We start from the raw sequence: 137,737 nt of genomic DNA, 5'->3' as shown, positions 1-137,737 counted from the left end.
CATCGCAAATTGACTGTTTTTTTTTTGTAGTGTATCAACACTTGAAGTTCAACAATTATATAACATATTAAAAACTTATGAAAAAAAATGGTAGGAAAGTATTTCATCTAGTCATTCTAACTTTAGTTTGTATTGTGACTAATTTTGAGTTAGTGTAAGCATTTAGTTTCCCATACTGCTAGGTTTATTTTTATTTTAACCTTAATAGAATTATAAAATACTTTTAACTAAAATTGTTTAATTAATGGCTATTAATCAATTTTTATAACATTTAATCATATGTAGACCGGCAAAAACTTTTGCAAAAGAACTAATGACCAATTAGAATAGTATTTAACGAACTGTTTAATTATCAAGACGCATACTAGCAAATTAGATGTGGAATTGAAGCGAGGTTGGATGGAGGGGCAATTTTTTAAAAATGCATTGTCTAGTAAATTCCAAAACAAAAATGCGCCATTTGGATATGTAGTTAGACTTGAATATTCTTCTACTAAATTATTAAATTAAAATTGTTATTATTAAATGGTAAAAAATCATAAGAGCATTCATTTATTTATATTGTTAAAATAATATTTATCTTTAAAAATTATCAAAAACTATATCTATAATTTAATATCTGAAATATCCTTTTCACTCCTCCATATACAATGTTCCAAAGCGTGAACAACATTGACCAAAGCTGCATCACTTTGGAATAGATTTGATCAAAATTATACTAGTTTTAATTAACTTTAAAACATCAAATTTTGCTCTTAAGTGAAGCACTAAGGGATATTTTGAAAATTAAATATTAAATTATGAGTGAGACGTTGTTTGACTAGTTTTTATAATTAAAAGAAACGTTTTGTTTTGTTAATTAGTTAACGATATAAATAATTAAAGATGCTCTTTTGATTCTCTCTTATTAAATTTATTTAAAAGTTTAATTATTCTAAATTATATGAGAACTCGTTTCTTTAGTGAGAGAGTCAGTTTTAAAATATTATTTTAGTTACTAAATTAGAATCGACTTACACAATCAGATTTATTTAAATTTTAATTATTTATGATTACTAAATAAATTTGTTAAATTGAAGAAGTTTTTGCAATTCACAATTTGAGTAGCTATATCACTATCGTACTAAATTAATAATAATTAATAGCCACTTATAGAATTTGTAGTCGGCAAATATCGATCATCTTCGATCGCCCAGATCCATCTCTCATCTGCTTTCTTCTATTTTTTATTTCTAGATCAGAAGAGCTCTTCAAAGCAGTCATGTTCATGCTCACTGAGACTCCACAAACCGAAATTGCAAGAGTACACCTTGCACAATTGCTTGACAAGAGAATATATTTCTCGGTGAAATCGAGACAATGTCCTCCTCCGTTATAGTCAACTATAACTTTTCAATTTATCTCTTCATGGATAAAATCGCTGAGGTGATAAATTCTACATTTTACAGAAATTAATAAGAGAACATATCATATCATCCAGAGCCTGCCGTAGCACCAGACTCGGAGGTTCATATTCCAAATGCTGGACTGGAGCAACTACAAGGAATTCTTCGATACAAGTACCAGTGCTTAATAATCAACAACCTCCACAAGAAGATCAGCATGCAACGAATTCCTGCAAGATTGGTTATGGCGCTATAAGGATTTCTTCTACATGATGGATCAGATCGGAGGACGTGCTCGATGATCTTTCAGAATTTGGCGAACACCAGATGCTTTTTACGAAAGCGATGGAAAAGTTGCCGGAGGTCATCCATACAGCCGCTAGCTGGTCTCTTCCGTGAAAGTAAGGATCTTAGGGAGGTGATGGCCGGAGGAATATAATTCCCCAGATTGCCTTACAAGGATATGGAGTTGGTAGTAGTTGAGAAGGGCAGATTGGAGAGGCAACAGCTCACCAGTTCGGGACTCCCCACGTTGCCTTCCCTTACAAAGTTAGGGAGTTGAAAGGTCGAGCTGTGGAGAAAGCTAAAATACTAGAGGTGTTACTTCACAAAGAAGAAGGAGAATTATATTAAAGGAGTCGCCTGCATGTAATGATCAGGATCACCGGCCCGGTGGGAATAGGGAAGACGGATCTTGGCTGGGCTGTTGATATCAGGCACAAGATCCGGCCCGGTACGGTGGGAATAGGGAAGACGGATCTTGCCCGGGCTGCATTCTTCTCCGAGTTGAAGTACTCGAAAATTATCATGTAACTTATCATTTAAAATTTGGGTTGAGAAAGATGTGATCTCGTCGAGCATGACTTCTTTGCCTTTGTCTCAGTTTGATGGTAAAGTCTTTTCTGTTATTGATTTCGCAGAGTGCTCCTTAGGTGGGACTACAGTTTTGTTTTGATGGTCAACGAAGGCAACAAGGAGAGGTCTTATCGAACAAATTGATGCTCGGTAAGGGAGAAAGGGTGCCTAGACTAGACCCGACCACGGTTCAAAACCGACGGTTCAGAACCGACGGTTCGACGGTTCAGAACCGCCAGTTCGACAGTTCATGGCAGGTCGACCCTTAACCTTAACCGTCCAAGACGGTTACGGTTCACAGTTCAAAACCGCCAGTTCACGGTTCGGTTCACGGTTCGCGACGGTTCACGATGGTTCGAGATTATTATATTAAAATTTTAAAATTTAAAATTTATATAAAAGAAATATTGAAAAAAAGAGAGAAAAGTCAATGTAGTTTAGTGGTGCATATTGCAAGATCGGTGAGAATTGTATTAGTTCCCGTCAATGCCATCTTAAAATGGATTTGAATTAAATAAATATAAATATAATATATATATAATTTTATTAATTTTATAAATAAAAGGTGTTGTAGAACAGTGGCGAGTATATGCACTTGTGTCCCGGGATGTCTTGCTTCGATCCAGCAACGACATGTTAAATTATAATTTAATTAAATAAAAATAAATATATTTTATATACAAATGTATTGAACAGACATTAAATCATAATCATTGATAAAAAAAGATCAAATGATCTTAACCGTTGAAAAAAAATCAAAAAAAAAACCCCAACCCGACGGTTGCTATTGGAAACCGCCGGTTCCAAAAGGAACCGTAACCGGCCCGGCAGGATGACGGGCCGGTTACGGTTCGGCCCGGCTAACTGGGTCCTGGCTCGACCCGGCCCATGGTCGTGTCTAGCCTAGACGTTGGGTACTTCCGGTGTCCGTTCACAAAATAGAGAGTTGTTATATTTCTTGATCAATCTTCTAGGGACTTGACAATAGTTGTTGTTTCATGTGGAAGTGGTGGGATCCTCTATTTAAAAAATCAAAATAAGAACTAGGCGAGCGTAGTTCTTATTTAAAAAATTCCCTTTTAAAATATATATCAGAAAAAAAGAGAGAGGACCGAAGAAAAATAGAAGGGGGAAAGAAAATTAGTTTGTTGTTTTGGGTTTCTCATGTGAAGAATACAAAATGAATCTTCTTTCGATCTTCACTAAATTTCAATATTATTAGTGGTTATCTAATTTATGTTTCTACCAACTTGATCAGGATTTAATGTAAAGTAAGATTATGTATAATAAATGTAATATAATCTTATTTTTTAGATTTCATATATTGATGAAAATTTCATGAACCAATTAAATGACCTTTTTACCTACTTGGATGATTTGTATATATTATGGTAAAATTCAAACTTTTCGATTTATTGAAAATTTTTGAAATCCACTACTTTCCTGATTGATGATTGATATTCTTTAGAATTATTATTAGAAAAAAATTTAATGTATCTATTATTTTTAAATATTTCTGGCCGAGATTTCGATCTGATAAATCAATAGAAATCGACTATTAAAAGGCGAAATTGTAGACTTTGACGACGAAAAAGATGAAGAGCTAGAGATGAGGAAGGCATCGGAATGTCTACAACACTCAAGCAGAAATTAAAATGAGCGTTGAGGGGGTTCAGCATGGTCACTCTGACGTTCGAGTTAGCATAGTTGCCATGAAAAGATGAAAGCAATGGAGTTTCTGGAAGAAAGAGAAGAAGAAGAGTGTGATCTTGCGCATACCTCCTATGCCTGTTTTTTCTAGGGTTCATATAGTAATGCAAAGAGTATTTACACATTAGAGCTGGTGGAAACATCATATCTGACAGTCGTTACCTGCTCCTCCACTCATCGAAGGCCATGTATATGTAAGAGAGCATCTAGGAGGCTGAGTCTGCCATTCACATAATTGCTCCTCCATTCACTCGTGGTGTCATGCTAAGGAATATTTGTAGTAACTATCAATAGGCCTCTATAGAATGACAAAGCTAATGGAGTTGGGGAATCTGAGTCCTCAGGAGTTGGGGTAGCCGAGTTGATAGAATTGAAGAGTCTAGGTTCTCAGGAGTCGGGGTGGCCGAGCTGATGGAGCCGAGGATCTGGGTCATCTAGCGTCGAAGTAGCCACTTTGTGTTTCATCTAGGCTTGACTTTTGATCTCCACATGTACTTGACTCTTGACTTTGACTCTACCACATATAAATACCTCTTTCCACCGTATCATTTAACAATGGAAGTTTTTTTTCCTTAACATTGGAGGATTTTTTTATGTAAAAATTTAGTGTCTTTTTCGGTTGATTGTATAGATTATTTTTGTCTATTTGCTTAATTTGATATTGGTTGGTTTGTATAATCAATTTAATTGCACAAATAGAGCGTAAGAATTTATTTATTCTACTGAATTATTTTTTAAACCAAAGTTTTTTTTTTTTTGCAAAAACAATGACATTATAACAATTCTGAGATTTTATTATTAACAACTATTTGTGCACCTCAAACAGATGGCGCATCTCAAACAATGTTAGCTTTCTTGTGCTTTGTTTTTCAAGAATTATACTTTTAAGAAATATCAATTGATAGACTAATTCTAAGTTTGTTCAGGAAACAATAGAAAAACAAGAAACAATGTCGATGATCTTTCAACAAGATGATGTTAAAAGTTTGAAATCACTTTGATTTTTTATGGTTTTTGACTTTCATATAATTTACTAAAAGCAATTGGTGATTTAAAACATCTTCGATACCTTGAATTCTCAAGCAAAGATCAAGAGTTGCTCAAGTTGTCTTCACGGATGTAACTGAGTTGGTGCCAAGTGATACATTTACCACAAAGAAACAAGGTTCAAATCACTTAGGATTCATGTCAGGTCCCGCATGAACTAGGCTTGCTGCGACGTTAGTTTTACTCGTTACGCATGAATTGTAACAACGTCAGAGCTAAATATAGAGAAAAAACTAAATAACATGACTACATACATCCCTTTGAAATACTCCTCTAGTATTATGTATATATCTCAATAATTAACCTAGAAGTCAAAAAAAAAGTGAACATAAGGTGCAAAGTTGAGATAAAAGAGATGTATATGAAAATATAATAAAAAAGGACAACAACATAATTTACAATTTATGTTTTCTTAACGTTCATCTTTTATTATCTGCTTAATTATATTCATCAGTTCTATTTAATTTTTTATTCTTCAATATTACTCACATTATAATCTTATTTTATCCAACACTCAACAGAATATAATGAGTAAGCGAATAACAAGTAATATTCTTAACAAGAATGTGTCATATAAATAAAGATGAATGACCTGCATTAAACGTTCTAGTCTTTTTTGGAAGTCATTGTCTGTTTCATAGTCTTAGTGGTTATATCGTCGTCTCACGATGATAATTTTCTAGGTTCCATTTTCATATCTTGCATTTACACATCCAGTACAAATAACAATAACCTAACAAAATGATACTTTGTGTAATGATTATCCCTATTCAAAAAAAAAATATGGTTCCATTTTTATGTCCTAAACTTACACGACCATCTAGTACAAATAACAGCTACCTAATCAAGTGATACTTTGTGTGATGACTATCCCAGTTCAAGATAAAAAAGTTCTCAAGATGAGTACAATTGATTCTATCTAAGCAGAGAAAAAAGAATCTACTTCTGAAACCTAACATGAAATGAAAGATGTATATAATTTTGTTATTTCATTCTACAAACTATGATTCAATTTAACTGTACCATTGTTCCTATAACCCTTCACATGAACTAATCAAAGCCCTGTTGTTGTCTTGTAAGTTATTAGTCTTTTTTTGAGGTTACTGTTCTTTATCATGGTGGTCGAGTCTGATTCTCAGGATTCATGGCATAAGGATTCTGTCAGAGAAAAAAACCACATTGATTTGATTGCGGGCGTCATCTATTTTCTTATAAAGAAAAGAGGACATAGGACAAGATATTTCATATTTAAATGGAGATGACTTATTATATAGATGTATCAATTTTGAATATTTTTTTATTTATTTTTACTTATTAAAGATGCATTAATTTTGAATATTTTTAAACCTTGAAATTTTTTTAATTTCTTTTCTTTTATCACGAATTTGTCAATCTGAAATTTATTTTTAATTTAATATCATCAAAATTATTTCTTTTTCTACATTATTTATTTATTTTATTTGCATTATTAGATTGGCGCATCTATAATAATAGAAAAAGAATTGCACTAAATTAGAGATTTTATTTTTATCAATATTTTCTATTTTGATAATAAGTAGGAATTATCATAATCTCTATTAAGATTAGACTATTTTCTTTATTGAGAGTATTTATTTCCATATTTTCTATTGAGTTAAATCTATAAAAAAAAAATTAGAGCCTTATATTTTAATTATTTTTGAATTAATATAATTTTCAACTTTACTTTACTATGCGAGAGTTGTTCCTCTGTATGAAGTTATTTCCTTCTTTGCTTCATCTATTTTGTTTCTAATTTTTGGATAATTTATCAATTTAATTTTGATGTTGTGTTAATTGATATCAAATCTGAAACCTAATGGTTTGGTTTCAATATTAGTTATCTTCATTATCTATCATCCTCAAACTTCAGTGTTGTCCTTATCCTTGATTCATTCGAAATTGATGAACCAATATGAAACATTTCTTCAATTTATTTTTCGGCTTTGATATGAATTGACACAATACTAAAATTAAACTATTGATCCATTCATTCAAGAACTAGGAACAACCAGTGGATGAAGTGAGAAAGGAAAATTCTTGGAAATAACCTTATCCATTCAAGAACTAGGAACAAAGTGGATGAAGTGAGAAAGGAAATAACTTAGATGAAAAACTCTCACATAGAGAAAGTAAAATTTGAAATTGTATTAATTCAAAGATAATTAAAATACCTGATTTTGAATATCTTTTATAGATTCGACTCAAAAATAAATATAAAAATAAATATTTTAAATAAAGAAAATAGGTTAATCTTAATAAGGATTATACTTATTTCATATTTGTTATCAAAATAAAAATATTGATTACCAAATAACAAAAATCAAATATTTGATTTTTTTGATGTACTAATCTTGCATATTTTTTAATCTATTTTCATTTATTCAAGATGCACCAATCTTAAATATTTTTTTAATTTTGAATATTTTAAACTTTTTTTTTTTTTATTGAGTATGTGCAAATCTAAAATTTATCTTCAATTTATTTTTAAAAATTATTTCCTTCATGTATTATTTGTTTCCTCGTTTGTATTACTTATGGTGTCAAAAAAAAAATCCTAAATGTGTAAGATGGAATTTGTCATCCCAACATATACGATCGACCTCATGACCATCTGTGAGAAAGTAAATCGAAAAGCTATAATTGACCAGTACAAAAGAGGACATTATCTCGGCTTCGTCTAGATTTGACCATTGTCCACTTAATAATCAATTCAAGTATTGCTCCATAATAATCAATTCAACCATGCCCTGAGGGTAAATTTTCATACACATACACGTTCAATCATAAATGACATATCATTTGCCATTTCAATCATGTAACAATCAATTTATTACACTAATTCATAATTTTTTAACCCATATAATTACAAATATGTAAGCCATAACATTTAGCATGGTAGAAATTATAATTGACATGCCAACTTACTTTATACGGTGTCACTTAATCTAACTATTCTCATATTAACCCATGTAAAATAATAAGGTGACACTCTGATGCCTCGTGCCTTTTGACTCCATCACATATTAAAACTTTCTAGCCATTGAACACAAATTCTACGGTTACATCTATAAGCACTTAATGCTCTTGTCTTAGAGTGTCCTCTAACATCATTCAAAGCTCTAATATTCATTCTAAGCCTTTAAGTCATCCAGTGCAAATCAATTCTACCATGTCGAGTCAACCAAACTTTACTAACTCTATGTGCACTATCACAGGCGGAGACAGAACCAAAGTCCTTATGCAAAAATTTTAACCAACTCAGCTATTTTCGGAAACAAAGTTCTAACATTCATCAATTTAAGTCATCCCGCGCAAATCAATCTACCATGTCAAGTCAACCAAACTTTAGTAAGTCTATGTGCACGTATTATTCTTAATAACTATACATTTGCAGAACATTAATTAAATTTAACTTAAACTCTTTATCAAATGCATATGAACTTGACTAAAAGCATATTTTCTAACATTTAACTCATCAATTTTCAACCTCTCAAAATTCTATTTTCAAATAACAGGGCAGAAAAGTCAACAAGAGATGGAAAAATGTATGAGGGTAGGTTTACAATTAAGAAACTCTAAGGGCATTTGAGAAAGTCTAAATTTTTGGAAGGATCAGTTTGAGATTTTCATCACAATTTCGTCAAAAATAATTTCTCAATAATAAAAAGTCAATCAATTCAATTCTTATAGCAAAAACGCCTCCTCAGTCCACACGGCTTCTTCACCCAATTCCCGCAAACTACATAAAAACCGCTAAACATTTCGGGATCCTGCGGCTCTGCAACTACTCTGCTCTCCAGTCTCCATTTCTCTCGATTTCCAATTTTCTTTTTCTCCCGAGCAATTCATCCAAGCTCTCATGCGACCTTTCCTTGCGGCGGCCATTCGTCGATCTGCGATCCGAAGCTGCAGCATCTCCGCGCGGTACGCCAGCTTTGCAGCCGTGGATAAAGAGAGTAGGCCCTCCGATCGCGACCTGGAACAGCTCGGGAGAGCGGTTGCCGTGGCGCTGGCTGTTGGCGCGTCGGGTCTTGGCTTCTGGTTGCTTCCTTGGTCCTCATCGTCCCTCGGTTCCTGGCTTTCCTTGGCTGACTCGGATTTACTTCAGAACGAGCAGGTCTGCCGAAATGAAGCACAGATGGAAAAGAAGCCAAGATATCTTCTTGCAGGTTTGTATTCTCCTCCGTCGATTCATTGTTTCTTTTTGTCAGATGCTGGAAATTGCTTCATTGTCTACCGCCAGGCAAATATCAACTTTTCATTAGAACAAGAGGGAAAATTGTTAATTGGTGTTTAATTCTATAATTTTTCTTTATCTGCTTTTATGTAGAAGCTTTTCCACAATTTCATGTCAACGTGCTTTGCTGGAGAATTCCTTCCTGAGCAAGCAAATGCTAATCATTAGGTTTAGTTATGGCTGTCTAAATCCTGAGGATAACCGTGGAAAGTGAGCCATCATACGGTATTTTAACAGATAAATTTTGTTGATCATTCACGACCATTGTTGTAAAAAAAAAATGTGGTGGGTGTTAGGACCGGTTGGATTGGTGAGATGACCAGAGAAGCTAGTGGGTGAATATCAAACCTTCCTGCAATTACACAAAAGAATCTTGCTAGTAATTATACTAGAATCTTGCTAATGACTTTGCAATCTTAATTTAAAGCAAATACACAATGGAAAATGAAAATACAAAGCAAATTGGCTAACACTTTTATTTAATGTAGTTCGGAACTCTCGTTCTTACTCCCTAGCTTATGATGCTTTAGTAGATTGCTCTTGAATGCCCACTTTGATTTCTCCTTTCTTGGACAATTTTCGGAGGTGGAGAAGCCTCTTACAATCTCTTGGATGATTACAATTTGAAGCACAAGAGTGAAAAGGAGGAGTGTACAATAAGGCTTAGAATATTAGCAGTAGTCTGGGAATATTAGCCTTCAAATCTCCTCCACGACTCCTTTATATAAATCTTCATTTAATTTCTCTGGTTCTTGACTATTAATTGTGTTGTGTTGACATCAATTAGTTGACTTGAATGGAATAGATCACTGACTATGCACTGTAGCCATAAGTCATTACATCGTTGTCATGTAGCTTTTCCTCATTAACGATTCTCTTTAGCTTTTCTATTGTAGTAGGAATCAACTCGATTTGGTCATTGACTAATCCTTGATCAGTCAATCAGTCGATTGCCTGGTCAACTTAGCTACGAATAAGAATATTTTGTTTGTTGTCTAATCAACTTAAGTCGATTGCTTAGTCAACTCAGCCACTATCAGTTGATTGACACTAATCATTGCTCCAAGCAAAAAATTATGTTCGTTGGTTGAAGAGCTTGAGCGGACTACTTGGTTGACTAAACCACTAGTCGACTTAAGGCACCATTCAGTCACCTATATCGAGACTATTCTAAAGGTCAAGTCTACCTAAATTGATATTGTTGGTGAAAGCAGACACCAAGTAATTTGACCAGTGTTTTGATATATAACAAAGAGTTTGAACTTAGTTGATTTTTAAACTGTGTAGGTGTAGGAAACCTGACAGGATACATTGTAGAGTATTATGAAAGTTTAACAAGAGTTGACACAGATGAAAAGTCCAAATGGATCAAAGTAGGCTGAACATTTGGCAAGCAAAGATAAAATCCAAATAGGTCAAAGTGGACCCAACATTTAGCAAATAAAAAGTCCTAGTAGGTCGGGATACTTGGAGAGGATCTTCTGACAAAGAAGGTTGTAAGAGAGCAATCTTTATTTTGGGACAAGAATAGCTTTCTTGCAACTTAGGCGTATGATTTAATGAAAAAACCAATAGGTTTTTCAAAGTCAAAGTCCAAATTTGGCTTATTCTAGTCGACTAAACATTATTTCATATTTATCAATTTATTTTATATATATTTTGAATTTTGAATATTTTTGGATTATTTCATATTAAACAGGAAAACCACAAAGTTAGTCAACCAAATTACAAGAGCTAGTTGACTAAATTAGAAATAGTAAACATAAAAATTCAAAAAAGCTAATAACTCAACTTAATTTGAGTTAGTCGCCCAAGCTACAGAAGTCAGTCAATCAAAAAAGAAACAATCAATAAAAAAAAATTGGCAAATTTGATAAATTCAAGTTGATCGGCCAAAAATGTCTACGTAGTTGACCAAAGAGACAGTCAACCGAAGCAATCAAGGAAAAAAACTTTATTGTGAAAAAGAAATTCAAAGTTAGTTGACCAAAGTGATAAGGTGGTTGATCAAAGACAAAGTCAGTTAGAAAAATCGATCAACGGATAAGCTATACAGGTTTAGTCAACCAAATGGTTAGTCGATTAAAGACCCAGTCAACAAATGACGTGGTCAAGAGATACAATCACAATAGAGATTCAATCTCGAAACTTATCTAGGTTAGTTGACCAAATGGATAAGGTGGTTGACCAAAACACATAGTATGCACATGATGCAGTCCAAAGGCAAATGAAGCGGTTTTTGTGGTAGGTTTCCAGTTGACCAAGGTTCATATTGTGGTTGACCAAATTGCTTAGTCGACTAAAAAGATCGATTAGTCAGCTAAAACCCGAATAACTATCATTGCAAATAATGACCGAATCCCTTAGAATTAATTGACCAACATGGTAAGGTTAGTCGACTAAATTATTCCAAATAACCTCTATAAAAGGGGACTCAATGTAGCTCGACTAGTACATCGATAAGCTTCAATTCTCTCTTCATTACACACTTTAAGAGCTCTTCTAAAGGTAGTGTGCTTTTCAAAATTTTCCAACAGTTCAACACATTTAATTAAATTATTTTCTTATATTGTCGTTGAGATTTTTATTGCTTCTTCCTTTGTATGCCCCGTATTTATTGATGTGGGTTTTGTCAATATTTCTTTGCCTAGAAAAAATTTTCCAAAAGGAGAAAATATAGCGATTTTTCATGGAGTGACTTGCCGAACGAGTCATAGTCCATTGAATAGGACCTGAGGGTTTCTGAATCATGTTAAATATTTGTGTACTCTCGTTGATGCTTTCTTTAATTATTCATTAATTAAAGTTTTTGAAAACCAAATTGATTTTAAAATCAAAATTGATATTGTGAAAAACATTCATTTTTCTACTGTGTTACTGACTTTGATTTCAAAACAAATCTTAGACAAGTTTTGAAAATCTGTTAAAATAGTTTTAAAATCTTTAAAAATACTATTCACTCCTTGCATTCCTACACGTTCCTATAATTGGTACTAAAGCAGATTGCTTGAGAGAATCTAACCGCCGCTCTAGCATGTGCTTGAGTAGGTTGCTTTGTGTTACATTAGATGCACGGTAGAGTACTCTCCACTTGAATTTTTATGTAGTCTAACATAAGTTGCATAAAACAGTTGCAAGGGCTGCTTGATCTCGATGTTTAAATTATCTGAGGCATGTACTCAAGATTCAAAAAGCCTGCTTGATCAAGATGCTAATTGATACGACAAGACATAAGATACCATGACTTTGGTGTTGTAGTTTCTAATTATTGCTGCATGCTCAACATGTTGATGTAAGTTTGCTATGTATATAAGTAGGACAAAAATCTGCTGCATGCTCAATATCAGTGTGTATTTAAGTGAATGAGTTTATATCACAACTTGCTAAAGTCCTGTCTGCTGCTTCTTTTATAGTGAAACTTAACAATCGAGTTTGTTGAATTTCTTTTTATTAATTTTGATGGACTGAACAATGATATATATGCATGCAGATTCATATCGTAGAAAGGTGTTTTTCAAATATGAGAAACGCATAAGGATTCTGAGCTCTCCTGAGAAGGTAATCTTTTTAACTCCTTTCCTTTTGTATGACTAAGGACTTACCATTGCTAAGAGCTCTTGCAAAGCTGTTAGAATGTTCAATGTATTTACTACCTTCAATGACGTGTCCCTTCGTTACATCTAGCATTGTTTGAATAATTCATGTTTGAATACATTTGTCACGCCCCATCCAAGTTTGACCCACCAAAAACCATGTACATCTAAAGTAATATTAGAGCAAATAACTTAGCTAAACAAGGTACCTTAAATGAGAAAATTATAACCAATGCCACCGTCAACTTTATAACTAACCTTAAATTGGAGGCCAAAAATAAGAATAAGGGGAGTGAACATAAATGTTCACATTAGGTAAATAATAGATGTGCATGGATCAAGCTTTGAAATCTCATTTTGTGTTAGGGTTTTAGTTTACTACCGGAACTAAATGTGTTGGCCATGTCAATGCTAGTGTTGGTGGTTGTGCTGAGCATAAATCCTTAGTGGAGGAGAACAAATGATGATAGAAGAAAACTAGGCGACAAAGGAGGAGGATTATGTACCTTGTGGAATAAGTCGTCAGGGAAGCTCGTTGCCATCTCAGAGGCTCGCCACTATGATATTAGTGCAGAAGCCTGTCACTGTACTCACTGCACTGCATCGTTGTTGCTTCATGTGAGACCCTTAAGTGTTGCAAAAGCAAGTCACCATCACCTTGTTCCATCGCAACCTCTCACCTTGCTTAAACCATTGAGGAGTCAATGCAGTTGTGTTTAGGGGTCCTAGTGAGTTCCTTATGTCGTTCAATAGGTTGAACAAAATATTTTTTCCGGTGTCGAGTAGTGTAACATGATTTTCTAATCCATCGATTGGATTAAAATAAACAAGTTTTAAATCTATCAATGATTATCTACTTTAAATTGTCAGTAATTACATCTCTTGTATTAGTATGAAATACTATAGCCGAGTCCATAAATCAAAACTGTATTCTCTGATACATGCGCCAATAGCCTAACTAATTGTGCATAGGTTCAATGCCTCACCTCATGCACTATGAGCTATTTCTTTAGATTACATAACTTAGATTAAGTAGCTTGGTTAATAATGTCTTCCCACCATTTCCACTCTTTATATTAATAGTCATTAGGTAAACTTGTACCATTTCTACTAATAAGTTTTTATCAGCTTATGCACATAATCCGATTCATATGTTTCACTTTCATCAATTCACATTGAAGTTTAGCTATTCTGTTATCTATTAGGTTACAACACAATCTTTCTTATAAGCATGATTATCACTTTGTTAGTTATACACATGGAATGAAATCTTAAGCCGTTTCGTCTGATATAGACAAAAAATTTCATTCTGTCTGCGGACCGAAACTGGCACAGTCAAGGCTCCGATGTTAGCGCACCCCAAGGCTTCGTTGAGCCCTCGTGACTCGTCCGGAGGGATCCTCGTGGCTGCGCAATGCGTCTGGAAGCTTTGTTGGGCTCGCGCGACTCCTTGGAAGGCATCATCATGCTCGCTCGACTCCTCCGGAGGCGTTATTGGGCATGTGCGACGCCTTCAACGTTGCTAGGCGTCGCGCGGGGACAAGGATGCATCGCGCAAGCCGGAACAGAGGCGGACTAGTGAACTTAGGTTTAATTATATTAATAATTTTAATCAACTCTTAGCATTGAAATAATTTAAATAGGCTTAATTAAAGCCTAATAAAATTATCCCATTATATATATATTAAAAAGTTATTTTATTTTTTATTTTAAATTTTTAGATTAAATTTTTTATTTTTAGTTAATATATTTTATATTTAAAAAATATCGAAAGTATATCAGCACGACACGATACAGTATCAAAATTATATCGTTCCGGTCCGTATTTAAACACTACATGAGTGGTTATTTGCATACACTCAAATTCCAGTATAATAGTCTGAAGATGCTCATTCATTAGTGATTAATTGGAATGTGCTAGCAGCATAATGCTTGTGTACATGCCAACGAAGCAACTCAAGGTCATATCATGTTATGTGCGCCCGAGATAGATTTCTCTCCGCATTGTTTCTTTTGTTCCTTATTGCACAACTTAATTATTTATAGTTTATTTTCATGCAAGCATGGAAAAGTAAGGAGAAGGACAACAAAAATATTCTCTAGCTGCAATAGAATTTCAATCACAGTTCAATACTGAAAGATGAAATAATAGTTATGGTGGAATACCAACAAGTATTAGGGTTAATAGGACGTAAAGTTTAAGAGAAACCCACTGAAATTAATTTCAAATTACTACAAAATAACAAGATGAATTCATCAATTATTCTATCACATGTTCTAGCTCTTTATCGCCCCCGATATTATTTAATGGCATAAATTTTCATTTTAACCCAATTATAAAAATAGGGCAAATTTTAAATAAGACATCCAATTGTGTTTGACAGTTTAATTGTGCAGAATATAATGATGTTGTATACAAAAACAAACTAGAACACCCACCTCTAAAGAGGAACCTCTAATTTGACTCTTTTCCCCCTAAAATGCATCCTTAAACATCATAACTCGATCTACAAGTTTATGAATAAAACTTGGGACTGAATATAATTACATATGATCTTCAAAAAGATCACAATAATGTGATTTTCTCCACACAATTAAATCCCCTCTTATGAAAGGGAGTTAACGATTACAAAAGATAGGAACGGTAAAAACGTTACCGTCCTTAGAAATAAAGTACAAAATCGATTTAGATTTTACCGAAGTAGAAGATATGCAGACTTTTCGTGCAGCACTTCGGCGTTATAACGACGTCCCTGGGTGTTGCTTCGTGCGCAGGTGATCGTCGGTTATCACTGACTCCTTGTTCTGAGGGGTCTCCTTCAATGCTCTCATATAGGGCTTTCTGGGCGCTTGGAACCCTTTCTGGGCATCTGGAACCCTTTCCAAGAGCCTCTAGGCGCCTGTATTCCTTTCCGGGCGCCTATATACTGATGTGGAGGTTCCGGATGAATTTTGATTTCCGTAATGCTTATCCGAATCCAGGCGCCTAGAACCACTCCGGGCGCTTGGAATCATTCCGGGCACCTAGAACTACTCTGGGCACATGGAAGTTGAGGTGTCTTGACCACGGGACTCCGCCACCTTACTGCTTCGCTGGCCCGGTTCCACTGACGTCCAGTCGCCTGACAATCCGGGCGCTTGGACTCCGGTCGCCTGGATCCAGATAAGGGCACCCAGAATCAGAGTTCCGGATTCTCCTTTCCTACATTACAAGTTAGTGCAAAACAAAAGTAACAGGATAGAGTTAAACAGTTTTGCAATTGTTTTTGGTCTTAACTTCGGATTTCCAGTGAAATTTTGGATTAGATTGACGTTTACTGTTCCCACACTGGAAATACGCCCTTACCCACTCTACTCAGGAGAATTTATCTATTTGCCAACTAAGTCCTCCAGACTTGTTGGACTTTCTCCTTAGCCTCGATCCTTAATCCCCAGGATTTGCTGCTAGACATCTGGTCCACCTGACCTGCCTATACTTCCACTGCCAGACATCTGGTCCACCTGACCTACCTGGATTTCCACTGCCATGCATCTGGTCCACTTGAACTGCCTGGACTTTCACCTGGTGCACTTGATCCGCTAAGACTTCTGCCTAGTCCTCCAGACCAAGACTTCTATCGCCTAGCCTCTAGTCAGGACTTCCATTGCCTAGCCTTTAGCCATGACTTCCATTACCTATCCTCCAGCAAGGACTTCCATTGTTAGTTTCCATTGGGACTTGCCTATGCCTAGCCTCAACTAGGACTTTCCTGTGCTCCCTGCACACTTGGATCAACACGTTAGAAATCACCATACACTTAACTTGAACATCTTGTCATTATCAAAACTAAGGTTCGATCATCTGGTGCTCCCTGCACCAATACAGAGTGCCTAAGTTTTACTTTATTCTTCCAAATCACACTCCCTAGTTTGGTTCTTCTCATAATGTGTATCTTTCTTCACTCTCTTTTATATTTCTCAAACCCCCTAGCTTCATAAAAATATTATTTTTCTAAATTTCTTAAGGCTGAAACTTTATCATTTTTTGATAACATGAGACTAAGATCTTTTGTATTTTTTTAACTGAAGTGATTGTTTCAAACCATCAAGCATTATCAGCTTAAAAACTATTTAATGACCCTCTGCAATTCTAAATCACAAATTAAGATCATATTTGAACTCAATATATACTATTTTGGTTCATTAAGCATGTTTGACTCAACCCAATACCAACTACCATTTGTAAAGGGGAGAAGATAAAAAATTCGATACAATAACTTCCATCTTTCCTCGTAAATCAAATCTCATTCCTCAACTAAGAGAAACAAAAGATAAAAAAGTATGAATTAAAGGGAACAAATCAAAGGTACCCAAGCATTCTCATCGTTGCAACTAGATTTCATCACTTTAATAACAAATCTAGTCTACTTTATCAAATCTCTTATTTGTCACCATTCAACAACACCACAACCATTAAAAACGACAAAAAGGAGATGCCAAATGTGAATTCACCTTAGACAAAGGCCATCAAAGCTATGAGATCCGCCATGGAAATAGTAGTTGCACATCATGATGTTAGATGAGCAAAAATGTAGCCTCTGTGAAGATAGTCGCTAAAGTATTTAGTCACTATGATAAATTATCAACATAGTTGAGACACGAGGAAGATGGAGAGAAGTTATTGTTGCCACTAACAACCATTGATTGACCTTGTACTTTTCACTGGAAATAGGGGTTGTTACAATAGGATTACAACAAATAAAGTAGATGCTAGATGCATTAATTAGGCTCCAACTACAAAGGGAGCATGTAATCAGATGAGTACAAATTATGTTTGGTCAAGGTAGAGTGGGGGCTAATGCAACTCACTTGAAGTCACCATGACTCAGTCGAGGTGCCTTTTGAGGCTATTAAATTCTGCCAAGGTGGGATGCATTTCAGTTGGAGTGGATGTTAGCTTTTTGGGGATGGGTTAGTTTGCCCAAGGTGCACTTGGATCATTGGAGGTGAATATTGAAGTTTTGAGGTGGAGCTGGCCAATGGAAGATGTGGCTCAACTTATGTGTTTGGCTTCACTTGTCGAGGAGTGATACAACTGCATGTTGTACTACGGTTATAATTTAAAGTACCGAACCCCCTGACTAGTGCGGTAGAGGGTTAATCCGGATCATCTCTCAAGGAATGTAGCAATGAGTGATAATCTTAGGATGAAATGTTATTGGGGTTTGGGTTTTTGATGTTGTAAATGGGGTTTGTTGTTGAGTTTCAATGCTAAGACTAATAAATGAAAAACATTCTAATCTAATCTAAACTATGATTGCAAATGAATTAACAAAAACATAAAGTAGTGCATCTTAATTTAATCTAACCTACTTGCATCGAAATGAATAACGGAAACTTAAAGTAGTCAACGAAACAAGCATTGCAGGAACTAAATGAATTGAAATGCATTGACTGTAATGAATGCAGTGTAAGAGGAATTTAACCAAATACGTTACAAGTATAAAAACTAAGCTAAGCTAAGCTAGGTGTTACAAGTGATGGAGGAGCCTTTTCCGATCGAGATGGATGATGTGGAACGAGCTTAGGAATCCCAAGAGCTCGCGGTGGAGTCGTACACGGAGCTAGGAATTCAAAAGCTCAGGAGAAGATGCGCCAACGGTGGTTGTGATGGTCGGAGGATAGAGATGACGATGTGTATCCCTTTTCATCTTTTCTTCTTTAGCAAAAGGTGGATTCCGCCACCTCAGCAGCCCCACACGTTCGGCTCCACGACCATCTATGAGGAGGTAAATCGAGAAGCTGTAGTTGGCCATGACGGAGGAGAGTATTGTCTCGGCTTTGCCGAGATTCGACCCTTGCCCACTTCAGCAAGTCTATTTCGTCGTAATCAACTCAACTATACTTTTCATCTTTTCACCTCGATGGATGGAGGTTGTAATGATGATGGGGTCCGATGAGGGAGGGAATCCCATTTCCTCTTAGTGAGGTCAGATGATAGTGGAGATGTGACGCGCACGAAACTAGGAAACCCAAAGCTTGCGGATAAGATGGTCGTCAGAGATGGATCGGGAGGTGGAATGGGATGGAGGAGATGACAATGGGAATCCCCTTTCGTCTCTCCTCCTCAATGGATGGCGTGAGAGGTGATGAGGAAGAAGCTCCATGCTGCCCTAGATCTAAATGCCCGCTCCTTTAGAGAAAACCAACTTCGTTAAGTGGTGAACCGCCATCACACGCCATGGTCGTGTCAGAGGACACGACTAGACCATGTTGGCTGTAGGAATGAGCTTCAGATCGTGTTGCAGCGAGGGACTCTGCTTAGCCGTGTCAGGTGACACGGCTAAGCCATGTTCTTTGTTGTGGAGTGCTCTGATGTTCGGTTGATGCTCCCTTTTTCTTCCACGGATGCCCTACAAAACAAGATGCACTCATATTTCAACAAAAATACTATCAATTAGAAATGATTTGAAATAAAGTTCAAAATAAATCCTTGCTCATGAAATATGATATAACTACGAAATTAAGCACACGAGAGGTTTAAAACGTCAAGTATGAGTGCAAAATAAAACATCAAAATATTGGTTATCAAGGAGAGACAAATGTGTGTGGTTTGCCTCTCTCTTCTCAAAGCTGCTAAACTAACCACCTCTATGGAAGTAGATGGTTGTTTTCCATTAGCTCTATGTTTTTGGAAAAGTTGCCTAACAAGGTCCTTATAACACTGTAGCATCATATATTTATGGCCCATTGTTGTGAGTGCTAATGTTTACCCTTGCTTTTGGTGTCTACCTCTAATTAAACTTGCCTTTTTCATTGTGGATCACTTTGTGCTCATATTGTGCTAATCATGGGTTGTATGCATGGTATCCATCTACAATAATTGGAATGATGGGAGAAATGACCATGCTCAAGAAGCAAAAGCTTGCAATTAGGCTGAAATGCGATCTCTTGTGAAGCTGACGCCATATCTTGTGAAGGTGGCACAAGAGATTGGAGTTGCCTTCTTGGAGGAGGGGAAGAAATCTGATTTGCGTGGTGAGAATCAGATATACATAAACATATGGAAGCTCATGTTGAAGAAGAAAGGATGACATGTGGAAAAGCCAAAGTTTTTGTTAGATTCAGAGGGGATGAACACACAAAAGAGGAAATCAGGTGCTAACAATCTGCTCTACACAAACCATAAAAGGGGAAAGGAACCAGGAGTTAAGAGTTAAGTTTCAGATCGGATTCAGATTTGTGGGTTTGGGTTGATGGGTTATTATTGTATCTCAAGTTTTGGGTTTAAAACTTGGGAGTACAACATTTTTATCAATTATTATAACACTACATTTTGGATATAGAAATGAAGAGAAAGATAGATATGTCAGATTATTTAGAAAAAACAAAATCTAAATACAACTATCCAAAAAGGAATTAGGTATATTTGCAGTAGATGATAAAGAAGATAGAAAATAGGTGAAGTTGATGTGAATATGTTCAAAGGTAATCAAATGAATTCTATAACTGGACAAGCTAAATTGATTAGAGGAAGATATAAGGGGCAGGAGACCATAGTAAACATTAGTTAATCATGTAATAAAAATTGATCTAGTTGATACGAACAGTACTAATGATATAACCTCTTGCAAAGAGTTCAATGGAAGGGAAAATCCACATTGTCAACCACCAAAATACTTGGGAGTTTGGCCTAGCACTGCTTGATCATGATGATGTTGATAAATTAATTAATTATCAGCATCAAAATTTCTTTCTCCCTTTCATCATTATTGTTTGAATTTGACCCTAACCAATTATACATCATTATTGTTTTGTGTGTAGACATGATTATACATTGTTATTGTTTCTTTCTTCCTAGTATGATATGCTTACTTGTCCCCATTTTTTTTCCTTTCATTTAGATTTTCAAGTATTTTGCATCAAGCCAGAACTTGGAGGGAGAACTAGTTATGAAGCCTGCTGATCTGATGCGGGCAATTGTTCCTGTTTTTCCACCATCAGAATCCAACATAGTTAGAGAAGGATATTTGAGAGGGGAGCGTAATCCTGGGGAATTATACTGCAGTCCTTCTGCCTTTTTTATTCTTTTTGATACTGATAGTGATGGACTTATATCTTTCCCAGAGTAAGTCGATGACTTCTGGTTCTTTAATGTCAGGCATTCACTTTTCTCTGATATAAATCATTATGTTATTTTTTATTCTCACCCACATTTTTTTTCATCCTTTTTAGGTACATATTCTTTGTCACCTTACTTAGCATTCCTGAATCAAGCTTCAGTGTTGCTTTCAAAATGTTTGATCTTGACAATGATGGGTAGGCTTTGTTCCATCTTTTATCATATTTTGTTCCTGTACTTTGCATGGTTCTTTTTCCTAAGTTTTCTTTGACACCATCTCATTCAATCTATACTCGCCACTTGTGCAGCCATAATGGAAGGGAAAAAGTATACTTTCATTTTGATATAAATTTATTTATAATCTAAAAATGTAGCGGTTATGAAACTTTGGACTGTTACAAATGCATTATTGACAGAATCTTACCATATTACATGGCAACATTAGCATGATCTGGTACTGTGCATTTGACTTAGCTGAAATTGTATTGTAAGTTGACTTAGGGAAATCATTTTGTTGGAATGTGTATGCAATTTTAGAGTTTCTTAATCAAGAAACCAGTGATTTTCCTAATATACCAGTTAATTATAGTTCTATGTGCTTCACTGCAAGTGTTTTTCAATCTTGATTACACTCCACTGCAGCTTATCAAGACCTTCATGTGAATATTAAGACTCTGTTATCTGCCTTTGGTGTTAGGAATAAGTTTGTTTTGATTCTGTTGATTTAGTCTTTGAACATGTATAAACATCTGAATTTTCTAAGATATTATATAATTTCTTTCTCATATACTTAATTACCATATTTTTACTCCTAACTCTTACTTTTTCTTGTCGTTAACATCATTCTAAAAGGCACAAGAAAGACTATAAATTAGTTTGGTTAAGTTCATGGCCTCATTTTCATTACTCATACTTTTTCATTCTTTACCAGAGAGATAAAAAAGGATGAATTCATGAAAGTGATGGACTTAATGAGGGCTCATACTAGACAAGGGGCTTCTCATAGAAATGGGCTGGGGATTGGTCTAAACATTGGTGGTTCTATTGAGACTGGAGGCCTGATTGAGCACTTCTTTGGCAGGGATGGGATGGGATCCCTCCAACATGATAAGTTTGTTCAATTTCTTCGGGACTTGCATGATGAGGTAGTTCATTCCCTTTTGATATAAGGTTGATTAATCAATGGTTATCTTTCATTTGAGACCTTTGTACTCCTTGCTTTTTCCTTGCATTAGTTTTCTTTTCTTATCAAAGAATAATTTGATTTTTTTTACTAAATCCTCTGTGATGAATTAAATCTAAATAAATATCCAGTTCTATCATTACTGAGTGTGAAGTTTTATGGGATAATATTAAAATTGATGAGGGAGGTATCTTTGTTGATTTATTTTTCCAAGAAATTTCCTGTTTGGTCATTGTCCTGATGGTCACTGATCTTCAATTTCCTTAAATTGAAAGAAAAAGTAAGATTTAGCAATTTACTCCTTTTCCAAGGAAGTTTGCAATTTTACATATGCTTTCTTACATTTTTCAGTGATGTTGGTGTCATGACATGGAATAACCTGTTTGAGAGATGCATTCTCAAGCAAATTACGTCAGGTGCTAAATTGAGGGTGCTGTGCCTCCTTGTTTCAGTTGTGTTGAGGATTTAGAGGGGCATAGACTTTTTTTTCTTTTTTTAAATGTCCCTTTGCTGTGGAGGTATGGGACAGTATGAAGAAGCTAAAGGGATGGAAGTTTCAGTTTAGGGGTGAATTGGCTGGAAAGCAGGTGGCTGGAGGAGGGAGTTGGTGGTAATAAGGGCACTGCTGCACTTTTGAAGGTCTATATTGTAGTTGGTTTCACATTTCTGGGAGCCTAGGAATATCAAAGATGCATAATGAGGGCAGTGGTGTGAAATGTGTCCAAATATTTGAGGTCGAGGTGCATGATTTTAGCAGGCCTTTTGGTAATTGCAATTCTTTATGTTTATTAGTGATGGTTGTCTAGGAGGCTTGGTTGGATGGGGTAGTAGCCAGTTGTGGTGTTCTGTGATGTAGCTTGGGTATCTGCTCGGAGGATGCAGATATTGGGTGTGTCTTGGTGGATCCTTCAGCTCGTGTGATTGATGTTGTTAACAGAATAGTAGTTTCATTTTGTTGTGAATGGTGAATTGGTTATTGTTAATGCTGGGCTGCAATTTTGCCTCAAAAAGTTGAGTTGGTGGTTATAGTTTCTGTCAAATGTTTGCATGGTAAGGACTTGCCTTCTTGTTAAGTTTTGTGTTTGGTGGACATAAAAGTTTTGAGGGATGGTAGCGTTGTTGATTGGTGTTATACTGTTATGTGCATAGGATTGAGAATAAGTAAGCACATATGGTTGTAAAATGAATGCTCTTGGTGAAACATCTTACTTAGAGATCGCTCAGAGATAACTCGTCACAAGAGAAGTATATCGAAGCTCGCTTGGATCGGTTCAAAATGAATTAGCATGCTATATGTAGAGGGGACAAAATCCTTTATAATGCCGTTAAGAAGTTAAGGCATTTTGTAGATTCCTTTCAATATAAAAGTTCTTTTAGACTTCTGATAAAAATGAAAATCATCCGCGGATGACTTCAGAAGATAGCTTCATAAATGGGCCTTTATAACTTTGTTGATGTGTCTCAATCTTTGGTTTTGCACATTGGTTCTGTTGCTCATCTTTGATGACCAAAAATAGTTAACTTTACACATGATTTTTATTGTATTTTATTTTTATGATGTTCAGATTGTGCGCTTGGAGTTTGCTCATTATGACTTCAAATCAAGAGGAACTATATCGGCTAAGGATTTTGCCTTGTCAATGGTTGCTTCTGCAGATATGAACCATATAAACGAATTATTAGATCGTGCTGATGAATTAGATAGTAGTTCTCTTAGAAATATACACATTAGCTTTGAGGTGGGAATTTTTTCCTTGATTCCTTGGGTGATTAATCTTTGAACCTCTTGTTTATGTGGAATTTGAAATTTCCAGGAATTCAAGGCTTTTGCTGAATTGCGGAAAAGATTGAAACCATTGTCAGTGGCCATCTTTAGTTATGGGAAAGTAAATGGTTTGTTGACAAAGCAAGACTTCATACGTGCAGCATCCCATGTAAGAACTTCTATTTTCTCTTTAAACTGGTTTCCTAATTGCTTCATTGGTGATAATTCATGAACAATCTCAGATTTGTTGGAGCAGCTAACACTTAGATATGTTAAATTATAGGTATTCAAAACAAAAATAGCAAGTTTAGAGAATAAGTCTATAATGATGTAGAAAATCTAGTACCTTTTTGCCTGAAATCATCACTCTATATAGATGCCACAAGATCCAACCCATTTTGCATGTACTACAAACAAAAGTATCTAATAATAATTAATGTGGGTAAAATTTACCAGAGAGCAACATTGTGAATGCTAACTAATCCACTTCAATTGAGTAGAATTGAGGAGCGATATGGCAAAGGGCATTAGAGGGTGCTCAAGGTGCTCACCGTGAGCTTTAGACAACTTTTCAAATCTTTTGGCAATCTTTAGCAGCTTTTTGCAGTGAGAGAAAAAAAGAGCCAAAGCCTATATCCTCACTTTGGACTTAGTTAAGCTAAATGATCAAATTGAACGTGTAACAAACTCACATCTACCTTACTCCGCCAATTGAACTGTACTATGTTTAGTTTGGGAGGTCAAATTTCACCCCTAAACAATTCATTCATCTCAACTGCACTGCATCCAACTTGATCAAAATCAACTGGATTTTGATTTACTTTGGACCAAGCTATGTTCACCTTGGGCGACTTGAATTGTGCCCCAATCTACTTTCATCAGATTCAACTCTCTTCGTACTTCTTTGGCTACATTCCGAATTGAAGCACGAGGCAAACCAATATTAGCAGATCTATGTTAATCTTCTATAAAAAAACATAAGGTATTGGACATGACATCCTAGATATCAGTGAATACTGTTGCTTTGCAAAGATCTCTTGTTGATAAGTTGTATTAGTACTTGTTTGCATCCCCTTGCATATCCGTTTGATAATGGTGGGATGTGTATTTGTCTCACCTTTATTTGACTGTTTCTTTTTTCACTTTGTGCATTTGGTTCACTCCTATCCGATTTTTTTTTTTAAATTTTTTTTGTCAATTTTCCGTTGCTTCATGTATGCAGACAATCCTGTTCTAGTATACTATGTTTTTGGTTCAAAATTAACAGCATGCATCTCAAAGCAATGGCTATGTTTCTAGGTCTGTGGCATCTCTTTGACTGAAAATGTAGTTGATGTCATTTTTCATGTCTTTGACACAAATTGTGATGGAAACTTAAGCTCAGAGGAGTTTGTAAGGGCTCTGCAACGACGCCAAACTGACATACAGTATCCTAGTAACACAGGCATCATGGGGCTCTTGTCTTGTTGGTTGCACTGCACAAGAGACTGCTCCTCGTCGCAATTGTTTAGCTTTGTGGTAGAGAAAATCTTGTGAAGTGTTGATTCATTAGTTTCTTCACTTGCATATTGTAGCATATATAGGATCTTTGTGTTGGTTTTAGTTAATCCTCTTTTTTTATGCTGATGTTAGAAAAATGCTACTTATCTCTAAAAGGGTGTACCGTAGTCAAATTGCTATAGATATTATGCATTTGCTTTAGTTGGACCAGATTAAAATAATGATCAGAATATGCTTATGTTTTTTTTAGTGATGCATAATATGTGCTTGTGTATGAGAGTGAAAAAAATGAAGTTTATATATATATATATATATATATATATATATATATATATATATATATATATGATATACTGCGCGACGGATTCCTACGCGACCCGTTTTGCTATTATGAGCGCCGTCCACGTCCGACGCGTCCGTGCGCGCCGACCGTCGACCTCCACGCGCTTCCGCCGTCCGTTCATCGCCGTCCGACCACCGACGACCGCCGGACCGGACCCGTTGGAATCGCGACTCGCCGGCGGTCCGGCATCGGATTCTGGCCGGATTGGGCCGGAATCTGGTCGAATTCCGGCCGAAACGGCCAACAGACACTGTTGGCCCATTTCGGCCGGAATCCGGTCGGATTCCGGTCGAATCGGGGCCGGAGACCGGCCGCGGTCGACGCGCCGGCGCCGGGCGCGTCGACCGGGCCGGAGTCCGGCCCCCATTTCGGCCGGAATCCGGCCGGATTCCGGCGAAATCGGCCACCAGCGCGTCTGTTCTGTTTCGGCCGGAATCCGGCCGGATTCCGGCCGGATCGTGGCCGGACTCTGGCCCCGGTCGACACGCCGGCGCCGGGCGCGTCGACCGCGGCCGGATTCCGGCCGAATCGGGGCCGGACTCCGGCACCCGCGGACCGCCGTCGAGTTGCGGTTCCAACGGGTCCGGTCCGGCGGCAATTGGTGGTCGGACGGCGATGAACGGGCGGCGGAAAGCGGCGAAGGTCTGAGGAGAATCACTGTTCAATCGAACGGGTCGAGATCCAGGCGCTCACGGGGCGCATCGAACCGGCGCTCATAATAGCAATTCTATATATATATATATATATATATATATATATATATATATATATATATATATATATATATATACGGTTTTGATATGCCGCGCGACATATCCCGCGCAACCGTCCGCGACTCCTCCGACGTTCGCTGCTTCTCCGCCGCTGTTCACCGTCGTCCGACCACCAACGGCCGCCGGACCGGATGCGTTGGAAGGCCAACTCGCCGGCACTCCGGTCGGACCCGGATTCCCGTCGGATTGTGGCCGGAATCCGGCCCAAATCCGGCCAGAAACGTGACAGAGCCTCTGTTGGGCGATTCCGGCCGAATCGGCCGGATTCCGGCCGAATCGCGGTCGGAGACCGGCTGCGGTCGACGCGCCGGCGCCGGGCGCGTCAACCGCGGCCGGTCTCCGGCCGCGATTCGGCCGGAATCCGGCCGATTTCGGCCGGAATCGCCCAACAGGCGCTGTTGGCCGATTCCGGCGGAAATCGGTCGGAATCCGGCCGAATCACGGCCGGAGACCGGCCGCGGTCGACGCGCCCGGCGCCGGCGCGTCGACCGCGGCCGGTCTCCGGCCGCGATTCGGCCGGATTCCGGCCGATTTCCGCCGGAATCGGCCAACAGCGCCTCTGTCGCGTTTCTGGCCGGATTCCGGTCGGATTCCGGCCACAATCCGGCCGGAATCCGATGCCAATGTGTGCGCCGTCGAGTTGTGATTCCAACGAGTCCGAAATTGCGGCCAACGGTGATCGGACGGCGACGAACGGCGACGATGAATGAGAGGAGGTCGGCTGTCGCGGAGGAGTCGCGCGGCGTTTGCTTGCTCAGGTGATAAGGGTTTTTTGTATGAAAAGAAATTGAATTATTGATCCCTAATATCAGAAATATGTTTATCAGGTTGTTTTTTTATTGCCAATGAATTAAAGTCGAGTCATGTCAAGTAGCATTCGTGTGATTACTTTCCAAAGCCCAAGGTGCTTTCATATTCACTTTTGTTGACTTTACTACTGAATTCTGAAGGAGTTAATTTTTTTAAAGATCTCTTACGTGAAATCCAAGCATGATTTCTTTGAAGGAGAAAAAATAAAATAAAATTCACATGATTTTAAAAAATTAACTTTTGTAGTTTGAAGTATAAAGTATTTTTATATTGTATTAAATATGAGATTATTTTAAAAGATAATAGATATGGTGGAAGTATGCAGCTTACACGTGGTCCGAAGGATTTAGAATTGTACTGAATTGTCAGTCAAAGTCAAAATGAGTTGGACATGCCCCGAAGGATAGTCGACTAGACTTAGATGGAATTTGGGTCTAGTCGAATTAGCTTATTGCACGCATCCCAAGGAGTCTAAGTCGTCTGGTGACGAGTCGAGTTTTGTAACTTGTCCTCAACTGCTAACCTCATTCTCAGGTCCCGACCTCAACCTCGAGCGTTGATTTCATTCTCGACTCCACTCTTAGGCACCAACTTCAGCCTTGGATTTTGACCTCGAATCCCAATCTCAATCTTGAGCTCCGATCTCAGCTTCTAGTTTTGATCCTAGTCTTGACATAGGCCTCAGGCATCAATTTCAATCTTGGACCTCAACCTTAGCTTTTGGATTCGGCCTTAGCCTTGACTCAGGTCTCAAGCATCGACTTCAACCTGGGGTCCTCACTTAAGCCTCGGTCCTTGACCTTATCCTCAACTCAGGCCTCAAACGTCGACCTAGGCCTCGAGCCCAGACTTCAACCTCGACTCAGGCCTCAGGTGCCGACCTCAGCTTCGATTCGGTCTTAGCCGTCGAACTCGACCTTGAGTCCCAACCTCTGTCTTGAGTGCCGACCTTATCCTCGACTTAGGTCTCAAGTGTCAACTTCAGCCTCGAGTCCCGATTTCATCCTCGATTGAGTTTCGAGCCCTGACCTCAGCCTTGACCTCATCTGCCCTAGTTGGAATTCGTATGGATGTTTCATCTTCAGGATCGTTTCTCCAAAAAATAGGGAGAACTATAGTGCATATCCCAAAGACCAGGCAACAAGAGCACGTATTTCGGAGCCTATCTTAAATGAGAGTGTATATCTCAGGTCTTGCCATAAATGGAAGTGTGTGTTTTGGAGAACTGGTATAATGATAGCTCTTTAAAAGGCCGCCCACCTCCATAGACATAGGTGTACATACACAAAACTCTAATTTTCCTTAGCCACTTCTTCTCCAAATCAAACCCTAACTTGAGCATCGAAGTGACTTATTGGGATCCATCCCCAGTGCTATTCTATTCCTCTTTTGTAGTGCTTTCATGTACTTTCATCCTTCTTTAACAGTAACCTCCGAAAAATATGGTGGCTTGATCATCCACGGTATTTGGTTGAAACAAATTGACGACGTTTGTAGCAAAACTGAGTCAAGACGTTGCGATAGTTAACACTATAAGAACTACTGACAACCACGTTCCTGTTGGAGAGAAAATCATGGTTGAACAATAGTCATGACACAAGAGACAATCAATTGAATGGTCTCTAAAGTGGTGCAGGAAGCATTGCTACAACACCTGCCCTTTCAACCGCCACCATTGGGAATCCTTCCTTCCCCAGTCGGTGTGCCCTCTCTTCAAGGTAGGAGGCCACCGCACCCATGGGAGCTTTGTCGGTTATAGGTTCAAGCAACAAGGAGACATCCCTCCCAGATGAAAATTCACATAAGTAACAAGTAGGAGAACACCTCCTCGAGATCGTAAAGGAAAAACACTTGTCTCCAATAGGGAAGGCATGGGAATGTCGTTTTCTAGAAGCATCCTTGAACAGGAGTTGTCTTATCACTTTCGGCAATCACAATTGGAAGAATATATAGGGTCGTCAGATTCAGAAGATCATTTGTGCCACTTTGAGAACACTTCCTTGCTACATCAATACACTGATAGCGTTAAATGCAGAATCTTCCTGACTACCTTGTTAAGCTCAGCCCAACAATGGTCCAGTTGGCTTCCCACCTCTTTTATCAACTCCTTCAATAATTTCAATGCTGCCTTTCTACATCAATTCGCTAGCAGTAAGAGATATCATAAGACACCTCTCAACTTGTTCACCATGAAGCAGAAGCCTTTGGAAACTCTTTGAGAGTACTTCTACCGATTCAATCAAGTCGTTTGGATGTGTCATCGATTCCATCAGAGATCTTAACTAGCACCTTCACCTAGGGTCTAATAGATGGAAATTTCTTCAGATCTCTAGTGAAGAAACTCCTGGTGCATTATCAAAAATTATTGGAATGGGCTGAGAAATCATACATTTAGAGGAAACCCAGCTTGCACACAAGGGCGAAGTCATTATAACCCCTCGGCCAAACAAGAAGTTGTTAGGACCGGTGCATTCGCTAGAGGGGGGTGAATAGTGATTTTCTTTCTTTCCTGCAAAATTGTTAGCGGAAGAAAAAGAACAAAAATAAGATAAAAGAAGACAATCGCTAACCCGTTCGATTTACTTGGTATCCATCTTTACGAGGTGACTAATCCAAGGATCCACACACACACCGCACCTTTCCACTATGAAAAATCTCTCCTTTTCAAAGAGCACTTTGAAGGCGGAGAAACCCTTACAAATCAATCTCTTCCTTGTACAAGATTAGTAGTGAGGTTTAGAGGAAGAGAAATGGAGATTACAGAGATTGGAATTCGTGCAAGAATGAAAGAATGTGAACCACTCCTTTTCCAATCGTCAAACTGCGTTTTTATAAGATTCTGTTCATCAGTCAACTGCTCCTAAGGCCAGTCGACTGATGGGCTTCAAACGGCTCTTTAATTCATATTTAATCAGCTAGTTGTTGCTCCAACGGTCATGTATCAGTCGACTGCTCCAAGTCCAGTCGACTGATCACTCGACCAGTCGACTGTTCCAATCGACTGCTCACTCGACTGAACTTTCTGTTTGGCCCCAGTCGACTGAAGATACAGTGTCAGTCGACTGATACTTCTGAGTTCACTTGTGTGTGCTTCTGATCAACCACCAGTCGACTGCTGGCAGGGCCAGTCGACTGGTCAAGCTGAAAACTTCCCTTTCAGCTTATTCTTCACCCCTTAGCCTTGACGCAAGTCTTCAAACGCCTTCCACAAGCCTCGTGCACTTCCTTGCACTAGCTTGAGACGTTTCCTTCAGCTTCGTCGTGCTAAGTCTTCCCTTGCCAAGAGGTCGCGCCTCCAGGACTTCACCTTTGCCAAGAGGCTGCGCCTCTGAGACTTCATCTCTGCCAAGAGGCCGCGCCTCCGGGACTTCACCTTTGCCAAGAGGCCGCGCCTCCGAGACTTCATCTTTGCCAAGAGGCCGCGCCTCTGGGACTTCACCTTTGCCAAGAGGTCGCGTTTCTGGGACTTCACCTTTGCCAAGAGGCCGCGCTTCTAAGACTTCATCTTTGTCAAGTCTTCCAACCTGGACTTTCCTGTGAACTCAATTCACACACGTTAGATCATCAATATTTCCTAACTTAAACTCATTTTAGTCAAACATTAAAATCCAATTCACTTGGGGCAAGATTGCACCAACAGAAGTCTCTTCAGTTCTAGACGATGAGCAAGATCCCTCAGCCACTCCTTAATTACGTCTCGATTTGCATAGAAGAATGTGCGATGTAGGTTGTAGACTCGGCTCCCTCACCTAGGGAGGTGCCGAGTTAGACATCTCGGAGAGATTCAATCTATTTTTGTACTTATCATGAGTCATACACTCATGATATTCAAGAATACTGACAACTTGCCCAAGATGTTAACCGAGTTATAAAGGAACGATATCAAGGAAGGAGGACGTCGTCCATTGCTATCAGGCGTCCACCTGACAAATATACTTAGCGCAACAGCTCGGGAGATCAATTAAATCAGCTCTAAACTAATTTTGTCCTTGGACGAGAACAGGAACCATCTCGGCGTCACTCCCCAGATCTCCATGATGAGCATCGAGACGATCGCCAAGATTTTATAATCAACAAAAAGAATTGTTAATGGATTTAAGATCCATTATATTATACGTATAAATTAAATTAATTTAATTGTGTAAAGTGTAAAGAGTAAATATAATTTAATAATATCTTTCGTGAATTATTAGAAACAAGAAACCATTGATTCACACTTTTTCAAGATGTTTGTTTATTTTCTATTATGAATCCAATAATGGAAATCTTATAAGGAATTTGAGTAACTTTCTATTCATCTATTGAATAATATGGAGTTATGCATAAATCGAATGTAGATCAATCGAGAAGAGTTACAACTTATGTCTGTTAAATTTAAGGGTTGTCCTAAGGCAATCGCCTTACAGTTATACTATTTATTAGATAAATAGCAATTCACTATTTTGAGTGCACATTCACTATGTGTTTGATTAGATCTTAAACTCATTTACTAAATGCCCGCAATACAATTCATAGCATGAAAGAATTTGTGATTGGATCACAACTAATGAGCATATCTACATATGTAATTATGAACGTATTGAAATTATCCCTAGTCGAGGAATTGATGTGCACAAACGTCATCGATTCTGTTAAGACTAGCACGTTTAAACTCCTTGGTTAACCAAGTAGCTGATCTCACTGCTGGAGACATTGGATGTTGAGAGTTAAACGTGAATGTTGGTTAAAGGTAACGAGTTCATTGGAGTGACCTACCTTGAGACTTCATATGGTTCTATACATATGTCAATGAAGATCTCAATGCAGCTTAAGTGCGAGTTTCCTTTGACTTGCGGTATTCAAATCACCTTGGTCATGGAGGCTTATATTTTGACATCTTAAACAAACATATTTGAGAAGGTGTAGATCCGAGATGATTGAGTATAAGTTGAAGTGCTCGAAGGTGTTTGAATAGCCCACAAAGGATTCACCGCTCCTTGGAAAAGAAGACGTATACCTTACAACCGCTTGTCAGGATTGTTATTAAAAGTCTTTGGTCAAAGCATTACATGTCAAGAGTATGGTACTCTTGGACACATGTACAAGTAACTTGAATCCACATGACAAGAAAGTAACTTGAGTTAGGTGTGACGTAATCAGTATAGTAGGACCGACACAGACTATGTCTTGAACCAAGCGGGTATAAGACGGTGAAAGGAACGAGACACGTTTAATTGTAGCACTGAAAGGTTTAGAATTGTTCTGAAATTAATTGTTGATTTTTTGATCAATTGAGGATCATGATATACTACTAGGTGTCACTCATGATCGTTCCATAATTAATGGTTAATTACGGACGACCAATATAACCGAAAACATATTAGGTCACACGCACTACAAGTTTTCTAAAGGACTTAATACGAGTTTGAGAATTAGATTTTTAGAATGAGAGATAAAGTCTGGTTAGACTAGACAAAGGACAATATGATGGAATTCGTCTTACGAAAACGAAATGAACGAAATTGATTTCATTCAAATTAGAGGTCGTTTGGTTAGTGAACTAAATGATTCAATTTTGAACCAACTTAATTTGGCTCATCATGGAAGAGATTTTGGCAGAATGGATGCGATGAGAAAATTCATCTTGCGAAGACGAAATGAACAAAACTAGTTTGGGTCAAATCGGAGTTTGTTTGATTAGTGAACCAAGCGAATCAAAACAAAACCGATTCACTACAGTAATTGATTTGAACCAAAGCCAGTTTAGCCAAACCCAAAATCCTGGTTTAGGTTATCTGATTGGTTTTATTTGCTCTGGTTTTCCTTCTTCTCCCGTAGCTTTGCAATCCCTGACGATTTGCCCTAAAAATCACATGAACACGATTTAAGAGGGAGGCGACCGCGATGGTGAGGCAGCGTGCGACTGAAAACCCTAGCCACTTCCTCCTTCTTCGCGTGTGCAAGGAGCAGAGTGAAGAACCCTAGAAAATGCATCTTCTTCGCGAGCGCAAGGTGCAGCGAGGCTGTGAAAACCCTAGCTCGTCTTTGTTCTTCTTCCTCTTCGCTTCGCGCCGCTGTCCACTCCTCTCCATCCGCGTGAGGGCATCGTCGTCGGCAGCATGGAGCAGGCCGCGGTAACTAGGAGGAAGAGGCGAGGGCACGGCGGCGAATTGGGCTCCCCATCCCCGCGAGGTCATCGTCGCCGGCAACATGGGGTTGGCCGCGGTAACTGGGGAGAAGTCAAAACCCACGACTGCCATCCCTAGCTTGCCTTGCGTCGACCGGTTTCTTCCTTCTCTGATTTGTACTACCGACCGCAACAAGGCATAGCTCGTGTGTCCTGTAACTTTGTGTTGTTGACCACAAGAAAACAGAGACAAGTTTTTGTTTGCTTCCTGTGTGAAGACCACATGGCCAACACTAGCAATCAGGCCCGGGAGCTTGTGAAGTTGTCGAAGCGCGTTCGCCGCCTACCGCCGAAGCTACTGTAGCTACCGGACGGAGTTTGCGATTGATTGCTGTCATTGACCATTGGTGTATTCGCCGTTGTTGAAAATAGATTTTATCCATCGGAGAAGCCATGGTTTGTTGTTAGGGTTAGTCCCGGAAGTTTATGAAGCTTCCAGAGATTATTCCATCTTTATCGAAAATGTTCCGACAATTTGTCCTAGATCAATGGTCAATGGTTGACCATCGAAAGTACATCGAAAATATGATTTTTGGTGATAGTTAGAAAGTCCCGGAACGAACGCGACAAACATTGTTACGTGATTTTCAGAATAAGACTTCTCTCGATTCGATAGTCATCGATCATCGGCTAATACCGAAGACGATGACCCGACTTGTGGCTTCCGAAGCCGTCCGAACGAGAGCTTGACGTGGATCACTAGTAGAGACGAGACTCCGACGAGGACCGCTTGATTGATGTCAACACTGCTCAAACGTCATCGAAAAAGTACGCGTTTAAAATAATTTATTATTCTGAAAATTTTAATTTCCTGTTATGCCTTGTACATGTTATATCCTATTTTGCTATGCATGTGTTGTGATAATAATTAGCTTAATTATCTGTATATTTTTGCTGTGCACATTTGCGAAACGTATAAACACGCGCATTGCACCAGGACAATCCCAACAATATCAACTACTCTGTTTGGATTCATAAGACATAAATTACAACAGTTGGGGCAGATCAATCTCCCCCCTCTCATTAGGCCAGGAGTCCTTGCAGCAGACTCGAAGCACCAACTTCACAATGGTGGATTCTCCATCTTCTTATAACATTATCCTCGAAACGCCAACTCTAAGCTCATTCCACACATGATCTCTACCTTTCATCTAAAGTTAAAGTTATCAGTATCCAATTAAGTCGGTTTAGTTAGAGGAGATCAAGCCACTACTCGAAAGTGCTATGTGGAGATAGTTGGACTAACCTCAAGAAAATACAAAGAACCCCAAGTAGGGAGGTGCACTCTCTACAAGAAGTCCCCATCTTTCAACCAACCCATGAAAAGGAGGAGGCTCAAATTGTACTTAGCCAACCTGACTATGTTATGAGGATAACAACTGACTTGACACCTGAGCTTAAAGACAGGCTGACCGCTTGTCTCATCTGGAATAATGATGTCTTTGCCTGGGCACTTGACGAAGTCACTAGAGCGGCACCCACCATGATGGAACATCGCCTCAACATCCTCCTAGAGTCCTGATAAAAGAAGTGACAATTCAAACCAAAACAAGACAAGGTAATCCGCAACGAAGTCACCAAACTCCTGGAGCCAAGACACATCTACGAGGTCCAATTCCCGTCCTGGTTGGAGAACATGGTCTTGGTGCCTAAACTAGGAGGCAAATGGTGTGTGTATTGACTTCCGAGACCTTAATAAAACCTGCCCTAAATATTGCTATCCACTCCTCAAAATCGATCAACTAGTGGAGTCGACCTCGGATACAAACTCATCTGCATGTTGGATGCCTATCAAGGGTATCACAAATCCCCTTGGCTGTTGAAGACCAAGAAAATGTTAGTTTCGTCACTTCTGATAGAACATTTTATTATACAGTTATGTAGTTTGGGTTGAAGAATACAGGAGCTACTTATCAACGGCTTATGAATCAGGTCTTCAAGCATCAAATTGGCCACAACATCGAGGTTTACATGGATGATATACTAATCAAATAGGCTCAAGCTGAGAACTTAATCAGTGACATCGAGGAGACATGCAGCACCTGGCCAAGATATTGTCTCAAGTTGAATCCGAACAAGTGCTTGTTCAGAGTGAAAAGTGGTTGTTTCCTCGGTTATGTCATCACCGAAAGGGGGATAGAAACCAATCTTGAGAAAGTCCAGACTTTACAAAGTATGGCTTCCCCAAGAAATGTCAAGGAGGTCTAGAGGTTAGTAGAGCGAATCATCATGTTGTCATGGGTTATCTCTCAGTCGACTACAAAGAGTCTCCCATTCTTCAAAATATTACGCAAGGCTACTCGGTTTTCATGGGATGAAAAGTGTGAGTAGGATTTTACATATCTCAAAGCATATTTGGCTAACTTGCCCGTTCTGACCAAATATGTTTTATATTTGAGAGGTGTCCTAAGGTAATCGTCTTACGATTATACTATTTATTGGATAAATATCAATTAACTATTTGAGTACACATTTTCTATGTATTTAATTGGATCTTAAACTCAATTACTAAATGTCCGCAATAATGATTCATAGCGTGAGAGAATTTGTGATTGGATCACAACTAGTGAACATCTCTATATATGCAATTATGAATGTATTGAAATTATTCCTAGTCCAGGAATTGACGAGCATGGACGTCATCGATTCTGTCGAGACTAGCACGTTTTAAACTCTTTGGTTTACCAAGCAGCCGATATCAGTGCTGGAGACATTGGATGTTGAGAGTTAAATGTGGATGCTAGTTAAAGGTAACTAGTTCATTGGAGTGACCTACCGTGAGACTTCATATGGTTCTATCCATATGTCAATGAAGATCTCAGTGCAACTTAAGTGCGAGTTTCCTTTGACTTGCGGTATTCAAGTCACCTTGGCCATCGAGGCTTATACTTTGACATCTTAAGTAAACATCTTCGAGGAGGTGTGGACTCAGGATGATTAGGTATAAGTCGAAGTATCCGAAGGTATTTGAATAACCCACAGAGGATTCACCGCTCCTTGAAAAGGAGACGTATACCCTACGGTTGCTTGTTAGAATTATTACTGAAAGTCTTTGGCTAAAGTATCACATGTCAAGAGTATGATACTCTTGGACACATGTACAAGTAACTTAAATCCATAAGACAAGAAAGTAAACTTGGGCTAGGTGTGACGTAGTCAGGCTAGTGGAGACTGACACATATATATACCATGTCCTGAACCAAGTGGGTATAAGACGGTGAAAGGAACGAGGCACACTTCATTTTAGCTGCTGAAGGGTTTAGAAATATTCTGGAATCAATCATTGATTTTTTGATCAATTGAGGATCATGATGTACTACTAGGTGTCATTTATGATCATTTTGTAATTAATGATTAATTACGAATGACCAACATAACCGGGAACTTATTGGGTTACACACACTACAAGTTCTTCGAAGGACTTAAAACGAGTTAGAGAATTGAATTCTTAGATTGAGAAAAATAAAGTCTAGTTAAACTAGATAAAGGGCAAACTAATGGAATTCGTCTTATGAAGACGAAAAAAATAAAATTAGTTTGGTTCAAATCGGAGGTGGTTTGGTTATTGAATCAAGCGATTCAATTTTGAACTAAATTGAACCAACTTAGTTTGGTTCATGATGGAAAAGGTCTTGGTAAAACGAAAGAGATGAGAAGCTTCATTTTGTGAAGATGAAATAAACAAAATTGGTTTGGATCAAATCGGAGGTTGTTTGGTTATTGAACCAAGTGATTTAGTTTTGAACCAAATTGAACCCGGTTTGCTATAGTAAATCCTAAAAACCAAACCCAGTTCGATTTTTTGGTTTTTTGATTTATTTCCTAAATTAACCCGGTTCAAGCCTAAATCCAGATTTCTCTTCCTCGCCCGATGTCGCGCACATAGGCAATCCTGTATTTTTATGCGTGTGTTATGATTATTTATTTTAATTAATTATTTATTTTCACTACACACATTTATGAAACGTGTAAATATGCGCATTGCATCAAGACGATCCCAACAGTGATATTGGAGTCTGATAATGCAAGGTATACACGTAAAATAGTTTTACGTGTCGTAGTTAGTTATAAATCTAATTAAGAAAATTTTATGATTTAATTTAGAATTTTTAATTATAAAAATTTCCTAATTGGTTAGGAGATTTCACATTAGAAAAATTATTTCCTAATACATTAGATTTTTTAATTAAAAATTTTATTTTTTAAAAGAAAATATTATGATTTAATTTAGAATTTTTAATTATAAAATTTTTTAATTTATTAGGAATTTTAAATTAGAAAATTTATTTTTCAATTAACTACATTTTCATAATTAAAATTATATTTTTTAAAATAAAATATGTAATTAGATATGAAAAATTATTACATAATCTAATTAAAGAATTTTGATTTGTGAAATTGGATTCTTAACCATATTTTATTAAATAAGATTTACGATGATTATGGTTGAAAGTAGTCATAATTAATTGCATTAATTATGTCATGTCATGTTATTTGCCATGATTAGTTACATTAATTATGTCATGCTATTTCTTGTTATGTCATGTAGATAATTCTATTATTTACATGAAAAGAGGATGAGACTTGAAAATTCTTTACAAATTTATTAAAGCTAACACCTTCCGTTAATATAGTTAGACTAGAGTTTAAGTTCTTGTTTGAGTTGTTGGACTCTCTCCAAGCCCGACTTGAAATTAAATATATTTGAACTATCGAGATATGATCTCATGATTAAAGGGTTGGCTTTAACTTGAAGTGTTGATTTGTTGGACTCTCTCCAAGGTCAATGTGGATAGAGGTGAATTAGGTGTTATACATATGATGTATATATGTTAATATGTTAGCAACCCGATGTTTATGTGAATATTCAAATAGTTGATAATATAATGTGATAGTTATATATACATGATACATAATTGGTATATGATGTCTACCTCCGTGGGACCGGGCCGACCACCCCCAGGGATTGAGTCCATGAGACTGACTGGGATTTATCATTTTTTTTATATGATGCTTACCATTATAACTAAGAATGACTTGTTGGACTCTATTCAAGGTTGTTCTTATCTATAAATGGATATCAATCCATTTGGAGAGTACCTACAATCTCCCGAATTCAAAGTAAGGGCTCTTGAATTCATAAAATAAATGAGATCAATTAATATATGTAAATTATTTACAAAATCATCTTTTTTTATATGCTCGATTGTATTTCTAGATTTAATCGATTACATATGCTATATTTTATTATGCACAATTTAGGAAACTAATAAGTTGACTGACCCTAATTGTGGACTAATATAGGAATTTGAGAATTATTCTCAAAATTTAAAATTGCAAGTTTTATCTTGAGTCCGTAAAGAGAAAGTAGGCATGTGATACCTCATTCGCTTGATGCATTTTCATAATTAAATGTCATATTATTTCCTTAGACACTCGGGTATTGAATACTCGGTGCAACTCTTATATATGTGATAACATATAGGGCCTAGGAATAGTAAAATGTTGGCGCAGGGAGCACCAGATGATCGGACCTTGGTTTTGATGATGACACGAGGTTTAAGTTAAGTGTGTTGTTTGTACTGATGTGCTTATCTAAGTGTGCAAGGAGCACAGGAAAGTTCTAGTTGAGACTAGGCAATGAAAGTCCTAGTGTGGAGTTTAGGTAAAGCAAGTCCTAGTGTAGAGTTTAGACAAAGGAAAGTCCTAGTCTGGAGGACTAGGCAAAAGTCTTAGCAGGATCAAGTGCACCAGGTGAAAGTCCAGGCAGATCAGGTGGACTAGATGCATGGCAGGAAGTCCAGACAGGTCAGGTGGGTCAGTTGTTTGGCGGGAAGCCTAGGCAGGTCAAGTGGACCAGTTGTTTAGCAACAAATCCTAGGGGCCGAAGATCAAAGCTAAGTGGGAAGTCCCGAGTGGAGTGGGTAAGGGCGCGTTTCTAGTGTGAAATAGTAGGCGTCGGTCTAACCCATGATTTCACTAGAAATCCGAAGTTAAGACCATAAACAGTTCAAAACTGTTTACTCCTTCCTGTTACTTTTATTTTTGTACTAACTTGTAATACAAGAATGGAGGGGCGGAAACTTTAATCCCGGGCGACCTTATCTGGAATCCAAGTGCTCGGAGTCCAGGCGCTCGGAATCCAAGGGCTCAGATTTGATCCAAGCGATCGGATGTCAGCATAATCAGGCTAGTGGAGCAGTGAGGTGGCATTGTCCCAGTGGTCGGGACACCTCAGCTTCTAGGGGTCCGGATTGGTTCCAGGCGCCCGAATTCGGATAAACACAGCGGCGGTCAAAGTTCATACGAAACCTCATCAGCATACAGTGCTTGGAAGTGCCGGATCAGTAGTGTTGATGGTGGATCAACGGACAGCGTGGATGCACGCTGGAAGGAGAGATTTCGTATGCTATTCTTGTTCTTGTCTCTTTCCTTGGCCGCCCCCCCTCCCCTCTCTTTTATAGCCTCCCATGCATCCAAACATGGTATTGCCGCCCCCTTTGATCAAGGGATCTGGAAAAGAATAGGCGCAGATTATTTTCTTCCTTTGATTGCTTGGCGGCCCCCTCAGTTTTTTATTTAAAAAAAACATTTCCATATCTATGGAAAAGGTGGTCGGCCACATCAATGAGGATTTGATTTGGACTCCTTCCCTTGATTGCTTGGCGGTCCCCCTTCAGTTTTTTATTAAAAAAAACATTTTCATATCCATGGAAAGAGAGGGGTGGCCGGCCATATCAAAGGATTTGGTTTAATTTTGTGAACCAACTTTATATTAAAGAGAAATAAAACCTAAACCAAGGAGATCTCATCCATTGGATGCATCTTAATCTCATCTAATGGTTCTAATATAATCTTCTTTAATATAACTTGATCTCTTCGATCCAATGGTCACAAATAATTCACTTGGGCGTGGGCTATAGAGAGAGGGGTTCGGTTCACCTTGTGAACAAGCAACCTGAAAAGCCCAATAAAAGAGCTTCGAGGGAGAGCCTTCATCACAATAATTCAGAGCAACCCGACGGCTGTCTGCGCACGAAGAATCATCCTGGAGGTCGTCGTAACATCAAAGTTTTGCACTGAAAGTCTACAACTCCAACTTCGGTAACTCGATTACATTCTGTATTTAATTTTCAAAGAACGATAATTGTTTTATCATTTCTATTCTGTTGTAATCGATGAAACTCCTTTTCATGAGAAAGGAGTTTCATAGTGGATTGCCCAACATAAACAATCAAACGATCGTGGGTCTTGGAGTAGCAACCTGTGACTGTGAACCAAGTAAAAAATAGTGCTCTTTGTCTTTCTATTGTGAATTCGTGTTTTATTATTTTCGCTGCAAAACTTTCCACTATTTAACTCTGATTGATCAAATTCATGAACGAAAACGATCGTGTTTTACGAAAATTAAAAAAACGCTATAGATAACGCTATTCACCCTCTCTAATGCTCTCTTCGATCCTACAATTGGTATTAGAGCGTAATAAATAGCATTTTGACAGGATTAATTAGGGTTATTTGAGACTGATTTGACCATATTTCATGACATAAATTAGTTTTTTTAGCTTGTTTTGTATCTTGGATTAATTTTTAATCTTCATTCTATTTTCTTATTAATTTGAGGTATTTATAGATATTAATTTGTGTATTTGATTTTTTCAGGAATTTAGGATGAAGACAACAATATTTGGAGGTCCAATTTAGAAGAAAAATCAACTTGGGTTCAGTTTGGGTTCAATTTGGATTTAGATCTAGCTCAATCAGGCTCAAAAGGGATTCGAATTCAATTGGGTTCAAATTGGCCTCAACCCAACACAATTCAGTTGGCCCACTACAATCAGCCCAATTCTGGTTCAAACCAATCAATTCAGGCCGGTCCATTTCAAGCCGGTTCAAATCAGATTTTCGACCGGTTCAACGCACTGGTTAAAAGCTACATGATTTGTCTCGCAAAAGGGGGCTCAGTCCTAGGTTTTCTTGTAGCTTCTCACGCGCGACATTCTTCTGCTTCTCTATCGAGCTCCATCATTTCCATCGTCTTCTACCCGATCAGCACAGAGCAACGGTGGTCGGAGCTGTGGTTGACGAGCGTTGACGCCATCGCGGGAGCTTCACCGACGTGGTTGCGAACGCGACAGTTCCCAGTCCCCGTCAGTCGTCGAAGATTGTTGAGAGTGGCTAGCTTCGGCGATTGACAGCGACGACCCTTCCGCACAATAGAGAGCAAGCCATGAGTGGTTTCTTCGGCGAGTTCTATACCCTTCCGCATTCATCGGAGTTCCGAGCAGTGGAATCTTTCGCCGACGTGGTTGCGAAAGCAAGGGAAGCCCTTGTTCTGTGTTTCGATCATCTTTCCTCCACCGATGAAGCAAGGTAAGGAGTTCAATTTCTTGTTCTGATTTTCTGTTCGTGGACGGTAGGGAATCGGGCAGGGACGGAGCTCTAGATCTCGTTTCTCTGATCAACCCTCGCCGGATTTGTCCAGCTCCGACGAGGTCTTCATCCGGTTGGCGTGAAATCCACCAAACTCCAGTTGCCCTATTCTGATCTGATTGGGAACAAACCATCCTCTTCTCCTATTTTCACCTCAATTGGTACCGATTGAGGGAAGGCAGCACTAACTATAATCCTAGTTTTAGTTGTTTGATTCTGTTTTGTTAGCATATGTTCACTCCAAAACCCCCCTGTTAATTTGCATTGATAATTGAATGGTGAATGTTAGAATTTGAATTAATTGAGTTTCGGTTGTGTATCTTCCTATTCATTTGGTGATTGAATTAGAACTTGTTCATGTTTGTAATTCCATATTGCTCATTGAATTTATTCATGCTTGTATTTCTAGGTTGCTGTTGGATCTTGATCATGAATGGAATCATGGTTTACCATGAAATATTTGGATAGTACGAAGTTGCTATAGCCGATTGAAATTAATGCTTTAGTGGTTTGATACATGTGCACATGGATAATAAATCAGATTATGAATTTGAGTTGTTGATCAATTTGAATGTTGAGTTCCATGTATGAATGTTGAATCTTAATGGAATGCATGATTTGGTTGGTTTATTGTGATAGTTTTTCATAATGATGTAATAGGCTTGTGTTAATTAGATGGTGCATGATATGTCTTATGAGATTGTAACCAATCACAAAATGTTGTATATTTGATTGTTGAAATGGTTCTGTTGATACAAAAATGTGTTGTTGAAATGAATTGTTGAATGTGTATGTTGTTGGAATTGAATTTGTTTAATTAGTAACATATTATAAATTTTGAGCATGAGCACTTTAAAAGCAACTACAAAATAGACAATATTCTTGATTATTGCACCTCTTATATTCTTGATTATTTCACCCAAGTGTTGACCTATATTATGCTGCACTTTTCTGAATGCATCTTTATCAAGTTGTTTTATTTCTTATATTTTTCTTGTACATTAGTTTTTTTTATAAACTAAAAAAAATTTCTATACAAAATTTTTCTCTCCGACTTTGAAAAAGAAAAAAAGATTTTTAATGTAGTTATTTTAAGGAGTGACTTGCCCAAGAGTTAGCCATGGAGTAGCAACTTATGGACTGCTTAACCATACAAATTCCTATATTAGCATTATTTTTTCTACTATATATTTCTCTATTTTTAGCTAACATATTAAACAATAGCAACATTTTGAAAAGAATTACTTTTTTAGGAATCGTCTATTCATCCCTCCTAGATGCTTATCAATCTCAAAAAATCGAACACTAGATAATCAACTAAAAACTTATCTAGTTAACGGACTTATTGACAGTTGGTTTTGTAATAAATAATTTTTGCATTCCAAACAACTAGGAGGTGTTTCGAAATTAGTTGTTGGAGCATTATTTGTATCAGCAATGGGCATCCTTTTGCTTTGAAATTAATTATTTATGAAATTAAGCGTATACAACTGTGATAAAAAAGACAAAAGCTAGACAATTCCCAAGGGCTCATCTTCGACAAGCTTTATAGTAACTGCTATAATTACTATTCACATATTATCTTGTAGGAGAAGATTCATGTATGAGGCTTTCTTTGCATTCTGAAAGAGTGTTTGAAACCGCTAGCATTACTCATTGCGCTCATATTGGTATCTATTTTAACTACTAATATTTATTATCATAGTATTGTATTCACAAGTGTAGTTAAATTTTATAATTTTTAGGCTTATCATTATCTCCTATTGCCTCATATTTGATCCTAACAAGTAGTTCCATCTATATAATGGACGCACATGGGGCTTACCAATAGAGATGGGTTTATGTGAGGAAAAATTGCCATCCTTATTTTGATTTCTAACTTTCAAAGTTAAATCATAAACTTTTAGGAATTTTCCGGGCTAAAATAAACCTAAAGTCTCTGTGTAGATTTTTTAAAAGTTTAGAAGTAGCTAATCCTCTTTATTATGAATTATTACGTGGAAATGATAAATAGGATTACGAGAAGTCACGTGACTCCAGTATCCGTCCGTTGCCCTACTGCGGTTCCCATCCCGCTTCTCTGGCTCGCGTCGGCGGCGGCACCGCAACGACGGCGATTGTCCAGGTATGTTCTCCTCCTGTCAAGGCGTTTCGGTGGCTGTTCTCTCCTGTAATCATTGCAATTCCCTTCGATCTAATCATCTCGTTCGTTTCCTTTTCTTCTTGCTGTATTTGTTTTGTCTGTATTCTTCTGTCATACTTTTCCTATTCTTCTGTAAAAATTGGCTGAACTCTGTCGATTCGGTTAGGGATCTGATAGTCATCGGTAACCAGTGGCCTAAACGTGTGCCATCTTGGGCTTCTTTGGCTTTTTCCATAATCCCTGGCGAGTAAGAGTAGAAGTTTAGTTAATATAGCTACATCAGGACTAAGGAACCACGAGGTCTCCCAATCTTGATCTCGTAGCATTGCATGCATGTCGAGACTGCATTAATCGAGAGAAAAGAACACATCCTGGTTCCAATGAGTGAGTTATTCAAACGAAGGATTGTGACGAGCTGAATTGTAACAAATCCTTATTGACTCGAAATTTGGAAAAAAAATTGTAACAAATAAGCCTTTGATCTCAACTTTTGTAAGTCCATGGATAATGGGGATTAGAATGTAAAATACTGCACGTGGCTTGTAACTGTCTTAAGGGAAAGGATGGTAATTGGTAAACATTACATATTTTCACTAAAACAGATTAAACAAAGAAAGAATTATGACATAAAATATACGTTTTCTAACAAAATTTAATCTTAATTCCTTTTCTAATTTCACTATACCATCCCAAACAGATCTCTATATTAATAACTTTTGGCTGCCCTATGTGGGTCCTGGGTATGATAGGAGAAGCTGGACTGTTTTGTTAGGTCCTTGATAGTAAATGCATCAGTAATATAAGCCTGACTGTTTTCTTTCACTCTCTCTTAAACTGGAATCTGCAATAGAAAGGATGGTTCAGCAATCTGCTATTACCCAAATTTTTATACTCTATGGTTCTCACTCTTGTGAGCTTATCTTCTAAAGAATCATAGCCAAGGATTTTACTAAATTTTGTGTTTCGCTGTCACTGCTAATGGTACTAGCTTGGAAATTCTCTTGTGATGTCTTTTTCAGTTTCTTATTTATCTGATGGTTGATATTTCTTCACCTTGGTAATAATGGTTTTTACCATCTAATTTTATCCTCACAGCATATTATATATATTAATGATTATGACGATTAAGCTTTGATGCTTAATTTTTTTTTAATTTTCAAAATCCAGGAAATTTGCAGTTTCTTCAGCATTTGCTGGCATATATTATGCAGTTTTTGAAATTTGAAAGATAGAATGACTTCATGTTGTATGATCAAAGGATGGACAAAAAAATTGTTAGTTCTGACATTTCTCTTATGAAGTCAAACCCGTCAACTTTCAAACCTGGTTTGGGATCAGAATTTCTGTCTGAAGTATCCAAGAAACGAAAAGGCACAGATTCACTTCCTGATTATAAGATACAAAGTATTGTATCCCATCCAGGACAACTGAATGATATTTATGGACATGGACCAAGTACCCATGTAAATCTTTCACTTCCTGCAGTTTCACCTCCATTAGTTAATCCTAAGGGATTTTCTTTTAACAGTGAGTTTGTTTCTTCAAGACTTGCATATGCTCAATTTCACTCCAGCAGCCACCCAATTCACAGTTTGACGACTAATACGTTTTCTGCACTAGTCTCTGATTCATATGGTTCAAGAAGTTCTGCTGATGTTATCCCCAATTGGGTAGAATCAAGTAGCACCAATTCTTATACAGGAAAGAATAGTGGACACTTTAATCCATGTGTGAGAAGAACGAATAAATGTGTGGCTGATCAGGGATCATGTACAACAGTGAGTAATGACTATCTCATCTATAATTTTCCAAACCAGTTACATGCTTATTCCTTTATTTGCTCTTCTATGCAGACTGTTGAAATGCATAAAATGGGAATGGTTAACAACTATTTTGATTCAAATGGAAACGGTGTTGTCAAGAATTTCAAAGGAGGACTACGTGAAGGGAATTACTGTTGTCAATACACTGATATTACTGATGACACAAGTGCCAAAAGGAGAAAATTAAGTTTTGAAGAGCCAACTTCTGCTAATATAGGAAAAATTAACCATGGTTCCAACCCAAATCATAAGAATTGCATCACACATAGTCGTCACCTTTTAGATATTAGTGATGAAGGACAAAATCAAAAAGTAGTGAATCACTTACTCAAACCTTCTGAATGTGAAAAGACATGGTTAAGTTGTGAAAAATCAAAAAAATCCTTGGATTTTCAGGATGAAATTAGAGTATCAGAGGTTACTACTGATTCTAAACTTGAGGATGAAAACCATACCCTTGAAAGTAAAAAATCTATTGTTGAGATTTCTGATGGCCTAGCTTCTAATAATTCAGATGAACTCAAATCAGTTGATGGGAAGATATCCTCAGTTTCTACTGAAAAGCTATGGGATGGGTCACTTCAGCTAAACAATTCTACAACTGTGTCTGCTGTTGCCTTCTTTAAAAGGTTCCTACTTAAAAACTTGGTCTTCCTGTGCACTTGAATCTGCTTATACATGTATGTGCACGTCCAGCATTTTAATTCAGTTCCAGGATGTTTTTTTTTGTTTACTCCCCATTCAGCTTTCCCTGGTTTAAGACAACACTGTTTGGTTTCCAAACCTTAACAGAGCTAATTTATTCTGGCCTTTGTTCCAGCGACCAATCAATGCCAAGTCAATCTCATAATCTGTTATTTGTGAGCATTTATTAATTAGATAATCTTTAGTTTGGTTAAAGAGAAGATTCACTGTGACCAATCTTAGTGGGACATATTAACATCATCATCTTAGCTGGTCTTAAGACCAATTTAAGGACCAATTTGTCGTCTCTATTCCCTCGGATCAAAACACGTTTTGTATTCATGCCAAAGGACCAAACAGAAGTCATTAGGACTTTAGACCCATGGCATAGGTTGAACCAATCAATATATTCTTTAAATTGCTCAATTAGTTTTTCCTAAGTCATATGTGATATGGAAAATTGTTACACATCATATAAAGAAAAATCATAAAATAACTTGGACATTGATACAAGTCTTTTAAAATACTTGTGCCTTTAGATAGCGCATCTGCATCTGTTCCCCTCTATGGACCACGTTTCTTGTATACTACAAGTTCTTCCTTATCCATACGTGATCATTGTATTATAAGAGATCCATTTAATGATCCACAGAAGAGTAGTTGTGAACATGAAAAGCAAACTGTGGACTACTTTGCTGATTTCTATATTTCTATAACAATATGGCAATTATCAATATGATGTGATGTAGTTGATAGCCAAAAAAATTATAAATGACTATCTATGTGTTTTCACTTCTTTCTATTTTGTTTCAATAAGAAAGTGTACTTCCACTTGAATATGGGATGTCTGACCAGAATATGATCAATATGCATCTGTTGATGTTGCCACAAAGAATAAATCCCCCAGTGTTTGTAACAAGGGTGTCTAAGAAAGGTGAAGAAACACTTTGTAATGCATGTAACTTTCAAGCCAGCAAAAATCTAATGAATATGTAACCAAGGAAGCTGCAGTATGATATACAACATTATTGCAGAATCATAGTTTTGTAGTTATATCCTGGTCGTTGTCAGTTTTCTACAATTGTAAGGATAAGAAGATAAATCTTAGTTGCTACGAAGATGCAGATTGAATTAGCGGCTTAAATTTTATAAAATGGAACCTACCAAGTAAATATTAACTCAGTTGATTGAGAGAGAAACGAGAATCTCCCAGGAGAGAACATTTCACATAAGTCAAGAAAAAGCAAACTATGATTAATAATTGTGCTAACCTATGTTTGCTATCTTATATATATATTGAAATCTAATCAGAACAGTTTGACAGCTTATGGAGCTAGGAAAGAGATGTGAAATAGGCCTTATCACATGTGTAACTTTCTTGGTTGCTATATTTTTGTCATCATGGGGAAAGCTCAATGTTAGAACTCAAAGGTACATACAAGTGATTCTAGATAGTTACAGCCAAGACAATGAAACCAATATGTATGCCAAATAGCGCATTCAGAAATTGGATGATAAACATCCTGAAAATGAGAAGACATGACCATGAATATGATAATCAACATTGTGGTAACTTTGATACTTGTTACGGGTGAATGTATTCTCTTTTCCTGGATTCAATAAAGGTTAAGAAGAAATCACTTTTCCTGGCTTCAATAAAGGTTAAGAAGAAATGAAACTTTACCGAAGGGATCTCAATCCTTTATATATCTCACCCTGAGAATTATTTTACAAGTGTAGGCATCTTTGTCAATGGACGACATGTCTACCAATTGAAAACCCCAATCTTTTTGATAAATTTGAACTATATGGTGGGAAAAGGGTACTAAACATCCCATCTATCATCAAATAAGTTCCTAGAAATTTTTATATTGAAGCTCTTAAGGAAATTTTTGCTTAGGAAAAAGTTTAATGCATATCCCAAAACCAAAGAACCACAAGGGCCCATCATATAAATCCTTCTTCTTTTGTCCTGGGAAAGTGAAAGCCAACACCTAAGAAGAGAGAACCTTTCTGGTGTGGAGATAGAGAGAGCACCTTAGAGTGGATCTAAAAGAAGGAACTGAAACTGAATTTCAATGCAGAATTCCTTTTTTGAGTGTGAAAGTTCAGTTGACTATAGTTTTTTTGCCAATCGGTACAAGTGCCAAATTCCAAATCATGATATTCAAGCATACTATAGATGTTCTGGAATTGCTAAAGGAAGTAATAGTAGAAAGGATAACTATTATAAATGACCTATTTCCTAATAGTTTGAATCTAAATCTAAGATCAGACAAGAAAGAAGCTCAAGGCACCCACCTTTCTTTCCTTGGTTAACTGTGGATTCTAAACCCTGTTTCATTTGATACCATATTCTTTGACTATTCAACATTCCTTTCCGGCTCCCTGGACATTCAGGCAGGAAATAGTGTCAAGCAGCTTTTGCCGATTGAATTGCTTACCCTGGAAACTGCAAGAGCAAATTCTACCCCTACATTATTGCCAGCTTTGAGTTAATTGACAATTAAAGAATTAAGAGTTCTGATACATGGCAACAAAAAAAGATTCTAATCATGGTAGGTATGAAAAGATGATGCGTCCAGTGCATGTCAAGTTATAAAAACTGACTAGATCTGTCAAATTAAGGTTGTCAAGTTCAAGATCCTACTAGAGAACAAGGTGTTCAAGGGGTTAGACTCTAATTTGGATTAGGGTTGCTTAGGCTTGTAATTTGTAATCTTGTTGACTAGGCTAATGTGATAAAGCATTCATATAAACTACCTGTGAATCAGACAATTAGCTTAAATCAATTATAAACTAACTTATAATTAACTTGAACAATCACAACTTGAACTATGGATTTCAAAGGAATCAAATTAAATGATCCTCTGAATCATGTAACTACAATGAAATATATAATTGATCAATATCTCAGAAGAAGTATTTTAAATTTCTTATTTCTCAAATTGGGAATCCTTGAATCAGGATCCTAAATTATATAGATACAAATGGTTCAATGAGATAATAGTCTAACAAGATGCCATAGAAGCAGAACCACTAAACAATGTTGACGGATAGTTTCTAAACTAATTCTAGGTTGGTTTTCCTTCTTTTAGCGGACCAAGAATAGGAATCTTTCAATGCTCTTTAGCTGGTTGTAGAGTAGGGAAAATTTCCCTTATTAATTTGATGTACTTTTCAATCGAGATAGGCATTGCCTTGGACTTCTTTGAGCTAGATCTCAATGCCAAATAAGGTCGTGTGTGATTCAACAATTAGGACAGATCATGCCAAAGTCCAAATTGGGTTACAAATGTCACTAAACCCTTTTCAAGGTAGGTGCCAACTCCAAATCCCATGAAGCAAGTTCACTGGCTATCCGAGTCAGAAAGCATTAAGGTGAGAAGGTCTTGCGTTGCCTAAGGTTGAAGACATTAGTCTATGCGTTTGCTTGAGAGAAACCAAGTTCTTATATTTTAGCAATTAAGCAACATATCTAAATCTTGTACTGAACATTTTCAGAGTAGGCACCCACTCCAACTCAAATGGCGCTAGTTAGGCCCTTTAAGGTACTGAGGTATGCATTCCCTAACACATGGCCTAACGTTCAAGGCTCTAATCTAGGCATTTACCTGAGTGAAGCAAGACAAATTTAACAATGATCTAATCTATTGCCTTACTCCTCTCATGGAAAGAGTAAAGTTCATAGAAAAGATAATTGAAAAAAAAAAACAAATTCAACAGCAAGTAGATTATTATGCCATCACTCACTAGTGACTATTCACTCTGACTCTGACTACCATGTTCGTGGGATGACCACATATAAACAACATAGAAGAAATTAAACCTTTACTTTTGGATTTAAAGTTTTATATTAATTTATTTTGCCTCTAAACGAATTTCAAGAAATGCTACCAGTTGCATCCTCAGCTTCTTGGATAAGGTAAATAAAACATTTGAAAAAAAATAAATTGAAAAATTGAAAAAAAAAATTAGTATGAAAGGGACGGTGCAGAAGACTAGATGAGGGAGATAAGGAAATGATCATCTTATCATGCAAAATTATCAGTCTTTGCATCAAGACTACTACTTTCTTTGTTATAAAGATGTATTAAATTAAATGCTACAAAATGAAACTAAAGAGACAACTTGAAGCTCAGGCTTAGTCTAAGTAGATGACTTGTAACTAGCCCTTATGATTTTCATGTTTTTCTCTCTCTGTTTCATCATCTACTATCTTTTCATCTTTTATCTACACCCTCAAACCAAATTAATTCAATCCCTACATATCTCCTCTCATTGTCAGAGTTATATTGTTTTAACAGCAGGTCCTGCTGTCTCTATGACAGTATATTGTCAACTTTAAATATTGCCAATTTGTGGAGAAGTTGATTCTGAATATGTAGTTTTGAAGCCCTCAGACTAAACAATGAAACAAAATTTCTTAGCAGAAGTCATGGTCTGCAAAGCATATTAAGGGTCAAAATAACTGAAGGTTACCTCTAGATAAAAGAGGCCTCCTGATCAAGGTTGTCTTTCCCTACTCTCCACAATCTACTTTCCTCTTCAACATCAAACCTCCTCAAGATTACTTCAAGGATGATTCATGTTTTGTGTTTATACAACAGCCTTAATTTAGTAACCCCTCACAGTGTCTTCAAATATGGCTTTGGCAATCTTAACTTCAACTTTGGCGACCTATTTGGCTTATCTATGTTTACATTTTCTGTTCATTTTAAATCAATTTGTTGTTTGAAAATGCTTGCGAGCTTCCACAGGATGTCCTACATCTATATGTTAAATATAAGTCTATTGATTCAAGAATCAATACCTCCAACTCTAAAATGAACTATTTGATGCTCTTTACAAAAACATAGATGTCTCCAACATTTCCAAGACCTTTTTTCTCCTTAAAGACATGCAAAATGAATCCTGGGTCAGTTAAGTTTTAGCTCGGACAAAGCAATCTATGACTTTTACATTATAGGAATGGTTATATACTAATAGTTTTACCTAAACGTAACTCAACTTTTTTAAGTACCCCATCTTGAAAATGATCTTCTAATCACTTAGTCAGCTTAGCTTAGCAATCCTATGAAGGAATTGAAGAAATGGACGACACAATGTACAAGAACTAAATAATTTTGTCTTACAAAAGATGCATTTGAGTATGCGTTTGATAAATTGGCCTGTTTTCTCTGGACCAAAAATGTAACTGTTTGACTGAAAACTGAACTTTTTGTAAGGCAATTGAGTCCAGTTAAAGTGAAGATGTCAAAATTGATTCAACTCAATACTCTTGAAATTCCTTGTACACATGCTAGATTACAAATCTATTGGATCACAAGCCGGTTGGAATTGTTCAATTAACCAGCAAATGCATATAAATTTTTATAATAAACTATTTGCTAGTCCTGGTTGTTAGGCTAGCCAACTGTAAGTTGATGTTATAGTTCAGAAGCATCTGAAGTGAGGTGGTTTATATGAGAAGGGAATTCCTCAACCAGTAGTTTTCATTCCATAAAAAATTGGCATTGAACATTTAAAACAAATAGTTCCAAGTCTAATCTTTAACATATTTTTCTTTGTACCTAATCTTGAACAGGTGTTTGAAATTATTCCAATGTTGAGACTATTGAGATTTAGATTCTGTACAATCAATGCAGGCCAATGGAACTCCACTAAGTTATGAGGTTGCTTAGTGTCAGATTTCTTATGTTCTTTTGGTAGTTCATTATCTTAGTTGTATCTTATAGCTAAAGTGCTAGTCAAATTGAAATCACCATGTCAAGCGATCATTTAAACCTTTGATTCAAATTTCTAAAGCTTTTTAGATTTAAAGCTTGAAAGCTTGATTACTCAAAGGTTGTGTTATTGATGTCATGTAACTCAAAGTATTAAACAAAATAAAAAGTCAGAAAAAGAAATTCTTTTAGACTGGACTTCTTCTGCAAAAGGTGGAATCTGCCACTCAGCGGCCCTACACGGTCGGCCCCACGACCATTTGTGAGGAGGTAAATTGAGAAATTGCAGTTGGCCACGACAGAGGAGGGTATTGTCTTGGCTTCGTCGAAATTCGAACCCTTATCCTCTTCTGCAACTTTGCTTCGTCATAACCAACTCAGCTATGCCCTGGGGGCTAGACTAGACTACACATTTAGATATTTATGCTTATAAGATCGTGATCATGGCAATTATAAACATATAGTTTTGCTCTTTCCTAGCACCTTAAGGCTTTGAGATAAGTGGTCACTAAAGCAGGCCTGAACATGATTCACGGCATTGAGTTTAAAATCCTTTGAGTTCCACTTGTATTTTTCCTTCTGTTCATGCAATGGTTCATGATTTAAGCTTGATGCACAATCTTCAGGGGTTATCATAATTCTAGCTCGTGAAAGCATAAATCAAATATGGGTCTACTCATTGAACTATTATTTCAAAACTAAAATAAATATAAATAAAATGAGTGAGCTGGATAAGCCAAAATGTGCTGATTGACTCAAATTTGGCAGACTAGACAGATTTGAATGAATCCAACGAGCCAGATGTGCCATGCAGAATGACTAAGCCAAGAAGACTGGATGGTTCAAGCGAGCCAAGCATGTTGGGTAGACATGGCAAATTGGGCTAATGGAAGATAGATTAGATCAAGTAGATCAAAATCACAGGAAGAATTAAACAAACTAAATGAGTCAACGATAGAATTTATCCTTTCATTAATTATATCATTCCGTCATTACAACCAAATAAAGGAATAGACTGCAGCATTTCCAGTTTTATTCTGTTCTATTTCTATTCTCATTCCCTTTCCATTCAATTCTATTCAACCATAAGAAGCACCCCCTTAGGTCCTTTAGATTATGGTGCAAATGTGCAATGACGAATTATCACTTTGAGTCAAGTAGTTTGAGCTAGCACAGATACTACAAACAATAAAACTTTTACTGGCTGGTTTCTGAGTCATTTATAGGTTATACTGTAGTAGTGCATGGCAGAGACAATTTGTTTATAAACAATGGCATCCTGTACTGCTCCAGCTCATTTTTCAGATGAAACTGAACCTCTAATGAATCAAGAAATGGAAAAGTGTGAGATTTCAAGACAAATTTACATTTAATCTCATCATATTACTTCAATTCATTTCAACTTAAAAGGTTCTCAATGTATTTCAAGGATCTGTGAAACCCACGAAGTTACAATTGTCTAAGTGGAGAGTTTGTTACCTGAAAGGACTTCAATAATTAAACAAGTGGTCTTCATCAAGGATTACCATGATGTGGAATGGGAATGTGTCAATACCTAAATCTTATGTATTAATAGTTAATTCTCTTAACAAGCATGAACTAATGCAGGTTAATCTTTGAATTCCTGTGTGTAATGTTTTAATGAGTGAGAAGTTGAGAACTTAAATCAAATATGATTGAGAAATAAGAATTGATCAGTTTCAGAGATTCGGACCTTAAATTTCTTCTGCTCGACCTTTATAGCAAGTTGCCATCAAACAGGTATAGCATAGAGAAGTTCAACAATTAGCCCTAATTGTTGAATTCATATTTCTCATAGCCCCTGGGAAGGTGCTATGAGAAACCAAGAACTTATATCCGGTTGAATTCTTTGTGGTGTTAGAATTATGTTTCAAAGACCTAATAGTTACTACAAAAAAACTAATCTCTCTGTCATGCATCTGTCATGTTCACTTGACAAATTTCCCATACTGCCAAAGTAAAAAATTACATATTGAGAACAACCTCCATTACTAACAAGTCAAACTTTAAAAAGCAAAAAAGAAATATTGGAAAAGGTATTACCCCACACTTTAAATATTTTTGGAAGAAGCAAACAAGAATCACCTTCGATTTATCCAAGGATTATATAAGTTCATGGCTTACATCCTTCTCTGATTTATTTGAGTATAAAAAGAGTTTATGGCTTCTTTAACTGTACAAGTTATGTGCAAGAATCCTTGCAAACAAAAAGAAAAAAAACCTTTTCCAGTCAACTGAAGTCAATAAGATTTGTGGAACTAGTTTAAATGACATCAAGTCATCAACAACTCCTAATGAAATTCAAGTTGTTCTTGTTATGCTTTTGGCTGCAACAATGTGCAAAAGATAAGTTCCAATACTTTGCAAGTGTTTAACTAAAATACAAACATTAGTGGCTAGTTGCAATTGTAATTCTTTGCATGACTACAAATGGAAGCACAATTGTAATCCAATTAAATGCTTTTATTAAACTTCTATGTTTACATTTGGAATAAATTTATCTATAATTTAATTTAAAAGATACATTAGTAAGTATTATTTGAATTTTCCAATTTTACAAATATAGGTGGAATTTATAATTTTCATAATCATATAAACTTTCTAATTTGTAATCATAGCAACCAATCATTCCATTTGATTTTTCTGAAAATATAACTTGAGTGCTCAGATGACTAATATTCCCATTCAACAAGGGTGATGTAATCTTTGGTTAATGAGTTTAGATTGATCATTTTCATATATTCAGATGATATAGTTTTCAAGGGACTCATTGCATGTCTATTTTAGGACTTCTGACCTGCGTATAATCATCTAAACACTCCAAGTCAAAAAATAGAGTACAACAAAATTAATTGATGGCTACAATTGTCATAAATTAAAAAGTTCATGTTTAGAATTAGGAGATTTAGAAGACTGAATTTGTTAAGATCCTAAAAGTTAAAGATATATTCATCAATTTAACCCTTTTATAAAGAGAAAAAACAGGGCTTTATGTTGACATCATATTACTTTCTCCAAAGAGAAAAATGTTTATCCTATCATGCATCAGCATTTTTTATATCTGTACTTGGGCAAGTTAAATCAATTACACTTGCAAGTGTGAAGTATCAAGACCCAAAAAACTTATTATGTTTAAAAGATATCTAAATAATTGGGATAACAATGCAGTGGGGGAAAATATTTATCCAATTTTCTGAAATTGTTTTGATGCAACACGAGCAATTCAGTGTGCCTCAGCTCTCAATATAGGAAATTATTTGGAGAGAAAAAACTTCATATTGACTGAATGATTGAATTTATGAGGAAATTTATTTGACAGATTAAATTAAATGCATAATTTGTCTCATTAACAAGCAAAAAAGTGTAAATTCTATAGGAAAGGGTAAAGGGAGTATAATAATATCACATACAATTGAGATTTGGATCATGAACTAATTTATTTTATTGGACCAGGAAGAGTTTTTTTTTGCACTTTCCTCCCTTACCAGAAAGAACTTGACCCTCTAATAACTATCATGATTAAGTCTTTTGATGACCAACAAAAGTGCAAACCAACTGTTAAGTAGGAGGCCTTCTAGTGGTCCATTATCGAACTTGTGCATAGAGAACCTATCTTGTATCAATTTGCAAAGGTCGTCTTTTATTATTATCATAACTAGTTGGAAGCCTTTTTCAATGAACTTGATTTGTTCATGAGCTTCCATAAGGAAAAATACTACATGAATGTCAACTATATTTAGATTTTGCAAGGTTGGTGTGTATGCATAGGAGTCGAAGGAGTGCAATTTATAGGAAAGTTAATGAACAGAACTTCCTTGGTAGACTTGAGAGAAAATAAGCATCTAAATGAAATTTTCTCATAATATGAAAGAGACTTGAGAGCAACATTAAATTTCTTTAAGGAATTTTTAGAAAAGCATTAGAAATTTGCACACAATAATATAATCTCCTACCTTATGATGTGCATTAGCATGCACCTATGAGTTGCATTATTCAGTGCAATTTTTCTCCTAATATTGGTATATATATGTGTTAAATATGTTAAGCATAAAGATTGAGATAAATGAGAAAAGATAGGTGAAAAATGTCAAATCAATAATTCACGAGTAGGTATCCATGAAACTTCAAATAATCACCATTAGAAGATCTATTTATAGGGTTGTTGCAAGTAAATTTGGTAAATGACAATATTTTCAAGTTTTAGGTTTTTTTGCCAATTAGACATGTAAAGAAGTTGCACATGAAAATGTTGACAACCTCAACTTAGGCATCAATTTGTGGGTGAAAGGCAAATGAGAACTTTAGTCAGGTGTTTGATTTTTTTCATAGGATTTTTAAGTAATAACTATCAAACTTGACTTTATTTCATAAAATAAATGCAAATGATGCAATGACATTTTTCTTAAAGAACAATTTGACTATATATTAATGAATCATTAAATTTTTATATGAAAGAGAATAACTTTGGAAAGTCTATTCATGATCACCAAAATGAAAGTGATTGACTAGTTTTGGACATCCTAAAATAAAGTTCATGCTAATTCTTTTTTAAGCTCATAGGGAATATATATTGGCATGTAAAATCTTGTATTTTGCTTAGTGGGTTTTGGTATCTCAAGTATGGGAATAGGTAAAGATTGTTGATTACATAATCTATGTAGTTATAGAAACTCTTATCTCACATCTATAGTCGAAAATATCAGACACAACTCGATAACATGACCAACCCAACTTGAAACAAGTTTAATAAAGATTAAGCTTGCAAGTGACATGACACAACCTCAATATATAATTGAGTTTACATGAATGGACCCATTTATAAGTATTATTCATTTTAAAAATGTTAATAACTTTTATGACATTTTAACGGATTATCTGGTGACTTAGTTAATGTTACATGTTGCAAAATTATTTTAGAAAATATTTAATTTTAGTTTTATAATTTTTTATTGATCCAAAGACGTGACATATTTATAGTATGGTTAACATGACAATGCAAATTGCTTCTCTTACTTGCATCCCCTATAAGATTTTCCTAAAGTCTAGACAATAGTGTAAACATCTTGTGTTCAAATTGTGTGAGTTCACTTTTGCTTATCCTCTATAAATGGAAACAACTCCAAGGAGTGTATCAATGGATTTATTCTCGTCTAGGTGATACTTCATGAGAAAGTATATGACAAAAGTAATTTAATTCACCTAGCAGAAGTATTTTAATCCACCTAGCATTTTTGACACTTTTCATGCAATTAGATAAAGCTTAGTGCTTTGTAATCGAAACAAGACAAACTCATTTTATAATAAATAGTACTTCTAATATCTTAATGTATCAACAATAATGTAAAAACTTATTGCTAGTAAATGTTTTAGTTGAATTTTTTGCTAAAGAATATAATTCATTGACCTTCCTGACTTAGGATCCCCCTCCCCTACTCCCCTCTACATCTAATGCATCACATATAACATTAAAAGGTTTAGAATTTAGGTGTGTATAAAAGTTAGGGCCTTGATATTCTCATAAGGGGCATTCGAAACTCCGACAAGTATAGCCATCCATCTATACTATTATGTTCTAAATATAATATTCTTTTTGTCAGCAATTCTTATTTTAATTATTGATATTGTGTATTTTGATCCAGGTAAATCAATTTAATGTTATTAAATATTAAAACTCTATAATTGAAAGCGATAAGGTCTTATGTTCAAAAACCGTCTTCAAACAAATGTGTTTGAGAAATCTAATAGCTATCTTTTTGGAGGGTATCAATTAGCTTAGTTAGTAAGGGCCTTTGAAATTGTTGCCAAGGTCATTGGTTCAAAACTCGTTTTCACCCAAATGTGAGTGCTTGAGGGCTCTCACAATTATCTTTCTTAAAATAAATTGAGAGTAGTCTTATTGATGGCATGATGGTTAATGCATTTTTCTAATAACCATCATAAATGCATTATAATTCTTGAATAGTGCCAAGGATTAAGCTTTACCAAATAAAGTCTATTTTCAAATGTCCCGTTTATTTGTCTATTTATGTTTAGCTTGATTTATATGGATTCTTAAGATAGTGGTGGCGAAAGAAATTATTAATGTAATGATCATATATGCACTTCAAGTAGGATGAGATGCACACACTAAATCTATATTTTGAAACGACCTAGACTAACCGAAATGATTTTAATAGGAGGAGATCTAAATGAGCATGTAGGAGTGAAAAATGAAGAATATGATATGGTGTATGGGGTTATGCGTTTGGAACAGAAATGAAGAAGGAAAAACTATATTAGATTTTGGGACAACACATGACCTTATACAATCTAATATATTTTTTAAGAAAAGAGAATATTTGGTTACATTCAAAAGTGAGAATAATGAATCGCAAATTGACTTTTTATGATTAGGAAAAATGATAGAAGAATTTGTAAAGATTGCAAGGTTATCTCTGGAGAAAACTTAGGGGGCGTTTGGTTTGGAAATTTTTTTATTTTCTGTTTTTCATTTTCTATTTCTGTTTTTTATTTTCTGATCTAGTTTTTAAAAAACAGAAAATGCGTTTGGTATGATATATTGTTTTCTATTTTCTAGAAAAGAAAACTGAAAAATACATTTGGTTTGTTAACATGAAAAATTATAAATAACATGAAACTTCCATGTACTTGTCACCAGAAGACTCTTCTTCATCATATAAAGACCTATATGTTTCCTCTTCATCAAGACTCTTCTTCATCAAATGAAACTTCAACATTCACATGTTCAATTCGGTCCAAATCATATCCACCAATTCCCAAAACGAAATCTATATCCACAAATCCAAATTGTGCTTTTTTAATTTGAGCCATCCCATTTATGTGCTTGATTTTCTTAGTTAGTGCATCCAATTTCGTCTCATCTACCAAATCTGTCTTGTTTAATATAATACGATCTGCATATGCAACTTGTTCTGCTGCTTCATTCACAACCCATCTCGATTTAACTTCATTCAAATGTTTCATAGCATGCTTAGAATCCACCAAAGTAACAACACCATCAAGTTTTACATGCCGTGCAATCAAATCATATGTATAGAAAGTTTCTATAACAGGAGAAGATTTTGCAAGCCCCGTTGTCTCTATAACTATGTGGTTAAACTTGTCACGCTTTTCTTTAGCAAGCTTCAAAAGCATTTTAACCAAGTCTCCTCTCACAGTGCAATAGAGGCAACCATTGTTAACCATAACAATGTCCTCAGAAATAGAAGAATGACTAGCAACCAAGGAACTATCAATATCCACCTCTCCAAACTCATTCTCAATGACAACAATTCTCTTCCCATGTTGTGAGGTCAAGATGTGGTTTAGTAATGTTGTCTTTCCGGCACCAAGGAATCCAGTGATAATAATGGCAGGAACCCTTCCACCCGACGTCAAGCGAAGGGGAGATGTCCTTGGCGAGGTCGAGCCGTGTAGATGAGACGGAGACCATGGACCTTGAAGAGGCCAGAGGGACGGCCCGACCACCGGAGGGTCTGAACAAGTTATGGAAGGCGTTGGCGGCGGTCGATGAGCAACTGGAACCGAAGTAAGAGGGGGAGGAATGTAGGTTTAGGGATGCTTTGGAAAGGAGAAACCTCGCGGCCATGGCGTTGCCTGAAGCGAAGAGTCTTCCTTCTCGTAACCTTTGCCTGCGAGAAGAAAAGGGTGACAGAGAAGAGAAGTTGGCTCCTCGCGGCGACGAAGGAGGGAAGCAACGAGCGAGGTTTTTGTGGAGAAAAGGGTTACTGTAGCTGCATTTTCCTATTTTCTATTTGGATTCGTAGTTTTCATTCTCCATACAAAAAATGATATTTTTATCATTTTCTATTTTCTTAGAAAATGACTTTTCATTTTCTAGAAAATGAAATTAGAAAACACAAAGCAAACAACAACTTCTAGGAAATAAAAAAATGAACATAGAAAATGACCAAACCAAACACCCCCTTAACTATCCAGCATAGATTAGTAGTGTTGGATATATGCCTTAAGCATAGTATTAATAGAAGGAAAATATGCATGACTTATAGAATTAAGTAGTGGAAATTAAAAGATGAGAAACAAAACATATTTAAGGAGATAATAGGAGTACAAGTATTAAGAGAAATATAAAACGATTCGAATACGACATGGGATAAGATGGTATGAAAGTTGAAAATAGTAGCCAAGAGTGCACTCGGTGAGTTAAAGGGATGTACACCACCAACTAAAGAATTTTGGTGGTGGAATAAGAAAGTACAAGAGAAAGTGAAAGAAAACGAAGAGTCATAATATATTATATACTTATAAGAACGAAGAAAATTAAAAAAATATATAGTAGTTAAGAAAGAGGCCAAGAGACATTTATAAAATGAAACTAAAATAGTGAATGAAGCTAAAAAAGAAACTTTTGAATATTTATATAAAAAATTGGATACAAAAGAAGGGAAAAGAGACATTTATAAAATAGGCAAAATGAGAGAGAGAAAGACAAGGTTCTTATTCAAATAAGATGTATTAAAGATGAATACAATAGAGTACTAGTAAATGATAAAGAAATAAAAGAGCGATGAAAGATGTATTTTTATTTACTTTTTAATGAAGGTTTAAGTGACTAACTTAAATTAGGTAATTTAAGTACAAATGAGTATAGAAATTTAAATTTTTATCGAAAAATTCAAACTTTAGAAGTAGAACAAGCTTTAAATGAAATATAAAATGGAAAAACAGTTAGATCAGATGATATTCCAATAAAAGTATGGAAGTGTCTAGGAAATAAGACATTGAATGACTTACAAAGTTATTCAATCCGATATTAAAAATTAAAAAAATACTCGATTAGTGGAGGACAAATACTCTAATTCTCTTATATAAAAATAAAGGAGATATACAAAATTGTGCAAATTATAGGGATATTAAACTAATGAATCATATCATAAAACTTTGGGAAAGAGTAATAGAAAAAAGACTAAAGAAGGAGATCACGGTGATAGAAAATCAATTTAGATTTATGTCTGGAAGGTCGACAATAGAAGCTATATATCTTCTCAAATAACTAATTAAAAAGTATTGAGAACAGAAACAAGACTTACATATGGTATTCATCGACTTAGAACAAGCTTATGATAGAGTTCTAAGGGAAATTATATGAAGAATTCTAGAAGAGAGGTTGTTAACATAGTGTATATTGAACTAATTAAGAATATGTATGAGAATGTAATGGCAAGAGTGAAGACTTCAGGCGGATTAACCAAAGCGTTCCCTATAAAGATAGGGTTATATCAAAGATTAACTCTAAGTCTATATCTTTTTACATTAATCATGAACAAATTCACTGGATACATCTAAGATATGGTACTATAGTGCATGTTATTTGCAGATGATATTGTTTTGGTGAATCAGACACATGAAGGAGTAAATGTTAAATTTGAATTTTGGTAGCAAATGATAGAAGTGAAAGGTTTTAAGCTTAATAGAGTAAAGATAGAATATATAAAATTTAAATTTAGTGATATTAGACATAATGAGATAATTGTTAAAATAGGAGATGATGTGTTATCTGTAACTGAGAATTTTAAGTATTTAGGATTATTTCTATAAAAGGATAGAGGGATTGAAAGATATATCTTAGATAAAATACAAGCAAAATGATTGAAATGGAGGAGAACGTTAGGTGTTCTTTATGATCGTAAAGTACTTCTAAGATTTAAAGGTTGTGTAGATATATAAGGATGGATAAGATAAGAAATGAAAATCTTAGAGAGAAAGTCGGGGTTGCACCTATTAAGGGAAAACTCAGGGAAACATGTTTAAAATAATACGAACATGTATGTAGACGATCAATAGATGTTTCAGTTAGGAGATGTGAAACTATGACAAATATACACATCAAACGAGGAAGAGGAAGACTAAAAAAGACTTGATTAGTAATAATAAAATAAGATAAAATTTATTTAAATATAAATGATGATGTAGTCGATAATATAGCCTAATGACATAGAATGATCCATGTAGCTGACCTAACCTAGTGGGATAAGGTTTGGTTGTTGTTGAAATTCCTTTGTAAGTTATTTGATTTTAGGGAATGGTTGTTAGCTGAATTAGTAGGCCAACTTTATCTCCTGATCTACCTAGAGACTAACACTAAAGACGTAAAGAGATTGTTTGCATTGTTGAATGGTTTTCTATGCTCATGGCTTAGGCTTTTGTTTTATTTACTAGTTTTTGTGGGTTGCTGTTTTAAAAGGTAGAAATTTTTTCAATCCATAGTAGGTTATAGAAAGGTCACACACCTATTGTCAACTTAGAACGATACAAGCTAAAATTATTGGCAAACCTTATCCATTTCTTATAGTTCTATTCTTTCTTTCCATTTGAATGGACACCAAGTACCTTTGTATGTTTCATATGGGTGTGTACAATTCATATGGATGTTTGATATACCCATGCAACTTTATATGTGCGAAGTTCTAGCGAGGGGCATATCTTAGTGTCTATGTTGGGTATATAGTTCATTAATGCAATTTTTACTTTCTATGACAACCTTGCTTGTTTTATCCCACACCTCTCCTGAATGTATAGAAAGTACTTGTACATATTCCATGGGCTTTTCTATCACAAGTTTAGATAATATGCAGCACTCCACTTGAAGATTCATAACTTGTACCTCATCTTTTGGTTTTTAATGGTTCATCTATGGAAAGCCTCTTGCTCTCTAGATTGCTTTTGTCTTTTTTCAATTCATGTTCAAATTCTATAGTTAAGACCTGATATGGGTGGATGCTATGTGAACTTACTATGATAATAAAAATATTGAATGTTGTGGTCCATCACTCGAGGCTCATTGGATGACACATCTAGGATGAGTGGTGTTGTTTGATCATCTCGAATACCGATAGGGTTGTGTAATTCCAATTTAGGTGGGGGGGGGGGGGGGGGGCATAGTATCTTGATTTGCATCACATTATGAGAGCCCTTATAATTTTGCATGGTCTAGAGAAGATGTTAGGGGATCATGAATGAAAAAATTTTAATTTCTAAATAGGGAATGGTCACTCGCTAGACTTCAACTCTAGCAAGTCAACCTTAAACAATATAACTCCTTAAATTTATGCAGCTTCTTCCTTAATGGCACAACCACATTAAACTCCTCCAATTTACTTTATTATTCTATGACACTTAAGGATGACTATTTCTAATTTATCCATATGTGAAAGAATTGAGCCTTGAAATACTTTAGAGTATACTTTATTTTTGATCTAGATCTCATCTCAATCCTGTGTGCTAGGTGGTTTGAACATCTTGTAAGAATTTCGTTAGTGGTAGGTCATATCATATGAGTTAAAATAATCTTTCATGTTAGCCAACCAATTAAGTAATATGTTCGGAAGGTGTACGGCTGATTTTTCTGGTTGGAAACAATGGATAGGGTGAGCTAGCTCTTAAGGCAGAAAAGGGGAGTTAGAGTGTGGCTGTGGTGGGTTAGTTCCTTAGGTGGAATAAGAGATGAGAATATTGGGGAGGGTATATGCCCAGTGGAGAGAGGATAAGGGTGGACTAGGTTGACTAGGGGGAGAGAACAGGGGTGGGTGAGCTGAGACATGAAAGAGGTTTGCATGGTGGCATAGTGCAGTGATGGTAGGGGTAGAGGAAAGGCGTAATGGGAAGAAGCAAATTTTTTCTTTGGAGGCATGTGAAATGGAAGTTTAAAGAGAAATTCTTTTTTTTTTTCTTGACTCTTAATGGTTCACTCCAGTCACTTGTAGCTTGTACCTACAACATATTGACATGGATCATAGAAGCTACAAGTTTATGGGTAGAAACCAAGTACTTGCAAGTGCACTGTTTTCTACAATCCTACTTCTTGGCATTTGAACCCCTGATTTATGGAAGCTATGTGAAGTTTAACGAGCAATTTCAAAACTTGAAAATGGTGGTTCAGTCTTTTTTATCTATGAAAAAGGAATTAGGATCAACAAATTGTATCTAACATTAGTGTTTATACAAAGGAGGGAAAGACTGAAGTGTTTCTTTGTTAATGCAGATGTTATCATTGACAGACTGAAAACAAGGGCTAACAGTGCGTGTATCTTAAGTTCCTCCCTTTATCATATTTTTTTATTGTGTTTCATTGGTAATTTACTCGGACTATATTGTTGTTTCATGATCGTGGAAAGGGCACTTTGAATTGTCTTGGTTGCAAATTGAAGCATTTAATTCTCATTTAGTTTAGAACAGACTTTGGTATAGTCACAAGTTACTCATATCTGTATTATATTTTAAAACATAATTAATTATCATATTTCAACGACTTCCTCGTTCTATTATTGAAACCCCATTCTTGCCATCTGTCACTACTAATTTTCTTATTAATTGTGGAACACTGCTTTCATGAACCTGCAACATCTTATAGCATTGCTTTTGTCCATCCTTCTGTATCTCTAGTGCCTGAATATCTGCTGCTTCACCAGTAGGGCTCATGGCTCCTGTAGTAGCATACTCTTAAGGTTAGATGCTTATGAGCTATGAAAAGGTATTGCACTGAGTTTTTGCCCATAAAGAAATAAGTTCCAATCCTTATCAAATATACAATGCATAAAACTGCTGTAAGCTGGTATTCTGATAATTAAGGAATACAAGGAAAATTAAATTGTGCATGAGCATTTGCAAAATTTCAATTCAACTAAAAACATATCAAGTTAGGGACAATTTGTATGGTACAACAGTGTAATAAGAAAACCCAAATCCTGCAACCACTGTCATTTTACTTTGGATATCAAGCAAGTGCGTTCAAAATAACTCTATGCTTTTTGGCACTGGAACCACATCAAATTCAGTGTTTATAGTTCTGCTTATGGCATTTGACTGGGTTGTAGAGATCTGTAGATGCACGGTATACCTAATTAAATTATAATTAATTGGGATGCTAATCATTTGGTATTTTTAATTTGATCTTTAATCATTCTCAAGGATTACATACTGTCACTGTAAGCTCTAAAATAAATCATATCTTGATTCTTGAGTAATACTTAGCATTTAAAATAGTGTGTGCCCAAAGATTACATATTGCATGCTTTTTTGAACTATGCTTTATCAAAACCAAAAGAACTTCTAAATCTACCTGTTTATATAAGTGCTGAAACGGTAGTTATTCCTTAATCTGGTTTACTTTTTCAACCAAATTCCTCTAAAATTGCATTTATAAAAAGTATTATTGGCATGTTTACCACTTTTGCAGTCTGCATTCTTAATACATGTTATTTACTTTCAATGAAAATTTCAATGGAGATTGAATCTTCTTTTATATAAAATACATTTGCAAAGTATTCCTTGTTTCTTTTCCTCGGCATTTTTCTATGTTCAGTTTTTTTTTTCAGTGGTGAGAAGGCTCAAGATATAAAGTGGTCTGACCTCATTGAAATTAAAGGAAAAGTTAGACTACATGCATTTGAAAAATTCATTCAGGAACTTCCTCGTTCTCGAACACGTGCTTTAATGGTATGGTATTTTTCTGACCAATCAGTTGCACAACATTGTTTGGAGTTTGGAATAATATAGCAGATTTTGGAACAACAGATTTGATTTGTTTAATATACATGCCTATGATAGATACATATTGACATAGTTATTGATTTCAAGATCAGGCAATATTTATAGGAATACATAAAGTGAATGCATGCATGTTTTCGTTTCATAGCTTTGAAACAAACTTAGCCAGTTTATCTAGCCTACTGACATTTGAGTGATTGGTGAAGTGAGTGAAGAACTAAGATGCTTATCAAACATAAGCTGATCATTGTGTGATTAGGTTATTCTATGTATAAAAGAAAATTGACTTCACAGGGAGGTTTGTTATATAAATATTCTGTAACTCTTTCATTAATTTTGAAGACCATGCATGAAGCAATAAGGCGCAACAGGAATTAAACAATACTGTCGAAGTATCATGGTCCTTTATATTAATCTAGGGTTTCAGAGATGTTCTAAATAGTTAATTTAGGATAAAGCTGCTACAAGATTTTTGTGTGTGTGTTTTTTTTTAATATTTCATGTCTGTTAGGTGATTTCCCTTTGCTGGAAAGATGGGTCATCCCTGTCTGGGTTGAAAGGTATGGAGGAGGTAATGACAAATCCTTCATTTAAATTTGATGTTTAGTCTAGGTCAGTACTTAGTACCTCAAAATTGAATATATGGTTGCAGATAGCCAATGATTATAAAGAGAGTAAGAGGGTAGGGTTTGCACAGATCTGTCCTGGCATCGATCTTTATGTTTGCCCTCGAAGTGATACCATAATAACTATACTTGCCAAATTTGGCTTCTTCAAAGGAATGAATGCAGTTGTAGAAGTTCCAAATTCTTTAATTGGTTGTGTTGTTTGGCGCAGAGGTTGTCAAACCTCGACCTCCACAATTAAAGCATTGGATAGAAAAATGACATCTTTAGTGCAAAAGCAACCTCACTCTTCTGAAGAGATTTCAACAAATGATGGCTCAGATAAGCAGAAGCAAGCTCCACTAAGTGCAACAGAAGCTGATGGCATGCCACTCCATTACTTATCTGAAGTTAAGTCTAGTAATGTCGACATTGCAAGTCATGCGAGTACCAAAAACAAGCTTGATGATTCTGGAATAGAGTTATGTAATAGTCTTAAAACAACTAGTAATGGTCAGATTGCAGCGACGTTACCATATAACTCTCCTATTGCTCCAGTTCAAATCTCTCCACAGAATGTTGAAATAATGTCAACGGGAAGCTTGAGGAACCCTCTGTTACATGCTACAGAAGCAAAAACTGTTCCTGATCCAGAACCAGCGCGACAGGTTCCTCTGCAACCAACTCAAGTGATCACAGAAAATCACCAGAGAAATACTATTTGCAATGAAAACCTGAATGTCCTTAGTAGCCTTCTTGATCATTTTATACAATCAACTGCTCCAGTACCTCCTCTTCAACCACAAACAGCTCCAATACCTTCTCTTCAACCACAAACAGCTCAGAGGCCTTACACAAGCTCTCAAGAGAATCTAATGGAAACTGTTTCAAAACCAGAAAGATGTATGATGCATATCAAAGGGTCCATTAACCCTGCAACGAGGCCTACGACCACACAAACCACTCTTCCTGGACCAGCTCCTTTGCCTTCAGATCTATCTGAAAGAATCACCCAATCAACTAGTGCCATCACTAAGGTTTGTTTAATGTATTCACACGGGTTTTGTTTATTTCAACTTCTGTTTTTCTTATTCATGTGTGTCGGTTACTGTGTACTTCTCACTAATCCTTGAGTAGAACACTACTGTAGTAAATCTCTAATTCATTCTGAAATCCCTCCTGAGTGAATCTGAACCAAATAGATTATCGCATTTATTTCAGTTTTTCTTATTCATGTTCTTGCAGGAAACTAATGTAGGTTTCAGCAGCTCTGAAATTCCTTCTGAATATGTTTCTGAACCAAGGAAGTCATCCTTGGATAACGAGTCAAGTTCTGTTCCACCTGGACCACCTTGGTTGTTGTTGCCTGGACCGCCTCCGCTAGCACCTGGTCCACCACCATCACTGACACAAGTTCCCAATGTCTCTGCTAGCTCTGTTGACGTTGATGATCTACCAGAGTTTGACTTTCGTTCAGCATGTGCTGGCCTTGATAACTCTGTAAACAGGTTTTCATGGTTCACAAATTGCAACTCAGATGCTGCTCCATTTACTAAGCAATCCCCAAGGGATTTGGGCAAGACTCCTCTTCTTGGATCAACTACAATGCAGTCAGTTGAAGTTATTCAGAAACGGCAGCTTGCATCTTTCCCAGACAACATGATAAAAAACTATCAAGGAAGTCCTACTGAAACAAACTTGCAGAAACCTATTTTGGATAACAAGGTTGTGATGAAGTCATCACTATCGCATGGCCAACTGTGTTCCCATGCTCATAATTCATCAGTTTGTACAATATCCAATAGCATTTTTTCAAGAAGACATCGGTGGGATGAAGGCGATGATGATATGCCTGAGTGGTGTCCCCCAGATCTGGTACAACAAGTTGATCAAACTCAAACAACTACTGCCATCAATCTGCCCTCCCCTGTGAATAACTGGAACTCAGAGTTCTCGAGGCGTCTTCCATTGATTGCTTCTCCATCCCCAACATCTTTAGGTTCTCCAAGAGGCCTGATTCTTCCTCATAGTTACCTGAGTGGGTCACGAGCTCCTTCTAGTCTTAGCCATGATCCTGTTGCACCATTTCAGGCAAGAGCAACTCTTGGTTTCAACCATTCCATTCAAAGGTCTCCATTAGCACAAAATGCAACTATTCCATCTAGCTATCATACTAGCACAAGTGACAAGGGAGCAACAAATACTACTCGGTTTAGAAATACTTGACTTTAGTCTTCAAATCAGATTTGTGATCAGAAAGACTCCAGATTTAAGCATCATAAGAATTTTGCATGCATATGTAGCCTCGACTACAACTTTGCATGAAAAGCAAACAAAATGAGCACTGAAAAGAGATGTTAAGTATATGTAGCTGATTAAAATTGACGTTCTAACTTGTGCAGATGTGTATCTTGTGCTTAAAGCCTTAGTAAATGTCTTAGATGTTATGCCAGGTATCTCTTTGGGGATGGTTTAGTATGTTTCGTTCGATGTTATTTCAGAGGCTCCTTTTGCTCTGCTTCAGTGCCAAAGAATTGCATCCATGGACTATGACTGCATCGAAAAGAACTCTTTGCAACAAATTGCAGATTAGGTTGTTTTAGCAGTGTTGCATACTTGCAGTACTTTTATAAGCTCTTTATATCTGGTAGGTAATGCAATTAGTGTACAACTCTGCAATGCCACTATGTTATGGATAACTAGAACTTTTGATGTGATAACTTGCAAGTGGAAATCTTGTCTTGTGATGGAACTGATGACAGGCATGGCTAAAGGAATATTGATTGGAGGATTCTAATGTTTGATCAGTGATTTGACTAAGAACTAAGAACTGTAGGGCAGTCTTATCTGGTAAAATGGAGCACTCCTAGGGGGGAAAAAATGATGGCGAGCACATAGGTATTTAGTTACTGGTGTTCAACCATCTCATTTTCCTTTGACTATATTATCTGTTCTCCAGTTGGTGTTTTAAAGATTGTATATTTGGTACATTTTATTATGAGCATTTTATCAAAGAAGTGCCCTTCATATTGGCATTTATCAAAATGGGTCTTTATAAGTTTTTAATTAAAAAAATACTCCAAATCTGTTTTTCTGATGATGCCTTTTGCTGTGATTTTTCTCTCCAAATGATTTACAAATTCTTTTGTGTTTGCTGTGAAAATAGTTTTAGTTCTGAGGGTCTTAAAATCAAATATTTCAGGTTTAACTTTAGCTGTTGATTTTTTTGCCTATAAATTTTAAAATAAATTTATTTACAAATTAACTTGTAGCTACAAATTAGCTCTCAACCTTATGGTATTTTTCACATAGCAAGTTGATTTGCACTATGAAAATTATAAATTTATTCCATGTTTAATTTTGAGACTCCAAGTTAAAGATTACAGGCTTTTAAATGTCAAAGTATACTTGGGGCTTAAATCTTATTAAGAAATTGATTTGTATGTTAAAATAAAATTGATTTGTATTTAAATCAAATTGATCTAAATGTCTACAGGCATATATTTCTCTCCAAATGATTTACAGGCAATTTGTGTAAGAGGGTTTGTAAATCTGTCATGCTGTGAAAATCATAATTTTCTTTTGATTTTTTAAGTGTAAAAAACTACTTTTTAGATGAACTTTTGTTGTAACTGATCTGCAAATAAATTTAAGGCGTCTTTTGTGTAATTTTTTCACCGGGCAAACTGATTTAGAAATAAACTTATAATTCATTCCCATTTAGTTCTAACACATCTTAAGGAAACCATTTAACACTTTATTTATGAAAAATGTTGGAGAAAATATATTGAATTTGATCCAATTACTTCAGGTTTGGTCACTCAATTTATTGATAAATCGACAATTCAATTCAGTAACTTCAGTAAAAAGTTAAAATTTGTCACCTCAATGGTCCCACATGATTAGTCCCATGAATTATTCAATTCAATAATGTGTTAAGATAAAATGGATTGAATATCTTTAATTTTCAACATATATGTTATGCTCGTATAGGTTGGGTGCGGTTATGTGAGTCCAACGGAAGGCATTGGGTGCGATGCCTTATGATCAGAAGTACGGACCGAGTCGAACCGAGTCCTCCTAAACTGTCGAGCCGAACCCTCAAAAATGCTCTCCCATCAGGACGCTTTAAGCGAACTACAGCGGGCCCACTCGGCTCAGGCAATTCTTGTACCGACTCCCGTTCCTCATGGCAATCCGGCAAGAGCGCCTTGACCTTCATCCCCGAGATGAGGATATCTCCGCGCACCTTGGATGGACCCAGTCGGCTTGGTCCAGTCGGCTCGGTCCCTCATTGCCCAGGTCACTTCCTCTACGCCCGAGTGGTCCGTTCAGCTCGAGCTCTCCTCAGGATTGATGTCCCCGAAGGTCGAGCCGAGTCACCTGTCTACAGGTCCCTTTAGCCGACTCAATCTCACACGGATACGCAACCGGACCGAATCGACCCCCATCTGCTCTCCACGTCCTTATTCTGATCCTGGAAAAGACTACTCCCCTATCGTACAATTGTGAATGTTCTTCTGACGCTCCTGCCTGTCATCATGACAAATCTTCGATAGATAGTGGACCATATCTACTTAAATGCGAGGCGATGGGACATCATCACTGACTATACTCTATTCTCTGACACATTCATAACGGCGATGGGACCTTAGTCACGTCCTTGATGTGACCTGGCGTCGTCAAACCATATAAAAGGTCAGTTGGTTGTCTAAGAGAGGTATGCAATCTCACATTTTAAGCTTATCCATTTTCACTTTCTTCCTCCTCCCTCTCACGAACTGACTTAAGTATCGAAGCGGTCGTGCCAGGACACTCCTGGCCTTCTATCTCACGGTCTTCGTGTTTGCAAGTGTTTCCCTCAAGCCCTTTTCTCCAACCTCATCCTAGTCCCTCAGGGCCCTGGTGCTGAAGAAGACGGTCGAAGTTTTCTGGTGCAAATCTCAATAGGAACAATATATTTTGATTATCCAACGATCTCTCTTTTGGATGGATTGACTCTCCCCTTCTATGATGGTCACCACCAACGGCTCTATTATAAATCATCAAAATATCTCTTTTAATTTGCTATGGAAGATGTACAACTTCTGATATTATTGTTATCAAATTTATATCGATATTACTCATCCTTTAGAATAATAACATATTTGTTTGGGTAATCTTATTCCTTTAAATAAAAAACTAAAATTTATCAATAATTATCTTTTAAGATATAATGATCATGTATTTGAAATAAAATTACTTTAAACTTTGAATCTAATCAAAGTTTTGAAACTCTTTTAGATGAGAAGGAAAGAGAAGAGCTCCAGACGACTCGATGACTGGAGAATTGAATATTTTGAGAAACAGAAATGGAGTTTTTTATAGGATAAAAGAAGAAAACTAAAGTTTCTTTTAAGGATAAATTAAAAGGCAGGGTTGTTTTCTCTTTTTTTTATAGGATAAAAGAAGAAAACTAAAGTTTCTTTTAAGGATAAATTAAAAGGCAGGGTTGTTTTCTCTCTCTCTTTTTTTTTAAATCTTTAATTCACAATACCTCCTTTTTTTTTTTTGACGTGCCTCAACTCACAAATTTAGTGTTTCTTGATTATGGGCCACTCTTCATCAGCCACGTGGCTGTTGTTCTTAATGCCCCTGAGAAGATGCATCTTCTTATTTGTGGGTTTTGCGCCACTCTTCATGAGCCACGTCGCTTGCATGCATGAAGGCAAGACAGTGGATGTGGATTTAGAGATTTCGGGACATAATTGAGTTGATTACGATATAACAGAGTTACAATAGAGGACAAAAATTCGAATCATGACAAAGTCAGGAAATACCCTCATGCACCATGATCAACTGTAGTTTTTCGATTTACTTTCTCACAGATGATCGTGGGGCTAACTGTGTGAAACCGTTGAAGTGACAGATTCCAATTTTTTACATAAGTGGATGTGGATTTGGACGGTATTTTGTGTGGATGCGCTTTCACAATTGGCTTGTAAGAGTGATTTTGTGCCAATGTTGATGCAACAGAAGAAAAAAATACTGTATTTAATATATGAATTTTTTTACGATAATTACTCAAAGACGCATTTAAAGTTTTGTAATTCCTGAAGGACTCATTTGATTTCGATTATAATTTTTTCATCGACAGTTTACCTCATTCATTTTTTTAAGCATTTGAGTCGTAATTAAAAAAAATTCTTTGATTCGGATATAAGTAACCTTGACATCTGATAATCATTTTTTGTCGCACTACAATTTTAATTAATTATCAAGTTTCAAACCAATAATGTAATATAGAGTTAACTCAAATCGTCTCTTAATGACCTAATACAATGTTTGCAATCTTCAAATCTAATAAAATTTTGTATGCTGTGTGAAGAATAAAAAAACTAAACTAATGCATATTTTGAGGGGTTTAGATGCTAGGAACAATAAAAACTCAATCACCTACTTCCTCCTAACAGTCCTAACTATCCAAAATTGAAATTTTAGTTAACTACATTTCATGTAACATGACCAAGAAACGAGAACGAACAGAATTAAATAAAATAGACAGCATGAGCAAATTAAGACAGATTTGATATGAAACATAACAGAATTTCTACTAGGCAATTTAACGAACTACTTACATTCAAAAAGGAAGAATTCAACAAACTGTAACAAAGTAAGCTGTAAGGAATAATAAAGTAACAAAGTAACAAAGTAACAACTGCAAGTGAGCTAAATTAATACAAACAAGAGAACAATCAAACAAAAGAAAATTGAAAGTTGCTGGAATTTGTTGTTATGCTTGCTGTCCACTCACGCAGGAGGAAATGGGGGTTGTTGGGGTCTATCCGACTGGCTGGAGCTTCTGCTAGCTGTGGCGTGAGGGCGTTAGGGATGCTGTGGCGTCAGGGAGCTAATGGCTTGAAGGCTGCTGCTGAGGGATGGAAGGCTGCTGCGTTGGAGGCGTTGCTGGAGATGAGGGCATGAGGGAAGTTGCTGGCGGTGGATTGAGGTGCTGATGGCGTGAGATGAGGGGCGTGAGGTGATCAGTGGAGAGGGCTGTGAGTGGAGAGGGCGGTGGCTGCTGTGAGTGGGTTGGCTGCGTTGTGGATGGAGGCGTGAGATTGGGAGTAGGTGTGAGGTGGCGTTGTGGGATGGTGGCTTTGACGTGAGTGGTTTGATGCGTGAGTGTGAGTTGGACGTGAGTGGAGGGGAGGGTGGGAGCAGCGTGAGTAGCTTGCTGTGGGAATGGTGAGGACGTGAGAGTGAGGGAATGTGGAGGGGCTGTGTTCGTGAGGTTTGGAGGCTGATTGGTGGCGTGAAGTGAGGGAAGGAGGGGCTGCGGCATGGTGGAGATGGAAGTGGCTTGGAAGGTGGGAGCCGAGGGAGTGTGAGTGGAGGCGTGAGGATGATGGAGAAGGCGTTAGGGATGCTGTGGTGTCAGGGATTGTTGAGGGAGATGGAAGATGGGTTGTGATGTGTGGTGGAGATAGAAGTGAGGTGTTGATGTGTGGTAGAGATGGAAGTAAGATGTTAGGGTTGATCTTTTTCTTTTCTTTCTCTTGTAATCTCTTTCACCATCCTCCATTCCTTGGATGTAAAGTTCAGATTCATTGTGGATATCCTCCTTGTCTTTAGTAACCTAGATTCAAATGAAGGGTTGAGATTAAGTCTTCATCATAATGCCCAACTTAGTCCTTGATATGCCACTTAGATCTTGATGACCAAGCTGCCTTATAAATCAAATTGGATGAAACATGAGTTTAAAAATATAGAAAAATTTAAATATTATTAAAATATATCCAATTAACAATTATGTGTCATCCAAAGTATAAATGTACACTTAAAACCTTAAAATTTTTTATTGATGATGTCAATTTGATCATCAATTGTGTTAATCATCACTCCCCCATACTTGCTCTTTGCACGTCTCGGGCAAGTAAAGAAAACAAACATCCCCCTAAGTAACTCATATCAATGCTTCAAAGAAAGTAAAAGGTAGTTACTTAGGATATCAAGTTTTCATGAATCAAGACATAAAGAGATCCAATTCATACACAAGTCAATAAGCATGGTGATTTCAAGCACATGATTAAACTAAAACTTGATGTAATCCTCACAAGGTATATGATGTATATGGTGGTGCTCTCACTCTCAATAGTATGTAAATAAATGGAGTTCCCACTCAATGCAACTTATGATGTTTCAGGAGGAGGCATAAAGGGTTCCCATGCAGTAGGCCAGGCATAAAGAGTCGGAGGTCTAATATAAAAGAATCTCCGTTTCCACCCCTTTTGGGAATCGGAACACCCAGCTAGGAATTTGACACCTGACCTAGCTGAGAAATATACGACCCCGGGCTCACCCTTCTTAGGGTGGACAAACTGATGAAGAAGTTGGGAATCAAAAGGGATGTTGTAAACTCGAAAAATGATAAAGGTACCGCATAGCAAGCAGTAGGAGTTCGGAGCCAATTGGGACAAGGAAAGGTGGAAATAATTGGCTAGGTCGTGGAAGAGTTGGGGAAGAGGAAAACGCAAACCCGCTTCCAACTGCCCTTGGAAGAAGGTGACATAACCCGGAGGAGGATCATGGGGTCGCTGAAGGGAGGTAGGCACCCTAATCAGATGATCGCTAGGGATACCGTAGCGGTCCCGAAGCAGCACCACATCGTCTGAGCGTAACAAAGAAGTCTCGGCCTCGTACCAAGGGACTAGGGTTCCCATAAGAGGGCAAGAAGAGGAAAGCAGTAGGAGAAATAAAGAAACACAAGCGGAGGAAGGAAAAAGCAGAGAAGAAGTCGATCGACGTGGAGGAAGAAGAAAAAGAACAAAGACCCTAGGGCTTGGCAACAGAACAAAGCGAAACACGTCCTAACTCAGATAGTAGACTTACGAGGAGAAGAAGACATGGTCGAAGGGGAGGAAATCCTAGGAGCGAAAGGAACGCGAACAAGATCGGAGGAAAATCGGAGCACAAGAACACGCGGGAGTTAGGGTTCGAAGTGGCAAGTAAAGAAGAAGACGAAACACGGGGGGTTTAAGGCGAACGGTCGAACAATCAGGGCCGTTGATAAATAAATCAAAGCAATCGGCGAAATGAACGGTGGTCAATCCAAGCTGCTAACGCCGAGATTAACGAAGGAGATTAAACGAGCGCAATAACCGTAACTGACCAGGATCCAATAGACAGAAAGGCGAAGTGAATCAAACTCGGGTTCAGTCAGTCGAACTACGTCTCCTTCGACTAAACTAGGTCGGGAGGCTTGTGATCCGGATGGAAGGACGTGGACAAACACGTAGGATAAAAGAGTCCCACAGAGGACACGTGGAGAGGACGTGGCAGCCCATAAGGAGAACCCGATTCCCCCGAAAGGAGAAGAGGATGGATTAAACCCAGGTCTTAGGCAGAGGAGCCATCTCCCCAGTATCACGACCAAGAAGCCCTGCCAACTACTCCAAGGAAAAGAACTACCCATGGCTCACCTAATCTCGAGGTCGGCACATACCTCAAAGCCTCATATGAGCCTTCCCACAGCTGGGGTTAACGCCCTACGCATACTCAACGAACCAACCTCATTGACGGGTCACAATCTCTACTCACTACGATCCTCAAGCCCAGATCCTTTACAACGATCGACAGATTACTCCATCAAAAGATCAATACATAATCTAAGTCCGTAATTGAGCTCGGCGCACCTTCTCATAGCTAGGACGCATAATCCGACCTCGCTATCGAGTCATATATCTCATTTATCATCACCCTTCAAGCTCAACAGCACATAAGACACCCCGGCCTACCTACCAGCCAGTTCGGAAAGAAGAATCAATACGCCCGTCAAAATCCTCCGTACCTCAAGGCTCTGAGCCGAGCTCATAACCCGGTTGTCGCATCACGTGTCAATCTCATGAATTGGTCGCCGCATCATAAACCCACCTCATGACCAGATCGTCGCATCATATGCCGATCTCATGACTTGGTTGCTGCAGCATAAGCCGACCTCATGACCAGATCGTTGCATCGTAGTCCGACCTCACAGCCTGGTCGCAGCATCTCACGCCTACCTCCAAGCGAGGATCCCAGGCCAATCTTCTCCGTCACGGGGCACATAAAGAGATCGGAATGAGCCCAACCTGTCTCATCCACACGGTCAAGAATACTTTGTATCCGTACATCTCAACCATACATATCGGCCACTCTCGACGCACGGACGATACTAACGGATTAATGTTACGACTTCTTCATAAAACTTATCCAAAGAAGGCGACTCGGACACCAAATCTCATTACTTGGTCCAGCACAATCACGGCTCTTCAAAGGAGATAAGATACACCGAGGAGCCGTCTGATCTACAGAAACTGTCACGCACCAGATCCTGAGATCCCGCCATCTCCTCCAATCACAGGCATCCAGATCCAAAGGTATCGCTCCTTCTCCCTCTATATAAACCTCGCAGATATGACATTTCGGCCATCTTGAATCCTCCGGGTACACTTGCATTTTTTCTCTCGATCTGACTTGAGCGTCGGAGTGGCCACGCCGGGATCCCCCGGCGCCCAGCTAATCCGTACGTTCAGTACCCCCTTTGCAGGTCCTTTCTCCTTCGCTGTGGAAATATCGGATGACGCGGCCTCCCCCTGTCTGGTGATTCAGCTATCGTCGGTAAGGAGCCGGAACACAAACAACTGAGATATACACCACTATCCACATTGAGCAAATATTAAACTTTATTAGACATTAATTGGACATCAGCTCCTAGTTGTACTACGAGCCAATACAACACAACTCAACGTATAGGTTGAGTTTTTTTATTGCTTATAGGTACAATTTTACAGACCAACAGAACTCGATTCATCATAAGAACAATTTTGTCTCCCTACATGTAACAACTAGAACCTCCCCCACTGACATTAAGAAAGATCTCAGGAGTCTGAGGCTTCACTCTTATTAAAGAGAGCGTATGCATCACTGTATATAGCAATGACGTTGGACAACACAGCAAGAACAATCATGAAGACGGCTACAATCTTGTCCCATTTTGTTGCAATGCCATGAGAATCTCTGAAATAGGAAAACAATGGCAACAAGCTAGGAATTAAATCAGTTACAGACAGAAACCATGTATTATAAATAAGGAAAGTTAAAGCATAAAATGCCCTGTCAAGAAGGCAGTTTGTATGATGTAGGCAAACAGTACTTGGAGGTCACATATTATCATATAGATCCACATGCACACACAATGTTTCAAATTCAATAAATATCTATTGCATCAATAAGCAGATGCAAGATAACTCTGTCTCTAAGCAAATAATCCAAAACTTTTGCTTATTACATAGAAGGATAACATCATGCCAAGGATTTCTTCATGTAAGGATTAATGTAATACAACTGCAGGTAATGTGAACTATGGTAAAACTTTTAGTGGCCTTCCAATAAGTTACTTACTGAAGCCTTAATATTGAATATTCAAGAAACAACAAAATTAGTGGAAAATATAACTCCTGCATCCAAACAGATGTTGCCAAAATGAATTGCTAAGACGCACCTCAGGGTAATGGAAGCAGGAAAAATGAATCCAATGCAAACTGCAGCGGTTGCACCAGTGAATTGGAATGCATCCCATATACTGGGAATAAAGTTAGCTGCCAAGAAAATAATTGATAAAAGTGCCACTGTAATTAATGCAAACCTCCCATTGTCAGAATACAAAGGATTGGCTGATGGATATAGTAGGCCATCTACATTGAGCCGGAGTGCATGGAAGACTATGGGGAACACGAGCATGAGATGCATAGCATAGCTAACTCTGACTGTATCATTTAGGATAGAGCTGTATGGGATATTGAGATTGGTGTCAAAGTTGGCAAGCACATCCTCGAGTGTGGATTCACCAAATAGTAGAAAACCAAAGAAGCTTGTGGCTATGTAAACTGTGGAACAAAGAGCTAGTGATGCCTTTACAACTGACTTTATTTGAGATGAATCCTCCAGTTCATTTTTGATAGGGTGAACTGCAAATAACAAGTCAATAGAAATAAACGTCTCAGGTTATATGAACAATTCTATAACCTGAATCAGCAGTTTGTCATGATAATAAATGGTAGATTATAAAAAACAGAACAGACAAAGAATTGTTTAAACGTAGGGTAGCTTCATCCAGACACAAAAGTTTAAACTAAGCAAATAATTATAGATGAATTTCAATTACAATACCATTATAATGGCAGATGTATGCAGTCACAAGAACTGGGACCACTGTAAAGAAGTTCCAGACAGAAGCCAAATCTGGGACATCAGGGAACAACTTGGGCATTGCAATGCTTCCAGCCAGCAATTTGACAATAGCAATTCCTGCTGTGATTACCACAAAAACAACTGCAAGTGCAACTGACAAGGCAGATGTGTACCTTAATGAATCTGCCAAAAGAGAGATACTTAAGTATCAGCCTGGTTAAACACAGAATTGTTAAAGAAAATGGCAGTTCAATTTTTCTGAAAAATGTTCTCAATCAGAAAATATTATAACCACTAACCCACACGCTTGAAGCATGCCAAAGGGGCAAACACTGCAAGCATAGAAACCAGAAGAACAAAAAAACGACCAGTCCACCAGTGTTGACCAAACCATCCTTCCAAAATACCAGAATGGTGGTCTACACTCGACGATGTTCCAGATAGCACGTCACCTAGTAACAAAAAAAAAGAACTCAATTTTAGAAGGAAAAAAAGCATATAAAGCATAACCAGGCAGGCAGAGGACAATAAGTGTATCAGAGAAAATATTTGAAAGAAGTTAGATTTTAATGTGTATTCAGCAAATAAATGGGTACCCATAAATTTTCACAAATGGTGTGCATACATAGATGAAGAGAATAGAAAAAACAAAAGAAAAAGGCCTGGTGATAGTAATTTCAGACATGAATTAGGAATTAGATTCTCATATTGTATTTAGGGAATGAATCAATATCTGGTTTCTTCTTAGATTCTTGGCTAAGTCTCATTTGCAAGGGATGTTGTCCTTGTAAAATTTCAAAGTTGCCTCTTAATCAAGTCTACAAACTGAGAATCCAATTTCTTCAACATCCCCAAGGTGCCTTGGAAGGTAAAATATTATTTGTAAAGAACTTTAATCTGACAAAAAAAAATTTTAACAATAATAAAAACAAAGCAAGATCTGAATTGTTGTGAAAAAGTACTGTATAATTCGTCTAAGTAGTGCAACTTACCTAAGAGTTTAGCAATCAAGGGAGGCAATTTGGTATTGTAATTTACAACCTACTAAATATATATATCTTAAAAAATTACTACGAAAATCTCTATTTTGCAGAACATACCAATAATAATCATGTAAACAATCAGCACCCCGACATTATTCACAATGATACATAACTGAATTAGCATCTTGCCAATCCTTCCAAATGAATCATCCATAAGTCCTCCATAGGAAACTGCTTTCCCAGCACGACTGTACCTTACCAACATGTCTATTGATATATCAGCGAAGAAAGCAAAAAATACGATGAGGAGAATTCCTGGAACCAGTCCTAGGACCTTCATGGTGGCAGGAAGGGACATAATTCCAGCTCCAACAATAGTAGTGGAGAGGTTGAAGACAGCACCAGCAAATGAAGCCCCATTGAAGTCATTAAATTCACCAGTTTCCTCCTTTCTGGGCAATAGAGGAGCCTTGCCATCAAGGAGTCTTTTTCCCCATCGATCTCCACTGTTCTCAATTGGAGAAGTACCTTCAATTGTCATTTTTTTACCACCAAAAGTTCAACTTTTACAAACAGGAGAAGACTTGCACGCGAAGATCTCGAAAAAAACAATTTCTAACAGTAACACTCAGAAAATCTGAGACGCCAAGAATAATTATTTTGATGTGTAATGTATGTGATTCAACTCCCTACTTCGCAGATCCCAGGGCTGCGCAATCGAAGACAGATACACACCAGCTTGGAAAGCAAAGATAAGGAAGTAGGTTAACTTTCCTCCTCCGATCCAATACGAAGGGTAGCTTTACTATCCGACCTCTATTACTTACAATTTGTCACGGAACAAGAAGAAATCTACTAGGAGCCGAAAAGTTAAGATTTTCTCTCTTCTTTGCACAGAACGATGACCGTTGACACCTGAATCGAGCTTCTATCGGTGGATCGACTGAAATCCACAAATTTCCTCTAACTCGGATAGTCGGGGAGAGAAAGGGGTTTGCTCTTCTCTTTCTTCGCCGGTGCTGCTATTTGAAGAGAGAGAGAGGGGAGAGAAATTTGGTAAGTTTTAGTTTACTTGCCCATAAATCATACATAGGTCTACCGAATACCCAAGAATATCCTCCGGAACCAACTAATTTTTCCTTCCAATGCCCTTTTTTTTCATTTTTTTGACCTAATCGAAGATTAAAATCGGCACTTCAGCTAAAATAAATCGAGCCGATGAGCAATATTTTTCGATGCACGTTGTTCAATTTAACCCACTACGTACCTGAAATTTAGTTCTGAATGGTATTTCTTGAGGCAGGTGGGCTCGCCGAGGTAAACGCTTTGGCGGGTGAAACACAATTCCCTACCCAAATTAAAAATGGAGAAAAAGGCAGTTGACAGAAAATTATTATTTATTATTATTTTGTTGTTATTCGACTTTCCATATTTGTCTCAAACATGATAAATAAATGTTCTAAAGTTCTCTCCAATTATCATGCTAATAATTTATTCTTGGAGACATTTATTTGAAGGGGTAAAAGCATATTAATCTCAGTAATAAATATTTGCCTAGAAATTACTTTTAGGAATAATTTTAAATAAGTATTCGAATATTATAATAATTTGTCACATTGGCAAAAAGGTTAACAAGGATTTGGAGATGGGCACAATCCAATTAGTTTTCTCCAATAGTTAATGTCAAACTTCTGGATGAGGTTTACACGCGGAGTGGTGTTGGTTTTTCTCTGAGTTTCTTCATTTCTTGCGCCCTCAAATTAGAATTTAGACTTATCATCAACACGGTGGAGAAAGCAAAATTGATAACAATTACAAGATAACTTTTTTATTGAACAATTTCGATCCTTATTTTTTAACTTTTACCTTCTTTAAAATTCCTTTTTATATAATTAGTCATCTATGATTTTGTTTCCAAAATATGTTAATATTCCTCCATTACCCATCATTTATATAGATATCAATTAAATTTTAAATGATATAATCTTTATAAGTTTTGGTCAAAATATAATTAGTGTCAAAATAAAAAGTAAAAGTTAGATAAACTAATCAATACCTCTTCTTAAATATTTTGGAGCAAATATTATAGTTTTATATGTTATGGATAGTTGTAAGTGGTCAATCATGTTTGGCAACTAAATATTTTAAAACTTTTTTTTACCAAGTATTTGAACAAGCCAACTAATCTTTGAATGTAAGGTCTGGCCCCTAAATATTTTAAAACTTAAATCTATATTAAGTAGATTTCTAATATCTTTAATGTCTTTATAGCCTTTTGCAACCGTGACAATTCGGATATCATTATTTTTATTTTAGTGGTCATATGTTTTGTTAATTAAATGTCAAAATATATTATATAATTATTTTAAAAATCACAAAGTTAACTATTTTTTGCTTTATCTAGTTTTTATTTATTTATTTATTTATTGCATCTTTGAATGTAAACTAAGGAGAAGAAAAGAACCTAAAGTATAGAGATAATTAGATGTGTTAGAGAGGGTGAATGATGATTATACTGGTAAATACAATTCGAATTAATTTTGCTAATACTTTAACAAGGTCATACAACGATTGGTAGAAAAATAAAAATAAATATAAGTAAACAAATACTAAGTGTTAGTAATGGCATTTACGTGGTTGGGAACCTTAGTTCCTACTTCATCACCTTTGATTCATCTATGAGTTACCGCTCCTAGAAATCTATCATCTTTCTCCTTATTTCTGCTAAAGGTAGACAATTCTTACAACACCAACAATTATAAGCAAATAGAATTGGAAAGGCATAAGAATATAAAAGAGAAAATGTAATAGAATTTGGCGAATACTAATTTTGGCAACCTTCAAGCGTTCACCTTGGTCCCCTTTTATAATTTTATCACCTCTTCATTCTACATTGGTTATTAAACTGATCTGTCATCGCTACGCAATCAACTAGAATCATCCATCAATCGATTGCATTCTTAATCACTTCACCCAGAGTCTTCCATAAACTACCTAAATCTATTATGTCATTATAGCCCTGAGTGAAAGATTAAATCTCCATTTAGTGGACTGATTGTCAAACAGAGAAGATCTTGCCAGCAATCAAGGAAGACAATGTTATATAGAGAAGATTTTGTTAGCAATCAAGGAAGACAATGTCATCTAATATTTTGATATTTTAATTGTATATTGTCGTTGTCTATTTCATTGTTTTTATTAATCCCTAATTTGTTGGATTTACCATGTATAGATATGAGTTTGTATATAAATAGATAAGTACCCTTTGTAATATGATATGAAAATAGACTTTCTATATCAATTGTTATCATAGTATCAGAGGAGCAATTCTTTTACGTTCTGTCTTATATTTTTTTGAGAATTTCTTTCTTCATTTTTTTGTATTTATCCTTTAGAGGATCAGTTTAACTTGAACTTTGTGTTTCCAAAATTTTTGATTAATTTCCATGGATACAAACAAATTTGAAACTGTATATGTTAAATTCAATGGTAGAAATTTTGCACTATGGGATATACATTTTAGAGTTTTTGTTTAAGGCAAGCGATTATCTAGAATTCTTAATGGATCAGAGAAATAAGAAGTTGATGAGAAGGATTGGAAAACAAAGAATGCAAGGTTATTACTTGAATACTCAACTAAGTTGAACCTGATATTCCACTGAGTCTTCGATCTTTCAATACTATTGCTGATATATGGAATCATCTTAGAAGAATTTATTCTCAAGTGAACCAGTCAAGGTAATTTGAACTTGAATATGAAATAGCCAACATCAGCCAAGAGGATAGAGATATTCCCAGTTTTTATACAAAAATGATGAAGTTGTGGGCTGAACAAGACATGATTTCTTCTTCAACTAAAATGTGTGAAAACCACAAGTGTACTACTATCGTCAAGTAATAAAAAGATCAATCTTACAGGGACTATAAAATCGAGTACCGATTAGAAACGCGAAGCAGATTATCTAGACAATCAAAAATCATGAGAGTTAAGAAAGAAATAAATTGAATCGAGAGAAACACGAGGAGTCTTCGAAGAAAGTCGATGTTGGGAAGCAACTCTAGGACTTTGATTTTGTCACAATGACTGTTGATACTCTAAATACTATTTATTTTCTTATCTTAATATTTATGTGCATGCAGGTGGCCTATCCCGAGATACCGATATAGACTTTGAGAATTACACCGGCATGTCTACCCAAACGCGACGTCTACTTTTAGGGTGACCTTACTAAAGTGATCGCTTTCTCAAAAAGGTTGTGTCATTATGCTCCATGGTTCTCTAGGTACCATCTCATACTTCGTGACAATGAATTGGGATCAACCCATTAAGCTCTATATAGCCAATGATACCATCGTGAGGCTTTGAACTACTTTCATAAACAACCCCTCACATCTTGATCTTTATGGATTGGAGATTTGTGTTCACCTTTTGGTCTTTCCCCGCGTCCAGTGGGATATGAAGATACATGATTAGTATCAAAATCATGTATGCGTAATAAAGTCTGATCATGAAAAAATATATCATATTGCAAAGAATGATAAATAGATACAAAATGAATATCAACAAATCAATCAGTCTACTCCCTTATCCTAGAATCTAGAGTACTACTCCATGAAAATGAAGTTACAACCAAAAAATATGAAGGAAAGTGTTTTAAAACTCAAATCAAAGAGAAAAGTGAAGAAAGGTTTAGTCGTTTTGTTGTCAGTGTCTTTGGAAGAAACTCTAGGGAGGATGGAAATGTTGACCACTCCTTAAAACAACTCTCCTATGATTCCTTGTCATGGGAAAACTCCTCTTCTATCTCCTAGGATAGGGGAGAACCCCTAAATCCTCAATGATCCAAACAATATACCCATGAGTTCTTTTATAGCCTCCAAAGCCATTATGCCTTCCTAAATTATTAGGGTGCTACTAAAATAATATTTTTGGGCCTTTAAACTTGGGTTTTATGGGTTTTGCTTTGAACAAAAGTTATAGATCTCAAAATTACGTTCAATTCGATAGGTCATGCGCTCTGTGATTCAATCCAAGTCAAAGGTTATAGCTATTCAAAATTTAGTTTGCACTTTGGGTCGTCTTACAGCAGAGGTTGTTTGGGCTAACACAAGTTGTGTCAGGGGCATGGGCCATGCCAAAAGTTGCAGATTTAGACACGGACCGTGCCAAGAGGCAGGGGGCATGTTAGAGCTTGTGAACTCTATTTTTATTCTATTTCACATCTAATCTTATCTAGAGACTCATGTCATGGGGCACGACTAGAGTGTGTTCCTTGATGTGGACTCTCGTTCCAAGGCTTTTTAACTTCAATTAAGCTTTTGTTTCACATCCTATCAATAAAAATATGCAAAGAGAAGTTCTCCGAACTAAAAAATGAAAATGATGCAAAAGAAATGAGAGTATGCAAAATATGCTCATGCGATGAAATAAAATGCATGCAAAATAATACCAATAATTTTATATAAAACACATACATCAAATACCCCCAGATTTTAATCTTTGCTTGTCCTCAAGTAAAACATGTAATCTATATCTGTGTGTGAGCAATGCATCATAATCCTTAGAGAATCAGTCTAGTTCTATCTATTGGGATTACAATCAAAGTCCCACATTGAAAATATATAGAGAGTATCATGAGTTTATAAGATGAAATATATTTTCATTGGTATAAGACTTTTTAGGTAAAATTCAAAAATAAAACTATGAGGGCTTAGACCCAAAGTAGATAATATCATACCATTATAGAGATATATTAATTACATCGGTCACAACAATTGGTATTAGAGTCATGGTCTATGTGGAGTCATGTGAGGAACCTCAAGGAAAAATGAAGAAAATAGGGGAGGCTCGGACCATAGGGATAATGGTAGAGAGCTCCAAGTAAAATTCATGATAAGCTCTTAAGGCAAATAAGTCCTAGTAGGTCAGTTATATTAGATATTAGGTAGTCTTGACGGATCAAAAGGATCAGACATCGAGGCAAGGAGGGCCTGGTAAGAGATCGGACGTCAAGCTAGTCTTGATTGGAGTATAGTGGCCCATTGTTTGAGGAAAGAATTATTAGAATTACAATTAAATTCTCACATTGAAAATACATGGAGAAGATCATGAATTTATAAAATGGAAGATATCTCTATTGGTATAAGGTCTTTTGGGTAAAATCCAAAATAAAATCATGAGGGCTTAGGCTTAAAGTAAATAATATGTTGGTGTTGAAAGCACCATGCAATAGCACCTAAGTTTTGATTTGGCAAAGGGTCAAAGTTAAGGTTACTTATGATCTGATATGCTTATCAAGTTTACAGGAAGTCCTAGTTGAAACTAGGTAATGAAGTCTTGGTCAGTGAGAATAGGCAAGGAAGTTCTGATCAGAGGGGCTAGGCAGGAAAACTTAGTATATCGAGGACATCAGATACAAAGCCCTAGGGGTTAAGGACACCAGACAGGAAGCCTTGGGAGTTGAGGACACTAGGTGGAAGTCTAAACTGTTGGTGCAGGGAGCACAGATGATCGAACCTTGGTTTTGATGATGGCACGAGATTCAAGTTAAGTGTGTGTTGTGGACTAACAAGTTGATCTAATGTGCAGGGAGTACAGGAAAGTCCTAGTTAAGGCTAGGTAAAGCAAAGTCCTAGTTAAGGCTAGGCAAAGCAAAGTCCTAGTTGTGACTAGGCAAAGGCAAAGTCCTGGTTTGGAGGATCAGGCAGAAGACTTAGCAAGGTCAAGAGCACCAGGTGCAAGTTCAGGCAGGTCTAGAGGACCGAGAAGTATGACAGAAATCCAAGTAAGTCAGGAGGACCAAGGCTTAGTGGAAGTCTAGGCGGTCAAGAGGACTGGGAGCCTAGCAGCATACCCTGAGAGCCGAAGACCATGGCTAAGCGAAAAATCCAATAAGTCTGGAGGACTTGTTGATAAGTTAGGTAAATTCTCCCGAGTAGAGTGGGTAAGGACAAGTTCCCGGAGTGGAACTGTAAGCGTCGGTCTAACATAAGGTTTCATTGGAAACCTGAAGTTAAGACCAATTAACAGTTCAAAGAACTGTTAAATCTAATATGTTATTTTATATTTTGGACTAACTTGTAATGCAGATTGGAGAGGCAAAGATTTTGACTCTAAATGACTTTATTCGAAATTCAGTCGACCGGACGGTCCAGGCACCTAAAAGGTGAAATCCAGGCGACTCGGGTTCGGATAATCGCAGTGGAAGTCAAAGTTCATCTAGATCCTACACGTCAGCACGGAGTCGACTGGAAAGTCGAGTCAGCTGCGAAGATGGTGGATCAGCGGTTTGCGTGGAGTCGCCTGGAAGGAGAATCCAAGCGACTGAAAGGCCTTATAAAAGCACGTTGAATAGAGGGTTCGAATTATCAATTCAGAGAATTCCAACGCGAGCCAACAACACCCTAAGCGAGAAGGAAAACCCTAGCAACTGTCGTAACATCGGAATCGCACTGCAATAGCTTTATCTTCTTCTCCGATTGTGGTAACGATTTAAGTTTTGTATATTTTAATTTTACGATAAAGTTGTATTGTAAATGTTTTTGTAATCATTACAACTCTTCTTCGTAAGGAAAGAGTTTTATAGTGGATTGCTCATACATAAACGATCAAAGATTGTGGGCCTTGGAGTAGCAGCCATTAGATATGAACCAAGGAAAATAAAGTGTGTTTTTGTGTGCTTGTCTTTATTATCCCTTTCATTATTTTCACTATGACAACTTTGTTTTAATCGATACGAGTTTCAAAAACTGAGAAAAGTTGCTAAAAAGATAGCGCTATTCACCCCCTCTAGCGCATCTATGATTCTACAATTGGTATCAGAGCGGGGTTCTCGAATCCAATGCAACCACTGATCGAGAAGGTTTTCCCAAAATCATTTTCAGATTTTTTGAAGTTGTTCAAATTTTTTAAATTTATATTTTATATTTTTCTCCTGCACTACTAATCCAAGACCAAGTCTTGGAATATTATTTTTTTTTGTTTTTCTGTGTGCTAGATCAATGGTCCACCAGGAAGGCTTTAGCACCGTAAGGCCGCCTCTATTCTTAGGAGAGGACTTCACCTACTGAAAAAGTAGGATGGAGTACCACCTTAAGACACAAGTAGACATGTGGATAGTCATCCAAACGGGATTCACAATCCCGACTGACAATGACGGTCTACCATAAACTTGCGAGAAATGGGATGCGACCACAAGAAAAAAAATTGAGGCAGACGCAAAAGCAACCCAGACCCTGCAATGTGAGCCGACCAAGGAGGAACTGAACCAATTTGGGCCCTTCATAAGTGCAAAAGATTTGTGGAACAAGTTAATCAAACTGTACGAAGGCACCTCGGACACGAAGGTCAGCAAAAGAGACCTTTTGATGAAAAAGCTCTACAATATTCGGATGATGGACGAGGAATCGACGAGCGCGCTGCATGCCAGAATTCAGGACATCCTCAACGATCTACATGTAATCGGCCAATCGGTGGAGAATCAGGATATAATAAGGTACGCATTGAAAGCGTTCTCCTGTAACATTTTGTGGGCATCTATGGTGGATGTTTACAAGATCTCCAGGGACCTTTCAAAAATTAAATTAGATGAAATATTTTTAAAATTTGAATTGAATGAACAAACTAATGCCGAAGTAAAAAAGAAAGGTATTGCTCTTCTTGCAAGTACAACAAAAGAAAAGAAGCACAAAAAGGTCGAAGAATCGGATTCATCAAACTCTGAAAGCAACGATGAAATCACAACGGAGTTGGTGAACCTAGTCCGCAAAATGATCCGTAGAAAGCGCGGAATCAAGAAGTCAGAAGTAAAGAAGCTGGTACACAAGATGAACAACTATCCATCTTCAACCAACAAAGCGGAACTCAAATGTTACTGGTGCAACAAGAAAGGTCACTTCAAGGCCGAGTGCCCGAATCAGAAGAAAGATCAGAAATCCAAAAAGAAGGCGCTGAAGGCCACTTGAGATGAATGATCGTCAGAGGACTTGGACGAAGAACCTATGACAAGCTTCCTCGCGCTTCCGGCAAGAGATGAACTAACGGAGATCGACAGCAAATCAGACACCGACACAAGTACAAGCCATGAATCCGCATCCGTTTCTAAAGGTTTCCACACCGCTGTAAGTACATACAAGTTTTATTCGATAATTATTAGTTTAAGTAAAAAATTAGCTAAGTCAAATTCCTCAGTTCAATCGCTCCAAGAGGAGATAGTTCTCCTCAAAGAGAAAGTCAACTTTGGATCGTCAACTGAAATCACGAAAATTGAGGATTTGACTCAATTCTAACTTGAGAAAAGATAAGTAAGCGTGACTTACTTCTTAATAAACTATATAACATAAAAATGCAGGAAGGAGAATTTGCAAGTGGGTTACATGCTAGGATCCAAGACCTATTCAACGGTCTATATGCTATAGGACAACCAATAAAGAACCGTGATATCATAATGTATGCTTTGAAAGCGTTCCCAAGGAATACCTTATGGGCATCAATGGCTGATGCTTATAAGGTTTCTAGGGACCTTTCAAAGATTAAACCTAATGAGCTTTTTGTTGAATTTGAACTCCATAAATAAACTAACGCCAATTTGATTGAGAGAGGTATTTCTCTTCTTACAAATCAAACAAAGAAGAAGGAGCCAAAGGCAAAGCACTGACCCGAGCCCAAATCTGAAGACGAGCCAGATTCAAAAGAAAATAACAATGAAATCATGACTGAACTAGTCAACCTAGTTCAGAAAATGTTCAAGAGAAAAAAAGGCTTCAGAAAGTTAGAGATCAGGAAAGTGATCTAGAAAAAGCAAGATGGATCATGTCATACTGCACTCAATAAGGTCGAAGTTACATGCTATGGCTGCAACATGAAAGGAGACTTTAAAGCTTAGTGTCCTAAACAAAAGAAGGAGAAGAAATCAAGAAAGAAGGTGCTAAAGGCAACATGGGATGAGTCTTTTGAGAGCTTCCTAGCTCTATCAGCACAAAAGCAAGTAGTCGAGACTGAATCCAAACCTAATACCAAGTCTGAAGCTGAGTGTGAGTCAAGTCACAGATCCGCATCCGATTCAGAAGGCCCAAACCCCGATGTAAGTAATAAGTTAGTTCAACATTTGTATTCGATAATTTATTGCTTATCTCATAAACTAGCTAAGTCCACAGTCCGGGTTAAGTCGCTCCAAAAGGAGATTACACCCCTTAAGGAAAAGACTAACCCTAGTTCCTCAACAGGAGATGTTCATAGTGGAACTTCAACTCAAGTCCAATAACTTGAGAATGAAAATTCTACCTTGAAAACTCAAGTTGAGGATCTAAAAAGATCATCGGAAAAGTTCACTTTGGGCTCTAAGTATCTTGATATGATTCTTGAAACTCAAAGGGTTGTGTACAATTGATCTAGACTTGGACAAAGCAAAATCAAGACATAGATCTTATTTGTCCTTAGTCAATAGAACCCACAAACCACGAGTCCAAGCATGGGTTTCCAAGTCTAGCTTGATTAATTAAGTCAAACTGAATCAATATTGGGTCCCCAAGGATCAGATTCATTATTTAACCAAATCCAACAAGGGTCATGATCCAGGGGGAGCCAAAACAAATCCATCTTAACTAGATAAACTAGGATTCACGCTTTATTTTTTTTTTTTGTATTTACTTTCTGAACTTAGATTGGACCTAGGCTAGATAAGGATAAAGGCTTGACTAACACTTATCTAACATAGTACCAGGGTGGGGCAAAATGATAGTATGTTAGAAAAACTCAGTCTAAGTAGTCAAGTAGGGTAAGGGTCTACTTAGCTAAGTGGAACTAACCGAACCTACCTCGCTAAACCCTAGACTAGTTAGATTAAAATTTTTCATTAGATTAACTAAGTATATAATTTTATGAATTAGCTTTGTCTTATAAAGTGATCGTTGCTCCTATACCCAAGAAGGCCTCTGTGCCTCGCCACTGCCTAGAAGCTAAAACCTTAAATGTATTCTTAATTGATCGATGATTAAACTTGAATATAACTCAAGGTCAATTAACATAATTAAATTAATTAAGATTAAAATTGATAATCATCTCACACAATCCATAGGACTAACGTGTTTAACAACCGATAATGGGTGAGATGGACCTAGGACATAACTTGAAATTAATTTCACATAAAATCTCAATTTAAACCAATAAAAATTTAATCAATTCAACCTAAATTAAATAAACTTATCTTGCTTAATTTTAAATTTAATTTATTCAAATTTAGTTTAACTAAAATTTAATTAATATTGGTCAACTCATAGCCTAATTTACAAACTTAACCTTAAATTAATGTTGACTCGTTACCTAAAATTTAACCATCAAAATTAAGACATAATTAACCTAATCTAATTAAATTTTAAATCATAATTAACTATCACACCAATTTAAACTAACTTAGTTAAAATCAATCAAATAATAAACCAAACCCATAATTAAAATCCCAACTTGTCGGAATCTGAATGCACGGATACAAATCCAATCACTCTGAACTACTTCACAAAACCTACCCATGGTTTTGCTAAGGCACCCGTGATTTTTGAAATTCAGGCGCCCAACACCGTCAATTTACAAGTGCTCGGATTAGAATCCAGGCGTCCAGAATGACTCTATATAGGGTGCCCGAGACCTAAGCTATAGCCACCCCAAATTTCCTTCCCCCTTGTGCATTGTAACCCTTCTCGCTCGCTGACATCGCCTAGGTCGTCAATTCTCTATTATTTGTTAGATATGCCTAGGTAATACCCTAAATGAGTCTCAATTGTATTTAAAGTCATTTTAATTAATTTATGTCATTAGGATTAAGAGAAATGTCACTGAGACTGGGACCTCTAGTACCCTTAGTACAGATCCTAGATTCCCCACTCAGGAGTTTAAGACTAGATTCTCATCTATCACATATGTTCCTTTGCATTCTAGGTATTTATATAAGACATTCTTCATGCGTTCATGTAGACCTACAGTTGAGGTCATAGACTATTATGGTTTAGATAGACTTGTTTATTGTACTAGCCTGGTTAACATAGGTTTGTGTGCTGAGCTATATAATAACCTAATTAAGGTTGATGACCTAACCTATTCCACCAGAGTTGGAGGTAGAGACTTCTCTTTTTATCTTCAGCCATCATTAGAGACTATTTAGGACTTAGACATTCATCATCTATATTTCTATATTACCTACCTAGGAGATAGGCCTTTGGTGATCCCTACTCCCACATTACGTTAGACACTATGCATTCATACTTCTTTGGGGAAGAGAGGGTTCCTATAGTGACTCAGTTTTCATCTATCAGACTCAGAGTACAAGACTATATTCTGTACAGAGTCTTAATGACTTGCATCTTACTCCTTAATTACCATTAGAGATTTCACTATGATGTGACCCTTTCATACATTTTTATTATATGTATTTTGTTATAGACTAGATTGTTAGGATCGGTTGGTTCGCTAGAGGGGGGGTGAATAGCGTTTCTCGATTTTTCTTGTTCTTTCTCTGCACAGAGATTAGCGGAAGCAAAAATATAAAAGAGAAAACAAGAGATCAACGCTAACCCGGTTTGTTTACTTGGTATCCACCTCCGCAGAGGTGACTAATCCAAGGATCCACACGCACGCACACACCCGATGCACTATGAATCTTCTCCTTCTCGAAAACCTCGAAGGCGGAGAAACCTTTACAACTCTTTTGATCTCCTCAAAAATGATATGAAATAGTGTTTGGAGGAGAGGAAGAAAGCAGAGAATGGAGAACAAACAAGTTCTCAGAAGAAGCACAAAGCAATAAAAGAATAGCGAAAAAGATGAGTTGTTCTCGTGCAGGCTTCTTTTATAACTCTGCAACATCAGTCGACTGCTGGCAGGGCCAGTCGACTGATGCCTTCAATCGGCAACAAAATCTCGCATTAAAGCGCATTAAATGCTTGCCAATTTTCTGCAACGTTCAAATCACAGTCGACTGTTCCAAGACCAGTCGACTGGCAACAGTCGACTCACCATAACACCAGTCGACTGCCCAGTCGACTCCTGTCTTCCTCTGGCTCGACTGATTTTTCTGTGTGCGTCTGATTTATGAGCAGTCGACTGCTGGCAGGGCCAGTCGACTGGTGAAGCTGAAAAATCACATTTCAGCTTCTCTTGACCTAGACCTCGGCCTTCAAACATCTCCCACAGCCTCATGCCTTCCCTGCACTAGCTTGAGATGCTTCCATCAGCTTCGTCATGTCAAGTCCTTGCCAAGACTACCCACTTGGACTTTTCCTTGCCAAGACTTCCCACTTGGACTTTTCCTTGCCAAGACTTCCCACTTGGACTTTTCCTTGCCAAGACTTCCCACTTGGACTTTTCCTTGCCAAGACTACCCACTTGGACTTTTGCTTTGCCAAGACTACCCACTTGGACTTTTGCTTTGCCAAGACTACCCACTTGGACTTTTGCTTTGCCAAGACTACCCACTTGGACTTTTGGCCAAGACTACGCTTGGACTTTCCTGCAAACTTGCATCACACATGTTAGATCACAAGTATTGCCTAACTTCAAACATAGTTTAGCCAAACATTGAAACTCAATGCACTTGGGGCAAAGATTGCACCAACAATCTCCCCCTTTTTGATGTTTGGCAAAACTTTGTTTAAGTTAGGTCTTTAAATCATGTAAAGCATAGCATGTGATTAAAACATGATAAGTAAAGCATAAATCACATGATATCAGAGTATTAACAGAGAGTATTAACAGTATGATATAGCATGAATAGCATGATGATCAAATATGAATAGGCATGAAAAACTTTATTTTTCTCTCTAACTTAAACATTCATATTTCTCCCCCTTTTTGTCAAAGATCAAAAGGTGATTGCATAGACTAAGTAGGGTAAAATTATCCTTAAAAATGTTTATCCCTCTTTAATGTTGCACCAACAATCGTTTCGGAGGGAAAAAAATTTAAATTCTCAAAATATGCTGAAAACAGAAGTATCAGTCGACTTCTAGTATATCAGTCGACTCAGCAGTCGACTGCAGTCTGACACAGTCGACTGATAAACTGAATTTCAGTTATCAGAGACGAATTTGAGAAATGCATAAGTAATTGTACGAGTTTCAAAAATTCATGAAATTTCACACGTACAATACTTATGACTAACCTTATTTGAGAAAAATATTTTTGAAATTTTGGTCTCAAATATGGTAGTTTGATACAAAATCCAAAAGTGATTGAATAAAATCAATATATGTCCAAGTTTGTATCAACTTTTCTAATGAATTTGAATTTTTTGATTTGAGAACTATCCTTAAATTCCTGAGGGATTTTAAAATGTGTTTGATTATGTTAAGTTAGGATTTAACCACTAGGCTCCCCCTAAACATCATTTACCTCTTTCAAACACCTTTTTAAATCATATGCTCCCCCTTAATCATAACTCCATAAAATTTTCAAACACATAGGCTCCCCCTTAAGGTTTGAAATCACAACTCAAGGTTTGACATCATTCCTTTTAAATAATCACTCAAAATTACAACTTCTTAGAGATTAAAAAAAACTTAAGCTCCCCCTTTAAAGTTGAATTTTGACTTTCTTCTAAATATTTCAATCTTTTCTCCCCCTTAAGATTTGAAATTTTGCATCATCCAATTTAAACACATAAAACATCATGAATCAAGCATCAATAAAAATCATCAAGTGAATAGCAATCATAAAATATCAAAACAAGTTAAAAAAATAGTAACCATGTCCAATCATAGTTTAGAAACACCCAAACAAACATCTAAGTTCACACCACGTCACATATCCACGTTTCACCACGTATCGTCATCACTTGTATGCCACTCAGGAGTATGAAAGGTTTTGTGAAGCAGGTTATCGTTTTCAGCACTTCTTGTTGTTGTTCATATAGTTCATTTTGCTTCTTTGCTATATTTTTGACTTCTTCACGTAGTGCACGAATCTCCACTAGAGCCGCCTTTCCTTGATCATCCACATCAACAATTCTATCTTCAAATCGATCAAACCTCTCAACATTATCTATATTCTTGTGGTCAAACTTTTTCAAGATCAGACTCAGAATAAGTGTCAATTTGATTATCTGTCTTCATCCATCGCAATCCACCATCTGTGTAGATGATTCTAGCAATCTTTAGGTGACGCGGACCTAATTGATCATAGTCCTTTGATAAACACTTTGACGGTCCCAACTGTTGTATCAATTTCCTGGGATGCTAAGAATGCTGTGATGATATGACAGAATGGCATGTAGATCTTGCCATTGATAGGTTCAGAATGATAAAGAATAGAATGATATATGTTGAGGGCAATATCGATGTCAAGAGAGACCTCTAAAGCAAACATCATAATCATATGAGAAATGCTCATCATTGATCTACTTCTAGACATGATAGGAAGAATGCAATCAATGACTATGCGATACCAGACATATTGATCGACAGATAGTTTTGTAACATCAAATCTGGTTTTAGACTCTTGACGGGAACATTGAAAGTAGTATTCATGAATGGTGTCAATGGTTTCATGAGCAAAGCTCCCTGTGATTTCAGTTACTTCAGGAAAACACACAAAGGGATTGGAAGATGGACACAGACCAAGGAAGGTTCTGATTATATTAGGTGTGAATTCAATATGCCTACCGGCAACAGTGGATACAAAATGGCTTTTAGCGAGGTTGGTAGGTCTTAGATTGACATAGAATTCCTTACACAAGTCTACATTTATGTTGCTTGTGCAATTGACAAGGATTTCAAGATGATAATACGCAAGACGATCATAAATATGAGGAACTGCAAACTGAAAGAATTGACGATTTATATATCGACAATCTATGATGTGGAACTCAAAAGTTTCAAAGATATGTTGATAAATCATTGAAGGAAACCTAGGTAATGGGGTTCGTAGAAAGAACTCAGGATCAGGATATTTTGGTAAGTCTTTGTTTTCTCTAAGAACGGTCCTTCTATGAGGTTTAGAGGCCATAAGTTTTTGTCTAAAGATAAAGATATGCAATGAGATATGAGAATGCATGTGAAAACAAGATAAAGTTAGTTTTCAATAAAGATTTAAAGAAATATAGTCAAACAAAGTTGATTTCTAAGCTATACCTCTTTGAACTCGATTGATTATCCATTAGAATTGACAAATATAGTTGATATGAATCAAGAGAAGACCTCCTTGGACTCTAGAACACCTTTGGAACTTGGAGGAAGAAGAAATTCAGCAAACGACGGCGTGGACTTTAGGGTTGAAGTTGAATTCAAAGGCTGGTCGTGGTTGCTATTTATAAAAGTTTTCGCTCATCAGTCGACTGATTGTAAGTGAGTCGACTGATGTCAGTCGACTGGTGGAATAACAGTCGACTGTTCTCATATTTTGAACCTCTCAGAAAGTTCAGTCGAGTGTTGTGATGGTTCAGTCGCCTGTTATCAGTCGACTGCTGGTCTATCAGTCGACTGCCCTTAAATTTCGAATCTTACAGAGAGTTCAGTCGAGTGAAATCTGAAGATGAGTCGACTAGAATCAGTCGACTGCTCCTATAGCAGTCGACTGCCCTTAAATTCTGAAACTCACAGAAAGTTCAGTCGAGTCTTTTTGGTCCTGAGTCGACTGTGAAGTCGACTGATGAAGTGATCAGTCGACTGATATTCTGAACATGTATTTTTCAGTCGAATTTCATTAATTCCGTAGAAATTCCACAAAATTCAGAAAAATCTGAAATTTTGCGAGAACATTTGTCTTAGTGATATCTATAAGGGAAAAATTTTGTTTCATGAAAATTCTTCATAATTTCATGAATTGACACAAACTTCGAGAATATGCTTAAGTGTGCATTGTTTAGTGTCACTATGATTCATTGTTGTGATCCTTACAGATTTGTGACTGTCTAGCATTGTGAATGAATTTGTTATATGTTTTCCAAGCATTTTAAATATTCAATTATGACTAATGAGCAAGATATCCATGAATTGAATATTTGCTATCCTCATAATTGATCTATTATTAATGTTTTGATACTCTCCATGCTATAACAATGTGCCATGAGTACAAGTAGAGCATGAGTATCATCCTAGCATCTCACATAGTGTTCAAGCAAGCCAAAACACAATCAAAGTCATCCTTAATGTCTTGTGAGATGTAATTGTTCTTATAATGGATCATACAATGCTATAAACCATTATTCTACAAAACACATTCCTAAACCCCTTCTCAAATTTGTGAATTCGTTTTCGGGTAATGGTTTAGTGAATATATCCGCAAGATTTGATTTTGATTCTATAGTAGTGGAGAAAGACATTATGAATGTAATTAGTGTATATGCACCTCAAGCAGGATTAGATGAAAATACCAAATCAAGGTTTTGGGATGACCTAGATGAAGTATTACAAAATATTCCATCAAATGAAATGATTTTAATAGGAGGTGATCTAAATGGACATGTTGGAGTGAAAAATGAGGAATATGAGAGGGTGCATGGGGATTATGGGTTTGGAACAAGAAATGAGGAAGGTAAAGCTATATTGGATTTTGCGACAGCATATGACCTTATACTAGCTAATACATTTTTTAAGAAAAGAGAAGAACACTTGATCACATTTAAAAGCGGGAATAATAAATCGCAAATTGACTTTCTTATGGTTAGGAAGAGGGATAGAAAGATTTGTAAAGATTGTAAGGTTATTCCTGGAGAAAGTTTAACTACCCAACATCGGTTAGTAGTATTGGATATACGTCTTAAGCATAATATCCATAAAAAGAAAATATACACTACTCCTAGAATTAAGTGGTGGAAGTTGAAGGATGAGAAACAGAAACATATTTAAGGAGAAGGTAGAAGGACAAGTATTAGGTGAAATAGACGGTGACCCTACTACGACATGGGATAAGATGATATCAAAGTTGAAAATAATAGCCAAGAGTATACTCGGCGAGTCAAAGGGGCATGTACCACCAGGTAAAGAATCTTGGTGGTGGAATGAGAAAGTACAAGAAAAAGTGAAGGAAAAACGAATAGCCTATAAGAAATTATATATTTGCAAGAATGAGGAAAATTTAAAAAAATATACATTAGCTAAGAAAGAGGCTAAAAAAGCAGTGAATGAAGCTAAAAATACAACTTTTGAGCAGTTATATCGAAAATTAGATACAAAAGAAGGAGAAAAAGACATTTATAAAATAGCTAAAGTGAGAGAGAGGAAGACAAAAGATGTTAGCCAAATAAGATGTATTAAAGATGAATGCAATAGGGTATTAGTAAATGATGGAGAAATAAAAGAGCGGTGGAAGAGGTATTTTCATCAACTTTTTAATGAAGGTGTAGGTGATCAGCTTAATTTAGGTAATTTAAGCAGGTCAAATGAGTATAGAAATTTAAATTTTTACCGTAGAATTCAAATTTCAGAAGTAGAACAAGCTTTAAATGGAATGAAAAATGGAAAAACCGTTGGACCAGATGATATTCCGATAGAGGTATGGAAGTGCCTAGGGAAACAAGGTATTGAATGGCTTACAAAATTATTTAACATGATATTGAAATCAAAGAAAATGCCGGATCAATGGAGAGTAAGTACTTTAATTCCCTTATATAAGAATAAGGGAGACGTACAAAATTGTGCAAATTATAGGGGCATTAAATTAATGAGTCATACTATGAAACTTTGGGAAAAAGTAATAGAAAAACGATTAAGGAAAGAGACTATGGTCACTGAAAATCAATTTGGGTTTATGCCTGGTAGGTCGACAACAGAAGCTATACATCTTCTCAGGCAACTAATTGAAAAGTATCGGGAGCAAAAGCAAGATCTACATATGGTATTTGTTGATTTAGAAAAAGCTTATGATAGAGTTCCAAGGAAAATTATATGGAGAATTCTAGAAAAGAGAGGTGTTAGTGTAGTATATATTGACCTAATTAAGGATATGTATGAGGAAGTAACAACTAGAGTGAAGACTTCAGGCGGATTGACTGAAGCATTTCCAATAAAAATAGGGTTGCATCAAGGGTCAGCTCTAAGTCCTTATCTTTTTACACTAATCCTAGATGAACTTACTGGACACATTCAAGATACCGTACCGTGGTGTATGTTATTTGCAGATGATATTGTATTGGTAGATGAGACACGTGAGGGAGTAAATGCTAAATTAGAATCTTGGCGAGAAACACTAGAAGAGAAAGGTTTTAGGCTTAGTAGAGTTGTAGCTTAGTTCTATGTCTCCTCTTGCTACATGGTCTCTTATAAAGTGATGTTTGACTTCTATATGTTTAGTCCTAGAATGATGAACCGGATTTTTGGTCAAATTTATAGTACTCATATTGTCACAAAGGACTTTTACATTTGTATAGTTTAACTCATAGTCCTTAAGTGTGTGCATCATCCATAGTAATTGTGCCACACATCCCCCTAGGGCTACATACTCGGCTTCGGTAGTAGACAAAGCTACACATGATTGCTTTCTACTACTCCAACTAACTAGGGAGGATCCAAGGAATTGGCATCCACCACTAGTACTTTTTCTATCTAACTTGCATCCTGCATAATCAGAATCAGTGTACCCTATCAAATCAAAGTTTTGGTTCCTTGGGTACCAAAGACCAACATTTAAGGTTCCTTTGATATATCTCAAAATTCTCTTTACTATTGCAAGATGTGACTCCTTAGCACATGATTGGTACCTAGCACACATCCCAACCGCAAATAATATATCGGGTCTACTAGCGGTTAAGTATAAAAGACTACCAATCATACTCCTATAGGTTTTAGAATCTACTTCCTTCCCTTCTTCATCCTTATCTAGTTTTGCGTTTGTTCCTATAGGGGTTGAAATGTTTTTAGCATTTTCCATTCCAAACTTCTTAATCATTTCCTTAGCATATTTAGTTTGATAAACGTGTGTTCCTTCATTTGTTTGTTTTACTTGTAAACCTAAAAAGAAAGTGAGCTCTCCAACTAAGCTCATCTCAAACTCCATCTCCATATTCTTGATAAATTCATTTAGGAACTCATCATTTGTTGACCCAAAGATAATATCATCCACATAGACTTGGGCAACAAAAATATCACTCTCCTTTGACTTTATAAATAAGGTTGGATCAATGGTCCCTCTTCTAAAGCCTTTAGAAATTAGAAAGGTGGATAACCTTTCATACCAAGCTCTTGGAGCTTGCTTTAAACCATATAAGGCTTTTCTAAGTTTACACACATGATTTGGGTAATCATTACTCTCAAAACCAGGAGGTTGTTCTACATATACTTCCTCCTTTATATACCCATTTAGGAAAGCCGATTTTACATCCATTTGATGTAATTTAAATCCCATGTAAGCGGCATATCCTAAAAGAATTCTAATTGACTCTAATCTAGCCACGGGTGCATAGGTTTCATCATAATCTAGTCCTTCCACTTGAGTGAAACCTCTAGCTACTAATCTAGCTTTGTTTCTTGTTACATTTCCTTGTTCATCTAACTTGTTTCTAAACACCCATTTTGTTGTAACAATTGTTTTATCATTTGGCCTTGGAACTAAATCTCATACATTGCTTCTTTCAAATTGATTTAATTCCTCTTGCATGGCTATTATCCAATCATTATCACTTAAAGCTTCATCAATTGTTTTGGGTTCAAATTGTGATATTAATGCAATTTGGTTTGATTCGTTTCTAAAGTGTGATCTTGTCCTAACACCTTGTTCTATATCTCCCACCACTTGGTCAATGGGATGATCTTGATTTTCTTCTTTCAAATTGATTTAATTCCTCTTGCATGGCTATTATCCAATCATTATCACTTAAAGCTTCATCAATTGTTTTGGGTTCAAATTGTGATATTAATGCAATTTGGTTTGATTCGTTTCTAAAGTGTGATCTTGTCCTAACACCTTGTTCTATATCTCCCACCACTTGGTCAATGGGATGATCTTGATGGTGCCTAAGGTTTCTAGGCCTAGTAGATTCATCACATGTGTTATTATTCATTTTTAGTTCATCGTCTGAGTCTCCTCTACCTCCCCCTAGATCATTGCTTTCAAGTTCTAGATTTTCAAATTCTTTTGTTATTTCTTTGGTTTTAGCATGTATATCCTCATCAATTTGGGATTTCCTAGGGTAGGTATTGTTAGTTTCATCAAATTCAACGTTTGAAGATTCTTCTATAATTTGAGTCCTTTTGTTGTAGATTCTATATCCTCTACTCGTCGATGAGTATCCTACAAGGATTCCTTCATCCGCCTTAGGTTCAAATTTTCTTAATTCATCCTTAGTGTTTAGGATGTAAGCTTTACACCCAAATACCCTAAAGTAGTTTACTTTTGGTATTTTCCCACTCCATAATTCAAAGGATGTTTTTCCTAAAAATCTGTGAATTAATACCCTATTTTGAATGTAGCAAGCGGTATTAACCGCTTCTGCCCATAAGTATGTGGGTAAGGAGTAGGCATTTAACATGGTTCTAGCGGCTTCTTGCAAGGCTCTATTTTTCCTCTCAACAACTCCATTTTGTTGAGGGGTCCTAGCACATGAAAATTCATGTTTATAACCATTTTCTAAACAAAATTTGGAGAAGTTTGAATTTTCAAACTCTCCACCGTGATCACTCCTAATCCGGTTAATTTTGAGTTTCCTTTCATTTTCTACCCTTTTACTAAATCCAATGAATATCTCTAGGGTATCATCCTTATGTTTCATGAAGAACACCCAAGTAAATCTAGAATAGTCATCTACAATTACCAAGCAATATTTACTACCATTCAATGAAGGAGTACTATGACAATCAAATAAATCTAGATGCAATAGCTCTAAAGGTAATGTAGTACTAGTTAGATTTTTACCTTTGTGTGATGTTTTAGATTGCTTACCCTCTTGGCATGCATCACACAATTTGTCCTTGATGTATTTGATTTTGGGTAGTCCCTTTACTAGCTCCTTATTTGCCACTTTTGCTATAGTCTTCATGTTGACGTGTCCAAGTCTTTTTGCCATAGCCATCCTGTTTCTTCTTGTGACATAAGACACTCAATAGAAGAGTTAGTAGCAAATGCCAAATTCACATAGTATAAGTTTTGTTTCCTATGTCCTTCTAAAATGATGTTGTTAATTCCTATTTTCCTAATCAAACACTTGTTAGCATGAAAGTCAATTTGGTAGCCTGAATCACAAAGTTGGCTTACACTAAGTAGATTAAAACTCATGCCTTTAACCAATAAAACTCTATGTATGGTTATAGTGGGTGACATTTTAATAGTTCCTTTTCCTATGATTTTTAATGTTTCATTATTACCAAAAGATACGTTTCCCTTTTTCATGTATTTAATTTTGGTGAATTTACCTACATCCCCGGTCATGTGGCTTGAACACCCGCTATCCAAAATCCACATGCCTTCATCCTTCTTTTTGTTTACCTACATGATACGAAAAATATCCTTCTTAGGTATCCAAAAACTAGATTCACTAACATTAGAAAGATACTTCTTAGGTACCCATGCTAGTTTTCCTTTAGTGCTAGGTTTGTTAGATTGTCTTCCTACAAGTGAAATATATGATACTTCCTTAGGTCTATATCCTAACCCAGCTTTGTTATACACTGCCCTTTGACTGTTCAAGATTAGATCAAGTTTTTGTGAACCTAATGTAAACTTTTCTAAACATGTCTTTAATTTAGCATTTTCTTCCTTTAGTTTTGTATTTTCTTCATTTAGGTTGCTATGGTCACATGCGATTGTTCTAGTCTTCCTAAGTTCTTCTTTTAATGCCTTAACTCTAGATTTTGATTTTTCTAATGCATGCTTAAGATAGTTCATGGTACGAAAAAGCAATTTTTGTTTATGACTATCTAATACCTCATCCTCGCTAGAGGAGGATTCATCTTCGCTTGATGATGATGATGCTTCATCGCTTGAGGTGTCTGATTCATCTCTTCGTGCCATGAGTGCCATATGTCGTGTGATGTGGCACGCTTCTTCATCATCGGATGAGGCACTCACTGCTTGAGTCATCCCATTTTGCTTGAGCCACCATCACCTCCTTCTTTTTACTTTTGTCCTTTTTCTTCTTGTCTTTTGATTCATCACTTTTCTTCAGGTTTGGACAGTTTGGCCTGATATGTCCCTTCCTGTTGCACTCATAACAAGTAACGTCAGTACCAAAACCTGAACTTTGACTATTACCTTGAAATGGTGTGAATGTCTTCTTGAAGTTTCTCTTGGTAAATCTTTTGGTTTTCCCCATCATCTTCTTTACGTAATGTGCCATCTCTTTTGATGTTAATTCTTCATCACTGTCTGAAGATTCTCGCTCAGATTCTGATGACTCCTCTTTCTCTTTCTTCTTCTTCTTCTTTTCCTTATCTGCAATCAAGGCAATACCTTTCTCTTGCGTGCCCATATTAGCTTGTTCGTGTAGTTGAAATTCACAAAATAATTCATCAAGCTTAACAACAGATAGATCCCTTGATACTTTATATGCATCCACCATAGATGCCCATAAAGTAGTTCGGGGAAAGGCTTGTAACACATACCTTACAAGATCGCGGTTATCGATCTTTTCACCGATTACATGGAGTCCATTTACAATTTCCTTGAATCTCCCATGCATCTGACTTACTGTCTCATTTGATCTCATCGTGAAGGATTGTAGTTGACTCACCAAGAGATCCTTCTTGGCTCGTCTCGATTCGGTTGATCCCTCGTTTAGTTCGATCAATTTCTCCCATAGTTCTTTGGCCGAATCGAATGGTCCGACCTTGCTCAATTGCTCTTTTGATAACCCACATTGAAGGGTCGTTGTAGCTTTGGCGTTGGCTTGTGCCTTCTTGCACACATCTTTCGTCCAATCTTTTGTAGGAAGAGCTTTTCCCTCAAGGTCTTTGGGTATCTCGAACCCATCTACAATACTAAACCAATTTTCAATATCATTCATTAAATAATATTCCATTCTACCTTTCCAGTAGGCGAAATCATTTCCATCGAAGTATGGTGGTCGTGCGGTGCTGTAACCCTCTTGGAATGCCATGAGTTGCTCCGGTTGATTGTTAGATCCTCCGAAACGTAACCGGCTCTGATACCACTTGTTAGGATCGGTTGGTTCGCTAGAGGGGGGGTGAATAGCGTTTCTCGATTTTTCTTGTTCTTTCTCTGCACAGAGATTAGCGGAAGCAAAAATATAAAAGAGAAAACAAGAGATCAACGCTAACCCGGTTTGTTTACTTGGTATCCACCTCCGCAGAGGTGACTAATCCAAGGATCCACACGCACGCACACACCCGATGCACTATGAATCTTCTCCTTCTCGAAAACCTCGAAGGCGGAGAAACCTTTACAACTCTTTTGATCTCCTCAAAAATGATATGAAATAGTGTTTAGGAGGAGAGGAAGAAAGCAGAGAATGGAGAACAAACAAGTTCTCAGAAGAAGCACAAAGAATAAAAGAATAGCGAAAAAGATGAGTTGTTCTCGTGCAGGCTTCTTTTATAATCTCTGCAACATCAGTCGACTGCTGGCAGGGCCAGTCGACTGATGCCTTCAATCGGCAACAAAATCTCGCATTAAAGCGCATTAAATGCTTGCCAATTTTCTGCAACGTTCAAATCACAGTCGACTGTTCCAAGACCAGTCGACTGGCAACAGTCGACTCACCATAACACCAGTCGACTGCCCAGTCGACTCCTGTCTTCCTCTGGCTCGACTGATTTTCTGTGTGCGTCTGATTTATGAGCAGTCGACTGCTGGCAGGGCCAGTCGACTGGTGAAGCTGAAAAATCACATTTCAGCTTCTCTTGACCTAGACCTCGGCCTTCAAACATCTCCCACAGCCTCATGCCTTCCCTGCACTAGCTTGAGATGCTTCCATCAGCTTCGTCATGTCAAGTCCTTGCCAAGACTACCCACTTGGACTTTTCCTTGCCAAGACTACCCACTTGGACTTTTCCTTGCCAAGACTTCCCACTTGGACTTTTCCTTGCCAAGACTTCCCACTTGGACTTTTCCTTGCCAAGACTACCCACTTGGACTTTTCCTTGCCAAGACTACCCACTTGGACTTTTGCTTTGCCAAGACTACCCACTTGGACTTTTGCTTTGCCAAGACTACCCACTTGGACTTTTGCTTTGCCAAGACTACCCACTTGGACTTTTGCTTGCCAAGACTACGCTTGGACTTTCCTGCAAACTTGCATCACACATGTTAGATCACAAGTATTGCCTAACTTCAAACATAGTTTAGCCAAACATTGAAACTCAATGCACTTGGGGCAAAGATTGCACCAACATAAAATTAATGGAAATCTAGACTTAGCCTAGGCATCCCTTATAGAAAGTATGCACCTATAGATTTAGGCTTAAAGCACATTAGGATTAATTTGTTTGTGTACTGTGAAACTTAGAATGGTGTGAGATGCATAGGGTAAAAGTCTGAGTTTCAGATGCTTATATCAATGCATCAAAATATATCTGGGCTAAAAATATATACATACATTAATCAAGTAAAATATTCCTTCATAGTAAAAGATTAACTGGAAACATACACTTAACTTGACTAATATAGTGAAAACTGTTATCTTCTGATAGTCAGCTAGTATCAACAAATTAGACATGTGAATAAAGATGAATTCTTAGATGCTTAATTTCTACTTATATATTATATAAATGTAGGCATCATGCTTAGACTCAAGAATCCCAAAATTCTTTTATCCTTTAAATTTTTTTAATTATAAATTCTTACAATTGCTTGATACATATTTTTTTTCAAAGTAGTTTGTTTCAAAATTATTTCGCAAATTTCATACACTTTGACATTTTTCTAAAAACTTTCTAAAATCCTCTTACATATTTTTGATTATGTCAAAGCGAGAGAGAGTATATTTCAAAGTTAATTTTAATATTTTTTCAATTTATTTCAAAGTTAAATATTTTTTCTGAAAATGAGAGAGAGGAATTTTTCAAAGTTTAAGAAAAATATTTTTTGAAAATTTTTTATGTCTAAAAAGTAAAGCAAAACTTTCTCTAAAATTTTTCAAGAAAAGTGTTCTAAAAGCAAAATATTTTAAAAAAACATTCTTCTCATAAAGTGTTTTACAAAAACTTAACTTTCTTTAAGCACATATTTTACTTGAGTGGTTTTTTTTAAACTTAAATCAAAGGACCATGTCAAGTTAAGGGGGAGAAGTAATGAAAGTTTTTCATAAAATATTTTTTAAAAGATAACCTTAATTTCAGGGGGAGAGACTAAGTTAAGGGACAGCTTAAATTTTTAGTAGCTAAGAATTTTTGAAATGGTTTTTAGCTTAAATTTTCAGTAGCTATGAATTTTTGAAATGGTTTTTCAAAGTAAGAGTTTTTTAACTTAACTTTGAACTAGGTTACCAAAATCAAAAGGGGGAGATTGTTGGTGCAGGGAGCACCAGATAATCGAACCAATATTTTGATAATGGTAAAGGATTCAAGTTAAGGTTATATGGTGAATTAATAAGCTAAAGTAAGTGTGCAGGGAGCATAGGAAAAGTCCTAGTTGAGGCTGGGTAAAGAAATCCTAGTCTTTAGGATAGAGTAAGGAAGTCTTAGTTAGGAGGACTAAGCAGGAAGACTTAGTAGATTAGAGCACCAAGTAGGAAGTCTAGGCAGTGGACCGAACGTCTAGTAGAGTGATGGGTCAGCGAGGACCGGACATCAGAGGAAGTTCTAGGGGTCGAGGATCGAATGCTAAGTAAAAGTCCAACCAGGTCTGGAGGATCAGATGGTTGACAAAAGGTAAACTCTCCTGAGAGTAGCAGGTGATGACGCGTTCCCTTGAAGGGACAGTAGGCATCGGTCTAACCTAGAATTTCACTAAAAACCTAAAGTCAAGATCAGATAGTTGTAAACTGTTCAATTTCCTATAATATGTATTATGTTAACTCTATAATTAGGAAATTAAGGAACCAAAACTTCGAGTTTCAAGTGCCCCTATGGATCTAGGCGATCGAACAACCCAGACTCCTAGAAGGGATCCAAGCACCTGGATGTCAGCCGATTGGGCCAGTGAGGTAAATGAGGTGGTGAGTCAAAATTGCCTAAAGACACCTCTATTATATTTGAGAGGTGTCCTAAGACAATCATCTTACGGTTGTACTATTCTTGAATAAATAGAAATTTACTATTTAAGTGCATATTTACCATGTGTTTGATTGGATCTTAAACTTATTTACTGAATATCCACAATATAATTCATAGCATGAGAGAATTTATGATTGGATCACAACTTGTGAGAATCTCTACATGTGCAATTATGAATATATTGAAATTATCCCTAGTTGATGAATTGATGAACATGGACATCATTGATTCTATTAAGACTAGCACATTTTAAACTCTTTGGTTTACCAAGCAACTATTCTCACTAGTTGGAAACATGAGATGTTGAGAGTTAAATGTGGATGCTAGTTAAAAGTAACTAGTTCATTGGAGTGACCTGCTATGAGATTTCATATAGTTCCATGCATATGTTAATGAAGATCTCAGTGCAACTTAAGTGTGAGTTTCCTTTGACTTGCAGTATTTAAGTCACTTTGGTCATGGAGACTTATACTTTGACATCTTAAACAAGTATCTCTAAGGAGATGTGGACACAAGATGATTGGGTATAAGTCAAAGTGTCCGAAGGTGTTTCAATAGCCCACAAAGGATTCACTGTTCTTTGTAAAAAAGATGTATACCCTACGACTGCTTGTTAAGATTGTTACTGAAAAGTCTTTGGCCAAAGTATCACATGTCAAGAGTATGACACTCTTGGACACATATACGAGTAACTTGAATCCATAGGATAAGAAAGTAAGCTTGGGCTAGGTGTGACGTAGTCAACCTAGTGGAGACTAACACATATGGACTATGTCCTAAACTAAGCAGGTATAAGACGGTGAAAAGGATGAGTCAAGTTTCCTTATAGCTGCTGAAGGGTTTAGAAATAGTTTTGAAATCAATTATTGATTTTTCAATAAATTGGGAGGCATGATGTACTACTAGGTGTCACTCATGATCGTTTTATAAATTAATGGTTAATTACGGACAACCAATGTAACCGAGAACCTATTGGATCGCACACATTATAAGTTTCTCTGAAGGACCTAAAATGAGTTTGAGAATTGAATTCTCAAAATGAGAGAAATAAAGTCTGATTGGACTAGACAAAGGCAAAATGATGGGCTTCATCTTGTGAAGATAAAATAAAATAAATTGATTTAGTTCCTGATGAAAGATATTTTAGCAAATCAAAAATCATGATGAGCTTCATCTTGTGAAGATAAAATGAGCAATACTAGTTTGGTTCAAATTGAAGGTGTTTTGATTATTAAAACAAACAATTTAGTTTTGAACCAACTTAGTTTGGTTTAAACTGAACTTAAGTTAATCAGTATATGGATTCTAGTTATCGAGCTAAGGATGGGATTTTTTGGATTGGACCTAAACCCAATAAGATGTTGTATAAGATATAATATCAAAAGGAATGAACGGTTGGCATTAAAACCCAATGGTTAGGGTCAATTATAACCATTTAAACCTTAAACCCCATTAAACCCGATTTGCTACAGTGCCCGATCTAGTTTGCTACAGTAACTGGACCAGTTTACAATAGTAAATCCTAAACTCGTTTCAAGCCAATTTCTAGTTTTTTTTATTCTTCCTAGTTCTCTTCACTCGGTCGCTGCCCACACGTGAGAAACTTTCTCACGATCCCGCTTCTATCGACAATGGGGTCGCAATTTCTTCTTACGATCCCGCGTCTATCGATGAGAAGATCGTGTAGATCACGATATAAAGGTGGTCCAGGCCTCGCAGAAGAAAAAATCCAAAGCCCTAGCACCGCCACCCCTTTCCTCTTCATCGTCGGAAGAAACAGCTTGGCTTCGTCATTGACCGTCGGAGTCGCTGCTTGATTCACTGATTGAGCTTCTTCTGCTCACAGCCGACCACCGAAAGAATTTTTTCTTGATCAGATTTTCCCACCCACACCAAGAACTCCTAATTATTGTCGGATTGCACTACCACTGTTATATTTGAAAGGTGTTTTAAGGTAATCACCTTATGGTTATACTATTTATTAGATAAATAGTAATTCACTATAGGAATGCACATTCTCAATGTGTTTGATTGGATATTAAATTCATTTGCTGAATGTCCATAATATGATTCATAGTATAAGAGAATTTGTGATTGGATCACAACTGGTGAACATCTCTACATGTGCAATTATAAATATTTTGAAATTATGCCTAGTCGAGGAATTGATCAGTATAGACGTCATCAATTCTGTTAAGATTAGCACGTTTAAATTTCTTAGTTTGCCAAGCGGCTATACTCATTGGTCGAAAATATTGGATGTTGAGAGTTAAATGTGAATGTTGGTTAAAGGTAACCAGTTCATTGGAGTGACCTACCTTGAGATTTCATATGGTTCTATATATATGTCAATGAAGATCTCAGTGCAGCTTAAGTACAAGTTTCCTTTGATTTACGGTATTCAAGTCACCTTGGTCATGGAGACTTATACTTTGACATCTTAAGTAAACATCTTCAAGGACTCGGGATGATTAGGTATAAGTTAAAGTGTCCGAAGGTATTTGAATAATCCACAGAGGATTCACCGCTCCTTGAAAAGGGAGAAGTATACCCTATGGCCACTTGTTAGGATTACTACTAAAACTCTGTAGCCAAAGTATTACATATCAAGAGTATGATACTCTTGGACACATATACAAGTAACTTGAATCCACAGGACAAGAAAGCAACTTGGGCTAGATGTGACGTAGTCAGCCTAGTGAAAACTGACACAAATAGACCATGTCTTGAATCAAGCGGGTATATGATGGTGAAAGGAATAAGGCACGTTTTATTTTAATTGCTGAAGGATTTAGAAATATTCTGGAATCAATCATTAATTTTTTTATCAATTGGGGATCATGATGTACTACTAGGTGCCGCTCATGATTATTTCAGAATTAATGGTTAATTATGGATGACCAACATAACCCGAAACCTATTGGGTCATACGCACTACAAGTTCTCTTAAGGACTTAAAACGAATTTGAGAATTAAATTCTCAGAATGAGAGAAATAAAGTCTGGTTGGACCAAACAAAGAACAAAATGATGGAATTCATCTTATGAAGACGAAATGAATGAAATTGATTTCGTTCAAATCGGAGGTCATTTAGTTATTGAACCAAATGATTCTGTTTTAAGCTAAATTGAACCAACTTAGTTTGATTCATGATGGAAAATATTTTGGTAAAATAGAAGAGATGAGGGGCTTCATCTTGTGAAGATGAAATGAACAAAATTAGTTTGGGTCAAATTAGAGATCATTTGATTAGTGAACTAGTGACTTAGGTCTAAATCAAACTCAAACTCGGTTCGCTACAATAACTGCCCAGTCTAGTTTGGTTTATTTCCTTATTTCGGTTCAGCCCAAACAATCCCGTTTAAAAGCACTATAGCTTCTCAAAAACCTAAGGATCATGATTTTTGCCGTGGCTCTACTTTTTCCCTGTGAGCACGGTGGTTGGTCTTGAGCAAGGAGGTTTTTCCCGAGCACCGTTTCCCCAAGTATGGTTTTTCCTTGCCGATCGCGTGTCGACTGTCAATCCTGACCAGGATTTCCAAATCGCACCCGCTCGTTGTTGATTGGAGGAGGAAGGTAAACTAAGTGCCACCTTCCCTGTTCTCACTTCCAAATCACATGTTGCCTGCCGAAGGAGAAAGGGAACACCCAAGCACGTGAGAAAACAGAGAAGGACCTGTCACGATGTCCTTCTTCATAGTGTGACCATCGCCTCCTTCACCGATGAGTGAATGAACAACTTGATTGGCTATTTTATTCTGGCCGGCGGTGTGATCACGAGAGTGACCCAGCCCTCCCGATCACAAGAGTGTCATCAGCTCCTCTTCCTTGATCTCCCAAGTGCCGACTGCCAGAGGAGAAGAACCTGAGAGCCAATGTTCGTCTCCTCCCGGTGAAGAGAGCGACGACCCTTTGGTTGCTTCCCGTGTGAAGACCACAATGCCGACACTAGCAATACGGCCCGGGAACTTGTGAAGTTGCCGGAGAGCTATGTCACCAACCGTCAGAGCTATTGTAGTTGTCGGTCGGAGCTTGCAGTTGATTGTTGTTGTTGACCACCAGTGCATTCTCTATTGTTGAAAATTATTTCCAACCACTAGAGAAGTCATGTGCTGTTGTTGGGGTTAGCCATTGAAAACTTGTGAAGCTTCTAGATAATTATTCCATCATTATCGGAAAGGGTTTCCGATCATTTGTCTTAAATCGGTGGTCAAAAGTTGACCATCAAAAACTACATCGGGAATATAATTGTTAGTGATAGTTAGAAACCTCAAAAAATGATCGTGATAAACGTTGTTGCATGTTTTTCAGAATTAGATTTTCTCTCGAATCGATCGTTATCGATCATCGGCTAGTATCGAAGATGATGACGTGACTTGTGACTTCGGAAGTCGTCCAGACGAGAGCTTGGCATGGATCACTAGTAGAGGCGGAACTTGACAAGGACCACTCAATTGATGCCAACTTCGCTCAATGTCATCAATAAGGTACGCGTAGAATATTTACTATTCTGTAAAATTTTAATTTTCAATCATGCCTTATACTTATTATTTCCTGTATTTGCATGTGTGTGTTGTAATAATTCCTTTTAATTATTATGTTACTTCCACTTCGCACATTTGTTAGATCTGTAAACACGTGCATTGCATCGGGACGATCTCAACAGCCACGACCAGAGGTGCTGCCATTGCTGGAGTTACCGCCAAGACGCAAGACTGTCGGAGTTGCTGTAGAGACGCCAGGTTGTCGGAGTCACTGCCGGGACCTCAAATTGCCATTGGGATTTTGTTGCTAGAATATCGTGTGGTTCCGAATATTTTCCATCTTTATCGGAAAGTGTTCTGGTCATTTTCCCTACTTTGTAACTACTCTAAGAATTAGATTGCCGATAATAGTTAGAAAGCCCCAGAATGAAAGCATCGTGTATTGTTGCGTGTTTTTTATTTTAAGATTTTCTCTCGTATCGACCGTTGTTGTTCGACGGTTAGTACTAAAGACGATGACATAACCTGTGGCTTGGGAAGCCGTCCAAAAGAGCACTTGGCATGGATCACCAGTAGAGGCGAAACTTCGATAAGGCCACTTGATTGATGTCATTCTCGCTGAGCGTCATATATCATGTATGCGTAGAATAAATTGTTATTTAAAATTTTTAAATTTTTAGTTATGTCATGTATCTGTTATATCCTGCATACGTATGTTACGAGTGTTGTAATAATTAGCTTTAATTATTATTTTATTTTTGCTACACACGATTATGATACGTGTAAATACGTGCAACGCACTAGGCCAATCCCAACAACCTCAGCTTCCTGGCACTTGGAAGTCTCCAAGTGCCTGAAGAAGGATAAGGCGCGGTGGGGTCAAAACTGATTCAACAACCTCTACATTAGCATTATAGGTGCCTGGAAGGGATACAGGCACCCGAAGATGCTAAACCAGCTTTGAGAGCGGATCGACGAGTCGACATAGAGGCTCCTGGAAGGAGTTCTAGCGCCCTGATCAATCAATAAAAGAAACTACGAGGGGGAACCCTAGAGCATCCATTCATAATCAATCCACGACAACTCAGCACGCAAATAATGCTTCCGAGACACTGCCACGATGTCGGAGCGTTGCACTGACAATCGCACGTCCTTGTTAACTCTTTTTGTCAGTAACCTTTTGGTTTTCGTCTATTCTGTACTTAATTACTAGGACGGTAAAAGTATTACTGATCCTACATCCTTTTGTAAAGGCGAGACTCTTTCTCGTAAGAGAAAGAGTTTAATAGATAATTATCCAACGTAAGCGGTCAATGACTACGGGCCTTGGAGTAGCAGTCAGTGGCTGTGAACCAAGTAAAAATAAACGTGTATTTACTTGTGTTTGAAAAAAAATATTCCGCTGTGTTTTTGTATATTTGAGTTATGAATTTTTCAAATACGTGAAAAAGCGACAAGCGTTATTCACCCCTCCTCCCATCTAGCACTAACTTCGATCCTATACAGAGTACCTAGTAAGGCAGTGGTGAAAATCCTATACGAGTTGTGGATAGGTAAATACCTAGTATTAGACATTTACATATCTGGGGTCATAAAGAGTACCAGTTGAGAATGGACTTGTCTAGATACGATTAAGCAACCAATTTTAAACCAAACCAATTAAACCAAGATCGAACAAATTTAAAAAAATTAACTAACCAAACTGATCAATCTTTCTAATAAAAATCAAACAAACCAAACTGATAAAACATTGATTAATTCGATTTTTGATTGAATTAACCAAACTATAGTGCTGGTTTTCAAACCATCACCATTAGTAAAATTGACAAAAAATAATACCTTTAAATGACTAAAAATAATACCTTAAATACAAAATTTTAAAAAATGTAAAAATAAAATTTCAAATAATTAAAGTGCCCTAGTGTGGTGTTGGTTTTCACAAGCTAGCACTATAGTCTGTGGTATTGGAAATTAACCAAAAATTGATATAGAGGGATCGTAAGCTTCGAATGGCTACAATTTTTAATTCGGGTTGAATCATGGATCATATAATATATCAAATCGAAGATCATTTAGAGATTTTCATTTGTTATCGAGTGTAACCTGTAATGGCCCAGTGTTAAGCCCAAAAAATATCATTTAAAATCTTTTTGGAGGCTCTAAAGAATTTTAATCCTTTTATTAAATTTTTTTTTCTTCTTTTACATCGTTAGGGTTTTCAAACTATTTAAACATTTGTTTAATTGATGTTAGGGCCTGATCTTTTGAGTTAATATTTTTTTCATTCAACCAAGAGAGTAATTCTCTTTGTTTGGCGATTTTCTATGTCGTCCCTGAAAATTCTATGTTCAAACTAGCCTATAGAATAATCGTTATTCTGTCTAACGTAAAAAATTAACCAAAAGAATATCTTTAAATGACCAAAAATAATACCTTTAATAGAAAATAAAAAATGTAAAAAAATATATTACAAATAACTGAAGCGCCCCTAGTGTGGTGTTGGTTTTTTAAAACCAACACCACAGTAGTGTTAATTTTCAAACTAGCACCACATTCAAACCAGCACCACGTTAAAGTCCTAATTTAAAAAAACCAACATCATAGTGGTGCAACTCCGATTTAGTCTAATTTGATTGATAAAATCGGTTTAACCGAATTAGAAGTTTTAAAATCAAAATCAAATCGAATTAACCAAAATAATTGATATTTTTTAAAAATAAAATTTTAAAATAACCGAACTGAACTTTTAAATTTGATCGATTCAATTGCTTAATTCAATTTAATCGAGCTTTTGGTGGGAACGTCTATAAAACATTAGTAACATTGATGGATTGTTAACAGGTTATGGGCTCAATGTGGATATGGTCTTTGCAAGAATGAGTTAGCATAAGAGGAAGAAGCTTGATTTCAATTGGGCATGCTAAGATTGGAGCTTCTTCTTCCTTTTTCTCTGCCCCATTAAGATGAGGATTCCAATTGTTGCCTAGCTCCTGTAGAATACCTTCCGACAACAATCGAGACAATGGCATTGGCATTGGCATTGGCATTGGATTCAAGTCAGCCTTTAGGTTTCCTTATTATTTTGTTATCAATTTAGCTGTAAGATTGATAATAACTAGATCTTATTAGATGCATGATTTGGTTTAATAGATGCATTGCATTGCTTTCATTGAGGTCAACCAATCATTGTAACTAGATCTGATCAATGGTTTCATTTAGCTTTTCTACTATAGTATTAGTCAACTAGATCCTTGTATTAGTCAACTTGACCACATATTGGTCGGTTGCCTAATTAACTCCATAGCAAATAGAAATATTCTATTTATTGGTTGCTCACCCTAAGTCTACTCCTTAATCGATGTAGTTCTAGTCTACTAGAATCCAACTATGATTATCCTAATGATCAAGTCTTACCTAATTTGAAGACTAGACTTGCCCAAGTGATAAGCCTCTCAACTCTTTATAGTTCACCAAAGCTTACCTTTGTGACTTGACTTTGCCACACAATCATCTCTCATCAAGTTACTCGTCCTTTAGACACACTAAGTTCATGACTTGCTTCATGTGGCATTCTTCACTTTTAAACATATAGTGTGCCTCCACGAACCATTGTTAATCCTGCCCTTGATATTCCTCATCATGCGGTATCTTAGATGCCTCATTTTATTATTCTCTGATCTCTACGAACCTTAAGTCACTGATAAGGACATAAACGATCAAGCCTAAGCCTCTCAACTCTTTATAGTTCACCAAAGCTTACCTTTGTGACTTGACTTTGCCACACAATCATCTCTCATCAAGTTACTCGTCCTTTAGATACACCAAGTTCACGATTTGCTCCATATGTCATTCTTCACATTTAACCTATATAGTGTGCCTCCACTAACCATTGTTAATCCTGCCCTTGATATTCCTCATCATGCGGTATCTCAGATGCATCATTTTATCATTCTCTGATCTCTACGAACCTTAAGCCACTAATAAGGACATAAACGATCAAGCCTAATTGTGTTTAAACTTGTTTATTTCCATATTAAGCTTGTTCAAACTTGTTTATTAAAAATCTTATCGAGATCAATCCAAGCTCAAGCATTTTATCGAGCTCAACTAACACCGTTGTTATCCTTATAAATTAATTAAATAATTATCTAATTATGATACTTATATTATTTTCTTACTTTTAACATATTGTGAATAATTTTAGATGTTAAAAATTTATACGTATTATGTATTTGAATAAAAATAATAATAATTAAATTTATAATTAAAGTATTAAATAAATTTATTTATAAAATTATTCATGAACATTAACAAACCAAGCTTACTAATATTCAAGCTCATTTATTATATATATATCTTTTAATATTGAACAAATAGAAATAAGTTTTATCGAGCTTCACACTAAGCTTGTTTACGAATATTTAATTCATTTATAGTCCTAACCGTTGAATTATCACCTTGGTCACACTAAATCATACTCCACAAACTACTCCAACACTACATTAATATTTCTCGTCTTGTTGTATATGAGTTGCCTCGTGCAACCTTATCTTATATTTATCAACCTCTAAGTCACGAGCATTTCACTTTAGCTTATAAGTCATCGTCAACATACTCAACCTCATCGTCACGAGCTATCCAAGTGTGTCCTACAAATCTCTACATAACTCAAACACATATATCAAAATAGACTTAAATCTTTTGCACAAACATTAAAATTCAAAATCAAACCCAACTAGTTAAGACACCATTTACACCAACATAAAGATATTTAGGAATGAGATGCATGCACAAATCATTTGTGAAAAAGGAGCCGTTATAAACGACAAAAAAAATGCTCTCTAGCGCAATTGTCCAGTTTTCATTCCCATATATAAACCAATACCGATTTAAAAGTGTTTTTTAATACAACCTATTTGACTCGATAGAAAATTTTATTTTATATGTTTGATTACTTTTGCAATGTGACAACATTCATTTTTATAGTTTATTTTGGCCCTAATATTTATGTTTTGATTCTCTCATTATGTAACTATTAACATATTTTACGAATAGAAACTTATTTTAGACTATATTGATTATTCATACAAATTTTAGGTTGAATCTAACATTTTCTATATGTTTTTATAGGATACTTAAAGGGTTATGAAATTGGGCCAAGTTCAAGAGGATCATGTGAGCAACTTGGGTTGAGTTGAGGAGAAAAGAGCTTGGCATTGCTTGGAGTGCCTCATTCTTCCCTTTGGATTTGACATAGGAGGAGTTAGCCGCCACCTTATCTTCACCACCATCATCATCTCTTCACCGCAACCATTGGAAGGAAGTCAAGAGGATTTCCTTCTTCAGTCCGGCCATCTTCCATCCACCGAAGAGTCAAGGGGATTCCCTTCTCCACCACATCATCTCACCCGCCGTATCATCTACGGGGATTGCATCGAAGTTGAGGATTCCTTCTTTCGCCGCACCTTCTATGGAGTTTCGCTTCACTTCACATCCACCTCCGGCCAGGGACATAGGAAGATTCACTAGATTTACTTTACTTTCCATTTCTAAGCATAGAGTAGATTTTGCATGTTAATTGTTTGTTTCATTTTCCTTTATAGTTTTGGATATTGATTGTCATTAGTTTTGTCTTGTTTGTTTGTTGATGCATTTCTTTATTTTGTTGATGCAATTTATTCTTAGTACTTTCGTATTAGCAATTTTGTGTACAATGCTTAGTGTTCTTTTCATTATTTAGATTTAGAACTTAATACAACTCCCCCCCCCCCCCCCCCCCCCCCCCCGGTCCAATCTAAAAAGAAAATCCAAATTCTCAATTGTCTAATAACCACTAGGATTACCATACACCGACTATAATCGTGGGGAGACGACTTGAATTGTCCTATACTACTTTAATTATGGGATTCGGTATTAACTAAATTGGTGTGTTCATTTTAGACGATAAATATGAGCCCACATCACAATGTTAAAAATTGTATGACCTCTTTTAACGGTTGTAGTTCTTCTACTTCTTTTGACACAACGATGGATGAATGACAGCATGATCAATGTAACCTTTGTGATTAGAACAATGCATGCATTCAATCAAGATAGTGAAACATGTTGAAGATGGCTATCACTGACTTCATTCTAAGTGTGACCCATGATATATAGGATGGATGGATGGTGCATGATGTGTGATCGATATAGCCTCCATGATTGGATGATCATGCACATCATGTGCGATTAGGATGATAAGGCAAATTAATGTCACCTTAATTGATAATGCATGCTCATTGTCATGATGTGCAATTTTTATGATGGGTAGTTTTTGAAATGCATATTTCTCTCCAAACCTTAATTGTGAGCTTGAGTGACATTATGGGTCCTGTTCCATGATGACTCATTGACCTCTTAACCGGACCGTTCCTCATCCCTCGTGACATTGAAAATTTTTTTCTTTTCATACATGAAGAGGTGTTGGTTGCTAGACTGAAACCCTAACATGCGGGTCTTGGTGAGTTGCAAGTTTGATTATGAGCTCACGTTGTTTAAACTTTTTGGCTTCTTCAAGGAGTACAGGTCCTTTGAACCTGAGGGAGTTTAAAAAGTTATAGTTTAAATAGTTTTCCAAAGTTCTGATAATTCTTTCAAACACAATCCGGCATCAAATTTGATTGCAGGAACTTCTTAACTTAATCAGATCCCATTTATTTCTTCTCTCCCAAAATCTTTCAATAATGATCAAATGTCAAATAAACAAGATGCCATAATCTCAACCACTACAAGCAAATTTATGATAAGCAAACTTCTGTCATTTCTAAAACTATAAAAGATTGACAAGTTCCAGACATGAGAAAAAGAAATTTCCATATGATGTTTGCTTCCAAATTCCAACAAGTGTACACTTAGAGAGCAACGTTATGCTGATGCATTTATGCCTTTGTTGCTCTGAGATTACAGGGAGCCTTGAAACAATTCAATTGCTATACAACTAAAAACCATAACACTTGATATGATCTTAGATTTGCTGAAAAATAATCAAATCTTCAAGTGTTGATGTTGCCGACCTTGTAGCTTCCAAGCAATTGATTATATTTCAGAACCAATTTGCTCAGAAAGCTCTGAGAGAATTGCTTCAAGCGATGCGAAGATTTCAAAGCAAAGATGAACTCTAAATTGATAATTCCCTTTGAAAAATCCATCTCCAAACCAATCATTCAGTTCTTGGCTGCTGAGGATTGTTGCTGAAAGAAGTCATTTGCATGACATTTTGTAGCTGTTCGTCCCACACATTAGGCAGCTGCAAACAAATCAGGAAGATAAGTGCTGCAATATAGTATCTGAAAGTTGGGAACTGGTAAATTAAGATTGTTGTTGTGTTCATCATGAGAAGCTTGAGAGACAGGTCTTTTCTTTCAATATTTCATAAACATCATTTAGTTCATTTCCACCACTCACTGAATTGAGTTGAGAATTCATTGCTCTTCTAAAAGCATTTGCGTTTGGAGCGTTTAAGCTGGCAGACAAAGCAGACTGTATCAGTCCTTGTTGAGATGGATGCATTTGAGCATGGACCATATCAGGTGAGAAACCAATGGCAGATGAAGGCCCGCCATGCGACTGAAGAAACTGTTGCAGAAACAGGATTGAAATTGAAAAAAATTACTTCCGACTTGAAGTTCATCAAATTTAAGTTGAAATCAATTTAAGCATCCAATTTCAACAACTTTTCAACGTTGCATACATCTTTAGAGAGAAGAGGGTCCATGTTGAAGTCCATCCTTGGATTCACAGTCGCAAGCTTCATTGAGAGAAACTATTGCATGCAAGAATAACACAAAGGGGACGACATATGAATTAATTTCGCATTCTTTATTCCATTTTGCCATGTTTTTGTGGCAAACACAAGTTTGACAGCATACCTCAACCTGCCTCTGCAGTGACTGAACATAGTTAATGATCTCATCGAGCATTACTGCCTTTCCAGTGACCTAAAGCCAGATGTTTAAGCAGTAAGATAACTTTCAAGGGGGAGTCCATTGAGTATCGGCATAGAGGTGTATAAGTAACCTACTTTGCTGCAGCCAGGAACAAGTTCTTGAAGAAACTTCATTCTCTGGCTAATTTTCTCCCTTCTTACCTGAATACAAAACAGTGAAAATCAAGCATTTGTTTCAATCTGAGAAAGAGTGTGAAGGGCCTTACTCTTTCTGCAAGACTGTGGCTATTTGTTGCTTGACCGCGCCGCGCTCGAACATGAATGTAGTCCTCCTTTGCTTCTTCTTCTTGCTTACCATTAGGCTTTTGATTGGTGTTCACATTCTCCTTGATTCCAGTAGCCATTGTTAGGTCTCCTTTTGTTTGCTCATCTTCCAATTTCTACCATGTATTAAGGCAAGTAATTAAGAGTTTAAAAAAAAAAAAAGAAGAAGAAGAAAACATAAAAAGGAGTTTTAATTTGGAGTAAAACAGAGCATGTACCTCACTGGATCTCTTCCTCTTCTTAGCAGCAAGGCCTTTGGAAGACGAAGCACCAGTACCTTCTTGCAAGGCGGCCTTGTCTTGCTCCACCATGGGGCTGCCTGGCAGTGAGTCATCCTCCTTGCCAGATTCTGACATGTTGATGTCGATCTTGGAGTAAGGGTTGAAACATGAAAACCTTGCAGCTCTCTTGATGAAAGCTGAATCAGAAGCGAAATGGTAGACATTCGGAGGCAGAAAGCTTCCTCCTGCGGACAGCGAATCGGAGGAGGGATGATTCCAGGGCATGCCGAGATGAGGGGGCTTGTTCACGGCAGGCAGGTCAGCTTCAGCCATGGAAGGGTTCCAGAGGCTTGCTGTGAAGGAGCCAGCCATGGATGGAGTGGAGGACCCTCTCGAGGGGTGCCTAAGTTGCCATTCTGAGACAAATCCAGTATCGCCGAAGCCAACATGGTTCTCACTCTTCTGCTCTGAGCTGCATCTATCCCTCTCGCTCAAATCCATCTCTACTAGCCAAATTCACCCTCTCAGAACCACACTAACAGTGCTGCCACAAGATCAAATGCAAATAAACAGAACTTATTGAACAGGAAAGGGTGCCTGGTAAAAACCATGCCAAGTTGAATTAAAGAGAAGAAGACGGTAAGATCAAAATTCAGGGAGAGGGAATGGGAGAGGGAATGGGAGAGGGAAGGATTGAACAAGGATCCAATGTGTTAGCTGGAGCCAGAGTTGAAAATACAAGGGAAAGGCAAAGCGGTCTCGAGTTAACAAATGGTTTACGTGCATCGGGCGAAGAGAATAATATGAGTGCAGCAGGAAACGACCAAGGCATGAATTCAATGGCGAGTAGACCAGTCACAAAGTAACTAAAACCAGATAACTGAGGCAGCAAAAGGATAAGGCAGAGGGCCGGTCACCCAACCAAGATTCTCTTCCAACTTTGAAGCCATGAGATTGGAAAGAATCTGTTCTCGCTGTCATCAACTACTGATCAACAAGAAAGCATGCAGCTGTAACTAAATATTACATTAAAAGCTTTTTGAACAACCAAAATATTACATTAGGGCTTTTTAGTTTGTTTGTTTGTTTTTTTACTTCAAATGATCGCTAGAGAATATCAAATAACTCGATTGATAAAAATTTATTGTCAAGGGGTTTAAGTTAGAAATCAACTTCAATCTAAATTTGAGTGATCCAGAGCTCTCATGTAAATCAATTTTGAATTTGTATGATAACACTATATATATATAAGGTTTAATTTACTCATTGGCATTGGGACAAGTGTAGAATTTATCTTGTTATTTAGTGGATTTACATGTTATTTGTGACATTTGAATTTATATCATTAAAAAACTAAATCTATTGAGGGTTTATATAATTGAATATTGATTTATATGTATAGAATTCGTTAACCTAGATCATTATCATTGATGGACTAATAGCGAATTAAGTATTGTAAATAGGGCATGGTCCCCATGGGATTAGAGATTCCGTTAGATATCTACGCTACCCATTGGTGAGGAGATTATGATTTCATCATCTGAACTCCTATGAAAGACCAATCCCTTGCTTTTTTTTCTTTGTAGGATTTCTGAATTTTATGGATAGCTACGGATGATAGTTATTCTGTTGCATTTAGGTCCATCGTCTATTTCAATCTCGGTATTTTAATTTCCAACTATAGATTTCAATCAAACTAGATCCTTATGTATGATTTATTTTCTTTCTTTATTGGAATTCATATGGTGTAAAATTCATACAGTTAAGAAAACAATTACAACTATAACGACCATAATGTGTGATGGCATCCCTAGCCTTTGCCTAAAAGTTTAGTTGTCATTGTCATTAGTTGATGATCATCATTAAGTGGCAATAGCTTGATGGTCTCCTAGAACTCAAGTTACTTTTTAGTGGATTTGACATCTATATTCTTGAATCCATTCTACATGTTCGGCAGCCAAGACTTGGGCATCGCAAGCAAATCGGGTGATTGATCGGAGTAACCTTCTAACTAGATGTGCTAGTTATCATAGATGGAGAAGTCTTTGCAATGTTTTGGTATAGGAATTAGTTTTGGTATAGGAATTAGGAGGGAGCATAGAGCAAGACATTGATGACATCAAGCGTCAATAGCTTCATTCTTTTCAAACAAAGCCAAAGAAGTCAAGAGGGCAACTGCGTACTTGGGAAAAAGATTTAAGAGTAATTTTGTCTATTAAGAAAAGAAGATAGAAGGGGCTTCATTTAGAGGGGGAAAAAAATAAATCTAAAACTACGTATTAAAAACTATTGATCACTAAGGGACTCTTACTTGCTAAAAATATATTTTTCTGAATAATCTAGATTAATCCTAGAGATAAATGGTCTCTCTTTGGCTAGTTAAAATTCTTTTTTTATTTGCTTTTTTTTTTGAATATTTTACTATTGTGCGACGGATTGTTAAAAGTGTTTTTTATTATTACTCCAAGTAGTTTTTGAAAAATATTTTTATTTTTTATTTTAAAATGGAACTTCTTGTTATATATATTAAAGAGAGAGAGAGAAAGAGTTTGAATGATATGCTGACCACCAGTTCACCACGATGAATGGCAATAAAAGAATAAAATAAGGCGAGGCTTCAATCCTCATCACTACATCTTGCAATAATTATATATAAAAGCAACTCTGACATGCTCTTATTAATTTATTTTTGGCCAACTTTTGTATTGATTACTTACTTTGATTCTTTACTTGGCATGCTACAAACTTTGAGTTAGCAGCCTGACAGTTGCCAACCATTTCAGTTTATAATATTGAGATGTTGCCAATTATTTGTATTAACATATATTTCTTTGGTTAAATAAGATAAATACTTGATAATACATGGTAGAACGCAGAGGAAGCTGTACGTACAAGTTGAAAAGGTTTAAATACTTTTTAATTTCCGACTACTCTTAAATGAATCATTCTATAGATGGCATATATTTTTTGTTTTTAAAACACAAAAAGAACTCATCACTTCAAGGCATAGGATCTTGTAGACAGTGTTTAGAACCAAATATATAAATTTAGGGCCAAACTAGTGGAATCAAAATGAAAATGCTAAAGTGAGAGATTGGGGTAAAATGAAATAATGCCTATGTTGAAATTTTGAAAGGCATGTAGCCAAAAACAATACGACAACTATAAGATAAAACAAAGTAAATTTCCCTAAACATTGATATTGAAGTGTCAAAATAGATTGATTAGATTGGACACAACATGGAATTGGTTAACTCATTTACATGTTGAGATGGGTCAAATCGGACATGAGGTGGTTTGTCATGGACCATGTGTTACAGCTCGTGCCATAAGTCACTACAAGAAAATTGCCATATACCCACGGTAAGCTTTAGCTACGCATATACAAACTGTAGGTAAAGGTAACATATAGCCACAGATATATGACACCGTCACTATAAGTTTTAGCCACGCATATATAAACTGTAGGTAAAGGTAACATATAGCTACAGATATATAACACCATCACTATAGGTTATAGGGACACATATCAATACTGTGGCTATTGGATATCTATACCTACACTTATATTTTTCCGTCACTATATGTTTTAGCCACACATATATAAACTGTAGGTAAAGGTAACATATAACCACAGATATATGACACCGTCACTAAAAGTTATAGGGACATATATCAAATTATTGGTATATTTTTAAAACACTAGCTTGACAAAGTCAAAAAAACCAAAAACAAAAAAATAATATAAATAGTAAAAAATAAGTTCAGAAATGCGGACGGAGTACTAAGCGATGTCGGATGGGCCAAAAATGCGCTAGTACCGAATAAAGGTCTCTGAAAGAGCTTCGAAACACATCCGACTGTATTCAACTATGTCAAGAACAGATGATTCATGTTTATCATATTTTGAAATTGTATTTTGTATGCTCCATATATATGTATTTTATGGGAGCATAATATAACATTTTATGTACTTTTTTAGATTTGATGATTCCGTTTATTTGTAATATTGATACATATCATTTTAGGATATGATTTACTTTTAATATAATTGGAGTCTTTTTTAAAGATGATTGTTATTCTTATGTAAATTTAAATATATAAATTAAATTTTAATTTTTAATTTTTTAAAATAAAATTATTGTTATAATTTATACCCACAGAAAAATGTCATGTGGCTATAAGCTATACCCACGGAAAAAAGGTTGTGGGTAATTATTTAGTAATTATTTGTGACAGTTTTTAGTTCTGTCACTAAAACCTATAGTGACGCAATAAAATCCGTAGGTATAATTCGATGCATTTTCTGACGGTAATGGATACCGTCACTATATATTACACCCACGGTAAAAAAATCGTAGGTAAAGGCACATTAAATATGACGGACGTAAACGTCCGTGGGTATATGTTTTTGAGGTCTATGCTCACGGTTTTCATGCTTTTACCTACGATTTTTTACCGTGGGTATATGACATTTTTCTTGTAGTGAGTGATTAGGCTAGATCATGGGTGTTGACATTTGGATAAAGACTTTAAGTTAGAATCATATTTGTATAATTATGAAGCAACTTGGTTGAAATACACAACGAAACTTAGCATGAACAAGTTTGATGATGACTTAAGGTCTATTTCCAATCAAAGAATAATATGAGATATTTGAGGAACTACTGAATGAGGAATATTAAAGTATAGCCGAGGTGAAGGAGGTGAATTTTGTAAGTGAAACTTGAATAATGACACATAAAATAAGTTTGTGCATCCAAAGGATAAGTAACCTTATAGGAAATAGTCTAGTGCGCAAAGACAAACTAAAAGGTAAACTCATAATTAAGTTATATAAGAGTTGATAGACTTGTATTTGAGAGAGAGAGAAAAGTTCTCAATTTAGGTAAAAATTCAACTATCAAGAAGATTATAATCAACAATCCAATCAAATCTAGAGACACAAACAAATAAAAAATGCCTAAAAAGATAGGAAAAGTTAATCCTCCTTTATTTGGGCTTCTTATATATATATACATGACTCCGTAGAGTCGACTTACTTTAGTTATCAATTTTATTGGGATGGTTCTAATTTAAATTATATACTTTAATCTCCTTCCATCATATATCAAAAATATTAAATAGGCACTTCACTCGATCTCATAAAGAATAATAAAAAAAATGTACAAGAATTAGAAAAAAAATGTGGCAAAAGAAGCAGTGTGATTAAAAATGTAAACAAACGATACCATTCTTTTCTTTTGAAAAATGTCCATCATCCTTTCTCTCTTTAAATAAGATATAATCATAATAAAGTTTCAATTATGCATGTTTAAATACTTGAAAGAAAATCAAACAAATCTTGAAGATGTAAAACTCTCCTAAATTGGTTAAATAAGTGTTTTAGGTCCAATAGAGCAAGCTTGATAAGTTGGTCAATCAATAGATTTTCTTCGATGGACTTAAGATTAGGAAAATCAGCTAACAATGTTTAGAAAACCTCTAGAAAATCATAGAAAATTAAAAAAAAAAACAAATTTAGAGGCCATGTGCATTTTAATACCATAAAAATATGGAAAGTATGTTTTTTCATAAATCCCCTATGTTTGAATTGATTTTATGTATTTTTCAAGTATGCAGAAATTGATTGGAGAAATCACTTCCTATTCAGAAACTCATATAATATGATGAAGTAATGCATTTTCACCCAAATAGTTAGAGAAATTGAGACTACTAGATGCTGTAAATCCATTACTCAATTAATTAGTGTTTTAGCTTTAGTTCCTCTAATGACATCCCTATGCATGAAAGATTCATAAGATGTATCATTTGGTTGACTTCTAATAATCAATTATGTATCGGTCATTTATTTTAATTTTGATTTGAACTCTAACTCAGCCTTGTTATAAATTACTTTTTGGCTTTAGAATCATATCAAAGTATTTAGAGTCATGGGTGAACCTTTATGAGATTGTTTTCATCTCATTAAATTGAGATTTTAAATTTGTTAAGATCCGTGTAAGCTAGAAGAGATTTAAACATAATGATTTATGAAAAAACTATACTTTTCATCAAATTGAGACTATCAAAGTACTCAACTCTTTCTTTGATAGTTTTTTGATGTTCCTCATATTGGCATGAGAAAGTCTTCGGTGCCAAAATCAAGTTTCTTTTTCTTTAGACATGAAATACTTAGAAAACACATTAATAGCACTGTATAATTCAACTTGATAAATGTTTTCCTTTCTATGACTTATGAGCATGATAGATTCACTATGCTTAATTGGATATTAAGAAATCTTGATTTAATTTTACTGGTCTCTCTGTATTTTACCATTAAAGTTTCACTTCCCATCAATTTAGGCATGGTAGTTATTTTCTTTTTCATCTTCATGTTTACGAGATACGTGCATTTTCTTTCTCCAGATCCCTTGTTTGTTGTTTCAAAAAAATAGCTATAAAACAACGAAGAACTAGATGAAAATAAATTCAAATTTTGACAATAATTTCTAATATCCTAATTAAATTTTGATGGTAATTTTATATATATCGTTATTAACTCGCAGATCCATTGCTTGCAGAAAAGATTAAGAAAATAAAGGAAAGATTGTATTAAAGTAAAATATGAAAAAAGTAAATATTCGATCAATATGATTCATACACATAAGCAAATGAAATACATTTCCAATGTGCTCAATAATTAAGCTTCTCTTCTGTTGTCTTCTCAACATAAGGCCTGCTGGGAGATATTCAGACTCCACTAGTTCAGATCGACAATTATATCTCCATCTTGAGATTATTGTTAGGCAAGAGATTCCCTGCAAGAATTGTAGACGTAAGTTAGCAAACTTGAGTTAAGATTCCCTGCAAGAATTGCAGCGACGCGAGAGGAGCGAATAGGATTTAGGGTTTTGGGTAGAGAGGTCAGGTTTTTCTTCGTCGGTGTGCTTCGCCTCAGCAGATTTGTCAAGTTCTAGTTTTTCCCCTTCTCCATGGACCTTCTCCTTTCCCTCCGACGGCTCTGACTCGTGTCTAAATAACTTGTTCTTGAGGATGGCCTCCTCGACGGCGGCTCTGAGCTCCACCAGCGCCTTCCTCTCGGATTCCTTGAGATCCGACAAGAAGTTGCTCTCCTCCATGAAGGACGAGACCTTCTCCACAACCGGACCACCCTTCTCGTTCTTCACCTCCGCTACAGTCGCATCCTTCTCTACTTCCTTTTCAACCACAGCGGAAGCTCAAATTGAGAATCGGCGGCGCGATTTTGGGAGAGGCAGGATTTTATTTCGGGATTTCGTTTCGACCACGGTGGAGGATGAACAGTGAAACTCCTCGCCACGTCGGCTATCGCGCACAGAGTCGCGTAAACTCATCGCGCAGGATATCAATCCTGTATATATATATATATATATATACAGCCTTAATTTTTATATTAATTTTTGAAGTATCAAAATATTGTTCAAACAGCCTTAATTATAAATTTATCAAACATTTTAATTAACTGTTAGAGAACCATGTTAAGGGCCAAACCACTTTAAGAAAATATTCCCTTGGTCTAACCAAAATCTTTGATATATAGCTCTATAAATGATTTCGCCAAATGGATTTTTTTTTTCCTAAAGGCTCTTCGTTAGTTGTTTATGATGAAGTATGTTTATTTTTAAAACTAATATTTGTTTTCTATGTGTGTTGATTAATTTCATCGAATAAAATAGAAAAGGCTCCTGTCCTAAAAAAGAAGAAAATAATAATAGTAATAAGGCTAAAGAACTTGTAGCAATGATAAATATTGACACAAACTAGGTTAAGACTAGCATTCTCTTTATGAAGGATTCGATAAAAAAGTATCTTTTTGTTCATAAACAAATTTAATAGTAATCTGGTAGCACTTAGAATATAATTTAATAAAATGTATTATGTAATTTAATAATACAACTTGATAACACTTAGAAAAATACAATTTGATAGCACCTATAATAATAATTTAAGAGAATAATAAATAGTCCCCGGGGCCATGGTGCCGCGGTAGGACATCCAGGTTGTCACCCAGACACCCGCGGTTTGATCCCCAGTTACGGCGTATTTACAGAAATTTTCCTCCAAATGGGGATCGCAATCAAAGGATGCTGGGCATATGGGTTGGCCGCTGCGTGCGCTTCCCGATTTACCCTGGTGGCCGGTGGAAAACTTCTGTGGGACCGGGTCGGTCAACGGGACTTGAGTCAATGCGACTAACTAGGATTTATCATTTTTATAAGAGAATAATAAATAGTACTTTATATATATATATATATATGGATGACATTAGATTTTTGTCTCGCATAAGATTGACTTATCAATGACTATATTTTTTGCAATAAAAATATACATTTTCTTTAGTAAATTTTAAAATTTTAAATTTATTACATATAAAATATATTATATTAAAATTTCTTTTTTGTTTTGGTTAAAATTATTTAAATTCAATCAAAATTACTATATATATATTAATTTTATAGCTATGTTATAACATCAAAATTAATTATAATAATTATAATATAAGTTCTATAATAATGTTAAAATAAATATATCTTTAAGATAAAAAAATAAAATAAAATATCCTTTTAATATATATATATATATATATTTAAAAAAAACTAAAATACGACTGGAGATGCACATTTGATTTTTAGGCTATTATATATATTTAAAAAACAAGCGCTATTTTAACTTTCTAATAACAAATTGTTTAGGTAAGCACGTCCCTTTTCGAAAACGGCCACCTTCCCGTATCACTGGTAGAGTTGTCAAATAAGTTAATTCATGGTGGGTGGATCAACTCCATCGTATGGTGGAGTGGATTGATCATCAACTCGATAGATTGAAAAATTGTTAATCCAATCTAACCTAAGGTGGGTTGCGGATTAAGTAGATCAACCCATGAATCTATCAAAACATATAAAATATAAAAAATATTTAAAAATTTAAATTTGGATTGCAATTTAAACGTGTCAAATTGAAAATTTTAAATTTTAATTACAGTTTAGATGGATCTAGCCCACTAGTTCATTGAGTTTTCTACTTTAATTTTAAGTTTTTTTAAAAAATAAATTTTCTCAACTTGCGGGTCAATCTAAGTCCACTACGGGCCAATCCATATGAGTCACAGGCCTAGGCGGATGGGTCCACCTGAACCCACCTTAAATGGGTTGATAAATTTTAACCCAACTAACTTGAATTATTTGGCAGGACGGGCCAACTCAACTGACCCAATCCAAATTGATGGCTTTAATCACAAGACGGCAAGCACTCCTTATTTCTAAAATACAACAATCAAAACATATGCCCCACCGGCAACTCACATGTGTCTGTCACCGTATTTCCCTCGTGTTCATTGTTACATCCTTATTTGTAACCTCATAACCTCGACACATTATATATATAATACGATTTCATGTGCTCGATCATCTTCTCCCAATATAGTGATCATGTCACTCGTGCTCTCACGGGCATAGTGGAGTTGGTATTCGGATGATATATTGCCACATCAGAGTAGGGATTGAATACTCGAAGGAAATTTTGAAAATAAAACACTACAAAAAAACCATGATTTTGCGATGAATTTAAAAAGAAATTCATCGCAAAATCTTTTGCAACAAATTTTGCGATGAATTTTTTTCGTTGCTATAAAGTCGTCGCCAAGTTTGGCGATAAAATTTCTCGTTTCGTCGCAACTATTTATGACGAAAATTGAAATTCATCCCCAAATTCATCGCATTTTACGACAAATCCGATTTTCATCACAAATCTGCGACAAATCATTTTCGTCGCAGATTTGCGATGAATCTGTTTTTCGTCACAGATTTGCGATGAATCTATTTTTCGTCGCAAATCTGCGACGAAAATGCTTTTGTCGCAAATTTGCGATGAAAATAGGATTCGTCACAAATCTACGATGAAAATGATTCATCGCAGATTTGCGATGAATCTGATTTTCGTCGCAGATTTGCGACGAATCCCATTTTCGTGACAAAGTTGTGACGAATTTGGGGACGAATTTCAGTTTTGTCGCAAATTGTCCATGCACAATAAGTTACGATATAAATGCGACAAAATCATTTTCGTCGCAGAATTCGTCGCATATTTGCGATGAATCCGATTTTCATCGCAAAATTAAATTTTTTCTTTCCTATCCCCTTTATTTGTTGATTATCCCGTAGATACAATACACGATCCAATCGGATCGAATCAAATTTTACTAATAACCTATACATAAATACACATATTAATATCAATCCACATCCACATACATATATCAATTCACACAAATTGAAATCACAAACATCCACATCCATATATATCAATCCACACTCTACCAATATACATATCAATCCATATCATAATCGAAAACATTAATATGACTCCAGAACAACATCAATATAACATAATGAAATCCAAACCAGTACATCCAGTTATATAAATCCATATACAATATATATAATGTCAAGAGGGATGATCAGGACCAAGAAAAGATGCAATAAAATTATCGTGCTCGTTTCTTCAATGGTACCATAGGATGCTTTATTTGAACCAGAGTCATTATCTTTCTGACTAATGAAATCATAGGCATATCATTATCCTTCTTCAACCCACGTATAATGACATACTGCTAGTTGTTGCCTTTAAGATGCTAGTCGATGAAACAGGTAACATTTTGTTCTGGATCAGAGTAACAGGAACTGCTCTGATGTCGGAGGATGAAGGTAAAGGCACAAAAGTTTCAATTAAAGCTCTTGTCTGAGAATGGTCAAGCTCAAACCAGAAGTGTTGAGATGTATAGTAGTTATCCTTGATAATCGCCTTGAATTGGTTCTCTGTGAAGGGTGCACATTATACCTTGAAGTGCACTAAGACCTTCATAAACAAAACATACACTAGACAAAGTGAGTATAAAAAGGCTAAAACAATTTTGATGCAACCAAAATATAATCTTTTGACATGTGAAAGGAAATAACTCTAGAGAGATATCTGTGCTGGAAATTGTGTTCTTTCATCACCATTAGTCCATGCATATGAGTTGATGTTTATCTGGCCATGGCTTGTGGCCTCAAAGATGCCATGTAGTGGAGTTAAGGCATGGATAGTAATGGTCATTGCCCCGGCAGGTCATTACTTGATCTATTTAACTACAGTGATCGGAAATTACATGATTTTTTTTTGCAGAAAAAAAGATGTCATGTAATTTACGATCACTTTAGTTAAATAGAAAATGTGGTAATCCTTCTTAATATTTACAATCACTATATATATTTCCTTTTATTGTGGATATGCCCATGTGAAGTTTATCTAAGTCTATATTTAATATTAATATTCTATCACTACTTAATTTTTATATTAATTTTTGAAGTATCAAAATATTGTTCAAACAGCCTTAATTATAAATTTATCAAACATTTTAATTAACTGTTAGAGAACCATGTTAAGGGCCAAACCACTTTAAGAAAATATTCCCTTGGTCTAACCAAAATCTTTGATATATAGCTCTATAAATGATTTCGCCAAATGGATTTTTTTTTCCTAAAGGCTCTTCGTTAGTTGTTTATGATGAAGTTTGTTTATTTTTATAAAATGTGTTTATGATGAAGTTTGTTTATTTTTAAAACTAATATTTGTTTTCTATGTGTGTTGATTAATTTCATCGAATAAAATAGAAAAGGCTCCTGTCCTAAAAAAATATCTTTGTCAACTAGATGTTTGTCGCAACTAAATAGACAATTACGAGCCTGAAAAAGAAGAAAATCTATATATATATAAAAACTGAGTTGTTTATTTAAAAATTTCCTGCCTAAATATTATTTCTAAAAATAGACATATTTATCTATATGGAAACAAACTTACACAACTATAATTGATTGATAATACAACTTTTCATTCATATTAATCCATATTAATATAACAGATCTTTAAATGCATTTTAATCCATATTAAGCATAAACTTTAATGCTCAAATTATTATTATTAAATGGTAAAATACATATTCCTAAATATATTGAATAATTTAAAGATCCTATCAAATACCACATATTCCAAAATATATTGAATAACTTTGATGGTAAAAATATCACATATTACAAATGAGGGTGAGGTTGCATACACTCTATAAATTAAGATTGCAACATTTTCATTCACTCACTTTAGGCTGAAATAAAAAAATGGCTCCTCTATTAATCTCATCCGAGAGGTTAACCATTCGAAAATGCAATGGACATTGAAACTCCGATTAGTTTGTTGTTACGATCTACTTGCATATGGAAACAACGGAGATTTTAGCTTGGAGTGTATCTTTCATAATAAAGAGGTTGTATTTTTTTTTACGTATATATCTGATTACTATTAAAAAAATATAAATATTTACTCTTTCTATATATTTGTAGGATGAACGCATACATGGAATAATAAAACGTTGCAGAGAATCGAATGAAGTATAAGACAACAACAATACATATTAATTTTATTACAAAAACTCATTTATGCGAAATTTTTGATGATACATTTCCATCGATGATATATGAATTCAGGTCTTTTAGTGAATTGAAGAAGACAGATTATGTTGATGAGAACATATTTTTTGGTAGGTTAATTTAATTATTTTTTTGTTTCATGATTAATTGATCAAACATTTTATCTTATAGCTTAAATTTTTTTTCTCAATATGTCATTGGCAAAATGGTTGCACGAGACTCTCCTCAAAGTAAAGAATTTGGTGGTCGTTTTACAAAGCTTCTTGATTTTGTCTTAGAAAATTCGGAGTAAGTATTGTTTTATTTTTCTTTTAATTTGTGGAGAGACTTTGTCAATGACATCATGATATCTTACATCTATTATTTTAATATTTTTTAATAATCAGTTATTTTACTATTTTTAGGAACAATAAGCTATCATGTACCTTGTGGGGAGACTTTGTCAATGACATCATGACATACTTGGAAAAAGTAGATGAAGAATTTTTGTTATCGTTCTACAAATGTGTCGAGCAAAAAAATTTAGGGGTGAAGTACACGTTTCAAATACTTTCCATGTTAGCAAGATCAATGACAATCAACAAAAGTCAAGGTCAGTCATTGTCTCATATAGGACTTATTTTAAAGAACCTCGTTTTTAGTCATGGTCAGTTGTATGTCACTGTATCCAGAGTTATGAATCCTATGGGTCTAAAAATTTTGATATGTGATAGTGACAGCAAACAGAAAAATTCAACAACAAACATTGTATTTAAGGAAGTTTTTCAAAATTTATAAATTTTTTTTAATTGTGCAATTTAACTTATTTGTATTTTAATTATTTATTCAAATATTCATATTTACTAATTTTAATTGTTAATTATATAAAATAACATCCTGTGCATTGCACGAGTAAAATACTAGTTAAATAAAGAACGGAGTACACGAGAAACAATATAGGAATTAACCAAACCAAGGATCCTTTGTTGATTTAGAGTGTAGCACGGTAGAATATTAGCTAATGGACGCAAAAACGAAGTAGCAAACATGAAAGTAGATGTGAATGGTCAAAAGTTGCTGATTTGAAGTATCTTTGCTCAACATTTATTGACTGAAATTGATCACTAAAAATCAACTGATTCATTCATACAAGTAGACTAATCCACCAATCTTATAACATATATATATATGCAATGGCCATTGTTTATTCGGTTTACTCAAACTTGTTGTCGGTTAGTTGTTAACGAATCAATAGACTCAATTTCCTTCTAGTCAGTTCATACAATCAACCTCTAATCAAGATTTATCATAATATGAATTATATTTATTTATTGTTTGAGTAAAATGTTTAGATGAGTTAATAGATCATGGGTAATTAGATATTTGAAAGTGAATAAAATCCAAATAGATAGAGGTCAAATAAGGAATGACCAAATGTTAGGTAAAGTTAGTCTTAAAGATGAGGAACCTCTTAGCATATTGAAGTCTTGGAAGCATGGAGGTTTCTTAACATGTTGAAGGCAAAGAGTCTTTTAGGCATATTGAAATTCTAGAAGTATAGAGACTTCTTGGCATAATGATGTTTCGGAAGCATGGAGGCATCTTGGCATGATGACATCCTTAAAGCATGGAGCATCCTAGCATAATTAAAGTCTCAAAAGCATGGAGGCGTCTTGGTACAATTGAAGTCCTAGAAGCATCGAAGCTTATTGGCAAAATAAAATCTTGAAGGCATGAGGTGACTTGTGCTAGTGTGGTAGAGGTTGGTTAATACCACTTTCGACATGCGTAGTTAGTGTTTTATAAAAATATATGTAATGGAAATAAAAATCAAACACAAAAAGAAAGGCAAACTAGATTGACGCTTTGATTTAACGTAATTCACGATTCCCTAAAACTGTTATGTCCACGACCTATGATCCATTTAGTTGATAACACTCAAATCTTACTACCTTTTCTCATCTTCAATTAAGCATTGGAGGTGAAAACCCTCATACAATATCAACAAATGTAGGACGTAAAATTGAAAGAAAAAGGTTTACAATAAAATTTTTGTGGAGGTAGAGGTTCAGTGTTGTTTGCACTTAAAAGATGACCCTTCTCGTAGTTAGACCCGACCACGGGCCGGGTCCTAGACCTGGCCCGGACCCGACCCGGGTCAACGGGCAGAGTGGCCCGTTGACCCAGTTAGCCGGGCAAAACTGGAACCGATGCCGGGCCGGTTCCGGTTCAAGGGGTCTGAAATCGGCGGCTCGCCGGTTCCAACAGCAACCGCCGGTTTGGATTTTTTTATACATTTATATATATTATCAATACATTTTTATATAAAATATATTTATTTTTATTTAATTAAATTATAATTTAACACGGGGATCAAACCAGGACATCCCGGGACACAAGCGCATATACTCACCACTGTTCTACAACGCCTTTTGTTTATAAAATTAATATAATTATATATATACTATATTTATATTTATTTAATTCAAATCCATTTTAAGACGCCGTTGATGGGGAACGAACGCAATTCTCACCCGTCAAAGACGTAGACACTCACCACTGTACCCCACTTTTATACATAATTTCAATACGATATTATATATAATATAGTTATATATTTATTTCAAATATATTATAATACGCGATTGGTGGGGATCGAACCTGAGAGTTTCACGTGAGAAATGGATACAGAGACCACTATACTACAACATCTTTATTAAACTTATTCAGTCCCCGGGGCAATGGTAGGACATCCGGGTTGTGATCCAGGGAACCACGGTTCGATCCCCAACTACGGCGTATTTGCAAGAATTTTCTTCCAAATGGGGAACGCAATCAAAGGATGTTGGGCCTACGGTGTATTTGCAAGAATTTTCTTCCAAACGGGGAACAAATATATTATAATACGCGATTGGTGGAGATCGAACCCCAGAGTTCCGCGTGAGAAATGGATACAGAAACCACTATACTACATCTTTATCATGTTGGGCATCTCGATTGGCCGCTGTATGCGCTTCCCGATTTACCCTGGTGGTCGGTAGAAAACTTCCATAGGACCGGACCGGCCACCCCCAAGAATTGAATCCATGAGATTGATTGGGATTTATCATTTTTTTTATTAAACTTATTTAATAAATTTATTTATTTCAAAATTATATTTACATTCCATTAGTGAGGATCGAACCAGGGTCTCCCGCGTGAGAGAAAGGAATACGCATCACTAAACTACATCGACTTTTCTCTCTATTTTCAATATTCCTTTTATATAAATTTTAAATTTTAAATTTTTTAATATAATAATCTCGAACCGTCGCGAACCGTGAACCGTAACCGTCTTGGGCGGTTAAGGTTAAAGGTCGACCTGCCATGAACCGTCGAACCGGCGATTTCGAACCGTCGAACCGTCGATTCTGAACCGTGGTCGGGACTACTCGTAGCCCCTTAAGTCCCTTTATAACCTTCTCTTCGAATCCTATCTTTTGCTATTGTGGTGATCATCAATTGGTTGATCATTAGTCATCGGTCAATTGATCCACTGAGGATCTTATTCGAATTCAATTGTTGAAACTTTCATATTTGACTACATTTAAATTGGTCGTTATATTATCAATTGAATGGTACTACCAGTAGTTGAATAATCAATGTTTAATTATTTAAAAAATATTCTATTCTTTTCCAACAAATCGCAGTAGACTGAAAAATCTTTTGTTTGTTTCTAAACAAATCTCAGTCAATTAGACTAAGTAGACTAAAGAATATTTTATTTGTTTGTTAAGGTTTAATTGAACTATTAGTAGACAAATCCAAACGCATTAGTTGATTGATCCAACTTAGAATGCTGTAAATAAACCTAATTTAATGCATTAAACCATCAATAGATTGATTTTCAATTACCAGTCAGTTGGACAAATCATAAGCCCCAAAATAATTGGGGTGTTCAGTCTTTTGGCCACTAAACAGTTGATGGACAACCGTTAGTCAACTAGTCAAATCAAAAAAATTTCAAATTAAATAAACTTGAGGTGTGATTTTGGTAGCCACTAGTTGACTAGATTCAATATTAGTCAACTAAATTTCATCACTGGTCGATTGGTTCTCCTGACTTCAACAACATTTAATGTTGAGTCTGTCTAAATTGTTATTTACATTTGTCCCTTGTATATAACTCACTAAAAGTAATACAAATTGTGTTGTCGAATTGATCCAGAAGCCTTGAGCATCAGACTCCCCTCCTAGAACTTCCTCGATCATAGAGCTTCACAACGTATTTTCTTTGAGCATAGGGAGAGTAGTAGAGATTTGGTGTTTGGCTCTATACCAAACCTAGATAATACTTGATCCAAAGATTAAGCTCTTCGTGATCCACGATCTAGTCTTATCAAGTTTATCAGTCTACCAATCCCAAGGATCAGTCTATGTTAGATTTGAGAGGTATCCTAAGGCAATCGTCTTATGATCATACTATTTATTGGATAAATAACAATTCACTGTTCGAGTGCACATTCCATATGTGCTTGATTGGATCTTAAACTCAAATGCTGAATGCCCGCAATACGATTCATAGTATGAGAGAATTTGTAATTGAATCACAACTTGTGAGCATCTCTACATGTGCAATTATGAATGTATTGAAATTATCTCTAGTTGAGGAATTGATGAGCACGTGCATCATCGATTCTGTCGAAACTAGCACGCTTAGATTCCTTGGTAAGCCAAGTAGCTGATCTCACTGCTGGAGACATTAGATGTTGAGAGTTAAATGTGGATGCTAGTTAAAGGTAACCAATTCATTGGAGTGACCTGCCGTGAGACTTCATATGATTTTGTACATATGTCAATGAAGATCTCAGTGCAGCTTAAGTGCGAGTTTCCTTTGACTTGCGGCATTCAAGTCACCTTGGTCATTGAGGCTTATACCTTGACATCTTAAGCAAGCATCTCCGAGGAGGTGTGGATCCGAGATGATTGGGTATAAGTCAAAATGTCTGAAGGTATTTGAATAGCCCACAAAGGATTCACCGCTCCTTGAAAAAGGAGACGTATACCTTGCGGCCGCTTGTTAAGATTGTTACTAAAAGTCTTTGGCCAAAGCATTACATGTTAAGAGTACGGTACTTTCGAACACATGTACAAGTAACTTGAATCCACATGACAGGAAAGCAGCTTGGATTAGGTGTGACGTAATCAGCCTAGTGGGGACCGACACATAGAGCATGTCCTAAACCAAGCAGGTATAAGACTATGAAAGGAACGAGGCACATTTAATTGAAGCTGCTGAAGGGTTTAAAAGATGTTCTGGATCAATCATTGATTTTCAATCAATTGGGGATCATGATGTACTACTAGGTGTCACTCATGATTGTTCCTTAATTAATGGTTAATTACGAACGACCAACATAGTCGGGAACCTATTGGGTCACACGCACTACAAGTTATTCGAAGGAATTAAAAAGTTTGAGAATTGGATTCTCAGAACGAGAGAAATAAAATCTGGTTGGACCGGACAAAGGACAATATGATCAAATTCGTCTTACGAAGATGAAATGAACGAAACTGATTTTGTTTAAATCAGAGACCGTTCAAGTGCTGAAG

General features: G+C 36.4%; 5 protein-coding genes and 1 pseudogene across 8 annotated transcripts; 2 read left to right on the top strand and 4 right to left on the bottom strand.

Annotated features, from left to right (window-relative positions):
* Nucleotides 1-8,762: 8,762 nt before the first annotated feature.
* Nucleotides 8,763-25,583, top strand: LOC141847672 (calcium uptake protein, mitochondrial-like). Of its 2 annotated transcripts, XM_074735736.1 has the most exons (8): nt 8,763-9,187; nt 12,746-12,813; nt 20,732-20,955; nt 21,063-21,146; nt 21,881-22,094; nt 23,698-23,871; nt 23,947-24,066; nt 25,197-25,583. In XM_074735736.1, the coding sequence occupies exons 1-8, from the start codon at nt 8,878-8,880 to the stop codon at nt 25,431-25,433; spliced, it is 1,431 nt and encodes a 476-aa protein (XP_074591837.1). In that variant the 5' UTR covers nt 8,763-8,877; the 3' UTR covers nt 25,434-25,583. The 2 variants fall into 2 exon arrangements, with proteins under 2 accessions (XP_074591837.1, XP_074591838.1); XM_074735737.1 differs by lacking the exon at nt 23,698-23,871.
* Nucleotides 25,584-43,977: 18,394 nt separating this feature from the next.
* LOC141847867 (uncharacterized) lies at nt 43,978-68,907 on the top strand. Of its 3 annotated transcripts, XM_074735954.1 has the most exons (8): nt 43,978-44,047; nt 45,233-45,592; nt 45,686-45,843; nt 45,919-46,517; nt 65,675-65,795; nt 66,358-66,417; nt 66,499-67,488; nt 67,697-68,907. In XM_074735954.1, exons 2-8 carry the CDS (start codon nt 45,307-45,309, stop codon nt 68,675-68,677), a joined length of 3,195 nt encoding a protein of 1,064 aa, XP_074592055.1. In that variant the 5' UTR covers nt 43,978-44,047; nt 45,233-45,306; the 3' UTR covers nt 68,678-68,907. The 3 variants fall into 3 exon arrangements, with proteins under 3 accessions (XP_074592055.1, XP_074592053.1, XP_074592054.1); XM_074735952.1 differs by having other exon boundaries at nt 45,233-45,843; XM_074735953.1 differs by lacking the exon at nt 43,978-44,047 and adding an exon at nt 44,063-44,092 and having other exon boundaries at nt 45,233-45,843.
* On the bottom strand, nt 59,022-59,928 carry LOC141847501 (uncharacterized; annotated as a pseudogene).
* Nucleotides 68,908-77,136: 8,229 nt separating the features above from the next.
* On the bottom strand, nt 77,137-80,677 carry LOC141848064 (amino acid transporter AVT6A-like). Its single transcript, XM_074736176.1, has 5 exons — nt 79,762-80,677; nt 78,961-79,113; nt 78,641-78,844; nt 77,973-78,438; nt 77,137-77,488 (listed from the first exon to the last, which is right to left on the bottom strand). The coding sequence occupies exons 1-5, from the start codon at nt 80,183-80,185 to the stop codon at nt 77,350-77,352; spliced, it is 1,386 nt and encodes a 461-aa protein (XP_074592277.1). The 5' UTR covers nt 80,186-80,677; the 3' UTR covers nt 77,137-77,349.
* A 7,894-nt stretch (nt 80,678-88,571) lies between these two features.
* LOC141846939 (secreted RxLR effector protein 161-like) lies at nt 88,572-99,609 on the bottom strand. The gene is made up of 2 exons (XM_074734959.1): nt 98,962-99,609; nt 88,572-88,762 (listed from the first exon to the last, which is right to left on the bottom strand). The coding sequence occupies exons 1-2, from the start codon at nt 99,512-99,514 to the stop codon at nt 88,572-88,574; spliced, it is 744 nt and encodes a 247-aa protein (XP_074591060.1). The 5' UTR covers nt 99,515-99,609.
* Nucleotides 99,610-118,105: 18,496 nt separating this feature from the next.
* On the bottom strand, nt 118,106-120,243 carry LOC141847913 (transcription factor bHLH76-like). Its single transcript, XM_074736022.1, has 7 exons — nt 119,682-120,243; nt 119,406-119,579; nt 119,275-119,340; nt 119,123-119,191; nt 118,945-119,016; nt 118,659-118,829; nt 118,106-118,500 (listed from the first exon to the last, which is right to left on the bottom strand). Exons 1-7 carry the CDS (start codon nt 120,183-120,185, stop codon nt 118,414-118,416), a joined length of 1,143 nt encoding a protein of 380 aa, XP_074592123.1. The 5' UTR covers nt 120,186-120,243; the 3' UTR covers nt 118,106-118,413.
* Between the last annotated feature and the right edge of the window lie 17,494 nt (nt 120,244-137,737).

This window comes from Curcuma longa, chromosome 16, assembly GCF_044706935.1.
Source record: "Curcuma longa cultivar G26 ecotype Majalengka, Jawa Barat chromosome 16, ITB_CL_G26_1.1, whole genome shotgun sequence".
Lineage (NCBI taxonomy): Eukaryota > Viridiplantae > Streptophyta > Magnoliopsida > Zingiberales > Zingiberaceae > Curcuma > Curcuma longa.
The sequence above is the reverse complement of the archived record's forward strand: the minus strand, read 5'-3'. Positions and strand labels throughout refer to the sequence as shown.

What these genes read in the sequence shown, in the direction of transcription:
- LOC141847672 (XM_074735736.1), top strand. Translation starts at nt 8,878, where the DNA reads ATGCGACCTTTCCTTGCGGCGGCCATTCGTCGATCTGCGATCCGAAGC. An exon ending in TTCTGAGCTCTCCTGAGAAG is followed by an intron (nt 12,814 to 20,731) that starts GTAATCTTTTTA and finishes CCTTTCATTTAG; the next exon opens with ATTTTCAAGTATTTTGCATC. An exon ending in ATATACACATTAGCTTTGAG is followed by an intron (nt 23,872 to 23,946) that starts GTGGGAATTTTT and finishes TGAAATTTCCAG; the next exon opens with GAATTCAAGGCTTTTGCTGA.
- LOC141847867 (XM_074735952.1), top strand. Translation starts at nt 45,307, where the DNA reads ATGTTGTATGATCAAAGGATGGACAAAAAAATTGTTAGTTCTGACATT. An exon ending in ATCAGGGATCATGTACAACA is followed by an intron (nt 45,844 to 45,918) that starts GTGAGTAATGAC and finishes TCTTCTATGCAG; the next exon opens with ACTGTTGAAATGCATAAAAT. An exon ending in GGTTGAAAGGTATGGAGGAG is followed by an intron (nt 66,418 to 66,498) that starts GTAATGACAAAT and finishes ATATGGTTGCAG; the next exon opens with ATAGCCAATGATTATAAAGA.
- LOC141848064 (XM_074736176.1), bottom strand. Translation starts at nt 80,185, where the DNA reads ATGACAATTGAAGGTACTTCTCCAATTGAGAACAGTGGAGATCGATGG. An exon ending in TGTTTACATGATTATTATTG is followed by an intron (nt 79,114 to 79,761) that starts GTATGTTCTGCA and finishes TTTTGTTACTAG; the next exon opens with GTGACGTGCTATCTGGAACA. An exon ending in CCTGCTTCCATTACCCTGAG is followed by an intron (nt 77,489 to 77,972) that starts GTGCGTCTTAGC and finishes TTCCTATTTCAG; the next exon opens with AGATTCTCATGGCATTGCAA.
- LOC141846939 (XM_074734959.1), bottom strand. Translation starts at nt 99,514, where the DNA reads ATGATTAAGAAGTTTGGAATGGAAAATGCTAAAAACATTTCAACCCCT. An exon ending in AGTCCTTTGTGACAATATGA is followed by an intron (nt 88,763 to 98,961) that starts GTACTATAAATT and finishes ATGTACTTACAG; the next exon opens with CGGTGTGGAAACCTTTAGAA.
- LOC141847913 (XM_074736022.1), bottom strand. Translation starts at nt 120,185, where the DNA reads ATGGATTTGAGCGAGAGGGATAGATGCAGCTCAGAGCAGAAGAGTGAG. An exon ending in GCCACAGTCTTGCAGAAAGA is followed by an intron (nt 119,341 to 119,405) that starts GTAAGGCCCTTC and finishes TTTTGTATTCAG; the next exon opens with GTAAGAAGGGAGAAAATTAG. An exon ending in TGAATTCTCAACTCAATTCA is followed by an intron (nt 118,501 to 118,658) that starts GTGAGTGGTGGA and finishes ATTTGTTTGCAG; the next exon opens with CTGCCTAATGTGTGGGACGA.